Below are 144179 nucleotides of genomic sequence, written 5' to 3' on the forward strand. Positions count from 1 at the left end.
CAAAGATGAAAGCACACTGCTTGGGCATTTACACATACACAGTCAGCCCCATTGTGCGGGAGTTTCTCCATGTGAGATAATTTTAGTTGTGTTCTGTGAAACTCATGTTGTACAAACACTATAAAATTTGAATCTGTGTCAAGCTGCAAAATTGTGCAGGGAAGCTGGCACTGGAGGTATGATTTCAATTATTCATCACAGTTGTTCAATTTGCATTGTTTTTGTGCCCGCATTTCCAAGCTGCTGGAATTTGCTTGATACATTAGCTGTCTAGCCACTGTATTTAAGTGCAGGATAGTGGCTTTCCACTCCCTAATCCAAACACTACTTGTGTCTCATTTGAACTGCTTACATTTCTCATAGTGACTCTGTATTTGTGGGATTCTTTTTTCTCGCTGCTTGTTTTAAATAAAAAGCCAAAAATTGTAGGTGGGCAGAGGTGTGCCTGCACTTGCAGGAATGGGATATGGTAGAATGTAAAATCTATTAACTTTTTGCAGCTGGTATATGGAGAACACTGCTGGTATTTTTTTGAAATTCTTAGAAATTCTAGTATGACATATTTATTTTGAATCTATGCATACATTTAAGGTTTCATGCGGGTGTAGTGTCCAAACTATACTGCAATATGCAGTGAGCCTTGCTTAGGGAGATTCACACTGATCTCCTAAGTTTGCATTAGGACATTTAACACTCCTTCTGCATGAAAACTTGGAAGGTGCAATAAAATGCCTATTTTGTGAAAATATCTAACAATGATGTGGAATGTGCCTAGCATGACTCGTGATGTTCCAGCGATAGAAAGAAATGCAAGATCTGCTGTAAAAGTTCAGTTGTGTGTGGCTTGCAATTAATTTTGCATGTAACCTGAAACTTTGGCTACGAAATTTATGTTCCTTCTTGAATGAGCTGAGAAATTTTTAACAGGCAAATTGAAACCTGTTCCACCTCACACTCTGATGATCTGTTCTCTGTCTTTTGGTAGTGCATGCACTCTGCTACTCAAGCGAGCATTTGTGCTTCCCTCAGGTGTGCTTAAGGTCTCTATTCAATGCTCCACATTAGATATTCATGCTGAGAAATCCAAGCTGCACAATGAGAAATTTGCATTGAATTTCCCGTGAAGGCACCACTTATCTCTCCCACAAGGTACTCAAAACCTTGCGTTTTGTGAAATTTTCTTTGTATACAGGATATCAAATTTTACCAAAACAAAGGTAGTACTGTAGTAAAATTGTGCTAAGTACACAAAGACACAGATGCACACACAGACAATAAAGTCTTGAAGATATTACAGAATTTTTCCAAAACTCTACCTACAGTGGTAGCAAGATTTTTTCCTCAAGTCTTCCTGATTCTGCATGAAATTGGAAATATTGTTTCACATAAAATATTTTAGGCATATTTTTGTTACAAGATTTTAATGGGCTTGACAATCATAGTGAAAGTTTTATAAATTGAGTTTATTCTGGAAAATTTGACTATTATAATTTCGAAACCAGTGCTGCCAATCTCCCCAACTCTTTATATACATGCTATTTTCATGCAGCCCCAGCTCCCTCTTGCCAACACACATGGAATCCTTTAAACTTTAAGTAAATTACTCATGTTAAAATTGAAAAGCAAGAACTGAAAATTCAAGGTTTTATGCACATGGACCAAATAAAAACCAGCCACCATTGGCTGCAGAAAACTTACTTCTTTAAATTGTTTTACAGTGACAGAGAAGCTTCCACACTGGAAATTATGGAGAAATATTAAATATTAAATTCTGTGAATTAAAAGTCACATCTTTCAAGCAAGTTATATATCAATTCAAAATGATGATTATGAGAGGCTGCTTTTACAATTTTATAGGGTAAGCTAAAAAGCCTGAAAAAATCTAAATCTCTATGATCATGTAAGAAATGGGTATTGAAGTGTATGCATAATCATAATTTAAAATAATGTATATTTTTCCTTATATAGCACTTTAATGGTTTTTTTTTTAAAGTTACATATCTGAAGCAAACTATTCCTTATTGTATCTTAATACACTGTGAAATTCTCATGGGAAATGAGGACGTCCAAATTAGAGTCATATGACAGTGGAAACAACTGAGCTGTAAGAAATGAATTTACAATTATATTGGTAAACCCAAGTCTTTCCCAGTACTTGCCAGTGATTTAATTCCTAAGCTCTTATTGTAAATATAGTTGCACTTCTGATTGCTTTAGAATCGATATCCTCAAACTGTTTTGATCATTAAAACTTGTAAATCTCTTAGAAATTTTTCAAAATATTCTGGTGCAAGCTTATTCTAGAGAGTGTAGAATGTGTGTGTGCAAGCACAAATGCTTGTGTGTGAATGTATTTTCCTCAACGTGTCACCAACATAAAGAACCCTCTGTTTTTTGAAGTATGACTGAGCTTTTTACAATGTAACTATGGAGCAGAAAAGAGAAATGGGATTTTAAAAAGCCCTCTCAGTTCTTTTGAAAGCTGTGTATAAACCAATAATTTAGCATGGAGGGAGGAAAGAATATTGATAGATAGGACAGGTTTGGGCAAAACACTTTTTTTTTTTTTACAGGTGTTTTTTTTTTTAACTTTTCTGAACATCATTGCAGCACTCTGTGTCACCTGCTTTGTATCCAAGACAACTGATCTGAAACATCTCTAACAGTTCATGGGTGAGCATGAAGAGATGGATAGGATGTTCAGCCCTGATGTACTTCCTCACAACATGCCTCACATAGTGAAAAGTCTCGTGATGAAATGGAAACATGTCAACACTGTAGCAGACTGCATGAGTCAAATGGAAATCAGGTTTTAAAAACATCTTTTAAACCTGTGAATGCACTAGTTTTATTTACTTTTATTTATTGTGGCAAAACAGAGGCCTCACCAGAAATCAGGCTCACTGTGAAAGAAACACATTTTCTTGACTCCAAAGGAGAAGGAGAGCTTGATAGCTTATATTGCATATTCTGTAGACAGTTATGTGGACCCTATTGGCTTCTATAATATTTTGAAAACGCATTCACAATAATATTCTATTTCCATGCTAGTAATGTCAGTGGGAGTCCTGGTAGTACGCTATTTAGGCACACTGAGAAAATAATAGGATTTACAATAGCTGGCAATTTGTTTTCTACTGCCACAATGTCTGCTTTTGTTACAGTCTTTGTAGCTCTTAAAAATTTCTTTCTGGCTATTCTGTTCATCTTTTCCACAGAAACATTTCTTCAGTGCGAATCGCTTCAGTATGAATTAGAGTGATTTTGCTGCCATGAGTTTTTATTACTAGAACTAATACAAATAGTGCATATGTTTTTTCCAGAAATAGTCATTCACATTTTTAATGTCTGTAGGGCTGATGGATGGTCTCACCAGCAGTACTACAATGCCATTTCAGAAGGCAGAGAATATTGCCAAATCCTGGTAGCATGCTCATTGGTTGTCCTTTTGTCCTTAATCACTTCCAATTATTGGAGGGAGCTGAGCCTTCAGGTCTTCCTTTTCCCATTGCCAGGCCATTTTGTGGACTTTTTTTCATATGTGAGAAAATAAGAAGGGAGGTAAAGGAAGAAATAGTATTTGTTTGCCACATCTTAAATAGAGTACTGTAGTCCTAAACTTCCTTTTGGAAGTCCAGTCCAATCCCATAGCAAACTCACTGTTTCTCTGGTCACCTGCCACACAAGGATAATAGTAATTAACTTTTTAATTGCTATCCATTTTCTTCAGGTTAATCAGTCACAGATGTCTTTCTACACAAACACCCAACAGAACTCAATCCAACACTAGGATCCACAGAGCTAACTAGTCTCAAACCTAACTCCATCTACTGACCAAAAGATGCTTCCAGACAGTGGCTGAATCCTAAAGGAGCTTCATTCTGTGGCCTCATCTGACTCAGCAGCCAGTTTTTCCTGATGGGCAGGGATGAGTCCAGAAGAACCTAAACAGCTGAGTGTAAGGCTAGACTCAGGGCCAGCCTAGTCAGATGGCATTTGGGAGGCTCCTAACTGAGCCAGCACCCTGGGCCATAGCCTTTGGTCCCAAGGCTGTGCTCCAGACTAGGGGCCCAATGGCACAGTCTCACAAGTGCCCACTGTGCACTAGGGAAAATGCATTTAAATATTCTGTCTTTCCGTACTCAAGAAGATAGAAACACATTTAGTAAAAGATGATTATTAGAAGTTAATTTGCTGTATTTTTTTTCTGCCAAATTACCAATTAATGTAGCTGGAAAGAAATATTTTACAGATGTATAATCAAGCCCTGACAGGAGCTAGAGCTTCAATTGAAGCCTCTAACTATTAATGTATTAAATTATCATGATGTATCTTCAGCTGATTATATCAAGTACTCTTCTAGAATTTGAGGAAGTAGTAATAAATTAAATGATAAATTACTATTGATTATTTTTAACTTATTATCCTCTAGATTTTGATGTGAATATTGCCAGCTGATGCTGAGATATGGTGAATATAGGCAATGGTTTCATACAGATACTTCTGCATAATAATTGTGTATCAGGGTTACATTTTTTCTCTATGCTCCATTGCTAGGTCATGATGATTTATGGCTATCCTTTATAGGCATGAATGTATGCATATGTACACTATACTAAGTTCCTTTCAGATAAAGAGAGGTAACTACAAGGTTTTAGTTTAATTATGTTTATCCAAAATTACTATTAACAGTAGGTTTTATTTAATGCAGAAATTTACTAGAATAGCTAATATGTTCTATGATGCCAAAAAAGTAATATTTGTATTACTACAGTAATTCTTATAAATATATAATTTCTTATTAATTTTTGGAATAATAAATGCAATCATTTTACAGTACATAAGGGTGTTTTATTGGTCATTACAAATCTCAGTTTCTTTTCAGATAGCTCCCTCAAGTTTTCTCTCCCAATTACAGAAATATTCCTGAATGTATTTTTAAAAGAGACACAGGTCAAACTATCTAAAAATACCATTTGAAAACTGACTTTTGAAAGAGACCAGTTAGATGATTCTGTTTTCCTTAGCAAATTAGACCTGGAAATGTAATCACAAATCTAGGCTTCACAGCTTGGTGGAAAAATACCTTTGCATCCTACTTGTCCTAGGCTGTCCATATAATCGGCTTTTAATGGGGAGGGAGAAGCAGATGCAGGAGATTATTCTGTCTTGAGAATGTCCATATAAAACAGCAATGAAATAAGAAAGAAAAACACACTTTTCATATGTATGTCCATATGAATATTTGTATCTTCTTAAATTTTAGTAAATATTCAGAAACTGCATATACAAAGACTAGACAAACTGGTAGAATTAAATGTACTGCAGTGTTTGTTGCTCAAGTCAATAATAAAGGCCTGGGTTTTTAGCTATAACCCTAAGAATTGCACAGAGAAAAAGTCATGTAGAAGTATTAAAATTTCCCAAAAGTAAGGCAAAAATAACATTGAATATAATTAGTAACCTTTGGATCTTAAAAAACAAACATCTGAAATATTACTTATTTTCTTGGAGAAAGCAGCAGAATAAATATATCTGCATGAAAAAATGAAAATACCCAAGGCAGCAGAATACAACCCTGAAAAACTTTATCTGAATTATTATAATTTTCCAAGATTGCTTTGTTTGTAGAAAGCTCTTAAGATAAATCTAAATAGCAAGCATCAAAACCCACCAGAAATCCTTCCTTGGTCCCCAAAATCCAGAAATCCAGCCCTTGGTTACAAAGATACATCATCTTAATGATCTTAATCATCACCAATCAACCTTAATCACTACCTATAATGATTATTTTGAATTTTAACTTGGAAGCCATGAAAATGAAATCAATTATGTCGCTGGTACACCAGCATTGCTATTTTTTTGCAATGTGTGATTACCACCTTCAGAAGCCATGTGAAAATGTGCTGGCCAGAATGAGAAAAAGTAAAGCTAAATGACAATCTCTAAAAAAATGCTTGAGAAAAGTAGAGGATTCTACTAAAAAATTAAAAACATGGCAATTTTTAAGAAGTATGATGAGTCAGAAGAACATTCCTGAAAAGGTATCCTATTCTACAGAAGAGATTTAAATATCTTCTGGTTAATGTGCAAAATCTTGCAAGGCAAAATTAAAGACATTTATCTTATTTAGTACTTATTAACTTTTAAAATAATAAGTAGATTCAATGACTATCATCAACATCATAATCTGATGGCCTGTTTTCAGTACAGGAAGAGAAAAATTTATTTCCCCATACCAAAGAGTTTTATTAATTTGGGTAAATCAGTGAATCATGATGGCAACAGTTCTTGTCATTTTTCCTACATTTTCCTGTTTGCTATACAAGAATACTTGTGTATACTCTTACACCTTTCACTAAGTATGAAACAATGGAAGAAATGAAAATCTTTTAAAAGTAGCCTGGCTCACAAAATAATGTCAACATCAATAAAAATAAGATTGCAATAGTTCCTATCAATAAAAACCTTGTGGATTATGGAGCTAATTCTTTCTAAGGGCTTGGGAGAGACTGTTTTTCTGGTCCCAGTGGCCTTATTTCCTTTCTGAAGGAAATTACCTCAAAGCAGTGGTAGACATTTAAAAGGTTTTTGCAAAGAGCATGAAATGTGTATTAACTGCTCATGCAGTGTGACATCTTACCTGCTGTTATTCATTATTATGTCCAGTAAGAGGAAACACTGCAATTACAACCCCCAGCCCCCAACAGACCCTTCACCCAAAATTAGTGGAATATTGTTGCATTTGATGGTTTGTTTCTGTTCAGTTTCAGGGGGTTGTATAGCCACCAGCACACTGGGAGGGATAAGAATCAAAAAGAGGAAAAAGAGAGCACGCAGCATAGAGGTTCATTCTGCAGCTGATGTTCTAACAAGGGAATGACAGCCGGGCACCATTTAAAGCAATGAAACTGCTCAGGAGACATTGTGCACAGAAGAAGAGCTGGATATGTGTATGGAGTTGGTGCATGCAAATAAGAACTGAAGGCAGAACCAGGATTTCCATCATCTACAAAACTTAGATAAGCATTTCCTTTAAATAAAGCAAAACAGTTGGAGAAAATCAGGATGTTCCATCCTGGCTTGAAGCAACCCAAAACAAATGAGCTAATGTCTTTGGATTCTTTAGCTTGTTTCCAGCACAGACATTAACAAATATTGCACAAATTTTTACAGAGGTTTTAAGGCATATTTAGGTGGTTTTCTATTAATAAGGCATTATTACAACATTGCTATAGCAACCTAAAAGTTATAGTTGAACAAAATTTTCTAAGCCTTTCTACCCAGGTCCTTCTAACTTTCAAAGCTTTTTGAAAATGTTCTAAATTGCTCACTGGTTTAGTTTAAATATTTCAAGTATGTTGATAATAGCAAACACTTTAGACAAGTTTTTTTGAGAGAATTGTCACGCTTGAGAAATCAGTGTGTATGAATATCAGACCTTGCGTTAAGAGGTATGTTCAGAAGATGAGGCAGTATTCAATGAAAAGTGTATAAAGGCAGACATTGAAATGATAAGTAAGGCTATAAGTTTTTATATAAAAAGTCAGTAAATTAAAATTTTTTATGTCCTTAACACCTGCAATACTGTCCTAAGCAGAGAGATTAACATACTACAGGGGCAGTACTAAATGAGTGAAGTATGCAGCATATACGATACAAAACACTATGTAAGCACAGGGTTATTTTGGGAAACAATTTCTCCACCTGTGTGTAGAAACCCTTATGCTGACACAGGGCCTGATTTACTGTGGCAGAAATGCAGCAGAGATGAGAAGAAAGCCCCTAAGCCTGTCAGTGGGAAGTTTTCCCTTCAACAAGTAGTTTTCACTCAGAAGTAACAACAGTTTTCACCTACAGACCTGTATGCAGGGCCAAGAGATTAGCACTGTGGCACTCCTTGGCTACCAGGTGAAACAGCTGTGCTTTCTCTGAAGCCAGACCTGTTTGGAGATTTCTTCTCCTCCATGAAAAGATCCACAGGCAAGGTGGAATAGTCTGGAAAACCCACTATTTTTGTTATCTGCAAGTGTTGCCTTGAAGGCAAATTGGACATTTTCACAGCTGACATTTTCCTTTGTAGCTAAAAGAGGAAAATCTAATTTTCTCATGGATGTCAAATGCTTTATTTTTTTCAATTTTTGAGCAAATGTTGAATCATAATCTTCTGGCCACAAGGAGACAATCATGACTGGAATCACAGGAGTATGCATTCCAGAGCAGAATTAACCCATTTCTGATATTATCCTCCAGCACCTTCTCAGAAATCCTCCATGACTCCACAATCTCAGAGACAACCTGCTTTATTGTTGCACAGCACTTAGGAAGGTGTGATAATCTTAGGGCTAGGAAGTTTTTCCTGATGTCAAACATAAATGTCTCTTCCTGCAATTATGCTGAATTTATCTCTTGAAGATAAACTGCTGTGTTCAGCAGGAGATGATGTGTGGATGATGATGTGGTGACTTGTGAAGAGACATCATCACTCCTCAATGTGCTACTCTTACAAGAGGTTTATATTTTCACTAGAGATCATTTAGCTGAAAAGACATATTCATCTGAAGGGAATAGCCCAGATTTTAATGAAATATAATTTACTACTAGATATTTCTTTTCAGTTATACACAGGATATAATATACAATATTGTATACAGTGCAATACAAATATACAATCTCACTGAGTTTTTTTAAGGAATGTTTTCTGTTTGCATATAATGTAAATTAGATCCTAAAGGAAAATATACAAGTTTTTATTCCCATGTTTAAAAACCTTTTTCCATATGTGCTGAACAGCCTACAGAAATGACCCTTATACAGATACATACTAACCGACAATAAAGACTGGAGTGTTTTCAAACATCTCCAAAAAACTTGAAGGGCTTAAGTTCCTTGATTTCTTCAGAATACACCTAGAAAAGACACTCCTTTTATAGCATTTATTGACAGAAGATTATGATTTTCTATTTTAGGTAAATTAAGACTTTAACATTTCCTAAGGTTAAAGGTTTCCAAGCACAGTTGCTTCTGCCATAATCAGAGAAGAAATACATATGGAAGAGACACCAACTTAACATATTCTGTTTCTTGCTACTAAGTGAGTAGTTTATCAAAACATCTGACTTCTTTTTTTTCAGGAAAAGATGACCACATTTAATTGGTTAAATACTTTCTGCACAGCTTATACTTGCTGGATTTTAAGCCTCTGGATATTGATTACACATGGCAAACAATGAATGAAAAATGTAGAGAGGAATATATAGGCTAGCAGTGCTCATCTGTAGACTAGAAAAGGCTTCAAACTTAGAGGACACAAGGGGACTCAGACTAAAGTAAGCTTTTACATCAGAAACAGTGAGTTCAATTTGCACATCAGTCCTCAAAGAAAACAGTAACATAGGTTTGGATGGGGTAGAGAGGATGTGATCAAAGACATCCATGTGTGATGAATGTAGACTGTAGCAACGACAATCTCATTTTTAATAAAGATACTGAGGCTGCTGTTGTTTAAGGTCTAAATTCAGTCATGTTCTCAGCAACCCAAAGGGACGATAGCAGCATGCAACACTGTGAATAGAGTTAAGAAAAATAAAGGAGCTATTACATCCCAGAATCACAGCTCCATTTCTGCATTGAGGTAATTTGGCAATTTAGTGACACCAAAAGCTGACAAAGCAAGAGAAGCAACTGACACACACTGACACAGAGCACCATTGGCAGTACAACTGCTCCTGGCAGGGAATGTGTATCCAGATCCAGACCTGCTGCAGTGTAATTGCAACTCCATGGAAATCAAACATTTAAACTGTGCAAATTGGGTCTGAATGAAATCTTTCAGGTTTTATACCGATTTTAAATGAGCCTCCTCAATCTTTTTTCCCAGGATAGCAATATTTGGTCTAAGTGCTACAAACAGCATGGAAAGATGACAGTAACAGCACCTTCAAGATTCTTTGTGATTCTTCTGTGCTGCTCAGGGAAGTGCTGAATTCATAGAATTGTAGAATGTTTGGGGTTGGAAGGGAGCTCAAAGATAACCCAGGTTCCGCTCCACTTGCGGGGTCCACTGGACCAGGCAGCTCAGGGTCCCTTCCAACCTGGCCTTGAACACTTTTAGGAATGGGGCATCCACAGCCTTTGTGAAAGCTGTTCTAAGTGCCTCACCACCCTCATAGTGAAAAATTTCTTCCTCATATCTAACCTAAATCTCCCATCTATCAGTCTGAAGCCATTACCCCACATCCTGTCCCTTTATACCCCTGTACAAAGTCCCACCCCAGCTTTCTTGTAGGCTCCTTTAGGTACTAGAAGGTGCTCTAGGGTCTCCTTGGAGTCTTCTCCAGGGTGAACAACCCCAACTCTCTCAGCTTGTCTTTAAAGCACAGAAGCTCCAGCCCCCAGATCATCAACTGGTGACTCAACTGGTATTATCATTACATTTTTTCCTAGATAAAATGAAAAGTCCTAGGGATTCAGCTTTCACGGTAATCTACAAGGAACTCCATAAAACAGGAGTTTTGTGGGTTGATTTTCCAGATGGAATATTTCATACAGCTTTTTACCTAGAGAAATAATCTTCAAAGGAATAGCACACTAATGACTGAAGATGTTGGTTGACAAGGGCAGGTTTGTAAAAACAAACTGGTTTTAATTGAAAAGGCTTTTATTTACCACTTAGCACTGACTCAAAATACAATACATGGTTGTCCTCCTCTTAGGATCTAGGCATGCCTTTTTCCCTGCAAACTTGTTCATGAAATTTTATGGCGTTCAAGAATTTTAGCAAAGTCAGAGGCCAGAGAGCAATTAAAATTAATAACTAGTCACTTTCTGTGAAGAAGGTTATATAGAAATATGCTTGCTGTCAAAAGTGTTAATTTATCACTTACATGACACATAGGGAACACAAGTATGCTGAAGCATGAAAACACTGCACTGGAGTTAAAACATTTTTTTTCTTCCTTTTCTTCACTCCTTCATCTAAGATATATGATGTTGCTACTGAAAACCTATTCATATTTGGAACCAGATCAGGTCTGAAACATATTTAATACATTCTATCTGAGGAAAACAAATACCTAAATAAGAAAAGTAATTTATTTACCAAACCCCTGCAGCCATGGTATAATTTAAGCCAGTGCAAAATGTTACAAAATAAGTATTGCGATATTCCACACAGGTGTAGATGAATAATTAGAACATAGAGTGTACAACAGATTGCACAGGATGCAAAAAATGTTCCCATTTTTACTCAGATTAATATTTAACTGTCACTAAATCCACCTAAGTACAATTTCCATTTTTTCCATATCCTTGGGTTTATCTCAGTGTGTGTGTGTGTATGAAAATATCCCACATGTACTCACTGCTCCTACATATATAAAACAAAATAGGGTGACTTACACAGCTGCATCAAGAGTCCTTCAGGAAGATTTGTGAAAAATTATCTTCAAAAAAGCCCATATCTTTATTTTTTTAACATGTTTTCTGGTGTTGTCCAGTACATATTCCTGACCAGGAGTGATTCCCTGCCATTTTTGTAGGACGTGGGCTCATTCACAGTAAGATGAGTCCATTCTACTGTAGACCCCAGTCATTTCTCATCATTATACACTGCACAGCTACTTTACTGTAATTCATGTCTTTTCAAGTGGTTTAGGTACTTTCTGCTTTGATTTCAACTGGTATAATATTTAGTTTCGCTCATTATTTCTTACAGCATTTCACACTTGTAAGTTCTATATTCCTGGGAAATGCCTGTATTAAGAATTTCATAGTACCAAGTTAAGACTGAAATATTCCAAGAATGTGTTAAGGAATCTTCATCTTACTACTGTCAAAAGGCAGTGCAACTAAAACATGTGTTTTCTTTAAATCTTCCTAAAACATATGTAACACATAGAAATGTTTAAAAGCTATGGGAACCATTTTTCTAACTATAACCATTGCTTACTATTCCAATACAACACAGTGATCAAAAAATCCCAAAGCTGATGCCTTATCCAAAGTATTTATTATCTAAACAATACAATAGATTAAGAAACAAGTACCAGCAATTCTGTGAGTATCTGAGTTCATGAAGTCTTTCTATTAGAGTTGCACATTATGAATGACTGGTTTTGATACTCAATAATATTAATGAGATACTGTAAGTTCATTTTTTAATAGACATCAAAGAATACACACAGCAGAAAAATAATTTCAAGGCTGCACCTGTGGGAAACTCAAAATCAAACTTTGCTTATTGAGAGTCCACAGAAGAGAGAAACACAGACTAAGAATCTAATCTCTGTAATACCTAATACATTGAGTCCCTCAGTTCTCTGCAGGGATTTTCTAGTGTCTAGCAAAAGTAAGATCAAACTGCATTCTTTCTTTTCAGATGAATACAAAATAAATTTCTTTTTTTTCTGTGTGGCCATCTTTGATAAAACTTAAAGACACTTTAAATCCTTTACTCCTCTTCCAAGTTTTGCCAAAGGCTTAAGATGCATTTGTACAGTATAATCACAGACATTTTGTTTCCTCAAGAAGCCAGTCCTAAAACCAGATGATAGAAGAGCTAACAAGAAGCAGTTGGTTTGTTATGGTGAGAGGTGAGAAGGCTGGAAAAGCAGGCACTTAAATGGAAAGGCCTGGAATGAAAAGTCAAATGAGGCAGCAAGGTGGGGGCCAACATGACACATGAGAACTTAAGAATATGAAAGCAAACAAACACAAAGAGAAGGAAGGGAAGGGAAGGGAAGGGAAGGGAAGGGAAGGGAAGGGAAGGGAAGGGAAGGGAAGGGAAGGGAAGGGAAGGGAAGGGAAGGGAAGGGAAGGGAAGGGAAGGGAAGGGAAGGGAAGGGAAGGGAAGGGAAGGGAAGGGAAGGGAAGGGAAGGGAAGGGAAGGGAAGGGAAGGGAAGGGAAGGGAAGGGAAGGGAAGGGAAGGGAAGGGAAGGGAAGGGAAGGGAAGGGAAGGGAAGGGAAGGGAAGGGAAGGGAAGGGAAGGGAAGGGAAGGGAAGGGAAGGGAAGGGAAGGGAAGGGAAGGGAAGGGAAAAAGAAATATATAATGGATGAGAATATGGAGATTAAAAACTGGCTTTTTGGGGAGTAAAGATTGATGCTACTTAACAACTTGACCCTCTGGAGGATAAAGTCTCAAATTATTTGCGAGAAAATTCATTCATCTTCACAAAAATTATGTGAGGAAAAAGAGGAGGGCATCTCAGAGGAGATGTTATCCACTCAGCCCTTCCACTTCTCTGAGGAAACAGCATCTGCTCAGCACTTCCAAGGCAAGGAAGTGAAAACTAGCTTTATATAACAGCTGCAGATGTAGACTGCCAGGAAGTCAAAGTAGTTCATTGCTTCTTCAAGAGTCTAAAAATTCACAGCTCCTGTGATCCACTGGAAGCTTGTTGGGGGCTGCAACAAACAGTTTGAAGAACTCTCCTGTGGAGAATATCAATTGTGGGAGCACAGAGGAATGATGCAAGCAATGGAACCTACAAAAGGAAAAAAAATCTATATATTTCAGGTGACATAAGAGATGGCAGTGATCAGAGGCTCTGGATGTCATTGATATTCTCCAAGATGGAGCAGAGAGGGCAAAAAGAATGGATGTTACACACTGAAACTGCAAGAATGAGAAGCTGTTCAGAATAGATATTTGAATGATGCTGGAAAATAATCTTCAGTTAAAGAAGGCCCATGCTCCAGGATTGCCTTGGGAAAGAGGTCATGGTGATAGAAGTTATGGAGCTCTGTGACAGCTAATAAGTAACTAATAATCAGTAAATGTATGCAGTCACTGACATTATAACTGGCTTGGAAGTGTTACAAAAATGGGAATAATTGTAAAGATTACAATTAACCTGATCTGAGGATGAAAAGGTCTTTGGTTTCATTTAGTAATTTATTGTGAGTTTAATGCTAATTTAAAACCTAAACATGCAACTGAATGATTTTAATCCTTTCCTGACATTGGTTTAATGAGGGCCAGAACAGCTCATCAGCTCTGGTACTCTCCTTGCTGTTAGGAGCACTGTGGTGGGTAGTGCCGAACACGATGTAGAAGCAATCCTCCCCATACTGCCCATGCATGCCACCACGCTCTTCACAACCACGTCACTGGTGCAAGTCCCACCCTGCTCAACTGTGGAAAGGCAGACATCAAGAGAGGAGCACAAGGGCTGCAGCTCTGCTTGCATCACCTACCCCTACAGACCTGAGATCTCTCCATTTCTCTATTGCACCTTTTCCAGAAAAAATGCCATCATTTGACCTTCCCTATAACTGAAACTATTGAACAGTTCTGTCTTTTGGTGGCAGGAAAAGTACATGATACGGAGAGAAGAGGTAAGGTTGGTATCTCATTTTCAGCTCTTGCAAAGAAATGAACTCTTTACTTCAAAAGAAAATGTAAAATTTGTTTCCAGAGAACAATCCCACAAGGACCTCGAGCAGTCAAGTCTGAGGCTTGATTTTGCTTCATGGAAATGGGGAGGGAGGGTATTAGTAGTGTTCCTCTGCCTTAAAATCAGATGTGTTTCACAGCAGCCCTTTGTTCTCCTAATTTTAAAAATTATTTTCCAACAAACTCTGAATTGGCAGTACCTTTTTTTAAAATTACTTTGGTTAGATTACATGGCCGTGCAAAAGACAGCCCAGAAGACACAGGTTATTCTGTATTTGGTGGTCTCAATAAGCCTTAACAATAGGCACCGATTAATGGTTCCAAGGACCCTGAAACATAAATAGGGACAATTCTCATTTTACAGATGAGGGAACTCAGACACAGAATGACTCTGTGACTCTGGGGTCAGAGTGTAGCAATGCTATCTATCTCATCTGTCAATCTCTGCTGCCCTTTCCCACAGTATATGATCTTCTCTCAAAAATTAATAACCAATATTACAACAGGCCACAATTCTAAATTCACTCTTTCCTTCCCCCAGACAGGGTTTACCTGACTTATTTCCTCTTCTCACTTTCCATTCTGACCTTTTCTGCTTTCCTCTTTTCTTCTTAAGCTGAGTACATTGTGGGTCTAGCAGGGCTTAAATAACATGTTATACTTTACCCTGAAGGCTTTGAATGTTGTGATCATTCCTCTCTGTTTCTGCAAGGGGCTCAGAAGTCTTCTATGTCTTCTGCTGTTATGAGATTTACCCTTGAGATTAGGAGGAACACTGTTCATAATGTAAAGTAGATGGCAGGAGAGAACATTGTCTGAAAAATAAACTGTTTCAGGTAGTGACTAGAAAACAAAGCTTTTAAATTTAATAATGGTAGTCTGAAACTGACCCAAAATCTGTGGAGGGCCAGCCTACAGAGGGAAGCAAATCTCTTAGATTCCAGGCAGCAGGGTGAGTATTAGTGAACAGGTACATGCAAAGACAGAATAGAAATCTCCCCTTTCTGATGCTCAGCAGGAAAGAGCTATATATTTTTTAGTTGGTAGTTCTGTTGTATGAGGAAGGGTTTCTAACGAGCACAGTTTTGACAAAATACAAGTTTGCTTCTTCAGATATCATCCTGGCAATCTCTCAGCTCCTTTGCAGGTGCTGAAGCATTCTGTAGCAAAGGTGGACAGGCATCACCCCAAATTTGAAGTATGCATTTTGTACATTTATAGGGAGTGCCTTTTCCCAGAAATCTGTGAGCTTCTCTGACAGATATTAAGTCCTGTGACTGCTGCATGGTTACTGCCCATCAAAGAAGGTTGATCTATTCTGGTAAATATGCTCAGGTCTCCCTGCAGTACAGTCCTTCCACATTCACAGCAAGTTCTCCCACTCTTTTCTCATTTTTGTTTTTTTTTTACATGGGGCAGAAGCAGAGATTATCATTTGCCAGCCCCAAGCCTCAGGCACAAAGCACTTCCTATTCTGCTGGATATTGCTTGTATGAACCCTGCTTTTCGATAATTCAGAATGACCCCACCAATACCATAGTAACTGGTAAGAAATAATGCAAAGAAAAGAAGTTGTGTAGCACTTTTAAAACTCTTTTTGCATTTATATGTTTACATGTTGGGTAGAATTCTGTGAAAGATAAATTTATGAATGTAAAGAGTGACTTGACTGCTTCCTTGGCACAAGAAACCAATGAAAAATAATGCATAATTAAAACGAGTTTTGTTTGTTTCAGGAAATCTTCATTGAAAGAGATTATCAAACAAGTGTTTTAGCCAGGGCTATATTAGCACCATAATACTTTAATGTGAAGATTGAGAAATATAAGTAAATAGAAAAACGTCTCTTTTTTTCTCAAGACTTAAAATGCATGTTGCAAAATTATTAAATGGACATGCTGATACTTCTGATTAACTGAACAATTTTGGTTCTACATCTCCTTTATCCTTAAGATGATGCTGAGGCAGTAAAGCACCACACCAATGCATCAGATAACTATATACTGGATATTAGGAGATATCACATGTAAAATGTTGATGGGAGTTACTAGCTTTTCTCAAAATGTGGCCATCTGTTTATACACTGGTATTTAAACACTTAACTTTAACCTGTGTTCCAGTTCAACACTAAATTAGATTAATTCGATTGACCAAGATGTTCTCTCTTAAAATTTCTACCAGCAGGATTAATACAGTCTACTAGGAAGAACATTACTATTTAAAATCATGATCAGCCTGACAGCAAAGGCCAGAAGTTCATTCTCGCACATAGCTGAAAGAGAGACAAAAATAAGCAGACCTCAGGAATAATGATCTCCATTTAGCTAATTAATTAAAACAACGTAAGGTAACTTAGAAATAAGAATACCCCTGAGAGATTTTTTGGTGGCTTTCAAGATCATGGATACAGTACAAAGTAAAGTCATCTTTTGATGTTAGATGAGTGGAAGCAGCTTCACTGGCGTATTTTTTTCTGCTGTTTTGAAGTTAGCACCATGTTCTTATTTGTTCTGTCATAGCACAGTCCTCTCTATTTTTATTTAACCCAAAAGCACTCATAAAACCACAGTATGTTAATATTCACATTAAATATTAGTGAAAACATAATAAATGGTAGTAAACGATAACTGTCAGAAATTCCAGTATGAATAGGCAATGCTATAATTAGTCTGATCCAAGCTGAGCTGGCATGAATTAAGCTTGCATTTCCTACACTTTCTCACCAGTGTTGCACAGAGCACAGGAGCATCATTTCAGCTCAACTCCAGTTGGAGACATTAAAACACTTTAAACTTAGGCTTTAACTGACACTTTCATTGTGCTAAATATATTTTAAACTGCCACCTCAAGTTCTTGCCCCACCGTGCCATCTTCATGAATAGCATATTCTGTGATACACAAGTGCAGTCATACAAGTCTCCTACCTGAAGAGATGGAGAAGGTTAATTTACATATTTAATATTGTAAGTAAAAGCACAAACTGCAGGGCCACGCTGCATTGTGAAGGAGGGCTCCAGTAGCAGTTGGGATTACTGGATTATTGGAAAACACACAACAGTCAGTCTGCTGACATACATGTGAATAAAGATGGGGAAATGACACCATGGCTAGAAAAGACAAAAAAAAAAGCTAAATTGAGAAATACCTTCATTTGGTAGTGCAGCTGTGCTCCACAGGGGCACATGGAACATCCTTGGTCTCTCATTCTCTGCTGGGAGTGCAGGAGAAACAGCACAGTGGCTGGCCAGGAAGGACACTCATCCATCAGCTACTACCCAGCCAGCCAAGCAGTAGTGAAGGACTCCAGAGAGTGCACAGTTCAGGTCTCACTTGGAAAGGGGATGCTGCTCCCAACTGTAAGACAGAAATTCTCATTACAAAAAGGAACAAAAGCTCCAAGAAGAGTTTGTTGTTTAAACCATGGGACAAGACTAAAATCAGACTGGTCTCACACCTGCTAATCATAACTTCTTTCCTGTGTAAAGATTTCTGGCTGGTTATACTAAATGAGCTACTTGAAGATAGTCACATCTTGACATTACACAGACGGGGTGATAAAAATGACTGTAATGTTAAAGCAGCTCAATTCTAAGTTTGCAGCACTTCACCACTCAAATACTGCAGAGAAACATTTCATCATGCTGAATGACAAACAGAAGGCCTCCACTTGCCCTGAGGATCCAATTCTTTCCTGCTCTTGAGTTTTGCCAGTGTATTTCCAGGGCCTGACTTTCCATCTTAGATGTCTTTAGCTGCAATTATTGGAGACCTCACCACTCAGGCTCTCCACTTGTATGTGACTAATCCAGCACAGGAGGTAGCAGATCAAATATATGGGAGCTCTTTAGCTGGGGCTGCCCTCCCCTCTCAGCCCTCACCACTGCTGTGGGTGGAGATCCATTCTCCCACTGCAACTGGAAACACTGGACACAAGTCCCACTGTGGGAACAAGTCCCACTGGCCAGGGCACAAAAGAAACTGCTGGGAGCTGCAACACCTTCTGCTACTGTAGAGACTGCCCAGTACGCTTGAGTCAGGGCTGTGGAAGACCAGCCCTGCCCAGTTATTTGCAGAGGTGATTTATCATGATAGGACCCTGACTTGACTTTCCTGTCCCTTTGTGGGAGATCAGGGCTCCTGTACATGAAGGGAGTACACAAATGCAGATAGTTTTTTGTTCCTAGTCAAAAAGCAAGATGCCACAAAGCTACCCCACAGGTGTCTGGTGATCCTGATCTTCATAAGCTAAAAAAGGTATTGCTTTTCTTTATTGCAAAACAGCATCAGTCAAGCCGGTCTTTACCCAGTGCAGACACGATAATGGGAAATACGTACAGGCCGTACCCTATAATTAGGGTGCTTTCAGAAGTGTCCCTGGCTTTCCAGGCAGGCAAATGTAAAGCACTGTGACGCATCACTAGAAGGTGTAATTGCTCTCAGGAAATTGGTAAGATTTTCTTTAAATGCTCATAGGTTCCTTTGTCAATGGGATGTCAGAACTTGAAGAGCCTGATGGGGACTGAAGTGTCAAAATGCTGACAAGCAAGATAAAGCTATTTGTGCCCATTGTCACCACCCCTAAAGGCTATGAAGGAAATCTTTCACTCATCTAACCCCAGGGAAATAAATAGGTTAGTCAGACTGAGGCAGTAAGGAGCCATCCAGGATCCTTTTTCTTAATAACACACTGAGGATGGGCCAATTTAGTCATGTACTTTTTAATTATTACTTTTCCATAAAAACATCCGTCACCTTATGAATAATGTCTGCCTCATGTGTACATTTCTTTCTGACCTCAGCTTGGTCAGGTGAATTTGACTTTCTAATTATCTTGCCATCCCTTGGCTGGTATGAATGAGGATATCAGCTCGATTACTACCAGCCTATTCACTTTCTGCTTTCACTCAAACTTTGGTTTTTTGGAGACAGAGCTTTTATGGAGCCAAAGGTTTTGAATCTAAGCAGTCTGTAGATAGCACTAAGATATATGCTTGTGTGCAGACTTACACGTAATTCAATCTGAGATAGTTTAGGGGTGGAATGCCTCTATTTGTAACAAGGAAATCTAATTTTTACTAGGCCTTCAACATTATTCACTATTACAGTTTTCATGGCAGATTATCACACACACCAAGAATGACAACACTATTTTAGTACACCGCATGAGCAGAACAGGGGCAGATTTCATACTGAAAGTTTTCCAGAAGTGCTGGTCTGCCAGGATTGTATCAGTAGAGCCATACTCTCCCTAACTTATCATTTACACACTATAATGCTGAATATACACTACAAAATTATTTTATGGAATTCATTGAGTTGTTTATAGACCTATTGTTCTCGCACTTTGGTACAGGTAAAATCTGCCAGTATTTACATTTTATACTACTGTAGTTAAATAAATATTCAAGACACTGCACTAAAAATTAAATGCATTAAAGCAACTGTAACTACACATATCTATACAACGATGTATATAACAATGTACAATTAAAATTTCAAGGGAAAAAATCCTCTTGTTTACAGATGAAATAATGCTTATTTATTAAGGGAAATATGCTTATGAAAGTCAAATTACTTTTGTCCAGTAGCAAAGAACAATTCCACCTGAATTTTCTCTAATTTTTCCTGGTTTTCCTAAAACTTTCCAAGTAAAATGAAAACTATAGCGATTAAAAGCTGGTGAATACAAGCAGCTTTCAACAAAAAATAAAGTGTGGATTTTTTTAAAGCAGTGATACTCATTTGAAATGCACAGCACTTAATTTTATGAATGACTACAGGAACTCCAAAGGGGCCACTGTGTTTTTTTCCTTGCATCAATAATCCACACACAAGAATTTACACAACAGAACACAAGAACTCCATGGGAACACTGTAATGCAAACATATCCACATGACTTTGTGCTTTGAAAATATGCATTTATCTTTTATGTTTTTAAGCACTTAATGCTAATCTGCCTATTAAAAACCAGTAGCCAACTGACCATTTAGTCTTCCACTGTGTAAAATACAACTGTCAAATACAACAATTTGTATTTCCAGTATGCCAAACTGGAGGACTTGCTGTCTACTTCTTAGTGTTATGATGAAGATTTATAAATATCTGTAGTGCTTTAGTGCATGCTAAGTTTTTTTTTATGGATTTAGATACAGCAGTATTCAATGTTATAAAGAATCCTAGACAAACAGCTAACTCCTGTGTTAAAAAAAAAAAAAAAAAAATTGGCAAAATTCTCCTTCTGACTCTATTCAAGCACGTAAGGATTCAGAGAAGTAAAGATATCCTGAAAAGTCCTGTAAGAATCCCAAGTTCCAGGCCTCATGACAGGCTGCATTACAGCAGTCTCAAGATTATTGCTGAGCCACAGCAACCTCCAAAAAGTCATTCTTCAAACAAGAACAATTGAAGCACAGCAGTGTTCTGGATCTTGCCTTCATCTCTTCTGCCCAGTCCCCTTCCCATCCTTCCTCCACCATATTCCCATGCCAAACTTTGTAAAGTGGCAACACAAAACCTGGGCTAAACACCAGCTGACAAAGGGACCAGGAGGTGGTTTTCTAATGGCTGGTGGTTCCTGTCCACTGCCACATTGACTTTATTTCTCTAAAAACTTTCCTCCTCTGTTCTTCTAAATTCTTGGGAACACAAATGAAACATAGTAGGGACATTGTTCTTTAGGGGCTTATTTTCTCCTTCATAAACCCCAAAGAATCCACAGCATCACAATGTAAGAAAAATACCATTTATGGTGAAGGTACAACAGGATGAGCTGAAGCCACTGCAGGCTTCTCGTACTCCCTTCTGTAAGTCACTACTTCCCTCCTTGGCCCAAGATTTTTCCCTAATCTGCTTTCCTAGAACTCTCCATTAAAACTGTTAATTATCTTGGGACAAGACAAACTGAATATTTGACAAAGAGCTTACATAGAGCACTAGTTGGTACTTTGACATTACCTACAAAGAAAAACACAGTCTAAATTTTACCCCATCCACTTTAAAAAAAAATGAAAAAAAAAAAAGGTTCATTTCCTCATTCTGCAGTAGTAGGGTGCTGTAGTAGGGCTCCAACAGGGGCTTTAACACAACCCGAAATGGGAATACACTTAGGACAGAGAGATGCATTGCCAGCTGATGAATTTATTGTCAGGAAACAATGGCTTTGCAATAAAGAAGATGAAGTATACAACTGTAACATTAAGTAGAATTTTCAGCTGAGCTGCTCTTAATCATGAAAAACGTATGCTGGCTTTGATTTTACCATCTGTGCACCCTTAAAATGATTTGGGCCAGGAGATCAAAATGCTTTTCACTTAGTTTTGGTGCCATTGTTTGCTGTCAAAGAACTTCATATCAGATGGAGGACACTTAACTGTGAATTCCTAAACCTAGAAAAATATTTCCAGAGGTCTGTGCAGCTCAAGGCAGCTGTTCAACCTCTGTGTGCTAGCAGAAACTTCATACCTGGCAGAACAAGGAGGGAGACAGACCCAAAAAGACACTGGGCTTCTGAAAAAAACATCTACCAATCTACCACCTTTGCAAACAGGGCTTCTAAAAAACCCCCCAAAGAACACAAAAGCAGCAAAACACAAACAAAGGTGACTGACTGTCCTGGGGTGACTTTATGATATTGGTATCCCTAATCGTCTGGTTTATGTTATATATTAAGTTCTGCACTTTTAAGACTGGCTCTGAGAGCAAGAGAGGGGGAAGAAGAAGCACGCAGTTTGTGTTAAAGAAAAACATCACTCCCACACAGCTCGCTCCTGGACTGTGGTGTCTGCAGCACGGACAGACAGGGGGACAGAGCTTCTCTCTGGTTTTTAGTTAGTTTCAGCTAGCTGAGGCAGAAGAGTTCCCTGGACCTTTGTTTTTTTTTCCTTTTTCTTGGATCTGTGCAAGCCTGCTCTGGACTGAACACCCAGCCAAACCCCGGGAGCTCACGCCTGTGGCCCACCGGGGCCTGGGCCTCGGCACTTTCCAGCGCCGGAGGGACTGATAAGAAACTGAGCGAGCCGAGCTACACCACATAAAAAGGACTTTTCTTCCTAGATTTGCCATCCCATCGAACAGCAAGAGGTTTTATTATTTAATATTATTCAATTTTCTGTTAAATAAACAGCTTTTTCCACTTCTCTCCAAGGAAATTTTTTCCCTTTCCCGGACCAGTTGGTGTGGAGGGGCATTTCCCTGGGGAAATCCCCATTTAGTTTTCCTCCCTAATTTGCCCTAAACTAAGACACTGACTGGTAAAAACATGTAGGCCTCACCCTGAGTGCCCAGGATTTAGGAAGGCTCTGCAATGCCAGCTGTACTTCCACAATTCAAACACACAACAAACTGACAGAGAAAACACATTCATGATGGCACGTCAGTTAAAATTAAACTGAAGTCAGATTGTGAGGGATATGAAAAGTCACAGACATGATTATATGTAGATTTGTAACAATGGCTATTAAAATTGTCATTTCTCCCTCTCCTTCAAACTGTACCTTTCAGTGCAGCCTTCCTTCTGTGGATGACAGCATAACAAACATAGCCAAGGAACATACAACCTCTTAAGAGCAAAGTGTCATCCTTTGAAATTAGATGTCAAACAAATGAATATTCAATCAAATAAATATCTGTTATATTCATACATTGCTGTAGTAAATTCATTTTAATATAGCAAAGAATGCTGGGAAAAAATTAAAATCTAGAATAGTTTTTATATTAGTCTCCATTAAATGGGCTCTCTTAATTTTCACTTTGTACCCTGCAAGCCACAAAAGCCACACATGTAGTAGTTGATGTGGTGTGCAACTCTTGGCCAATCTACTTACTTTCATTCTGTAGATGCACATTCTTCTACTACTTTTTTGGGATGACTCCAATTTTTTACCCAAAATAATTTTAAAGACTTAATCCTGACTTTCAAAGTTCCAGCAAGATTCACCTTGAGCATAATCAACAGAATGGGAGGAGGGGAGGGGGAAAAGCTCTCAGTGCTGACTGATAGATTTTTGATATTGCTGTGCTTCCCTTTTACTAATTATGCCCAGATTGCTCATCATGCCAGATACTGTTTATGCTAGGAATTTTCTACAGCATACCTCAGGGGCAAATTGCCTGTAGTGGTGAGCTGGGAATTCTCTATAGCCTACTTTAACAAACAAACTTCCAGTATTCCTCCACATCATATCATTCAACTTTCCTGCCAAATCTTCAGCACACTTTTCAACTGAGCTAACCAGCAAACTCCAGAGAGGGGTATTCCTTGACACACGGATTGTTTATTCCCTCGAGTACGGTATATGCTCTCTGACCCCTCGATCTTGCACAAGCTAAGAAAACACACTAGTTTTTAGTCAGCAGGCTGTTGATAACGAAAGGTATCTGGGCAAAAGCCCTCGTGCTGGACAGCAGCTATTAGTCTTGAGATTTCATGTAAATTTCACAGACATTTATAGCAACTGTTAATTTCTTCTCTGCAGAAGCTGCCACCTCAACCTCGTCTACTTTTCACAGATAGATAAGATCTTTTGTAAAGAAACTGGATTTTAATCAGTTGATTAGGCTCTAAGATTGGAGTATATACGTTCTCTGAATTAGCGGATTGTTTTGGGCAGTGTGAGAAAGCTGTTCCAGCGCACACCACCACCGTGTATTTGGGACGGGCCAGAAAACAAACTACACCTCCATACTATCCCACCACAACTGCTATCAATTATCCCCGTTCCTCTTTAAAACATTTGTGATTGGGTGTGCTGGCTGCTCGCAGAACAACTAACCCTGCTTTTCATGCCGAATACTCCTGTTCAGAGTGGCGAGGCTGCACCGGTGCTTCGCCAGCTCCCACGTGTGACAAAGTGCCAAGGGCAGGCATGTGGCGGGGGAAGGAACCACCAAGGGTCTCATTCCTGCGTGTCCCTGCCCTGACGCGGGCCGCAAGGCAGGAGCCGAGGCGTGTGAGGTGCGAGGCTGGCGAGGCCGAGGGCTGTGGAGACCCCACGACCCCCGGGCACGGCCATTGCTGGGCAGCGGCCCGGCGAGTCCCGCGGCGGGCTGGAGGCCGGAGCCCCTCGGGGCCGGGCTCAGCTGAGGGCTGCGGGTGACGCCCGGCCGAGTGCAGCGGCCGTCGAGGGGCGATCCCCGCCATCCCCGGGCCGCCGCTTTGTCCTTGCCCGGCCCGGAGCACACGCGCGCCCCCGGGCGCGGCGGGAGCGCGCCTGCGCGCACCCCGCTGCCGGCAGGCGGGAGCGAGCGCCCCCTCTCCCCTCCCCCGCTGGCCGGGAGCTCCGCCGGCGGCCGCGGGCGGGCGGGGGAGCCCGGGCGGGGCTGGGGGAGGCCGGGGGCGGCCGGGCCCCCTCCCCGCCTCCGCTCCGCTCCGCGGCGCGCGCCCGCCGCCCCCCGCCCCGGCCCCCCGGCCCGCCGCGGGAGCCCGCGCCGCAGAGCGGGGCCCGCCAGCGCCACCCGCCGGCCGCGGGGCCGCACCGCGCCTCCCCCCGTCCCCCCCTGCTCCGGCTCTCAATGTTCCACACTGCCCGGCCACAGAGCCGCCGCCGCCGCCGTAGAGCCCCCCGGCCGCCTCCGTCCCCTCCTCGGGCGCCGCGGGCCCGGCCCGGCCCCCCGCCATCCCGCCCCTCCGACCCAGCAGCGGGACAGGACGCCGGCGAAGGTAAGGGAGCGGCGGGCGAGGCGGCCGCCGCGGCGGCTGGGCGAGCGCGGTGGGGGGAGGCGGGGAGGAGGCGGGGGGGCTGGTAGAGGAGCTTTGTTCTTGTTTTCGGCGCTCGCTGCCTGGCGGCGGCCGGGGGCGCGGGGCCGGCCCGAGTTCACGCCTCACTTGGTGCACACGCACGGTGCGGAGCGGGGCCGGGCGAGCCGCCGCCGCCCGCCGAGCCGAGCCGAGCCGAGCCGCGGCGGGCTGGCGCTCCCCACAAAGCGCGGCCGGGCGGCCGCCTGGATCCAGCCCTGCCGCAGCTCCCGCCGCTCCTCCTCGGGCCCCCCCGGCCGCCGGGGCAGCCCCCTCCTTCTTCCCCCCCCCCGCTCCCCGCCTTTCCCGATCGGCGGAAAAATGTCGGTCTGCCTGGCGGAGCTGCGCGGGGAGCGGCGGCGGGGAGAGCTGTGCAGAAGGTGCAGTTTGAATTATGCTTCTTCCCCCTCCGGCAGCTCTGTGGTGGCCAAATGCAGTTCTCGCTGCTGGCCATGTAAATAACCGGGGCTGCTGCTACCCCAGTGGCTTTAAATGCATCGCGGGGCTTTTCCCCTTCCGAAAAAAAGCCCTACGACCAACAAAAATCCAAACCTCGTTTCCCCCCGTGCCAGCCCTTTAAATGCTCGGAGCAAGTGTACATTTCCATCTGAAATCGACCCAAGTGTTACTGGCAGTGTATTTTGTCGGAGAGGGGAAGAGGGGGATCTGGCGTTTGGACCCAATAAAATGGTCTGCTCCAATGTAAATATTTACAGGTTATTAGTGACTTTTTAAAAAACATTTTCAGTGAGGTCTGTTATTTACAGTGTGTCATAAGTTATTAATGTTCATTGCCTAAGTACCCTGCTAAATCTGTCTCATGCCTTAGAACAAAGTCGACAATTGGCATATTGTTTAAAGTATGAAAAAAATGCGAGTGGGTTTAAAAATTGGAAATATCTGTATTTTCAGAAGTGTAAATATTGCTTTGTAGCTGTCAAACTCCAGCCCTTGGGTATGAGATAAAAAAGTATATTTTGATTAATTTCTCACTGAAACCGACCTGTCACCTATTCAAAGTTTTCTGGAACTTGGGGAAGGTCAAGAGAGAGTCCTGCCTGTTGTATGAACTCTGCCTCTTTTCTTCCCCAAAAAAGTTCTGTGTCATGTCCAGTGATAGGCAGAGGTCAGTGGAACTTGGGGAATGACAAGAGAGAGTCCTTCCTTGTGTATTTACTGTCTCTTTTCCTTCCCCAAAAAGTTCCCCACGATGTCCAGTGATAGGCAGAGGTCAGACGATGAAAGTCCAAGTACCAGCAGTGGTAGTTCAGATGCTGATCAGAGGGATCCGCCTGCACCTGAACCTGAAGAGCAAGAAGAACGAAAACCCTCTGCCACCCAGCAGAAGAAGAACACCAAACTATCCAGCAAAACTACTGCTAAGCTATCTACTAGTGCAAAAAGGTAAAGGGGAGAGTGAAACATCCTGCAGTATTTTTGCACAGTATTTGGAGTCACAGTACTTGCACTGCACTTGTCAGGGCAGAGGGATTGTTCTTGTAAAGCTGTGTGGAAGGGAGTGAACTATCAGCTTTGGTAGTACACAAGCCTGCTAAGCAGAGTTTTAATTAATCCAAGTCTTGTTGGGGTAACAGCTACACAAACTTTTCCTATGCCTTGTGAGGAGTTGGTACAGAACTTGGTAACTTACAGGCTGACTGGGAGGGAGGCACCTAGGTGTATTTTGTATTTGCAAAAATGTGTGAGAAAGCTTTGGCACTTTTTTTCTGAGTAAGGTTTCCATGCCTGATTGGTATAGGGTGGAGTCATCCTGAAGTATTTTATTATGGTCTGTAGACTGATGACAGGCAATGCTGTCTAATTAAAGAAGTCATAAAACCCCAGTGGCTTCTCTGGGCCTTATGAGAGATTTTCATGATGATGCACAGGAGAGCCTTACACACCTTGAAGGAATGGGTTCTCTTGGGAGAAACCTAGGTGAGTTTTCTCCCTTAGGATCTGTGTATTTAAACCATGATGTTCTACAGGTAGCCTCTACCTTTAATCTTCAGAAACCTTGTTTAGTTACATTGGTTGCACTTGCATTTGCATAGAAGTTTCTTGGCAGTCTGGGTCTCAAGATGTATAGTCTGGTAATTTTTCTCCAAGATCAGTTGTGTGCAACACTCAAACTTTAAATTCTTTAATCTCAGCTGTATTTGGAGAAGAAATATAATTTTCCAGTCCTTCCCTGGAGCTGCTTTCCTTTGAAAACATTTACAAGTATCCTGTAGCAAGAAAAGTTGTAAGATAGCTGTAGTAGCTTCAAATTTTGCTTATTCAGCATGAGTGTTATGAGAGTTTTAACTTTTACGAACACTAGTAATTTTGTATTTGACTTAAACTTAGTAAATTATTTTTGAAATATGTTAAAATTGTTGCAGAGAATGGCTGTGTGGATTTGATGACTTTTTAGGCTTGTTGCAGAAACCCTTTGAAGTATGATTGGCTAAAGAGAAAAAAGTTTAGCAACTACTATGTAGCACTTGTAATTTGTTGTTAGTTATCTTTATTTGACAAGTCTGAGGTACAGGTTTTTCACACTGACTTTCCCCATCTTGTCTTTATTTCACTTAATTGTTGCAAGTCTAATTCTATGCATCTCAGATAGTTCAGTAGGCTGAATTACTAAAATAATTGCATTTATTAATGCAAGGACATCCAGAGCAGTTTCTGTTAGCTCATTTTCTAACACCTGCTATTTGCATGAAATTCAAAGTATTGCTCATGTATGTCTGTTTGTGAAGAGAAGTCTTACTTGATATTTTTAAGAGGAGTTTAACATGTATTTTGAAATTGCACCTCTTATGTACCTCATCAAACTTTAAATTGACAGTAAGTTTTCAGTGCTCATTTTTCAGATCTTAACTCCTTGTGAATGTTTGTCGTAAATTATGCACAAATTAGTTCAAGTTATTGTATCACTTTTTATCACATAAATACAGCTACTATAGAAGGTTGCAGGAGGAAAGGCAGCAGAAGGTATGGAGAGAAGCAAAGTTGATGCAGAGAGATTATTCCAGTAACAGAGACAGCCTGACAGATCTGCAAATCCACTTTTTAAACACACTGCAAAGTAGTAGGTAAAATATTTGTGAAAAGAGTGTGTCTGCTGCCAGCACGGTTCACTTGAGCCTCAGTCACAGGTCCTGTAGCTCTGGTTTAAAGTCATTGTCAAATCTGCCTGGGCAGGCTCCCCCCCCGCCTCATTTGCATATTAGCTTGAAAAGAAAATCTCCCTGGTAAAAAGTGCTCGGATGTGAAAAAGAGTTACTTTCCTGAATAGTTGTGGGAAATTTCTACCCAGCTAAGCTGTAAGTGTTCTGTTTACATACAGCGTGGAGCAGGAAAAAAGCTGCAAAGTTTCTCAGCTGTGGGATTTGGGTTATGCCTCTGAGAACAAAGAGGAAGCAGCCATGTTAGCATTACTGAAGGCAAAGCCAATCTTGCATTTAACTGCATGGTGGTAGAGGGCAGTGTAATTCCCTGATTTATTCTATAGACTATCTCAAATGCTTTGTGTCTGTTCTCATTTCACCAACAGAATCCAGAAGGAGCTAGCTGAAATAACCCTTGATCCTCCTCCTAACTGCAGGTATGTAATGGCTTCTTAAATTGTGTTCGGTGGTAGGAAATTAATGTGCTCAGCTTAACAAAAGGCAAACTTAGTGTTTATGACGGGTGACTGTTAGACAGAAATTGCATACAAGCATACAAAACGTTTGAAACTTAAGTTTGATATTTTGTCTGCATGTTGGAGATGTAGTCAATAGTGATTGACGTACACAGTAAAATCTATTCAGTTTGTTGTTCACAGCTGGTCACTGCCTTCGTGAAACATTAATTATATGAATGTCAAAATAATGCTGAAGCTTTCAACTTAATGTCTGCATGTAGTTTGAACTGGGTTTTTGAGTGCTGAGTTTCTAGAGTGATCTTTTAGTTTGGAAGTAAAGAACTGTATGTGATTTTTATAAGCTTTCTCTTAGTATGTTGTTTAACAGATTAACTGATGTATTGCCTCTAAATTTATGTTTCTGTTGGTCAAAGTTGAAGTCACTTTATAAAGAATATTTTTAAGGAAGTCCCCAGCTTGGGAGGCACTTCTGTTAGGTTTTAGAAAATGAAATTTTAAGCATGGAAGGCTGAGTGATTTAGTTTTAAAGTGATGTTTTGGAACTGAAGCACTTGATCTGTAGGAAAGTTAGACAGTAGCACAATTAGCTGATTTCTTTAAATCTTTTGCATGTTGTACTTTTGTTTAAAGGATACATAAAATTCTCATTAGCTGGGAGCACCCAATGTTCAGATTTGCAGTAAAGCTAGCTTTAAATAATATTGCTGGTCAAAAATTATTTGAGTCATCTCAGTAAGATTTCTGAATGGAAGGTATCTTAATAACTTGTATAACCATGTACATGTTTCAAACAAAACACTGGAAATGCTTTCTGATTCTGTGTTGGAATTGTTTGACTTTTGAATAATTAGAAAAGTTTGGTGGGTGTTTTGTGAATTTGATAAAATATGAGCTGTTCTTCTGTCTCACTAATCCATGAGCACAGGGGCTAAATCAGAGCAGTGTTTTATTGAATTTGTGGTGGAGGCGTCTTGTCCTAAGGACTCTGCTGTAGATTGCCTGTGGCAGTCTGATGTATTTGCATGCAGGGTCAGTGGCTCTGTTTGTTTAGGGTTTGTTTTATTTTGTTTGTTTGGCGTTTTTTGGGTTCTTTTTGTTTGTTTGTTTTTTTGAGGTTTGTTGTTGTTGTTTGTGGGGAGATGGGTTTGGTTTTAAATAACTGCTTTAGATAACTTTAAATAAATTACTGGGATCTAGTTCTGTGTTGGTTCTGCACTTTATATTTGAACCATCAAAGGGGCATGGTAGAAGAGAAAGTATTTAAATGAAATAGAACTCAGACTCTTTGCTTACAGTTGCCAAAAAGATAATTGTAACAGTTTCGGGTACAGCAAGTTACAGCTTTTAGAAAGAGAAGCTTCCCCCTTTCACACTCTGCAGCACTGTCTGATACTTGGCTCCCTGGGAAAGCGTGTTCCTCTCATATTAGAACAAGAGTATTGCAGAGCATTTTGCTTGTGAGCTGGTACAGCCACATGCCCAGGAATGCTGTTGAGAATGATGAAAACCCCCCAACGTGTCTAAAATTATTCAAGTTTCTTTCCTACAGAGAGTAGGAAAACATGTTATTTTTTTACCAGCGAGGAAGTCAATGTTTCTGTTCCCATAGGTATTTTTAAGAGGAATTTAGTGGATTTACTCAGTAACAACTTTATGATGAGTGCATTTTTACCTTTTGCAAAATAAAAAAAAAAAAAACCTACAAGAGAAACAAGCTTCTGTAACAGGAGATCAGGGTTTCCATGATAAACAGTTTGAAAAGAGTTTCAATGCCCAATGTATTTACTGTTCCATTGAAACTGACTTGTTAGAAGGAGCCTTTCTGGTACCAAGAGGTAAATGCAGCTGTTTCTTATGTGCAGAAACAGTTGGCACTTTTACCTTCTTATAGGGTGTAGTAGCACAGATTAGGCTACAGACAAACACAGCAGGCTGATGACACCTCTGTATTGCTCATCATGCAACAAGCAAAGCAGCAGAGTGCTATTTATTGCATTTCTTGTGTCAGTAAAAGAATTTGTAAAAAAACCCTAAAACGTTTAAAAGCCTGTATAATTTGAGCATATTCTCACGTGTTTAAAAATAAAAACCTTGTGTCTAAGTTCTCCCAAAACCAGTTTTGCATGCACAGTTGTTTCTCTTCAGTTCTAGAGCACACCCTTATCATTTGCGATCCACATGTTGCAAGCTTTACAAGAATACAACTGGAAACTAATGCTCTTGGATGCTGATAGTCCTGGTTATTCTGTTACATAAGTAATGAAAAATTTGCAATTTTAAAAATGCATTTATGACACATATAAAACGTTAAATGTTGCTTTAACGGGATACAGTACAAATACTGAAGATTATGTTGAGCTCTCTCATATCATGCTAAACACTGATATCTGCTGCCACTTCTCACCTGCCTGTGCAACTGCCCAGAAACACCCCATGGGAGCGACCTGAGGCTGATTTAGCTACTTTAAAATGACACCAACTGGCTGCACTGTGATTCTCATGCAAAAGAGGTGTAGATTTCCCCAGCAGTTGTTTTTCCTGCAGTCACATCTATTGCTATAACATCTGCTTTATAAAAATGCCAGAGCCCCAAGAAAGCCCCGTTCCTGGGTATGCTGAGCAGGCCTGGGCTGCACATTAACTTGTCTTTTAGGCTCTGGGGTAGCAGAATGACAGACACAGTAAAACTGACTAAACAGTAGTTTTTTGCTTGCCTGTCTCAACAGTAAAGATTGATTTCTGATTCTGTTAATTGAACAATGAACTGTTGAAAAAATCATGTTGTCATGTATCATGCTGTCATGTTTGTGAGCAGTGAATACGAGCTGCTTCTTGGAGGTACCAAGTATAAAACTTAATATCTTCATGCTGATAGCTTTACTCTGTAACACACAGTAGTACTAAATTTCCTGTGATTTTGGTGTGATTTTCAATAAAGAAAACATCAAAAGCAATAAAATTATATTCAGTCTTAGGCCACTAAAGATGTTGGAGAAAAATTAAATGCTGCTTTCCACTCATGTTTTCTCCTGTTCAACAGAAAAGCCTGAAACAAGTCAATTACTGTCCAACATACACCGTAGCACTAGGACACATAGGTAAACTGAGGACAGGTATCTGATTCAATTTTTTCTTGCTTTTGCTGGCTTAACTCAAAGCTGTGGTACTTGATGCAATATGCTGTATTTAATTTCTTTTGTGCTTTTAATAGCATAAAGCAAAGCTAAAAAGATCTTGGCCCTATTGCTCCTAGGCAGCTCAGTTTCAAACCATGGCCGTGCACTTATACATACTTCAAGGTGTGGAAGTGTGCCAAACCCCACTGTTACAGACTCTCAGGTAAATGCTGCAAAGATTTTGCACGTAGTGCGTGGTAAATCTGCACTGCAGAGATGCTCTTAAATAGGTTTGACATATCTGGAATAACTGTTTTCAGCTCATAGCATGAAACTGTTTAGCTCAGAGGTCACTGCTCTGTAGGTAAGGTTATGTCTGAAGCTGCTGTTGTGATCTGCCCAACTTGGAGGCTGCAGCTCAGGTGGAGCAGGGCACTGCTGTCTCCAACGCTCATTGTACTTCCTGGATTTTAGGACTGGCACAAGTGGGGCTGTTCCCAGGGGTGCTATGATTTATAGCAGCTTCCTTTAGCTGCTCCTGGCTGCCCTGCTGATCTACAATAACAAAAATGTGTACTCCCAGTTTTCTTTCCTCAGTCTTCCTCATTTCCATTCCTAAATTAAATATTGTTCTTTGTGGAAAAGTTTTTGAAGTTCAATTTAATAACACTCATGTCAGCTTTGTTTATAGTTTACAGCCCATTTTACAACAAATCCACTTTAGTGTAAACTTCGCTGGAAATGAATGCAAACACCAAATTCAGTGTATCCACTCAGAGCTTAATTCATGTGGTTTAAAAAGTGGTGAGTTAAAATAGTGCATATTTCCAGGCAAGCAGGAGAATAGAAGTCTTTTATATCCTGTACAGTAAATTTGCTTTAATATCTTCTTTTTGTTAAATTGAAAATCAGATATTTGAAAGCAAGCGGCTAAAAAGAAAAAATAAAATGGAAAGGCCAGGCAAAACACATGCCTTGGAGCACTGGTCAGAGAAGCAACTTGCTTTCTTTGTAGCTGCTGGGAAATGGGACTTATGGCTCAGGGAGAGCTGCTTGGATCACCCCAAAGGCTGCCTGCTCTGTCTCATCCTCTAGCCAGTGAGTGCCTGACCTTATAGGTCTGTTGGAAAGATTTTCCTTAATAGGGATTACGATATTGATTCCTATTTATTTTCAAGCCTTGTATACTAATACATATTAATGTGATTTCTTGAGTAGTACTACAAAAGGTGGCAGTTGATGATTTTGGTGTTTGTAGCCTCTCCTAGACTTGCAAATAGGTTGATGGTTTATGAGTAATTTATTTTGAAATTATGTATTTTAAAATAACACTCCAAAGTATGCGGACTAAGAACAAATGGAAGCAAGACATATAAGGGGTTTGTGTTAATACAGGATTCTTCTGCTTGCTAAGGACTACATTTGTCCCTTTCATTACTGCCACATCTTGGGATAATTCCACCCTGCAGAGTGTTGCCAACACCAGGGTCTGGAGTTTGACACAAAGAAGAATGCCTGCAAAACCCTGGCAGGCGAACACTATAACTGCTTCAGTTATGGACCCTTGAATCCAGATGTTTGTAACTGTTGGACTGTGCTTGTTATTCCATCAGTGTGGGAGCACTGCAGCATGTGTTTAAAGCAATATTGTGAAGGTATTCCTCAGACCAGCAATTTAAGCTCTTTCAGTTGAGCTGTCTGAAACAATGAGGAGCAATGAACAATTGTGCTGGTGGTGCAGGCTCGTCCACGTGCAGAGGTAGCGCTGGATTTGAGCTAATGCAGCCTTGTGTTTGTGAGGAAGGTGCTGCAGCTAAGCTTGTAAAAGCATTCCTTTTGTTAACATACTCTGTCTGCAGTAAGGTTATAGGCAAATGTTTACTCTGCAAACAGTTGTGCCTGTTGAAGATGTTACTGCACAGCTGTGGTTTGCTCCAGTTCTGCCACGGAGGTGACTACTCCAGTCAGAAAGTGAAGCAGATTCGTGTGATTACTCTGTAATGCTCCTCAGGGAGGGGAAAAAAAAAAAAAGGAAAAAAAATTATCCAAGTTTGCTTAAATGGTTTAAATAGGTGATTCAAATGAACTCTGCTGGGTTTTTCCTCTCTCCTCTCATAGCAGGCATTGTTCACACAAAGCTTTTTGCCACACACACCAGGATATGAATAAGTCAATCCATTCCTTTGTCTCTCAAATGTAGTAAGTTTCCATCTCCCCTTTGTCAAAACCAGGCATTTAGTTACTTTAATGAAATCAGGAGGAGAAAGAATATATTGCATGTGGTCAAATAGCAGGCCTTTATACATAAGTGTGTGCCTGTCTTCATATGTATGTTTTTTTCTTCTACTCAAGCTGTTGACTTTTCAGATCCGTGTAAGTCCCCCAGTTTTGTGTTTATGCTGTTGATTTCTTGTTGGGAAAACATCTTCATAGTACTAAATACTGAATCCCAGTGACAAAAAATAAATTGTTGGTTTTCTGGTTTCCACCTCTGCAGTGAAAACCCAGTTGTGAACACTAAATGGTCCCTATGGAAAAGCAGTTGATTAAGGTGTGTAAAAGCTAGAGTTAAGAGTATGTCCACAAAATGCTTGTGCTGAAGCTGAATGAGCAAAATTTTAAAAAATCACCCAAACTCTACTTGATAATGTATCTTGTGGCACATTATGCTTTTTATTGTCTCTCCCTGCCCAGCACTTTGTCATCACTGAGTGCAATAAATGCATTCTACTTGAAAAGAAAGCTGAAGTTTGCAGAATGTTTTTGAGAATACAATCCACATGATTATTTCTAACACTTCCTTCCCTATACAGAAGTTTACAGTTAAAAAAATACAATGGAGAGGGTTCATGGCTCCTCTAAAAACGTATTTGAAGTAGCTTGCAAATGAATATTGAAATTTTACTTAGTATTGCCCATCTCTGATTTATCTGGAATTATTTCTCCTAAGCATTTTCTTCCCTTCTACTTCTTCCTTCCCTTTTTCTAACCAGAAGGCAATAATCCAGGTCAGAGTAGGAAAGAGTGGTGTAATTTAGCACAATAATCAGAAGTCTGGTATTTTTGTATTTCTGTCCAGTTGTAGTAACAGCCTTTATGTCACAGAGTGGCTTTTACCTTATTTGCTGCTAGTGAGTGAAACTCCTTAAGGAAGAGGGATGTTGCAAATTTATAAAGGCATTTCAGTAAAACATTTAAGTGTTAAGTAGAGCCAGAGTGCACTGTTATTTAATATACGTTCATTTAAGAAATGCAATAGTGAAAGATTGTGTAACTCCTGAACATTTTGAATTGTGAGAATATTTAAATTACTTTGTTTTCAGTTGAGACTAGATGACAGATCCACTAACTTAAAATGCCTCAAGTTTTGTGGGTTTTTTCCCCTCTGCTAGTATTGACCTCCTGCAAGCTATAAACCAAAGTTTTTTCAGCCCCCACACAGTGAATTTCTCATGCAAGTATTCTCAGTGGCATAATTTAGAGAGGGTTATGCAACACAAATCAACATATCTACTCATGGGAGTAAGTTTTCATGTCTGCAGATTTGCAGGTTTGAAACTTGTGTGAGCAGTGTTCACAGTACTGTCCTGCCTGCTCTAAAATCTGTGTTAGTCCAAAGATTATATAGATATTTCACTTGTTTACAATGGCACTACTGTCAAAATGAAAAGAAAAATAATATTAATGATTGTCTACCTACTTTAAAGTTGCAGAAATAGTTCAAACACTTCTCATTCAGCTAGTAGTGTTAAAGAACTGATGCTCATTATGTCTTAAGTTTTATCTGAAACAATAGAAAAGCCTGACCAGTTTTTTAAACAATTTTTTAGGTATTGTTGTGCAAAAAAATCGTGAAAACTGCCAAGTAATGGGTCTTAGAACTCTCGATTTGTATAACTGTATGAAGGTCCTTCAGGGCCTTCTGTGATAAAATTGACTAAAATATGCCATGAATATGTATTGTTTTTTTCTTTTTACACTCAAACTGTGCATTGCTCACCACTGCCAGCCTGTCATACTTTGTGATCAATAGTATTTGTGGCAAGGTCCTAGCACTGAATACTTCCCCCTCAGACTGACTTGTCTCTGTGTATCAGTTTGTTTACTGTTACAGACTTGGTACACCTACTTCAAATTCAATTTAACAAAGTGCAAGTACAAGAGAATCAGCTAAACTGCATCAAACCCTTTATGTAAAATAACCTCATTCCTAAAAAACTGGTGTGTGGAGGTTTTCTGGAGCTGATGTATCTCGGGTTTGCGTAGATGTGGAACATTTTGAGACAGGTAATACACAGATTATGAAAAACACCTTGAGCATATTTTCTGTGTTCAGGGCTGGGTAGGCAGGAGCAGGGATATCCAGCTGCCATCTCGAACAGGGGCATGTGTACCATTAAGCTATCCAGGAACTGTGCTGTTCCTTTACATTGATGCTTTACTTTGAGCCAGTAAGTGCTGGTGATAAATGAGTCCTAGCCTGCTTGCATTAATTTGGATTAATTTTCCCTCTGCAGAGAGTGCACTATACTGTTACCTAGTTCAAAACTGTGGTTGGAGCAGTTGTTAATTTTATAGCACTTACTGTAAAACAGACTGGCCAGACCTTTTAGGAACTCAGATACAAGTTTAGTTGGCAATGATTAAACTACTATTGTAAGCATCGCTTTCAGAAACAAAGGAGGGTTAAGATTTTTTTTTTCATGAAACACCAAAATGACTTGTAGTTAGCAGTGAGTCACTTTCAGATTGGAAGAATCTGTGGAGGACCATCTGACAGTCCCTAGTAAATGATGTTTTCCTTATTGATGAGGATACTGGCCTAGACCATATAAATCGTGCATTTGGAGTTAACACTGGGGATGGTAGGCTTGTAGGCACACTGGAGGACAGGACTAGAATCCTAAGTGACCTTAAAAATATTGTGTGACTTAATAATGAGAACTGCAAGGTGCAATGCTTTAGCAGGCATAATCAGCTGCACAGATCTGTGGGGGGGGAAAAAGTCTGGATGAGGAGCAGTTCTTCACAATAGGTGTAGCTACTTTGGGGATCATGTGCTTTGTAGGAAGAAGGAAAGAAAGGAATGGATCTTCAGATATAGAAGTTGCTGCACAGGAAATAAGGCAATTGTTGCTAGTCCAGAGTTGGTTGTTGTGAAAAGCAACTTCAGTTGCCTTAATGAAGACCTAATATTAATGTAGGAGTACCTGGACATAAAGACAGCATGCAAAAGGTGATAGGTCTGCATTGCCAGAGGTTTTTAAGAAACACTGTGGGGAGCAGTTTAGATACAGTTGATTCTACTTCAAGGAGGAAATTGACTGAGTGACCTCTTACAGATCAGTTTGACCAGACCAGCACTTATGCTGGATTTAAATTATAATGCCAAAGGAAGGCTTGTGGGGAAGTGATTTTTGCTTCATTTAAAAACTATTTTAGTCAGGGTTTTGTAGTATAATCACCCTGGAAGATATACAGGTGCTGTGATTCCAAGCAGCAGCAACGATTATTAAAAGAGTCACTGGAAGTGCACAGACTTTATGTTGTCAATCAAAAAAAGCAAATGTCTTGTGATTTTTTCTGCTGATTTATTATTCCACTTTGTCCTCCTGCCCCCCTGATTTTGGCTTTGTTTTAATTTTTTACCTAATCCTACTTTAATTGCATGAAGTCGTCATTTTCTGCCAACTAGAAATAAACTAGGCACATGTCCTCAGTTCTCCAGAAGTGTTTCACCTTTGTGAGAAACAAATAGCACAGTAGATCTGCAGTAGATCTTAATTTTTGATACTTCATACGCTCTGTGCTTGGGTTCTCTGTGTTTCTTCCACAGGCACATAGGTATCTCTAACACAGAGCTAAACAAAAGCAAGGGACATTTTTGTCCTTACACAGAGGCAGTTTGCAGTAGCTATGCAAGCACTAATGCATCGTGCCCAGCACCCCAAATTGGATCCAAGCACATCAGAAAGCGCTTGTGTAGTGCTGTCTGTGACCATGGATCCTGTCTCAAGGCACCCTCTGGAATCAGAGCTAAGATGATTGTAGTGAAAATGTAAGCAGCCTGGCAGGTTTCCAGCTGATGAGTTAATGCTGCTATAAACTTGAGTAGTTCCTCTCTGAGGCATGCAGAAGGGTGCAGGCGCTGGGAAGGCAGCCAGCAAAGTCAAAGAACAGACGGCAAAGCTAAAGGCCAGCCTCAGGGATTCACAATGAATTGTCTTGGAGGTGAGTTCCTCCCTTGCCAGAAACCCTTCGTGTAGCTTCAGTGGCAGGGCTGGACATCAGTCAGCAAATGAAGGTTCTCACTCAGTGCAAAGCCTGCCTGCCTTTTGGGAGCTTGTTTAACATAGCTTGAGCAAAGGTAGCTGTGTCCAGCACTCAGGCCACTCTGTGACTGGATTATCAGTACAGGTGCTGCAGAAAGCCAAGGGTTCTCAGTCAATGTTGGCTCAGTTCATTGAAATTGAAGCTGCAATGAGGGGATTTAGATTTGAAGTCAGGTTATCACTTCACTCTGAAGCATAGACATGGAAGTCACCAAAATGTGGCAGAGTGAATCTGTGGAGTGTCGGCCGGTCAGATTTCACTGGACAAATGGAAACATGGGTGCTCTCCTTTCTCTAAGGGGAGGTTAGCAGCAGAAAGCTCCTTTTGAATGCAATTTCAGTAGAGTGTTTATGCTATAAATGCTTTGAACAGTGGCATTTGGGGGGTTGGGAAAGTGTTTCAATAGATAGCTATGCTATAGGAGATATGTTCAGGTGATGGTGGTTCTTGCTGTGAGGGCTGCTATTGCAGCAGGCAATGGGCAGATTCCTCCCCAAATACACCTTTCCTGACAAAGGACCTGTCTACTGTGTCCCCACTGTCTGGGGTTTGGTAAGGCTTTAGCTGGTGTTTGTCCTTCCCCCAACATCAAAGACTTCATCCAGGCTGGAGGATCCACGGGACAAGTGAAGTGGCATAGGGATGGTTAGTTGACACAGAGCTCTGTGCTGTCATTCTGCATCAGTGCCTGTCCTAACTTCTCCATAGGTACCTAGGGCATATCGGTATCTACTTCCTTAATATCAGTGGCAAAGGCTGTAGTTGGACATCACAGAAATAGCAACATCTCCCTCTACAGACACCCTGAGGGCCCAGAGAACCAACACCCTTATGCAAATACCTGGATTTCTGTTCAGAGCTTTGGACTTAGAAGGAAAATAATGAGTTGTGGTTTGATTTCTATAAAGCTAATGCAAAGAGAGGTCTTAAGAGACTGAAATCAACTTGCATTGAACACTCTAAATCTATATTCACATGGAAGCAAATCTAAGTGATCTAAGTTACACAGCACAGCCTCCTGCACTTTAAGCGTTGCTCAAGTGATACATGTTCTTATGCAAAAGGTAGAAATATTGTAGAACCTAAAACTCTACAAGCATGACTAAACATTAATCTGAGAGGGTGGTCTTCACATGATAAACTATTTAAAGCACAGTCAGTGTCTGAAAAAGGGTTTCTTGTCTGGAGTAGAGATTTTGTATGATACTCATACAAGCTTTATACAGCCAGGTATAACTCCATGTTTCCCTTCTTCCACAGTCTTGGATTGCTGGGGTAGTGTGAAGAGTTGCAGTAGCAACCTGGCTGCTGTGTATTCTGAGTTTGGTTTGCTTCTTCCTTTTTTTAATAAAGCAGAATTCTCGGTGGTGTACTTAGTTATACCAGAGCAAATACACCACAACTTGTTTTTTAATTAAATGAAACAAGTTTCTGAAGTGAAAGGGACATAATCAAAGCAAAGTAGTGATTTGTTTGATAAAACAGAGTAACAAACCTTAAATAGATCCATATGTAGAGAAGTTGGTTACTTTCAAGGTTCTCTGAAAACAAATGCAGTGAAGGCATTTTATTTTCAAGTGTTTTGTTTGGTTTATTTTTCATGGTAATACTGCAAACTAGCATTATTTAAAGTCTTTGTTTTCTGTTAAACCTGCTTGGGTTCTTTTGTTTTAGGAACAGAAGAAGCAAAGTAATTTCTTATCAGTTAGAAGGCAAGCTAACAGTAGCGGCTGTTGATGCTAAAACAGCTGTTGTAGGCTGAACACCATGTGGTTCTCCCAGATATAAAGGGCATTCTGGCAAAATTCCTGTACAATGCCTGTACGTGACTTACTAGGAATTAGAGCAGGTGGGGTCAGGGATGGAGGAAATGGAGAGCAATGTGAACTGTACTACTCTGATAAATGACTTTTCATCCTTCTGGATGTTGTTTATGCTGTTTGCATTGCCTCTGAATTTCTCTGCAGGCCATGCTTGATATTTTTGTTGTAGATGGCTACTGCCTACTTTTCATTCAGGCAGGACTGTAAGAGAGATTTTGATAACTCTGCTTTTTTTTTCTGACAAATGCAAGTTGATGTGCTTAATTTTTCTTTACTCCCAGATTCTGACCTTGGAAAAAGAAATATAAATAAAATCTCTTCTCTGGACTGTCAGACTCAGCTGTGCTTGCACTCTCTTTTTGTTTTCAAACTTGCGAGTAAGGAGACAGGAATGACAGTGAACACACCTCTCCCCACACCTGAGATAAGCTGGATACCTCCCTGCTAAAATCACCCATCCAGGCTGGGCAGCTTTCCAGTAAAGATGACATGTGCCCACCAGTGTGATAGCAGCTGGTTTCAGGAGGTGGGAAGATAAGAGTGCTGTTTTTAAAAAAATGCACCAATAGAAATATCACTTTGGTTTTCTGCTTCTTTGAAAGTGTGTGAAGAACAAGTAATTATGAGAGACTGTATTGCCCAAGATGTTAGTCCAAATCCATTTATGCCCAGAAGAGTTCCTTGTTTGTTAACTTTGAAAGAGCCATTGGCTTTTGAAGCCTGGAAAAAAAAAAAAAGGGCAACCCTAAATTGTGCAGTGAGCAGTTCATGTATTGTGCTGAATGTTATTTCTGAAAGTAATTCTGTTGATCTTTTTCTGAAGCTGCTTGCTGATCCCAGACCGAGGGGTCAGTCCTGGTTAGCTTTGCAGTAGAAGCCATAAGCAATGAATGCTTGACGAGTGTCTGAGAGATTCTGTGCCACATCTGCTTGTGTTTTCCATATGCAACTCTCTGTTCCCTTCAAAGTCATCTGGCAGAGTGCAAAGCACCGTGAGTCATCCTGGCACTGCTGGAGTGAGTAACTGCAGTCTCTTAGCTAGGTGCAAGCCAGAGCCTGGCTTTTTTCCAGTTTGGATGCAGAGCAGGACACAGGAACACCCCACTGCGCTGCCCTGTCTTAGGTGGGTGGATAAACTGCAGTATGAAATTGCACCAGCTGCATGTGTTCCTTAGAGGCTGGAACCTCTGTTAGGAGTGATCATGTTGCTGGGGCACCCCAGCTCTGCTCCAGAGCCAGCAGTGCACTACACCAGGGCACCTCTCTCTCCTGCTGAGGAGCAATGCTGGGCCCAGGGTGCTGGTGGTGCAGCCATGCTCTGCTTGTAACGTGGTGCTAATGGGCACTGCGCCTCTCTGTCAGTGGTTTCTGTGAGTTTTTTTCTAGCCTGTAAAATTTTAATGGTGGAGACTGGATCACCACTGGAATAGAAATTTGGGGAAAAAGATTTTCCTGAGGGAACTTTGAAAGACAGAAGCTTTACTGTAAAACCTTTTTATTCTCATTTTTGGAATCTGCAATAAGTTGTTCCTGATATTATTAATTCTTCTGGTAGGTAGAGTTAATTTATGTATTAGTCTTCATGCTGCTGTATGAATTATAGATTGAATTATGGTCCAGGTGCTCAGAGCTTTGCCATTCTATATGTTAAATCTAAAGAAAAAATAAGTCTGAATAATGTTTTGGATTACTGAATAAATGTAAACACTTGGAAACTGTGCCAGAGTACAAATAAATAGAGGATTTACTTTGCAGAGAATGTTACTGTGTACTCCAGAGTATTCTGCTTTGTGGGTAGGATTAGTGCTTTACATTGTACTGGGACACACCTTTTTACAGCTACTACTCTATGTAGCAGAAGATTAAAAAGTTTGCTTATAATTCCTTGTGTTTCCAAATTTTCTTTTGCAATTACAACTCATTACTAAGGGGCAAAGATTGATTTAACGCAGCCAGAACAAGAAACACTCTCTGATTCACTGGTGGGTGTAAACTACCTACTTGTAGTATTCCTCCTCTTCTGAGTTACTCAGTCTTTTCTGCCTGAAACACAGTTTTATTCACAGTCCTTGAAGATTCTCACACTGCAAAGCCACTTGTTTGTTTCTTGTCCTAACCCAGTTTTCCATCCTACTTTCTCCTAACCTATAAGAAAAATTAATTTTTGATTGCCGTTTAATTCCATTAAACCCTTTCCATAACTGACTGTTCGCAATCAGGCCGGATATATGATGCATGAATAAACCCATTTTTTACTGAGATTTCATGGGATATTTGGGCAAGGGGCAATTATATAAGGTATGTTAAATAACTGGGACTTCTCATCATTCCACTTTTGTTTGGAAAACAAACACATTTTTGATTACTGCCCTTCTGCTTTGTGGCTCTGAGTCAGAGAAAGCCCACCTTTCTCACCTTTTTCAGGAAACCTTGTGTGTGTTTAAGTGCTTTTCCAAAGGTAGCGTGAATTTGCCTTGTTTCAGCTGCCACTAAACATCCCTTGACAGAGCCTGTGGGATAATATGCCTGTGTGTCTGCTGCAGTATTGGAGACAAAAAAAAATTAAGACTATACTTCTTTAATATATTTCACTATTAGAGTATGCCATTTATGCATGCAATAGTATGAAATTTTCAGATGAGGGTCAGCTAATTTATTCTTGCAGTTGTCCCCTTATGCTTCTTGTAATTTGTGGGTCAGAAAAATGTGTGCCATGATTTCATTTTTCTTTTGGGCGCTGCAGCTACCCTCAAGAGTCTGTTCCTCCTTAGACATGAATAACATATTTGATGCATTTCCTGAGGAAGCAGCCAAAAGTGCATGTTCTGACCTCATCTTTAAGCCTTTCCATTTCCTTTACTCATGCTTAATGAAGTTGCTATCACAACCATTAAAGATAATTTTGTAAAAGTAGATTGTGTAATTATTGTAGTTGTACTGGTTTTAGTATAAATTCAAGTATTGATTCTGATTCTTTATTTTGGCCCAGTATGGCAATGCCAGTTCACTCTGATTGTTGGATTTGGAAGTCTGTGTTGGTTGATTGAGGTGGCTAGGGAGCTCTAAGGAAATGGTTTAGAGCACTTTGATGCTTTTGTTTGAGAAAAGAAATTAATTTACATTGAAAAGACTCTGTTTTAATGTCTCAAAAGTTTTTCCTCTGTTTCTTTGATGCTTAGTCCAGGGAATCATTTACAAAAGTTTTTCCAGTATCCCTCATGTCAGTGGTGGTTCACTGGTATGGATGCTATGGAGAGCTGTGCAGTTGTGTTCTAGATATCACTGGTGTGAATGGACCTACAAGTGGCTTCTTATACTTTTTGTAAGCTCTCTTCATGCACTGCACCTTTTGATTGGGGAAGCTAAACATGCAATTTCTTTGTTTGAATACACCTCTACCTCTAATGTGGTTAAGTTTAGACTAAGATCTAAGTAAACTCTTCGTAGGGATTTTCCTGAAACAGAGCCTAAATTTAGCATTCTTTTATATGAGCATAATTTTTAGATCATGAAGTACCCACAATTTGTGGGAGGTTAGAGAATGAATGGGCTGGGGGCTGACAGTGTATAGGCTTTCAAGTCCTTTACTCAAGAAGGAAATGCAATTGATGTTAGCATGTTAATTTGATGGAGTACATTTATAGGAGGCTTTATATAGCTGTTGGGTGTTAACTTAAAACCTTTCATTTGCACATCTGTTTGTTTGTTGTGTCCTTAGGTTATTTAATAAAACATGCAGTGAAACACTAGAAAAGCTCCTGGACTTTGTCTTCCAAACAGCTATTGTTGTCAGTGTTAAGGTTCTTCATGTCTTAAACAAAACAATCATTTTTCCTTAAAGCAAAAGTATGATTTTGAAGAGTTATTTACCCTTCGTGTGTCACTGTGTATTTTTATTTTAAAACTGAATTATATTGGTTGTGCCTTTTCTGGATGTCAGAAGTCAAATCAAGTCACTCTGACTTCTGAAGATAGAAATGCTACTGTATAAAATCCTTATTAGTATAAAAAACATCCAGGGAAACATTTCAAGTCAGTGCCCACACTCTTCAGATTCCTTTAGCTTCTGAAGGCCACTGTGGGCTTGCCAGCTGTATTTCTGTGTCAGTGGTAAATAAGTGCATACAGGGGTGCAGTGCATGAGACAAGGTTGGCTTGGCACCGTTGGATTGTCATCAGTCCGGTCTTGTTATTACTCATAAACTGTGGTTCGCTGTAAGCACACTATAGATGCTCCCTGTTTAGTGCTCAGGAACTCTTTCCTTGGAAACTGTGTGCCTTTTTAATGTGTCATGGCTCAATTATCACATTCATTTTGGCTGCCAAAATAGCCATATATATTGTCTAGCAAGTGACAGCCTGGGCCTTTATCTCTTTCTGGCTGTTTGCCAGCTGTTTAATTGCAGCCCTGTGTTTGCTGTGTGTCACATCTTATGGTGGTCTATTATACCCAGCTAAAACAATATTTTGAAAATGTTTCAAATGTAAACTAATTCTGTGAGACTTTACATCCTGTTATTTACATGATCTCCTAGGAATGTAATGTAGGTCATTTTCCCCCTACAAATATGAACATTGTACCTCCGATCATCTTACGAATTTCCAGGATAGAGAGAAGACAGGATGGGGATGCAGAAATGCTATCGTGTCCCCTTGAGAGATGTAATTAATGCTGTACACTTGTCACACAATTTTTCATTTGTAGTTTTTCATTTAAAAACTTTAAAAACATCTAAGATGTTTTAAAGCCAAATATTCTCTTTGTTCTGCTTTTAGAAAAGAGTAATCATACAGAAACTGAGCTGAGATCTCAAAAGGAATAGTAAAACCTATGAGCCATATTTCTGCCCAAATAGATACTTTGGGTGAAGATGATATTGGGGTTTGCATGAATGGTGTCTCAGAGAGGCAGAGAATGGTGCAGGTGATGTACACAGCACGTTTGGTTTGGCAGCCGCCTGCTTTCCATCGGGAAGGACCTAAGGCAGGGCTGGCTCTGTGTCCTTCCACCCCACCCCACCTGGAGTGAATTCACTCAGTGTGAATCCAGTGTATTGGAGGGCTAAGCACTCCACAGCACTCCACTGTGCAGGGAATCCTTGGGCTGAGTCCAGTTTTGCCCGCCTCTCATTGTACAGATATTAATATCTTGCTCATTTTTTCTCTGAAGAGCTTTTATCTTGAGAGTTTCAGCTCTTGGATGGATTTCTATGTGGTGCAAACTGCTTTAGAGCAATGCAGGTACATCAGCTAACAATCTTGGCTATGTAGATTTTTTGGCAGAAACTTTGCTTTTCCACTGCTTTAAGGGGAAATGAGGATTTGTTCTATTGCTTGTTTAATAGGAAGAATAACTGCGTAACAAGAAAGACGTGATAAATGTCTTCATAAACAGTTTGCTTGGTAAAACAGTTTTGCGGTTCAGAGGAAGACAGAAGAGCACTTAAGATCCCATTTTTGTGCAAAACATTATATTTATAGTTAAGTAATAAGGATTAACTTTAAAAGAAGGAAAAAGATCAAGTTATCCTATAGGCAGGATTAGATCTACAGGATTTTTTTCTTCTTAATTGGAGGGGAAAGGATCCCATCTAGCTAAAGCCGTCTAGCATACTGGAAGAGGTTTTATATTAAAATGGGCTTTTTTAAAAGGAAATAAAATTTTTAAGAGTGCTCTTAAACCTTGTGAAAAATCCAATACTGTGTGAGGATAATGTACTTAAGCATGTACATGTATGGCTTTTTCTGGTTAATCTGCTAGAAAAATTGTGGTTAGTAGCAACCTTTTAACATATCTTTTTGAGAAGCTGACCTGTTACAAAGTGAGTATTCAAAGATAGTTAGGAGACAGTTGTACATATATGGGGCAGCTGGAGTGAGAGTGGTTGTGGCAGTTCTGCTGCGCTGTCACTGCATGTCTCTTCAGGAAATGCATCGAAACAGTCACTACTGTCATTTTTTTTTGTAGCAAGATCTGCATAATTCCAGTAGTTTACAATGTGACCAGTCTATCCAGTGTCAAAAAAAGGCCACTTTGCTTGTGTTTCTGCTTGACAAAACTCTTCATTGTTCCGTTATGCTTTTGTGTAAGTGCTGTATTTAGGGTGTTTTGCATGTGAAGTTTCTTATGTATCCCAAATCACTTTACTTTCTGGTTAGTCTGAAGACATCATCAGCTGAGTTTTGTAGTACACAGATAAAGTGGGTGCTGAAAAGCAGCCTGCAGAACCCCTTCCTCTTTTCATGCTGCCTGGTTCAATAAGGCAAGTGTGCATGTGTGCCATTGACACGGAGGTGTAGATTTTTACTTGATTTGTTAAGATGTTTTTTCTGAAGAGTAGTTGCAACATTCAGGGAATAGATACCCTCTGATGGAAAAACATTTATATGTTAGATGTGGTCTTTGCAGACTAATGATGGCTTTGGGGAAGTGAAGTTTCTTTATTATTTGAGGTCTTCAGATATTCCTGGGAGTTAGATACAAGGAAGTTAAATCCCAGCAAGGCTCGTACAAAGCCCAGCTGGCAAAGCAGTGATGCCAATTACTCATCATGGCTGAACATTCACTATCTGCTCAACAGCAGATAGAAAGAAGGACACGATCAGGACAGGTCACAAGAATGCACAGCACATACACCACCACAGTCTGATCAAGCCTGAATGTTGAAATAATGAAATATTAATCAAATGCAGGAAACTGGTGGGAAGAAGGGTGAGAACAAATACCCATGCTGCATTTGCTGTGGAGCTGTTAAAAGGTGCAGTGGGGTGCAGGCAGAGTGTGGAACTGTCACAGGTTGATGGTTCACACTGAGTGTGGACCAGCTGCAGTACTGGTGCTTCAGGGTTTTGGGTTTTGCTTGGCTTTTCATGTCCCTAAGCTTGCTGTGCTTCCTGTTCCAAGTCCTGTTTCACATGCTACTTTTGTTCACCATTTCTGACTTTTTGTATCTTCTCCCTCTCCCATCTCCACAGCTGTGATTTCAATAATTTGGACTAAACACGGTCCTTTGTTCAGTGGAATATTTCTTGTATAATCATACCTACTTACTTTGGGGATTGAAAAAAAACCCAAAAAGGACAACAAAAGACAAGAAAAAATGATACATTCTTGGCAGGAACATGCAGCATGTTCAGGGTTAAAGCAGACCAGGAAAAGGGACACTTCCCTTTCTTGTCAAATTAGCTTTGGTTTCTAAGATCCATCACGCTGGAATGCAGCCCTGAAATGCCAATTTTCTTGTTAGGAGGAAGCAGAGCCAATTGACTTAAACTTTTAGTTGCATCTGCTGGCAATTTCCACCAGAAGCTAATTACAGCTCACAGCTATCACCAGCAGATGACTGACTGGTTCCACCTCACAAAAAAAAGAAAGTTTTAAATCTGCACAGGGGTTTCTTTTTCCTTTAAATTGTAAGACTGTTGTTACATTTGTCAAGTGGGTGTCTTACACACACAAACAGAAATCTTCAAACATTAGGTAAATGATTTTTTCATACAAATAGTATCTCTAGGTCTTTCCAAATCTGGAGGTCATTTATTTGCCTTTGCACTGTATCACAATGTCATATGAACACTACATGGTGTGTGCATTTTTAAATTGTGATGTGATGAACTCGGCTCACTTTTTGTATCGTCAGTTCTGTAAATTACTTCAGGGTAACTAAAATAGCTTAGACCTTTTTGCTACATTAATGCAGCAGGTTTGAAAATGCTCATGGGTACTGAAATATTTGCACCTCTTGATACTGTGGTTCCACAAAAATGAATTTTGCAAGAGTGAACCTTTTCAAGAGTGATTTTTTCAACAAAGAACAGAGCATGACTTTTTTCAGCTAGCATCACTAGGTGGCGTTGCCTAGTAGTCTAACAGCTGAGAGTCTGAAAATAGATCAAATTAATGTAAATCTGTAGAGTAATTAAAATATTTAAATCTTTCAGTGTGTATGTCTTAGGTTTGTTTTTTTTTTCTTTTCAATCATGCTTCTAATTGTTTAAGAGAGTGTGTTGTGCTGAAGTGTTACTTCTGCCTGTTGCAGCTCTTAAGCAACTAGTGAGTGTGCTGTAGTTTCTGCTGTGGTTCTGCTCTTCCTTGGCTTGCTTGAACACTGCTTGAAGTCGTGTGCTGAGGGACCAAGGCTTAGCCAGAGCTTGTGCTGCTGTTTTATGCACATTTCTCTCTGTATACAATTACCCTCTTTTAATGGTATGCTGAAATATTAGCAGAAGGACTGCTTGGAGGATGCCAGAGCAGACAGGCAACAAAAACTCTGCCGGTATTACTTTATAGAAAGCTCTGGTATGGCCTGTTTTTTCTAAAGTATGATGTCCACTGTTATTACAGACAACATGAAATGAAACAAAAGTGTTTGGGGCTTTTATTCTTTTGTTTATTTTGTGGTTATACCCATACCACATTTTTTTCTTCCTGGCTGGTTTCCTCTATTTTGTCAGTGGTCAGTCATGCTCTGGCAGCAGCACTAACATGACACTGCTGTGCCTGGATGTGGGGCATGGCCATGCCTGCACACTGTTTTCTGGAATTCACTTGTTCCCAGGCAAGGCTGGGGGAAACCTGCCTTTCATATGAGTAGTGTATTTAGCTGAGAGCAAAAAGACATCAGGTAGGTGGGTTTATTCAGGGAGGATGGTAAGGAGACATGATGAACCAAGCAGCTTTTGTTCAGTGCTTTCAGTTCAGCTCCATCATCTGCCTCTTCTAAACTGTAACTGAGAATTTGGCATAACCTACTCCCTTTTCTTAGTTCACTAGCACTTTCAATGCAAAAGATCTCCTGCTTGACATTAAAGTTATTTTTAAATTTTTTCTTAACCCATTGCAGATGTCTTTATCAGTCTACTAAAAGTCAAAGAATTATTGTTGACAGGAATTGGTATAACTCACTTGTTTCATTTCTTAGTTTAAGTAATATTTCTAGATAGTGTCAATCAGTTTGCCTGTAATTATACATTTAGATGTAGAGTGCACACACCTCTGGTTGTTTTAACACTTGTATTTACAAAACAGTATTTTTAAAGAGTTTATGGTAGAATCTTTGTTGTAGGATAATGTTGAGGGTTTACATTAACAATTTGGACCCCTATAATGCAGTATCATATTTCACAAAAGAATGAGGAATAAAAACACCAAGGTAAAGAAACCAACAAACAGTAAGCATGTACCAGACTGTAATTTGATGAAAGTTGGTGACCAAAGCTTCTGTTTATAAAAGAGATAAAAAATGAGGTGCTAGACCTTATTTGAACAACTTTCTGGAAACCGGTGCAGTGTATTTCTGTAGGTTAAGGTAGCTCTTTGCAAAGACTCAGTTCAGAGAAATGGAAAATAAGATCTGGGGAGAGGACAAGGTTGTTTGAGAACTGCAACACGATGCTTTGCAGCGCCTCATGTGCTGGGGAAACGATGTAAGAATACCAGGATAGGAAAACCCTTAATCTTTCCTTACATATCCATATGTTTTTAAATCAGAATAATGTGAGTAGCTATAAAGTGATCAAGTCCCTTATGGACTAAGTTTTCATCACTTTATACCAGGTAATTGATAATAAAGGTACAAAATTTGGTACAAGAGAGCACTGGTGGGAAAGGAATACATTCATCTGAGCACTCCAGCCAGTAAAGTACTGAAGCACATGCTTGTGTCCCATTGAAGTCACTGGGTTTTAAGCACATGCAGAAACACTTTCCTGAGCTGGGTCTGAGGGAGAGGAATCTGTTAAGCAGGGCCAAACACAGAAAGAGGAGGGGAGACCAGCGTGGTGACTGCAAGTGGGAAACTGCTATCATGTCCATTATTTTACAGGGAAAACCTCTACCTGTAGCTGTGCAATGCTCTGCTAAAATTTGTACCAGACCTCAAAATCTCACCTTCAAATATGTCTGATCCCCCAGTGCTTCCTGACAGGTTGCAGTCAGTGCATTTGGAAAGCACAGGCTTTGGTGCCTGAGCAGGGAACTGGGGCCTGCCTGCTGTCCCCTCTCTTTGCCAGCTTTCTTGTTGCAGTTTCAGAAATACACCACTCAGAGGGATAATATTTCTGCCACACCTCCATCTCAGTGTGCTGTCTGCAAGCAGGGAGAGGCAGAAATGTGGAATCAGTAGTTCTGAGGAACTGCTCAGAACATTACTATTTGGAAGGACTGTTTAATGAGCATAAAATCGAAGTACACATTCAGTGCCAGTCTTTTCACCTAAATTTTACATGAGGGCTGAATGCTCATTTAATCCTGTTTCTTTGGGGGCATTCAGCACATAATACTAAATGTGCTTGATTTTTTTTTTATTTGCAGGTCACCTTTTAATGGAGCTGTAAAAGTAAGTGTAAACTGCACCTTCTTTTATCATCAGTAAGTGCTGAAGGGTGTAATGCTCAGGGCAGGAGTGGCTCTGGGCTCACATGTGGGAGAAGGATGGGCAAACCCTAGCACTACCCAGTAAGTAAGAGGGTTGAAAGGCATCATGGGCTCTTGTTCATTTGCGCTGTCTGTTTGTACAGGCCTCCTCAACACAACAAATACTTCCTTTTGGTTTCTTACTTGGGATACTTCTCAGAGGCCCTGTTGTGCTAATCCTAACAAAGGCATGTCCAGAAGGACAGTTCTTGCACTGAAGAGTTTATCTGCAATAGCTAATGGTTCTTCTACTTGGTTGAAAAAGAGATCTGGATAGCTTGTCTTGATGTCCTCCAGGTCAGACATAATCAGGAAACAGCTCAGGCTGCTGCTCTGCACAGGTGGGTAGCACATACCCCTTTCAGAGTGTCTTACAGAGGAACTTGGTCCTTGGTAGAAGTCAGTTGAGTAATTTTCCACACAATGGAGGCAATTGCTGTGGTCCCTATCTACAATGAAGAGAGTATGATCTGGATGCACTTTGAACATATGCCAGAAATGCAGGTGTAGGCCAGATGAAGCAGTCATAGATCTCAAATGCCCTTTTCCCCTCCCTGATTTCCAGCTGTTGAATTCATTAGAAGTGCACATAAATGGGAAATGACCCAAAGTAGGTTCAAATTCACAGTACACTGTGAATGCTTTGAGCTGTAATCTGGATGGGTGGTGAATAAAAAGTCAGATCAGGAGTCAGTGTCTTTCTGAGCTGCCCTCTCTCTGTCACAGGAGCAGGTTATAACCCTGTTGCTGCAGATCTTCCTCATTCACTCCCTTCCTTGGCAGCTCCTGTGTTTGAATAGGCAGTGTCTGCATGTCTGAGGTGATGGGAGGAGGTGAGAATTAGGATGTCTCACCCCTGAAGATCGTCAGTCCCTTTCAGGCACCAGGCAGGAATGGGCAGTGTTTGGAGGTGGCTGCCCAGCTGCCACTGTTCTGTGTGTCTGTCTGCCGGGCATGGGTGCTGAGTGCTGTTCCTCCAGCAGACGTGTGATTGCTGAAATCAGGATTAAGTTCTCATTTCTTAAAGCAACTCTGTGTGTTTATTTTAAATCACAACTTTTTGGAAGAAAACCTAACTGTTTAACCATGGCATTTTCAGAAAGGTGGGAAAAATGCCAAATGGAAGAAAAGTAGTTTTTACTGGTTGTGAGACACAGACTTGAGGATCTGTATTCTGTGTTGCTGCCATCACTGCAGAAGTTGTCTTCTTCTGCACAGGGCTGAGCTTCCCCGTGTAAAGTCAGCATTGTAGGAAATCATATAAAGCAGGTCTGATGCTTTACCTCTGTGCCAGACATGGGAATTTCTGTTTGCTTTGAATCAGTTGCAATAATAAAAAAACCACTGTGGCCTGTCCTCAGCACCTGAAACACACCTTTATCAGTGATTTCATCCCAGTTGTTTTTTCAGATCCAAACAGTTTGGATGACTTTTGTTGGGTCTGTTCTGTGAATAAAGAAGAAAGTCATGTTTAGTGCCAGGAGCTGGGAGCTGAGAAAGGCCTCAGCCCTTGTGCAGGCAGGGCTGTGTTGAGGGTCACTGTGGTGTCAGCAGGCTCTTATGTGGAGTCATGTGCATCTTTGAAAAGTATGGACCAGACTTGCAGGCAGTGGGCATCCACCAGGGGATCTGTCTTGTTTTCCTGCCTTCTCTGGGAGCTGCTCTCCCTATGAACTGGGGGGTGTAGCTGCCAGCAGCAGGAGCAGGGCTGAGGCGGTGCTGCTGTGAGCTCCCCTTGCTGTGCTGCTGGGAGGAAGGTGAGGAGCGTGAGGCACAGGTGAGCTGCCAGGCCTGACAGAGAGTGCCACAAGGCAGCTCTCCACAGAGGTATGAATACTGTAAGGGAACACCTTACTGGCCTAACTTCATCTTGAAGGCTGCCCTTCAGTACAGAACTGTCGCTGGATCCTGCGATGAGCTGTGTGAATACAGCAGAGTCTAACACAGCAAAGGCAAAATGGCCAAGTACCCCTGACAGAGACCCCCTCCACACCCTCCACTTGTGTGGAGAAGAAATAATAAAAAAGAAAAACAAGCGTTACTTAGAGGGTTCAACTGTAGCTTGTCAGGAGGAAACACTCAAGTCATGCAGGTACAGAGAGGTTGGTGCAGGACATTTTGTGTGTAGAATGGTGTAATGACACTTGCATGAGATGCTCTGCCTGTCTCCCAGCTCGGACCCACTGTGTTGTAGTTTTATTTTTTTCAGACACTGTGAATCAACTCAGGAGAAGGAGACTGAAGCAGCAAGACAGCTGCTATCCTCTCCTTGGAGACAGGGAAGTATCAGCATGCCACCAGACCTGCTTATATTACATGGGCAAAACAATGCTCAGTTCCCTTTTTCTGTGTCTTTTTCAACTAAAGGTTAGAGCACAGGCTGAAAGAAGAGGGATTTGAAGGGCAGGGCCCTCTGACTAATTAGGCACTAGGCCCCTTACAGTAAACAAATAAGTCTGAGGCAGTCTGCTAAGTGGTCTAATTCCTGTTGTACAAACACACAAAGGAGTAGTGGTGTTCAGTTCCTGCTTTCCCTGGGTGTTCACGGGCTCACTCCCAAGCACCTTCTCTGCCTGAAGGCTGCTCTGTGGCCAGTGAGACGCCCTGTTAGATGTATGACAAGGAGGGGGAGGATCACTGTTTCCAGGGAAAATACTTTTGGCCCTGAGTGTTTACCTGTAAGAGCCAGGAACAAGCTTGGGTGCCTGCCAGTCCATTCAGAACCTGTCATTTGGCAAATATGAGGCAGTAGGAGGGAGAGCACCCAACGAAAATGTGGAGAAGCACACCTAAAAGATCAGTTTGTGATCAGCTGTGTCCTCTGTGTCCATGGGTAGCTGAGGCCCAAGCACTTCTTTTCACATGCTGACCATGCTGCAAGGAGCATGCGGAGGGGAAGAGCAGATTGGCAGCCTTCTCCCTGCTTGGCCCTTGGCAAGATGTGTGCCCTGAGGAGCAAGCTTGGAGAAACGCTTCCCTAGCAGAAGGCCTGACAGCAATTTACATGGCTGATCAGGACCAAGGTAACCTGCTTTTGCTTCCAGCACTTTGTGGTGAAAGGCAGCCCACCTCTCCAGCAGTCTCATTCTCTTCATGTTCTTTCTGGCAGCTTTCATTGTGGTGCCTCTGCCTTGAAACACATCTTGTGATCCTGCTTTAGACCAGAGAATGGTAAAAGGGTGGTGTGGGTGGCATGGCTCTGCTCTGCAGTTAGCTGTAGCTACTGGCCACGTGTGAGAATAGCCCATGTATCAGCTCTTACCTGACCCATTTTCCAGACAGCTTGCTTTTCTACATCATCTCAGGCTTTCTGGAATCTCTCTTGTAACCCCTGGCTTTTAGTTGGAGGCTTCAGGATTATTTTGGTTTTTACAGCTTTTCAAATTGTCCAGAGGTCCTCCTGGAATTCTTGACTGGTTTCCAGGTCTGGCTTAAAAATGTGCTGAAAAAATGAGGTGAAATATCCATATTCTCCACTGTCTTCTTTTTGTGGCTGGACAGGCAAATTGTTGCTTGCCTGAGCTCTTACTTCCCTGCAGAGACCCTGGAGATGCAGGAAAAGGGCTGAGCAAGGACCTCCGTGTAGGTAGAACAGGGGACAGAAGTGTCCACCCAGCTGCTGACAGTGACAAATATTGTGGTAAGAAGCACTGTCTGTATTTGTTTGCATTAGGAGGACAAGGAGACATTAACAGAGAGAGGAAGGAAAGCACAGTTTAAGTATATTTAATATTTGTTTCAGCTTAAAAACCCATAAATGTTTATAATCAAATAGATAATTCAAATTTACTGAAGTATACCTTCAACAAGGAAGTATTGCAAGTTAAGGGCTTTGTGAGTGCTTTGTTGATGGAGGATGGGCTTTGGTGAGGTTATTACAATATTGACTTGAAGAGAATGGATTTGCTAACAGGGTGGGTGCTCTTGTCTGGCCTCAGACAAGGAAAAAAAATGAGGGGAGTTAAGAAACTAGTGCCAGCTTGTGGCATTGGCTGAGTAATCTCAAACAGCCATAAATACATTGTAGCTTTAAAGTTATTGCAATATATGGTAAGGAAAAGGAAGATTTCATTCAGTAGACAGGATAGTGGCAGTCAAGAGAATTAGTTTACATTTTTATTAGGCATTCTCATTAAGGGAATGGGAGAGCAGGATTTATTCACTTCCTGTCTCATAAGGCTTATTGGGGATGTTTCAGTACTGAGATCCTTAAGCATCTCAAACTAATGAAAAGATCATTTCAGGGCTCTTGAACTGCTTTATAGCTTGTGATAACAGAAAAGATGTGTTTATTTCGGGAAAGATTGTTTAACTGCTAAAGAAATGTTCTTAAGCACTGGCAGAGAAATATGCCAGCAGTTGTCACATGCATATGTAACGCTGTAGCTGAATATGGATCTAATCTGTTTACTAAGAAAGCAAATAATAAGATTGTGGGGTTTGCCCTTGCTCAGAACAGCAGTGAATTAACCTGAAGAGATTTTGTTTCTTATGCCAAGAGATTGTATCTTGTATTAAGAGACTTTGTATCTTATTTGGAGAGATTGTAGAGGTTCTGACAGATTTTTCTGTGAAACAAATATTAAATCTGAAGAAATTACAAATAGATTTTTATCTAAAGCACTGGAGGTCTCATTAATTTTCAGTTTTATTGCCTCTTTTTACATTGTTTATTAATTCATTGACTAAACTAATTCATTCGTTATACTTTTTAATATTAGTAATTTAATTGTTAGTTGTTAAATGTTATTTTTTCTTAATTCATTAGCTCTACATTAAAGTATACTTTATGTCTTAGATAAAAGCACAAATTGCCATCTTTTAATGAATTTTGAATTAAGTGAATTAATTCTTACTAGCATTTCCTAGTGTCTAATGTGTAATACAGTGTATTGGTTTAAAGAAACTCCACTGACATCAGTGACATTAGTTAAGCCTCAGACAAGACTGAGAAGAGAATTTGGTCAAAGGGACTGAATACATTGGTTTATTTTAATAATGCTCTGCATAGCCTATGCCAGCAAAATGTTTCCATACCTACTAAGTATACCAACCATATTCCACAGTTCCCTTCATGTGTCCTGTGGAATGCTACAGTTTAAAAGAGCTCTGCTGAAATCTTTTCAACCTCCTTCATTAAACTTGGCAGGAGCATCTACCCAGAAATCCTTTAACTAGGAAAATGTTTTCAGTTCTGGATCTTCATTGAACTTTTTTGCCTCCCTCTCTTCTGCCCTGTTGCATGTTTCTTGGATTTGCCACTAAAAGCCATTAACAGCTCAAGAGCTAAACCTGCTCATCACATTGTCACAGGCAGTGAATAGTTCAGCTTTAGGCTGAGAAATCAGCTCCTCTACCTAGATCCCCCCAGTTCCGTGAGGCTAGGCAAGGTCTCTGTTAAATCTTCAGGAAAAGGGACAATAGGATCTCCTCCTGTAGTGTGTTCTGCATGGAATGCTTCTAAAATTGTTCCAGCCAACATAAACTCTTACCTCTTTAGGAACAAAAGGTAATACTGTGTATTATGCTGATCTCATAATTTTAAGGCTCTATTTAGTTGACCTCTTGCTGCTGGCATGTTACATTTCCCAGATAATAAAGCTGAGCCTGTCTGACTTTCTGTAAGCACTGGGAAAAGGGTTCTTTCCTCTCCACTCCACTCCTCCCCACAAGTTCCCATGGACTCTCTGCTGACAGCTCCTCAGCACTAATGTCAATTCTCCCCACAAGTCTGGACCTGAGCACACAGCTTTTGTTTCATTTTTGGACATGCCTTTGTAATGCTGCTCTTCTGAGTAAGAATCAAGATTGCATCCAGCTGCTCCAGACTATTTAAATTTTTCTGAAAGCATGTTTGTCCTGGAACAGCCCTGCTGAAAGGAACAGAGGAGTGGGACATGCCAAGTGTCTCCTTGGCAGCTCTGAACAAATCCTGCCTGATAACATGTTTTTGTTTGTTGTTCAACAGTGGTATAAGTTTATTGAAATCTCAATGATCATAATTAGGCTTCAAAAGTTAATGTGGTGTCACTAGTTCCTGTGTGCGTGGTACATCTGCCAGGGCAATGACATCTGTAACCTCTTCTTCAGCAGGTGCTCCCATCTAAGACCAGTAACAGCTCTAGTATAGGGCATCTTGTCCATCCTTTTGGTGCAGGACATACAGAGGCAGGCCCTCAGGTACTGAGGGAACTGTACTGACCCCTTTGCAGCCAGGCTTTTCTTTCTTTAAAATCATATGTGAGTAGCTTCATTTGATGAACAGGATTCTTGGAATGCACTGTGTCAACAGCATCCAGTTTATTTCATCAACTACCAAATTAGTCTCTACTTCAGCAGAGTTTATTTTTGGTGTTTCTGTGATTAAACCACATAGAGTTTGAGGCTTTAGTTTTTCTGGTTTATTGTTAAAACTCCCGTGGGACCTGTTGGAGTCTGCAGGTAGCATTTGACCTGGAAAATGCCTCTCAGTTACAGAGTGGGGCACAGCCCAGAGACCAATAAACACCATACAGATAGATTTAACTTCTCAGCATTACCTGTCTTATGCCAGGCAGGGAAATAGATTGATGCAACACTCAGCTGGCTTATTTCCAGACTTCATTCACGGGGTCACCATGAATAAGGCCTGTTCCTGCCTCCCTCCAGCACTGGTGTATCATATGTTCATTCCCAGAGCTGAGTGTGGCACTGAGGTGAATTTTGGGAAAAGCAACTTTAATACTTTTTTCTGTATTATTTGTGTGCACCACACCCTGGTGGAGTTTTTCTGCTGCTCTTTCCTCCTTACTCTGGTAGTGTGTTTCTGCTGCTGAAGCCTGATCATTCTTGAAGGATCCAGTCATAATTCAGTAGCTGTGCAGAAATTCCTGAGAATGTTTCTGTAGGTTTTGTGTGTTGTGTGTGCTTTTGCCAGTGTGTCTCCTGTGGGTGTCTGTGCTGCAAGACTGGGATATCCAGCCTCAGGCAGGTGAAGATCTTTCTTGTCCTTCAGGGAGAGCTGGTTTAGTTCAGATGTGCTGCTGCTGGGATAATTTTTTGTCTTCTTCAGTAATGCAGCTATGCTTTGAATCTAAGTCCTCAGCTAAAGTAAAAGTAAAGTGTTTGAGAAAACTAAGTCAAAAGAAATAAAATGTTTCTGTTATGTGATAAAAAAAAAAGACTGTTTACAGTTTTATTATTGAGATAGAGGGTGGATGAGATAATGTCTTTACAGATGAAAACCATTCTCACAGATGGGGGTCTGCAGAATAAATTATTCAATCCTTTGTCGTTTTTTGTGAATATTTGAGTATTACCATGTATCATCTCAAGCTTAATTTAAATACAAGTTTCAGAAAATTAACATCAGTGTCATGTAGCTGAAAGAAAGCAGGAGGCAGGGAAGCAGCCTTGTGCATGGTGAGTGTACAAGATGTCATGGTCAGGGGACTGAGAGCAAGCAGGGAAACTCTCAGCATATTTGGCTGAGAACTGACTGGGAAGAAATCAGAGAATTTTTTGTCTTACCATTTTTAGGCTTTCTTACAAAAAATGACAATTTGGAGTACTAAGCTCAGAAGGCATGCAGCTGCTGCTAATGCTTGGATAGTTTTACAAATACACAAGTGTAAAACCATTGTAAATCTGAATGTGTATATGTATTTTTGTGGTAAACAGACTAATTGCAGTATCTCTAAAACAGTACATACAACTGTCCTGTACTGTATGGTTTGTTTTTCAGACTGAGGATGCTGGTTTTGCCTATTTTCATGTGCCCTTAATACATCCTGTAATATTTTATTTCTTGTATGTTTGCCTCATTCATCTGTTTTGGCACTGGCATTAGTTTGACGTCTTTCCTAGCAAAAGGGCCCTGCTATTCTCCAAAACTTTTTCTTCCTTATCAAAGTTAATGGTTGTATAACATGTAATTCCTTTTAGCAGTGTAACTGTCATCCTCATAATTCTCTCAAGGGATGTTTGTGGTGAACTCAGCTTGGTATATGAGCCATAGCTGTTCTCTGGTATTTCGGTATTTTGACTGGCAGGAAGCTGGGTATAGACAGTTTGCTGTATAGTTATAGGTACAAAATAATTGTCTAACTAATAGGTGGTGTCTCTGAAGTTGTGAAAAATAATTTAAGACAGTGTGTACAGTCAGATAGTTAAAGGGAATGTCAGAAACTTATAGAAGAGTTTAGAATTAAAGTTGTCATGTGTAACGTTGAATTTCACGTTACCTAGTTCATGAATATTTAATCATCTCCTCTAATATTTTGTTGTCATTTTCCTTTTCCTTTTTTATTCCTTACTATTGAAATATTTCTAGATTAAAAAGAAAGATTTTTAAGGAAAAATAAATGTTGACAGGAAGAATATAAACACTGTTAACAGATCAAAGTATTTCAGGTAGCTGCAGCAGATTTGCATTGATATAGTTTTGAGATTAAGATGCAAGCAGCTAGAGGCAGTGTATCATCCTCTTTAGACTTAATTTATAGTAAAAATATGACTATTTTCATATTATGCAACAGAGGTAAACCAGTTAATGGGGGAGGGAAGGGTTGAAAGCAGAAGAATGGCAAGGAGGATGGTAGATTCCATCAAGTGACCTTGCAGCTGGGAATGCCAAGGCCTGGAGAATAACAGTGTGGGAAACCATATATTATGCCTACTGCTGTTTATCCTTTGTCTGTTTGAGAAGTAGAGATAACACAAGTGTTTACAGAAACTTGGAGGCCCTCTCCCAGACATGCTTGAGTTCCCTGTCTTGGGAGAGAGATCAAAACAGAGATCATAAAAAGCAGAGAGGAAAATCACAGCAGGGTGTTAATCCATGGGTGCGTGGCCCTTTGATAAATGGGTGCAAACAGCAGCCCTGATGCCCTGCCTGGGACTGGGCTGAGCCTGATGGTGCCTGTGCCCTCATTTTGGGTGTCTGCAGCCCAATGTGGTTTTGGGATCCTCTAGCCAGCGAGGTAACCAATAAATTTACTCTTTGCATTTCAGCTGTGGTTTTTTTTGGCTGTCCTCAATCAGCTGTGTGTGTTGACTCACACAACTACAAAAAAAGAGGGTCATTTGACTAGAAATTCAGGAAGAAAGAAACCCTCTAGTTTCTAGTTGCTGTTAGTTGTACGGCATGCTCAGAAGTAAAGTTTTGTAAATGAAACTCCTCCAGTTTGAATACAAGTCTAAAGTGAGGAATTTAAGCGAGTTGGAACCAGTGATGGTGAATGATACTTCGGTATTGCTTTGTGTCTGATATGTATTTTCAACAGATAGGAAGCACATAACTATGTCATTTATAATTGATGTTTCCTCCTTGAATCTGAGGGATTGTCTAGAAAAAGGAATTTTGGCTTAATGGGATGAAGATTGCCTTCACTGTAAGAAGAGTAACAGAAGGATTACTAGGGGCATGTTCAAGGAAGGGGCAGATCTCTTTAGGAAGAGATGGGAGGCATTCAGCTGAGCCAGGTGGAGGAAGAGAGGTAGAGCAAACGTATGCACATTCTGGGAGAACCCCAGTCGGTCTCTGCTGGCTGAGTTTTTAGTAGAGACATACTTCTTTTCTGCACTCCTGAAGGGGGGTTGAGGAGGCTGTGAGTGGAGTGGGAAGGTGTAAAGACCTTGAAAATTTGAACTATAAGGAGGCTGGAAACATACAGTCTGCAGAAGTGGTACATTAGTTTTGTGGACCAACTTGTCAAAATTAGTCAAACAACAAGTAGATAAAGCTGGAGGGAAGTCAGTGCTTGAAAGCTGGGATTTATTTTTCTGTTGGCTGCTTTCTGATGCCAGATACACAGCTATGTTTAGATTATTTGTGCTTGGCATATCAAAAGTACCATGTTGTTCAGATACAACCCTTAGCCATTGCTGCTTCACCTTGTTCCTTGACTCTATGATCTGCTGCTTGGAGCTGTGCCCAGAGATCATTCAGAAGCTAAAATCCAGCCTGTGCCTGTTTGTTAGGCAGCACTTTATTGGAAGTGCCAGCAAAATTGCCTCCTGGCTTTTTATTTGGGTTTGAGGGTGGAGCCTGACCTTTGGACCATTAGAGATTTTCAGGGCTGGGATATTTGCAAGGTGGGTCCATGCTGATCCATTCCTGCTGCCTGGGGAGGGTCTCCAAGGGGCATCCCAATGGTGCTGTCTCACCAAAGCCTGGCAGATTCACCCTTTTCAGAGTTCCACAAAGTTCTCCCCTCGTCACTCTGCAGGTCTGGTCAGGATTTGTAGCTCCAATATAATTAAGCCGAGAGGATTAGTTTATGACTGTGTAGGCAGTTGATTTTTAAGTGACTAATGTAATTCTTGTTCGTAGGAAGGCTTGGCATAACCACTTAGTTGATCCAAGAAGCACAGAAATGCCAATCTGCAGAGTATATATAAAGCCTTCAAAACAGAAAGAACACAAAGAAGCATCATCAAAAAAATATTCACCATGATATGTTCCACTTCATATTGCTAATCACTGGCTTTATACCTGGAGTGGTTTAGCGCCTTGTATAAGACATGGATTGCTGCATCTTCCATGGCTCAGATGAGTCAGTAGTTAATGAGGTCGTGCCAAGTGCTGGAGGTCTCTCCAGGGCAGATCTTGAAAGGGAGGTACCAGCTCTGAAGTGTTTGAGAGGCATGTGAAAGTGCCTCTAGAGATTGACTACTTCAGAGCATTGAGGTGATCTATCTTTTAAAAAGCCACACTCATAAAATTGCTGTTATAACGACTGAAATTTGTTAACATTTAAAAAAAGACTCATAAAAGTGTGTAAGGCATTCAGGATAGCATGGGGAGCCAAATGCCCTGGAGAAAAATGGTGTAAATCTTTTCTTTGTCTTTAAATATACAAAAACTTAGGATGGGTTCCTGAGAGCTGCCAAGATTGACAAGGAAAGCTTACAGAAAAAGCCAGAAATGACTGATAGATCAGTTCAGCATTGACTGTCAGCAGGAGAATAGTACCGCATTTTGCAGTACTTCTCTTCATAGAATATATTCTAAACAGTTTTTTACTTTCAGTCTGATTGGAAAAAAAGTGTTGCTGCCTTAGTGTTAGACTTTTGACTCCCATGTGGAAGCCCACACGAGCCTCGAGTTCATCACAGCCATGCAGTTCAGGAGCAGCACTGCCTTGAATGAATAATGAGGCTTCTTGCTTCCTTTCTCCCAAAGGCACAGAGGATGTAACATGTAGTAGAAGGGGCCAGTCATTTCCATGTTTTGCCTCTTGGGAGTGTGGCCATACCAGCAACAGAGGGATCATGTCATTCTGTGCCTGCTAAAAGGGCAGCTTCATGTCACCCCAGACTTCCTGGATAGTCATCCACATGTGAACACAGCTACTAATTCTATGTTTGTCACTTCCTTTTAGCCACGGAGGTTTTGTAGTGAATACTAGTGTTTACTGGAAAAAGCAGCTTAAGATTGTGATTTTAGCTATCACTTAGTTTGGGACATTCCTTCTGTAGCATCTGTTCTTATAAACTTGATGTTTCTAAATGCTTTTGAATATCATCTACTGAGAACCATATTTTAGGTACTTTAAGTTAGTGTTTTGGAGGAGGAGGTAAGATGATGCTTGTAACAGATGACCTTCAACCCTCAAGGAGTACAGAGTACTGTAGGCTTATTATCTAAAAGGCATGTATCTAAATACATGATAAAGGTTAGTTATTTTTATAGCATATAATTGACAACATCCACAGGGTAGAATGGGTACAAAATAAAAAGTGAAGGTATTGCTTCCAGTTTTAGTCATGACAGTCTTCCCAGAGCAGGTGGCATTCAGCAGTCTTGGTGTTTTGCCCAAGGTGAAAACTCTTCTGTCCAAAGAGGTTTAAATAAAGGAAAGCTGATGTTAAACAGGACATTCCCACTGTACAGCTACCAAAAAACTGTATGTCACCCATTCCTCTTGGCTCTGGGCACAGGATACATTTCCTAGGTAGTTGAGGGTCCTCCTCCCTAGCACAGTCAGAGCATGGTCAGACATTTGCTTTGCAATCAGCTGCACATACAGAGATGCTAGCAGCAGCTTTCTGTGGTTTCAAACCTCTCCCAACTCTGCCAGCTGGATGATTCATGTAAATGGGGTCTATATTGGGGTCTATATTCCCACTTTGTACTAAATCCATCCAGTTACTTGGTAAGTATCCCTGTGAAATAGGTTGTATCAAACCGATGGTCTCCTGTGTCAGCAGTACTGCAGGAACAGAAATAGTCAACCAACTCTTCATCTTTTTCACTATATCCCCCAAGAGGAGACATTTTTAAATAATTTCCATCTTTGCATCTTGTAGACTTGAGTGCTCAATGCAGAGTATATCTGGCACTTATTCGGAGTAAAATGTTGTGGACAAAGCTGTTGCATCTAAGTAAATGCCTGACTTGGTCCACTGCTCTTTTCATCTCCCTATAAGATTTTATTTTAGATTATGCTCAATAAGTGCAGCACTTGAGTGGCCATATGCTTGGCAAAACACATAGATAATTTACAACTGTTGTTTGTATTCATTTTTGTAGTTCTGAAGTTATTTTAAAAGCACACCCTAGAGGACTTCTTCCAGAATTAATATGTTTTCACATAAATCTGAAAATGCCTGTATGTCTGCCCAGATCTCCAGAAAAGTGCATTTAGTTCATTAGTTTCACACTGAAGCGTTAACATTTTAGGTTGTTTTATTAGGAGAGAACAAAGAACTCCTGCTTTGTTGAAAATTTGTTACACAAAATAAGGATGAAGAGCTTCCAAGAGAGCTAATGCTAAGCATTGGAAACTGGATAAAGTTGTGCAGATTGGAAAGGTTTCCAAGACATCTGGTAATTAGCTTCCAGTTCTTATGGAGTCCTGCCCTGTGAAAGCTACTGCTGCTTGTGGTGAAGGGAGAACAAGAGTGAGATGATGCATAACTCTGAAAAGCTGGATATTTATGTTCACAAACTATCAGTGGGCTATTGAAAACTCTATGAGTACCCCTTCGGAAAACTAACTCCTACCAAAAAAAATGTCCAGTATTTCTCCCATTGCAGGATTGTCTTCTGTCCTGGCATTTGCTTGGTACGATGGGGAGAAGGGAGCAAAGAGCTCTTTATGGCTTTCCCTGCCTGATCCAGTGTGCCAGTCTGCCCCACACCAGCTTGCTGTGCTCCCCAGGGGCTGCATCACAACTGGGAGTTGCTGGAGCATGACTGGTTGGTTACCTCCCCTGCCCAGCCCAAAATGCCAGAGAGGCTTGGCGCTGCTGTCAGAGCTGGCACCTGGCAACCTGCTCCAGGGAAGTAAGGTAGCGTGCTCAGGTGCAAGGGACCCAGAGCCAGGCCAGATCTTAATCCTTCTGTTATTATTATCATTATTGTTGTTATTATTACTACTACTACTATTGTTATTTTCTGGCACAGTTTGTTTTGTTTTGTTTTGTTTCATTAAGGTAGATTTAAGGAAGAAGGAGAACTTGCCATTTGAGTTAGTTTTGTAAGTTGTCTCTTGGGAGCACTTATCTCCACCTGGTTATAGGATAAGGGATGTTTGAGGGGTTTCTGAAGTTGTATAAACCCTCAAGCACTGAATGGGAGTTGCTGAGACCTGGTGATTTGGTTACTTGTCAGAGACTTGGGAGACTATCTTCTGTACCCTGTTCTTCCCCTTACTTGTGCAGTCACTTTTATCAAGTCATTGCCCTGTCATGTTCATTATTCTTTGTGTAAAACAGAATTGATTTTGCCTTGGATATCTGCAGTAAAAATGGTTAAGAGCAAAATTATAAATTTACTAGTTCTTTTTTTATACAAATATTTTACTGTCTAAACATCATCAGTTAGTCCCAGCACACTCACTGCTAGTAAAAATGTTTATCTTTTCAGCTCTGAGTCTATTAAGTGCAATGAGCAGACAGCCTGTCTTAAGCTAATTTTTATAGTAATGCACAACTTAAAAATTAGGCATTTGCAGCAGAGAAAAAGCATTGTTGAGTTTTGTTATCAGGAAGAATTTTTTTTCCTAGATTGCAAATGTAAGCCAATGTGTAGTTAATGGTGTTCACTAAATTATACTGACTGAAAATATGAAGGAAGTAGAATTATGTGTGAATATATAATATTAGGACATGTTGGAAGAGATTATATGTAATTTGTATATAACCTGATGAATTTTGCTGCAGTAGACATTAAGCTTATTCTCCCCACTGATAAATCATGCTTATAGCTTCAAATAAAAACCATACACAGTGCAAGCCTTTTTTTTCTTAAGATCACAGCCATTCCATGTCTGTTGTAGCAGTATCTAATTCCTGAATGTGGTGCAACTGGTGCAGCTACCTGAGCTATTGGAGAGATGGATTGAGCTGTCCATGTGTGTTTGATTTGCCCAAGGTCTGAGCTGCTATATCCGGCTGCAGGCAGTAAACTGCCACTTTCCAACAGCTGCCTCGAATCTGGGCTGTGGGAGAAAATCACTTTTCTTACAATGGAGTTCCAGAATATCTTAGTCTAGTGGTACCAGTGGTCCAAGCTCAACAGCAGATTTCCGTGGAGGTTGCAAATTCTCTAGCTTGTCCTGAGCAGTGGCAGCTCCCTTAGAGGAAGGGTACAAAGCCCCATTCCCAGTGCTAACCCAAACATTCTCTGCTCCTTACACTGCAGTTATATCCACAGAGAACACTTGCTTTGAATATGAAATTATTATTGGTAGAAAAAGCAATAGTTGGGCTGGATCTGGCTTCTCAATAAACATCTTTTACTAGGTGAGACTTGTTTTACTCAGATGTTTATTGACCTTTCTTTCCCCTGAAATGATTATTATTTTTACATTTTTCTTTAGTGTAGTACACCGTTGTGAAGTAAAATGAACTCATATCAGACATTGATTTCTGTGTATTTGTATGCATGATGCTTTCTCTATTCCTTTGAATTGCTCTGCTTTTGGAACTAAAGTTAGTATTCCCAGAGTGCTTTAAAGCTTTTTATCCACAAATTACATTTATATATTCTCTGTACCAAGTGTTACTTCAGCTGTCTCCAGTTCTGCATTACACAAAGCAGATTCCTATTCTCAATTGCTTTTGTTTTGAAACTCTCCAAGCACTCATTTAACTAGCGGAGTGGACATTGTTGGGCTAATGTTTCAGAACCCAAATGGAGCCTGCCCTGTCCTGGTAGGGGGTGATTAATGTTCATATAATGTTGGGTCACTCTACAGCTCACATACTAAATGAACATTGTGGAGTGGTGTCAGAGAGAGGATCCTGAGCCATAACTTTATCCCTGCTGTAGCTCTGGAATTGCACACACAGAGTGTAATTCCAGCATGTGTTAAGCCAGTTCAGATTGAGCTGCTGCAGCCCTCACTTTTGCCCTCTTCTCCATGGCAGCAGTTCTTGTGCTGATGCTGGCATCTGAGCCAGTCTGTGGCCAGCTGCTGCTTCCAGGAGTCTTGGCAGCAATCACTGATTACTTCTCAACCTGCTCAGCACCACAGAGCAATTAATATCAAACAATAAATCAGATATATAAAAATTGTCAACAATGATAAACTTGTCCCCCGCGCAGAATGTGAAGCTTGTCATCATTTTGCTCTAAGCAGAGTTTAAAGCTCATAGCCAGAGTTCCAATATTCACTTCAGTGGAAAAATAAAAAGAAGTGAGAACCTCATTTAATCAACCCTTGATGTAGGAAATTTTGTTAGCCAGTGTGGAGACATAACTGAAGACAAACCTTCTGAACATTGAACTGTCATGCTGAACAAGGTTCCTGAGTTTTCCTAACCAGATTCATGCCCCTTTAAAACAGGTAACTACTTTCAGTTCAGCTAGTCCACATGGTGACCCCAAGCATGCTTGGAAAGGAGCTGGACTTGAGAAGGCGTCCATATTGCATGCAAGGCAGAGAAGGTCCTGGTGTATGAACTGGAAAGAGCCTTTTTTTTTTTGAGAAGTACAGTCTTTTTCTAGTTACAGAGATTTACATCAGTCTTTCATGGCTTCAAGGTAGGCATCTGACACATGGAGCTATGGCACAGCATTTTCTGGTCTGTTAGGTTGTACAGTCTGATGTCGGAATGGACAGAGGCAAAAGGAAGAAAGTATTTAAAAGTAATAATAGAATTATATTTGGGAGAAAACCTGTGCTAGAAGGTTAGGAAGACTGGACCAAGAACTAACTTAGGTGCTGAAAATACAGGCTTCTTTTGAATGAAAATATTCAGTGCTTGCTGTAGGTTAACAATTCAGGAAGTTAGTATGACACAACTCTAAGTACAGAGCTGATATGCATGTATTAGAGGTCATTAACTCCCCAAGTAGGTGCTTCTTATTCAGAGTGTCAATGTGTGGTAATGGAGGCAAGGTTATCTGACTGGTTTTGTCTTTACTTCTGTGTGGGCAAGCTGGAACTTTGCTGAATTTGAAAGCTGATTTTTCAGAGGAGGAGGAAAAGGCAGCTTCCAGCTCTGTTGTTGGGAAGTGTTAGAGAAGCCCAGTCCTGGACATCCTGGAGGCAGAGGAGGTTCCACTGGGAGCACCAGGCATGTTGGGTGTTCATCTTGTTGAGAAGTGGGTACTCACACATTTCAGTGAAGGTGACTTCTCAGCAATTTTCTCTTTCTTAGTCCTCCATGAAGTACCTGAATAAATCGTGTTCTATAAATTGCACTTTATCCTTTTATGATATTAGAATCAAATTTTTCCACAACATTAACGCTGTTCACAAGTTTAATCACAGAGTCTGCCTTGAGGCTTCAATTGTCAGATGGTGCTGATTCTTTAATTCACCAATGTACTTTCTGTCTTGAAAAACACTGTTCATAAGTGTTCCTTTCAATTTTTGGATGAAGGTACATTCCTTAGAAAACAAAACATGATCTGCAGAGTGGTAAAAGGTTTCTTTTTAATACATTGGTCACATATTTAATACATTTGGAATTGCCTGATGTTTAAGTATTTAGTGTAGGTTCATAGCTGGGGATTTTATTTGAACAGCTTAGTTAACTTGCAGGCTTAGTCTGTCGAAAATTGTCCATTTATTGTTCTTAGGAATGAGTATTTATAAGTTTACCACATTCTTAAAGCCAGTTGTATTTTTAGTTTAACTAGGTCTTTTAGTGAAATTGTTTCAACTGTTCTTTCTTCGTCCATCTGAAGGGTGCACTTAAGGGATTTTTGGAATAATAGGTTTTTCTCTCTGTTGACATTAAAAGTGTCATTGAAAATGTTGGTAAGAAATTCTAAACTGGATTTCTCAGTGTTGCTTATCTTTGTGACATGAAGATTTTGCAGTGGAGGGTGGAAGTGGCTGATATCTGAAACATGTGAATGCCCCAGAACAACTGAATGACTTACTGATAATGTAATCTCTATCTAGTGGGTAAGGTGATGCTCTGGGATTTGGGAGATTTATAATGTAGCCAGACTCCACAGGATACATTTTCTGGATGTATTTGTGGGTGGACACCTTAAACTAAGGTTCCACAATTTCTCAGGTACCAAGTGATTCTTTCAGTGTGAATTGCTCAAATCAGTATGGAGGCTAAATATACTGAAGAACAAATATGCATGTATCCCAAATGAGTTTTGTTTGTGTTAGGGAGTTGAGAAGGAACCTTTCTCATAGAAGAAAGGCAAAATTTTCCATGTTTGCTAAACCCAGGTTCATCAGTAATTTTGAGTGGAAGGAAAATAGGAACTGTGTACCGGTCAGATAAATTTCTTCAACAGTGGTTTGGCCCTAGTACAAATTGAGCTTTATATCAACAGCTGGAAAATAGTGTTTTGACACTAGTACTACTGGTATTTCAATACTGATGAAAGGGAGCTGGTCTTTTACTTTATGCTAAATTAAAACTTTGTTGTTATAAACACATGGCAGAGTATCAGGAAATGTTTCCCTTTACTAACTGTCCTATTCTGTATTTTATTAGGCAGTATGGATAATTTCTCCAGTGTAGGCATAGGAGAGGGACTTCAATGCATATTTCAAGTTAGCTCCTGCTGAACATTTGGTTTATCTAAAACTTCTTCATGCCTGTGAGTCCCGAGATTTCTGTGTTCAGATTTCCTCATCAGATTCATGCCCCTTTAAAACAGGTAACTACTTTCAGTTCAGCTAGTCCACATGGTGACCCCAAGCATTTTTTGTTTGGTAAACTTTTTTGAGTATTGCCTGGGTTGAACTCCTCTGTCAAGACCATAGACATAGACAATCTGATGTGTTTTGTTATGTGGTTTAAATAAAGTATTTCTTAATATTTGTTGTAATTTAGCAAACTGTTCTGGTATTTAGTCATTTTTTCAAAAGAAAAATTACAGGAATTCTGCCTCCATAATTGGCTAGGGTTGTTCTGGAAGGTGGAAAGGACCTGCTCAGACTTCTAACAGCAGTGAGAAAGGCCCTAGGAACTAGCAGGAACACAAGGAGGAAAGTAATCTAAAACTATTGTAGCAACGAAGCAATTTAATGGGGCTTTAGGCAGTGAAAAAACTGTCAGCTTTCCAAAATACCTTGCTTGGGTTTTCTACATATTACAGCTTTGATGGAATTAGCAAATGATTTGTTACTTAGTTTCCTTTGGTAACAGTGTATATTCTTCTACGAATGGCAAGTTTAGCGCTGGAGGTTCTGCTGGTCTAAAGCACATCTCTTCCTTCAGGGTGATTAAAGCAGATGTGCAGTGACTTAGAGATCCCCTGATGGTACACTGTAACCTGAACCAAACACAGCCACATGGTTACATTTCTGAGCCAGAGCAAGCGACTGCCCTACTCTGGCTGCAGGAGGCCAAATGACACCTGATTAAGCATAAAGCTAATAATCCATTGATGGTTTGTGAAAGTGTATGGTTTGGCCAAGTTAGGGAAGTAACAGAAGGAAAGATTTGTACACGAAACTAGATCCTTGTATCCTCAGTTCCACAGAGTTTCAGTGGATCTTCTAGAAGCAGTAAATAACCTTTTCCAGGAAACAAATATAGCAGGTAGTTCAGTGGCAGGTAAAATAAAAACAATTGTGGCTACATAAAGAACACAATAGATTGAAACTTTTTCTTTGTGAAAAATTGCACATAACGTATAAACCTTCATAATAGTGAGCACCTTATCAAAATGTGTTTTCTGCATGGTTTTGATACATTGCTATAGACAGCCCTCATGTGTCCAACCTTAGAAAAATGTTGTAATCCTAAAATTAGGGCTATAGTTGTAGCTCTTGCCAGTGAAATAAGAATGCTTTCAGTGTCTATAGGATGTAGTACCCAGATTCTGTAAGTAGAGGTGCTTAGGCACTGGCACTGATAATATGAATGCTGAGAATAAGCACTGCAGAGAGCCTTGTAAACAAGGCATTGAAAAATGAAGAAAATGGAAATTGTTATCTGTGCTTGTCACAGGTCACAGAACTGAAAGCCACCCACAAACATATGCCTTTTAATTAATGTTCATTTCCATTCTTGCACTCTATAACTAAACCACAGGAGTGCCTCCACACTTGGAAAAGAGAACTTAAAAAAAAAGATAATGGACAAATTTTCTTAAAAATGTTGAAAATATCAAAGCAAGAAAATATTTTGAGCATTTTCTGTTCCCATGCTTAACATTAAAACATAACTACTGGTAAGTTAATTGTGCTCTCTCCAGGCCTCACTGAGCAACTCAGAAGCTTGGACCAGATAGAGATCCTTTGATTGCTTGTGAGATTATTTTTTGTTCTTTAATTACCAGCAGTGTGTATCTGTAGCTAGATCAAAAGGTAGTGTGCTACAAGATATGCTTGTCTAGCTCTGTTTTTACTCACTTTCTCACTGCATGGAGGGGTGAGGAGGATTTTCTCAAGTGCTGAGCTTAGCGGCTTAAGTCATGAGCCAGGCTCACCGTGCTGTTGGTGAAAAGGAGATGTCACCAGAGGGAGATGGAAAATGTTGGTGTTAGGGAGTATTTAGATGTTCCATGTGCTGCAGTCATTCTCCTCTCTACCTCGATTGTCTGGGTAGTCTGAGGGGCAAACATCAGCATCCACACCGTATCCTGCATGGTAAATATGAATCTCCACCTCTGTAATAAGTTGAAGTTATCTGAGCCTGAGGTGTTTTTCTTCTGCTGGAAATGAGTTCATCAAGTTCAGAAGCTGAGATGGTGAAGCAGACAGACTCCCTACAGATGGGGTTTATGTATTTGCCTAAATTGTATATGCTGATGGGATCTGTCACAGCCCCTCTAGTATCTCATGGTGTCACACTGAACTAGATCATCCAACAGCTTTAGCTGAGACAGTGGTGTCCAAAACACAGCCTTTCGTGCTGGTAACATCCTGAGTACCTTTCTTCCTGCAAGATTTGTAAAAGTCAATTTCCAAAGCTGTGTTGAGGATTTTGCAGAACTTCACTATACTGTAGCATTATGAAGTGGATTATTCAAGCACAAGACTGTAGAACATGCTTGAGGGCATTTTTCTTTCTTTACTTAGAATCTTCAGTTAAAATAAGAAAAATCAAAAGAGATGTCTTATTCCTCTCATAAAGCACTGTCTTCACTTACACTGCTGTAAAAATTACATAGTAAAAGGGTTGTGGCTGAGCAGTCTGTGAAGAACTTTCAAGAGTTTTGCTGAATCTCATTTTGAAACAAAAGTTTGGGAAGGATAGAGGGAGGTCTTTCCTTCCGTTATTCTCACCCTAGGTGCCCCATTTGGTTTGCCAGCTGCTGCCTTTGTCATGATCAGTAGAGATCTTTTCTAGCCTTACAGCTCTGATTCTGCCTGCTTGGATATCACACCTGAGGGTGGAGCCTTTGAGAGGAGAACGTGAGAAAATATTCCAGCACTTAAGACTGTGCCATGTAGGCACCCCGGTGGTTTTGTTGAGGTGCAGACCAGTACCTTTAGTTTTATGATATCAATGACATTTCTTACAAGACTTTTAGAGTGTGACAGACTTCACTGCTGGAAGCTTCCTAAAAACAAGCACACACCCCCCCCCAGTTGTATGCTATTGCAGACCCATATTCTATATCACAATAAAGCACAACACAGTTAACATCAAATCTAGCCAAATTACATTTTCCTTCATCCTTTTTCTTCTCAGTCAGCACAGTCTCAGTACTATGAAGTTGCTTCTGTCACCAGATTTGGAGCCCTGTGTTTTAGAGTGCTGTTGACAGCAGTGCATTTAGCAAGTACAGAAAGCAAAATGCTACCAGCATCATGTAGATTAGAAATTTCTTGTCCTAGTTTCTTATTCTGCATTTAGTTCCAAAAGGGCAGCTTCAATGCATTTTGATTTAATGAATTGTAACAAAAGCTGAACTTGGATTTCTGTAGCCACTGCATCAGGAGTCTAACAGGCTTCTTGCGGGTGTGAATGCTGCTGCATTCGCATGAATGCTCTTAACATTGTGCTGGAAAAGCTGTTCTTCATCTTTGGGAAACTTGAGAGCCAGGGTTCAGTAGAGTTAGGTTTAAAAGACCTGGTGTGAACCCATGGACCCCTCAAGTTTAACCTCAGGTCTTTTCAAATTCACCATCTGAAGTTACACTTGTAAATTAATCTGCTCAGTAGACTAGCTTGGCTTTAGTTATAAATCCTTTGTCTTGTCTGAATCAGGTATATATCCCTCAGTGAAGTGGCAGAATGAATATTTTCTTAGGAAGCAGATGCAGCCAGTTAACTCTAATTTTTTTAAAAAAGCAATCCATCTTTAATGTATGAAGTAAACCCCCTAATTTTGCAAATATTTTGTCATTTCAATTCAACTGCTTTGTTATTTTATCTGAATTTTTTTAGCCCATATTATAAAATACTAATCAAGTAAATTTTTTTATTGAGAATGAAATATTGGTGCCTTCAGTGAATTTATGATGTTCTCAAGCTAATTCAGGAGGACAGCAGGCTCTTAGCAATGGACTGCACTTGTATGCTCTGTAGCCAAAACACAGAAGTTGTCATCAGAACTGTTGCTCCATCAAGATTTTGTGTTTTAAGAGACTGGATAGAGGAGGAATTTTTGTCTATATGGAATCCATGTGGGAAGTTGTAAGGAGCTGGGTCTGTCAGTGAAGGGGAAGAAAACCATTATTGTAGAGCTGTTTCCCATTGTAGAGCTGTGCCCAGGGTGTTCTGTCCAGTGTGGCAGACAGCAAGAAAGAGCCCTAGGCTGTCACTCATCACAGTTCTCAGGGTTTTAGATGAGATGCTTGCAGCCTGTGCTTGCAGTAAGAAAGTGTCTTGAACACCTGGAGAGCTTCTGGGAATGAAGAGCCCAGGGCCAGGCCCCGGAAGGCCTCCTGTGCCAGCCTCCTTAGAGCCCAGGAGGAGAGCAGCATTTCTATCTGGTTGTATCAATATGAAGTGTCAATAGAAAATATTTTCAATAGAAAATTATGGACAGAGTAAAGCTTCCTTACTCCCAGCTTTCAGCCTGGGTTTTTTTGCTGTTCTCTGGGAATGGAGAAGCAGTTCCTTCCCCGTGTCTTTCTGCAGCCCTGAGTGATGCTCTGCACTGAGGGTAGCTGAAGGCAGTGCCTCCAGCAGGCTCCAGCACCGCTGGCAGCTGGGACAGAGCAAGGTGTGGCCTGAGGACCTGTGCCCTTGGCTGCAGACAGCCAAATGAGTGGAACCCCACTGTCCTGTCCTTCTGGAAATCACTGCAGGGGCTGCCACTGCCAGGAACGGGCCTGCTGTCTTTCTGCTGAGTCGTAGAGAAAGTGGGTTTGTTTGCTTCCCGAAGAGATTACTTTGGCATGTATACAGAAGACAAAAGTGGAGTATGGCTGGCTGAGGATGATTCCTAGTGGAAATACACAGGTTGCCAATGCCAAGTGAGATGTTCTGACTCCAGTCTGTAGTCTTGTGTCTCCTCAAACCAATAATGTAGCAATTGCAGGGATTTTTAGGCTGCTAGTAAAGCAGGGGTATCTTTGCCACCACTGGAAGTAATACACAGCTTCAGCTGTTGAGTAATAAATTAACAAATCTCAATCAGATATAATGATTTAACATTTTAAAATTTCCTCCTAAGCGCAGTTATTGTTGCAGCTCTGTGTTTCTGTGGACACTGCAGTGATCTTTCCTCAGCAGTTAGGATGGATTTCAAGCATAGCATTTTCTTCTGTTACAAGGTTAGGGTCTCGCAGCCCTTCTTGTGTTATATCCCAATCTTTTTCTGTATTGCTGGTGGCAGCATGGAGGAGAAGAGCAGATAGTAGCAGGCAGAGGGCCATGGCACTGGTCTTGTGGCTACCAGCTCACGGATACCCTGAGCTGGATACCCGAGCTCTGACTCGGTAAGGGATTACCAGAGAGTTTGACCCTGGACTGGTGCTGCACTTAATTGTGCCTGATTCATTGGCTGAAACATGTCACTGATTTGATACATTCATTTCATTAATTTGATTGAATTGCATCCAGCTGTTGGAGGTATATGAAAGAAAGGTACCTGACTTGCAGGGCAAGAGCACTAACCTCGGCATTAAACTATAAAACAGTCATTAGGACATGCTGAAATTGATTTGCTCTACAGAAACCTGGTTTTCAAGCACAATACTAATTAGCTGTGAGCTTGATGAATGTCAAGAATTAATTGAAACATTTCAGTGGCCTGTGTGGGTTTTAAATATTGTCGTTATTGCCCCAATATTTTCATTTCTTGCACTAATTGCTTTTTAGAGAGCATGAATAAAACTATCTTCTGAAGTGACTGAGGGTACAAATGGTTCATTGCATTACCAAAAATGGACCTGTTTGCTTCTAGATTTCCCTTTTTTTTTCTTTAAAATGTATCTAGTATTTTCCTTCCACTTTTGTGCATGCATTGCAAGTATAAAGTAAGATTTTAGACCCAAACTTTATTTTTGACAGCACTTGTAGGGTTTTTTTTACCTATCTGTGCTCTGGAGGCCAGCATTCTCTTGTTACCTACTTTCATTTTGGCAACAAGAAAATAGCTACAGCTTCATAAAGATTTTTTTTTTGTTTTTAATTAAATAGGATGTCATCCAAACTCCATGATTATTTTGTCCTGTTTATGAAAGAACTGCAACATTTGGTACATGAAATGTCTACGAAATAAAAAACATCTTGGAAAATTATGAATTGAAATAAACATAACTCATGATCAATCATGAAATTTATCAATATGATCTTAATGTAAAAATAGCTAAATTTTTCATGTGGAGATTGCAAATCCATAGTGCAGACTGCTCGTATTCCTTGACTCTGATGAGAGTCTCCACGTTTGACTTCACAGTAAGGATGAATGTCCGACATGCTGTGTTACAGACTGCAAACACATGTATGACAGCTACGTGGGGTGACATGACATAGGAAGAGCCTTTACATTTGTAGGGAGGCTTCTCTGTGTGTTGAGCAGTTCCAGACACACGAATTCCCAGGCAGCAGTGTGGTGCCATGCCCTGTCCCTTGCTGCGTGTGCAATCACGTGTGACAGTCCTTGGGGCCTGTTCCTGGGCACACAGAGGGAGAAAGGTGGGGCTGCTTCAGCATGCCTGGGAAATGGAGGGGGTGCCTGGGAAAGTGCCCAGCTGGGGAGAACTGAAAGGATCTTTCACAGTGCTGTGCTACTGACTTACCTGCATAGATGTGATCAGTCCACTGTGTCTGCGTGGGCTCAGTGCTGTTGCTCTCTATAGCAGTCAGTTCAGTAAGTTTTGCTCTCAGCAGGGTAGATTCAGGACCCTTTGTGGAAGGTTAGGCTAATTTTTTTCCTAGACTTGCTAAAGATTTGATTTTTTTGCCGGGGTTTTTTGGTTTTTTTTGGGGGGGAGGGGTGGGTAAGGGTTTATTGTTTGGTTAGGGTTGTTTCTGAGGAGGTTAGATGGTTACTGTGTAATAATAGCATTAGGGATAGCTCAGTAGTTGAGAAAATGCTGGTTCATTATCCATTTTTTCAAACCTTTAATAATTAATTAGGCACTAACCCTTCCCCTAGTGAGAAATGCATTCAGTATTGTACTTCTTAAAATAAAGTCTTTTTGGCTCATTGTCTCATTGCCAGTTGCCCAGAGGCATAACACAAATATATCCTGAAGAAAACAGTTATTTGGAATGACAGTGCTGCAAGAAGCTCAATTCCATGTTACTTGATTCTCTCTCCCTTCCCTAGTTTTGCTGCCCAAGGGTGGAACATTTCACTCTTACCTATGAAACAAGTAGCAATAAATGTGTATCAATATCTTAGAAAGCCATGTTTCTTATGAAGGTGTGATCTGTTAAATGCTTGGAGAAGACGAATGTGGTCAAGATGTAAAACTCCTTTTGTGTATGAATATGATGGCATTGAAAGGGTGATGTAGAAAGGGTGATAAAAGTGTGATATAGAACCTCAGAGCAATGGCATACTCAAGAAAATAGATCTGGGGATACGTTTTGGACAGTGAAAAAACAGTAGTTCATCATCATTCTGTTTCATTGCAGTTTCTCCAAAGGAACAGCAGAGTACCCAGCTTTTGTGCCAGTTTAAAACACCGAGGTTTCAATGGTGAAATCAGCTGGAAATCGGGCAGGTGTTAAAAATAGTCAAATAGCTTTTATTAAATAAAATGAATGCTGAAGGAAATACATAAAATGCCCCTCTCAGAGGTATATCTGACTCTTTCTTCCCCTCTCCTCTTTTTTCTTTACACAGTGCCGGTCCTAAAGGAGATAACATTTATGAATGGAGATCCACTATACTTGGACCTCCAGGTTCTGTATATGAAGGAGGCGTTTTCTTCTTGGATATCACATTTTCATCTGACTATCCATTCAAGCCACCAAAGGTAAGGGTAAGGTTTTTATTGTGGTTACCATTTTTTCACATGAGAAGAATGCAGATTGTAGTGAGTGCTCATCACTTTCTGAGTATCAAAGTTGTTTATGGTCTCTTGAAAACTACGAGGTCCAAAATCGTGACTTGCAGTGTCAGAAAAATCCTCTCTAATTTACTTCTTGAATACCACAGTCAGTACTGATTTCCAAACTTCACCAAGTGATGAGATCATAATTCTGATCAAGAGGTAAGATTCAAGTAATTTTAGTACTAGTAGAAGACAGCACAAGACTTTGTTATATTTCCTTCTTCTCATTCTAGCTACTCAAATGTATGTATAATAGTATTTTCTTTTACAAGCCAGATTCTATATGAAATATTATCATGTATTTTTTAGCAAAATAAGAAAAAGCTAAAATAAGTTTACATAGAAAACTGGACTGTTATATTGTGATATTGTGTATATTAAAATTGGAAAAATTAGTGTGATGAATTTCCATTATTTTAAAATGTCTATTTACTACTGCTAAAATCAGTGATCTTGTTTGATAATGTTTTTGAGAAAAAGCTCTTTTTATTAAATTAAACTAATCTTAGCTTAAATTAAAATATCAATTTCTGGCTCAGAAATAGTATGGACACCTACTAAACTGTAATGTATTAATGAATATGAAAGAATTTAAAGGTCATTCCCTTTTCCCCCGTCTTACTGCCAAATTACAACTCTTGACCAAGTTACCAGAAAAGACACTGCAAGACTCTCACTGAATACTGTGAATACTGAAACTGAATACATTCTACCACACAACATTCTCTGACTTACAGCTCTGGGGGCTATAACTTTGTTACTATAAATCTAATACCTTCATTTAATATGTTCTGGGTTAAGAATGTTATACTGAAGTGATGCACAGCTTTAGACAAATTCCTCATTCAAATATTGTAGATTTTTTTAGACAATAATAGTTTTTAAATTTTCAGGATACATTGTGGATTCTACTCCCCCCACATCAGTATGAAAAAGAAAATTTCCATATTTTCTTGTGTTTTGTGTAATTAAAGTTACATATTTCTCATTTCTTATTTGTGCAGAATGTTCATATGTTCTATCAATATTAGTCTGAAATAATTTGAAAACAAGGATGGATTTAGTGTAATAGCATTGTTTTAGCTGCATATTATATTCTGCCTAATGAAGGGTAAGGACAAAGATTTCATTGTTCATTTAACAAGACTAATTTTCATGGTCTGTATTTAGGCTTTTGAAAGAAAGAAAAAGATCAACTAATACTGCACATGCAGACAAATTCTGTGTAGTGCTTTACCTTCAGAAACCACAGTAAAGTTACATTTGTGATTAGAATGTTCCTTGGCACTTGGTATGGTCATTAAATAGCTACCATACTATAAAGTAGGTCCTAATTTTTTATGGTACCCTAATTTAGGGTACCATACGGACAGCCTGTGTGAAAGCAGTTTATGCCCCTAATCTCATCATGGTAAGTTTTAAAGGCTTGCCCTAGCTACAGAAAATAGTCACTCTTCTGTTGAACAATTGTGGTTTGGAAGCCAAGGAGAGAGGAGCTGCCTCTGCAGAAGCTCTGCAGAACTGGGAGTCCCACAGGCTGCTCAGAGCCAAGGGGCACCATCCCTGGGCAACACTGAATGACTCTCTGTCTCTTACACTGTCATTCCAGGTTACTTTCCGCACCAGAATTTATCACTGCAACATCAACAGTCAGGGAGTCATCTGTCTGGATATCCTGAAAGACAACTGGAGCCCTGCTTTGACTATTTCAAAGGTTCTGCTGTCTATTTGTTCTCTTCTGACAGACTGCAACCCAGGTAAGGAGCTGACAGTTCACTGAGAGACTCTCAGTTGTTTGACTTATTTGTCACGGAATGTAATTTGCATATTTGATTGCATGCAGGTCAAATAACATTTAATACTTTTTAAATTTGCGATGGAGCGCTCCAGGTTGGATGTGGTCCCACTTTTAATGGTGTTTTTCACTCCTGTGACACAGTAGAAAGTAAATAGCATTAAGTCCTTTTTTTTCCGTGGTATGATGGGGAAAATAAACTGATGTCATCGAAGGTCTGTCTTGACGAAGCTGCAGCAAATGAGTGTTCAGTCCAGGAAAGGAGAAATATTTTCCTGAGTTATAAATCCTGCATGTTGGAAGGGACAGGAAGTCTCTTACTACAGCAGTTGAAAGGTTTACCCTTGCAAATGTGAAGGAAGTGATTTCAGAAAGAACACCCCTTTTCCAAAGAAACTTCCTTGATCCTGTGGGAAGGGGAGGAACTCCACTGGAAGCAGTACAGATTCTCAGCAACAACTGTGTGAGCAGTGTCATTAGGCAATGGATGCTAATTGCCTGCAGTCAGGGCAGGAACTGAGCAATAGCGCTAAGAGACCGTCCCATCCATGTACAGAAAGTGGTCACGGGGAGAAGTGGATCGGTCTCTTAGCTACAAAGGCTTGATGGCTCCTGAAGCAGCTCCCCTCGTGTGTTCTGCAGCCCTAATGTTCGAAGTCACACTAGTCCTGTGCACCTCCCTGACAGGGGTGCCACACAGCAGTTGCTGAATGTCTCCTGCACCCCAAAGGGTGAAAGCGGAGCACCTGCCTGAGGCAAGATTCATTCATATGCAGATAACCACAGCAGATTTTCCTGTTTTCTTTTTCTGCTTGTTGTGCTTTGCTCATGTGTGCTTTCCCAGAAATGTCTTATTATGATAATAGCTCCACTGTATTTCTGATCTAAACTGTATTTTGGAATGAATGCTGTATTTTAAAATGTGTTTTTGCTTGGGGATTTTTGTTACCTGTGGGATGAATTCTGATGCATTTTCTCCTGCCTTTTGCAGCTGACCCTCTGGTTGGAAGCATAGCCACTCAATACCTGACCAACAGAGCAGAACATGACAGGATAGCCAGACAGTGGACCAAGAGATATGCAACATAAATGACAAACTACTTGTGCAGTGTGAAGGTGCAGAAGGCAACTTTGCAGTGTGCAACAAATCTTTATAGCCTTTACAATACGGACTTCTGTGTATATGTTATACTGATTCTACTCTGCTTTTATCCTTTTGAAGACTGGGATACTGCCCCCCAAAAAGGTAAATGCTATCAAGAGTAGAAGTTTGTAGCTGTAGATTAGTTATGTTTAAAATGCCTACTTGCAAGTCTTGCTTCTTTGGGATATCAAAATGTATTTTGTGATGTACTAAGGATACTGTTCCTGAAGTCAACCAAATATTATAGTGCATTTTAGCCTAATTCATTATCTGTATGAAGTTATTAAAGGTAGCTGTAGATTACTAGGAATTATGTCATTTGTATTAAACCCAGATCTATTTCCAATATGTGGTACATGCTGTTGTGAAAACTGTTCTAACTTTTACCTTTGTCAGTTTGTAATGAAAGGATTTCCTTTTTCCCTTTGTAGCTCAGAGAGCACCCAGTGTATCATCTCAAACACAATAAACATGTTCCCCACGGAGTAGTTTCTTTGTTTTCCTATTTTAAATTAATATTTTAATAAATTTAATTATAGTAACAAGGCAAGGCCAATGTATCACAGATCCCTGTGGATAATTTTTAAATTAATATACATAAGCAAAGGCTTGCTATTAAATGTTTAATGCACACCTGTGGATTGTTGAAGTTTTCCCTGTTTTGTTTTTAACAGAACAAGTGAAATTTCTAAACTTTTGAAATTTAATACTTTTCAGCTCTTTCTCAAGTTGAAATGATCACATTTCATATGCTTACTCCAGAAATTAACGTAGCTGGTTGCTCCAGGGCCAGTCCTGCTCTCAGAACAGGCTGCCTCAGTCTTGCTACAAAGGTTTTTTTCAGGAGGAGGGCCAAGTTAGAGATAGTCTGGTGCTTTTGTTTCTGAGTAAAGCAAGTTGGACTTGCTGACCTAGAGAACTGAGTTATCCATTGAAAAAGGTCTTCCAAAGCATGATTGAACACTGTATCATCTACCCAGAAAAGAGAGGAGTACAATAAATTTAATCAGATTTATATGACATAAAAACAGTAGTGGGGAAAATAACCTTTCTTAGTAAAAATGAAATCTGTAAATTATTTTAGACTACCTTTTCCCCCCTTCATTTTCTGCCTTGGAAATTTTGTAACATCTGTAAGTACAAAAATACAGCTTTATAGTACATACAGTTTAAAAGGTAGAGTCACTAATAGTTTTATAATTTAAGCTTTTATAGTTTGCCAGTCACAATATTGATTATATATATAAAAAAAGACACTTGATTCCTTTAAATGATTTTTAAAATTACACTTAATTTTAAACTTTACAGTCTCCCTTACTACCTGGTATTTTTGGAGATAAGGTAGCACTTCCATCAATAAGATGCTCTGCTCACTTAATATATGAAAACTGAATGTTAAGTTTAAATATTAAAGCAATACAAAAAATGCTAAAGATTTAGATCTAAAGTTAACCATTACTATACAGGTCCCCGGTTTTTGTATCACACAACCTTTGACCATGAATTGTCCACCTTACTTTAAATATTTCTACAGATGCCTGAAGGTGGCTTGAAGAATTGTGTATCCCAAATATCTCAACCCAGAAGCCAGTCTCTCTTGGTAGCTACAAGATAGCTTTAGAGTTCAGGTTAAAAAGTGCAAAAGGGAATGAGAAACAGGATCTGGCAGGTGAATATGCCTAAGTCAGGTAACAGACTAATGCCAGGAGATGAAGTGCTGGAAATCACTGCTGAAGGTGACCGGAATTTCTCGTCATGTCATTGGATGTGTGAGAAATAGCACAGATTGGCAAAGGAACAAGGGGCTATCACATCCGGGCTGCACGTCTGAAGTCTGCTCCCTGCTGACCATTAGTGCACTCATGGGCCACACGGTGCTCCTACACCACTCCAGTGACCTTCCAGTGGAGAGCAAACTGGAGCTCACACATTAACTGTGTCGCCTACAGAATTTACAGATATTTATATCATAAAATATTATGGTATAAAAATACAGGTTTTAATTCTAATTTTAATGTATTTTGGGTTTGTATTGTACCTACAACTTCAGGTACCTTGGTGTACAAATGGGATGCCTTGTTAGTGTTGCCCCATCTTGCCTTCCTTGCAATTGGATCCTTTACACTGAATTCCCATCCTCTTTTTTTTTTTTTTTGTTGGTTTGTCATGATTCTGTTATTTTTTAATGTAGATTTTTTTTGTGTGTAAATTTTATATTTACTGAAGTAAAGGTTGTTTTTGTGTAAACATTTAAACTTTAAAAGAAAAAGAAAAGAAGCTAATTTTGTTTCTCAAGTTCTCTCTGCTAAACCATGCAGTAGAAAGAAATTTGTATTGTTAAATAAATCAATTAGTTGTTAAATGAGAATGTGTGTCTGTTTTCGTGGGGAGGGAAGGAAAACCCCTGCTGGAAATATATCCAAAGCACTGGTTGCAAAGAGCATCTGGTGTTTCAAACTGTTTTCTTCCTGGCGGTGTTGGGGTGAATACTGCATACTGCCAAAGAATGGCACTGATTCTCTTACGCAGTTTTAAGAAGATAGAACAGAAAATTATCAGCAATCATTGGGCTCTGTATCTGGGGAAAAGTGAACTGAAATGACACTTTTGTGTAAAGCTGAAGATGCTGCACATGTCCTCTTCTTCTCCATTTTGGATGGGCTTTTCTTTTTCTGTTGTCTTTGGGATTTGAATGGGGAATGCATGCAGCTGGCTGGGAAGCTGCCCAAGCTGGGCTCCATGATGATCTGGCATAAAGAGATCTGGTGTGGAAACCAGCAGTCCCAGCCTGTGACACTGCTGAGGAGCAGAGAGGGGCAAACACCTCTTCAGCTGAGCTGGTGGCTACATTCAGAGCAAATGAGAAGGGATAAGTGTTTTAAAAATAAAGATACTGCATAAAACTGAGAGGCTAATAAATATCAGCCTTGTTGTTTCTGTACTGACAAGTTCTTGGTGTCTCAGTGATGTGTGGTGAGCCTTATGTAGAGACAGTCTGGCTGACACCTATGTTGAGCAGTGATCATTCCAAGTCATAGTCAGGAAGGGCAGGGAGTCATAGAAAGCAAGACTGCAGGGCAGCCCAAGCCATGGGCCAGGCTTGCACAGCCTCATAAGGAAAGTAACTGAACCAGGTCTGGTTCATGCTCTGCTCCCTCCCTGCCTCTGAATGAAACCCTTCCAGGATTTGTGGTACACCAGTTCCTGCTCTGTTCTGGATTATTTTTGGCCGTGGGTATTGCAGAAAGTGAGACCATGTTTCTTTGTTTCTTCACCTTTGTGTGTGAGAACCAGATTTGTGGCCTCTTAGAGGTGTTCTCACCTGCCTGCACCATGACAGGAGAGCTGCAGGGCTGAGGGGCTTTGCAATGGCTGGGTGCAGCTCTAAGCCACGAGGCAGCCCTGCCTGCATGGCTTCCCCAGGGAAGGATCTCCTGGACCCTGCCTGGGTCCCCACTGTGCTGCAGGGAAAAAAGCTGCAGACCACAGCATGTTCTACATAGAGCTCGTGGCCTTCTGCCCCTGGGGTTTTGTCTTGTGGGCAGAAGCAGCAAAGGAAGAGCTCCCGACTCCCGGCTGAAGAGTGAATTCCACCTTGACTGCATTTTCTTCAGCAAAAATCATCAATGGATATTTATGTGAAAGAAGGAAGGCTTGTGCAGGAATCCTGGACTAAAGCAGTTGCAAAGGACAGTGACAGTAGTGTGACTAAAGTGCAATTTGACTCAGATATAAACCAGCGCTGTATTTTGGCAGGCTGTGCTATAGCCATGGAAACAGATGCATTTGAGTACCTGGCACTGCTTTATGTACAGCATCCCTTCGACTTCTGCTTGGTGGCACCACTTGCAATTGTGTTGCACAGTAACTTCCCAGGCTGAACCCCTGCTCTCTTTCCCTCACTAACCACTGGTGACTGAGAGTGGCTGCAGAGGTTCCAGGACAACAGGAGGGATTATGTAACAGAGCACTGGTTCCAAAGGGAGAAGCAGCACAACAGCACGGCTGCCTGCATTGCTGCCTGACCTTGCCGATGTCAGTGAGAGTTGGACACATTCAAGTGTTCAGCATGTTCAGCTTAGATGAGAGAGCAGATCATGTACTTGGAAAACAGTGGCTGGAACATTTGCAGCACACTGGGGCTTTTTCTTTTTCAATCCTTAAAAAGGGAAGCCTGCTTCAGCTTGTCTCTCCCCATCTCTCTGCATGCATGTCTCTGGAGGGCAGCTATGACTTCTTCTGTTGCTGGGTAGAATAGATGACATCCAACATAGTAGCAACAATTTGGGGATCCTTAAAAATAAAAACTGCCAGGAATAGATAGAAGAGGCACAGTATGAAATATATATATATATATCCACTCCCTTCATGGGGACCAGAGACTCTGCATCTAAAGGGATCTAAGATGTGGTGGGACCACATGCATGAATATAAATGCATAGACTTTTCTCATTGCTGTTGCTATTGCTCTTCCACAGCTCAAGTGTGGATGGCCCTATCTATTTATATAGTCTTTCCAAGTACTGGGAAGGATTTTGTAACTTTGTGGTCCAAGGTAAATTCCGCATTCCTTCCTAAATTGCTACCATAACATCCTTTGACAGTTAATGCTACAGGTGTGTATTGGCTGTGGAAAAAAAGCACTTTGTTGGGTAATTATTTCATGCAAGCTGGTATGTGAGCACTTCATTTTATCTCTTCCAGTTGTATCCTGTGAAAAATAATGAATAATTGCATCTGTTCTCCTGGATTCCATTGATGATTTTATGTGTCATCATTATTATCAGCTCCTAGTAACCTCTTTTTTTCCAGGCTGGGAAGTCCTCATTTATTTAACATCTGCTTATATGGAAGATGCTCTGATTATCATGGTCATCCTTGTCTGTATATTTTGTATTTCTGCTCTAGCTAATTTAAAGGAATGAGAGCTCCACACTGTATGCAAAATGTGAACTCAAAGTTCATCTGGAACAATGTTTTCTGGCTTGATCTGTTTGCCCACTAGTTCAGAATGCTTTGCCTCTTTGGCCTTTATTGCTTAGCTAATGTCTTCATTAAACAGTTCAGAGAGGCTGGGATCTCTTTTCTGAGCAATAGCTAATTTAACCTTTTTTGTAGGTCTAACAATGTCTTTCCCAATATCTACTGCTTTATATTTATCAGCACCAAATTAATACGTGATCTTATTCTTCTCAGAAACATTAAATCCTTCATGACTCTTTGCAGTAAATTTTAGTTTGTTCTGCCTTGAATATTGACTCTGTGTGTGTGCTGCATGCACCAGGGGTGGAAGGTAACAGCAAAAGTAATAGCAAAGTGCAGTGGACAGGTCTGACTGCCAAGAAGTGATGGGTCCCTGAGGACAAATTATCATCTGGCTTCTGAATGGCACAAATGAAAGCAGCTGCCAACCGTTTTCATCAGTCTGGGCTTTGTCTCCCTCTACAGAACAAATGTCAGGTCATTATTTAAAGAGGAGCTCAGCATGGGTAAATTTCCGGAGTGCTGAATGAGCTGTCATCCTGGAGATTATTTTTCTGGGATATCATATAGGTAGACAGGGTGAATCACAAATCTTGTGGGAGACCATTCCTCCGAACACAGCCTTTGGATGTATGTCTGAAGGATACAGTTGAGTTGGAAGGCTGCTGCCTAGCATGCATTCACAGCACCGGGCAGCAGTAGTGGGGCTGCAAACGTAGGAGTGATAAATGGGAGGGGAATGAAGCTGCTGTTGAAGTACAGTGGAGTGTGATGGCATTTCTTACGCTCAGGAAGGCAGCTCCGTGCAAGTGCAGAAGTCTAGTGTTGTGCTCATGTATTCCAGCATTTTAAATGTGCGTACTTCTGTGAAAATTTGTACCAAGCTGAGATTCTTGACTACGTCCTTAGTAAAGGTTACCAGTACCTACAGTTCCCAATTTATAGGCAGTGGACTTAAAGTGACAATCTTAAAATTGTAGTCAGTTTCTGAGGAGAAATATTAATACATCCTATGTTATTCTGCCCTTGCCTGGGTTTCCCTGTTAACTGGGAAGCGAACGTGCTGCCGTTTCACTGGAATGATCAGTTATCACAGAAAAGTGACATTTTTATTCTATTCACTGTTATATGTTGCTCTTTTCAAATAGATTTTTATTCATTAGTATGGATTCGATGAAGAAGTGAAAACATTAAGGTATCAGTTAAGCTTCATTCATTGATTCAGTGGATAATTTACTATAAAATGACCTGAATTACCTTTCTTAAATAACAAACATTAGTGTCTGGACCCAGCCACAAAGAGAAACTAAATTTAGGACAAAACAAGCCAAATTCTGGCCTGGTTTAGTACAGCTAATTTCCTACCTTTCCATGTGGAAAAAAAATAGTAAATTCCGAGCCAGCGACGTGGTCAAATGAGCCCCGTGAGAAGAAGGATTAGTTTTCCCTCCCGACGCCTTTCCCGAACGCGGCTGTAGGGGCGGGCCGGCTGCCGCGAGGTGGCGCTGCCGCACCGGCTACGGCCGCGCCGGGGCCGCGCCGGGGCCAGCAGCCCTCAGCCGAGGGTGGCAGAGGCCGCGGGTGTGCTCCCGGGACTCAGCCGAGGGTGGCAGAGGCCGCGGGTGTGCTCCCGGGACTCAGCCGAGGGTGGCAGAGGCCGCGGGTGTGCTCCCGGGACTCAGCCGAGGGTGGCAGAGGCCGCGGGTGTGCTCCCGGGACTCAGCCCCAAGCCCCGCAGTGCAGCGGGGGAAGCAGCGAGCCTACACCGGCACCCGGGGTACGGGAGGGCGAGACCCCGCGGCCCGGGACTTCCCCTGCCCCTGGGGATGGAGCCCTGCAGGAGCCATTGCTGCTCAACAGCCACCGCTTTGCACTCCGAGGACAGACAATTCGCTTTAAAGCGTAGTTTTACCCCCAAATTATTAAAAATTAGAAGTTATTAAAAATTAGAAGTTGCAACAGATTAAGCGAAGTAGCTGCTCCTAGCCCCACACACCATCTCTCTCAAACTCATTAATCTGCCTAAGCTCCACGAAGTTGAATAGCACTTACGTAAATCCATCAGCCCTAGGGGAGCACGAGGCGTTGGTGCGCTGGCCGGTGCTGTCAGCTTGCTCATTCTCTCGGAGTGTCTCTTTCTTCTCACACAGACGGACCATATATTTAGAATAGTGGTGCTGCTGCACTAAGATGCCACTGCTTCCAGAGAACAGGCTGTTAAAGAAAATAAACACACAAGTTAAGAAGAGATATTTTCAACTATCTTTCAAAGTTAAATCTTTGCAGATGGACAGATTTATTCCAGATGGAGTAAAATATCATGTTCAGTTTCTATTTTGTTTAGGAAATTAAATATTAGACTCCTGGCATCAGTAAGTTATTTTCCCTCTTTTTATAGACCACATTCATTCATCTGTCCCACTCTAAAAGCAGGCCTTGCTGTCCATTGGTTTTCTCTCAGTAACAAAGGACTCTGATGGTGCTGCTTCCTTTCCTTCTTGGCACAGTCCGTTCTGCTGCTTGGGCTCGCAGTTCATCCGAACATGTGCCATTTGTAGGGCACTACTGCTCTGTAGGCCAGCAAGGCTTTTCCAAGATTTTGACATGTGTTTGGCCACTCGAAGGGTAACTTCAGCTAAATATTGTAAATCAGGTAAAGCTCACAGAGGTGACTTGTGTCTCTCTCAGCCTTTCAGCTCCGGTGATACACTTGCCTACTCAGCCATGGTGCTCTAATGCAGTTCCTGTTTACCCCTCCGGCAGCAGTTCCCCGGTGTAACAAATGGACTTGTGCTGGTCTGGCACTCTCTGTTTAAAAATGACGTATGGTTAAGTATTTTAAATTTACCAAATTGCTAATGATTTTCAAAGGCTTTAATTGAGTGATTATAGCAGCCATTGATTTTTCAGACTTCAGCCTATGCTATAATTCAGACGCTCCGCAAAGGAAGTCATGCACAATCGTATTTATCCATCATTCACAGTGAAGCCTGTGCAATTACCATTGCAAACGTCAGGTATTGTGTTTGCCTTATTAACTTACATTAGGAACCTGTAGTGAAACTGTGAAATAGCAGTTGTCTGAAGACATTTCCTGTGGTAAGGTTTTTATTAAAGATATTTACATAGCCATAAACTGCAAAGGAGGATGTTTGATGCAAATTGATGAGACTTATATTTGAATGTGTTGTACTGTCTGCAAGTGTGCTGGAAATCCTACAAAAGTATTGCTACATCCACAGAGAGCATTGGGAGGAACCAGTACTGCCTGACTTTGGGCTTTTTAAACATTTAACAATTTTGACAGTCAGCAGCAGTGCTTGGAAAGCTGGTTAAAAATGACCAGATTTTTTGCAATCAGGCCAGGATTCAGGTTGGAAGTTGGGCACAGGGCAATGCTGTGGGCAGTGTCATGGCACTATGCCTGCACCCTAGGCACTGCCTAGGATCTGCCCCATCCGTCACAGTGATGCTCCCTAGACATTCTTGCTGCTACATGAGGGACCTTCTTACTCACTCCCTTGGGGTGTTGAACCTTCTACCTGCTGTTAAGTCTGGCTGGACTTTGGGAACCTTCAAATTTCCAGTCAGAGGGGGAACTATAAAGAGAGGATGAACCTTTCACAACCCAGCTCCATTTTTTTGTATAACGGCAGTCATTCAGAGCTAAGGAACATTTGCCATGCAGTAATATAAAAACGCTCACTAAACAAGAATCAAAGGAGAAGGTTATTTGAGAGCAATTTGAAAGTGTAATGACAAGCTGTTCCTTGGTATTCAAGCCCCAGCTCTTCAGAGGGACTAGATGGGGTCCTTGCAGTGTTCTGGGGCTCAAACATTTGTGAAACATGAAGCCCTGGAGACGGGAAAGTTTAAAATTCTGCAAGGTTACTACCTGCTCTGACCTGCCAGAACTGACTTTTACTGTGAGGGTCTGACTGTCTCTTGGAATCTAAGACTAAAGATTTTTTTTTTACTGCTGAAACTAAGGGAGCTGAATTAGTTGTTTTCAGGTCTTGTCCCCATGTTATTTTCACCGTTAAGTTTACAGGAGTTCTTGCTTTCTTGTTTTTGTTGCCATCCAATTGACTCTGACCTTCCCAGCCGTTTTTGGTGATGTATTGGGAAAGTGGCTTTGGGAGCTGCTTCTGCTGGTTTAAGACCAACAAATTTACTGTAGCAAGTGCCAAGCAGGCTGCAAGCACCAGATGAGTACACCTTCCTAGTGGCACTAGTACTGTGCACCAGTACAAAAGATCTTTCTCTCAAGACCATCCTTCCAAGCCTCACTAATGTTTTCATTACCACTCACTTCAAGCATTTTGAAAGAAGAGTTAATTTCCTTCAATTTGTTATTATGAAATACTAATGTGAAAGTAGGGGTTCAGTCTTGAATTAATGTAAGGTTAACACTCACGGCGGCTGAGTGATGGAGAAGCAGAAGTGGCTCTGCCTGACGCTGGCATGCAGAAGGTCCCTGGAGGCCATCACACTGGCAAGAATTATTGCCTGAAGGGCAATTGCATTGGCAAGCATCAGCTGGAGCGCCGTGCACCCTACTTTCTCACCTCATCATGCCAATTCATGCCGCCAGCTTTGTTCTGACACCCATCTTCTATCACAGGAGCATGTGGCAAGGAGCCAGCTAAGCTCAGCATGGGGTCTCTGCTCCTCAGAGAGTCGGTAACTGAGGGCCAGCCCAGCCTCCACTGTGGCTACAAAAATCCAACACAATGCAAAGGGCAGAAATAAAGCCCCACTGAATAAAAGCCAAAAGCTTGGACTAGTCTAAAGAACTTTTCTGGTAAATAAGAGGAGAAAGACAGTGGGATTAAAGAAAACAAAACACATTCTGAAGCTAGACCTGACTGGTAGCAAATGAACAGATGGACAGCTCTACTCATCCTCCTCCTAGGGAAAGGGGTGGTCATTCAACTGTGAGACAAAAGACATGGACAGGAAGGTGTAGATTTCCCCATCCTGGCTTCCATCCTGCTACCTTCTGAGATAGCTGTGATCCCACTGGGCTTTTATTGCTCTCATCACATTAGGGTCAGGGATGGGGTTGGGAGGCAGACAAAGCCTGGCCCTGGGTTGGAGAGCTGTAGGAAGAGGCCATACTGCCAAAGACTGGTCTCTGCATGAGCTTTTCCTCTGGTCCCTGGCCAGGTGTATGAGGCTCAGCCTGAGCCCCAGACAAGGACTAGGGTTAGGGAAAAAGCTTATTCTGGAACTGTTGGGTTATTGCACTTTTTATTTAATAAATTAAGAAATTATGGGAAGACTGGAAGTCTAAGATTGAGTGGCCCCATAAAGTACCTGTAAATTAAAAAGAGAAGCACCACAGGTCTACTTGTTGCAGAAAAAATGCTATTTTTGTAGAGCTACCCTGTAATAGTGCCCAAAATACGCTTTCATTTTTCTCCAGAAACCAAGGCGTGGTTAGAAAAATAAAATAAATAAAAATCAATATCACAGTTTAGGCACCATCCCTAAATGTTTACATACCACTTACTGGCACTTTTCTTGCCCTATATATCTTTTTAAATGCCTTCAGCATTAAGAAATGAATGCTCTTTTTCTAGAGGAACTCCACCTTTGCTGAAAATATGGAGAAAAATAAAGTGGTGAGAACAGAAAATATAAGTATTTGATTTTACATGTGTGTTCAGTGAATAGCCCAGATGTCTTCCATGAAAGATTCGAACATCACTATCTAAATTTTTCTCTTGGCCCTACACCAGCTACACCGAACAGATACTGCATGTGTACAGATGTGGGGAATTTGAGCCTACACTAAACGAAAAAGCAGTTCAACAGATGTCAGGCATTACACTGTTGATAAGAAGCCCTGCCAGCCCCATTCTGCCCCACACATTCAGTGGCTACTACCATGCGCTGAGGACTGTACCCACTGAGAGCTGTAATTTCCAGCCCTCTAGCAACTGACAAATGAATGACAGCCCAACTCAACTCATTAAACCAGCAAACAAGGAACATAGTGAAGAAAAGATGTAGTTTTGTGCAGCTGCCTTACATTACAGCAGCTCTGTGTGGGGTCAGATTTGTGCTAGAGCTCTTGCACAGGCACGGGTGAGACTGCATAGCTGTGAGCAGGGCCAGAGATGCAGAGACAAGGAGGATGGGAACATGCCTGCCCATCTCAGCAAAAAGAGCTGCCCTCTTCCTGCAGAGTGCTTGGCTGCTTGCTTCAATATAATTTGGTCCTAAACTGGGGCCTGTAAGCTCTTCAGGATGGGAATCCTATCTTCAGACTTGAAGGTGCTCTGCTCCTGTCAAACAGCTGCAGTTCTTCCTTTCGTTTTACATTGCTTTCTAGTGATATCCAGCTTCATTCAAGTACAAATAACCTTGCAGATCTTCCTGATTAGTTATCAGGAATGTCATATTAAATATTACATTATCTCCAGTCCGTTAAGAGATAAGTCCATTACTTCCTGTTGGTGTCTGGTCAATTTTCCTCTCTACAGAATGCTTCTGTTTCATGATGGAGAAGCACATGCTAGAGCAGGCATTTCTAAGGCCTTATTTTTATTTATTGCTTGTCTGTGGTGTTTTAGCTCTCTCATTTAGACTGCATGTCTTATAAATATGCACTTATAAATGGACTCAAGATACATACTGATACATAGTGAAACAGTGAAATAAGGTGTCTTTCTCTACAAAGACATCCTGTTTTATTTCATTATTTCTACATTCATAATGTTTATTTGTTCTTACTCAGACAGGATTATGTCAGCAGTGCTTACTGCTGGCTACAGAAATGTGCATTTTTCCTTCCAGTCTTTAGTAGAATTATATAAAAACACAGATGCATTTTTTTTCTTTAGGGTGTGAGTTGCATATTTTTTTCCCATATTTTTTCACAGCATCAAATCAATATTTTTTATATTGATAGAAAATAACTAGCAGCATGGTCTCTCTACCTATTTAACTCCATTTATGTCTCTATTACTTAAATGTGGATATGAGTGTGTACTTGCAGCACATGTAAAGGCATGATTTTTCACTCATATTCACTGGGGGTTGGAAAGTATATTCAGTGAGCATTCCCCTCATCACTTCTAGGTATTGGGTAGTGAGTTCCAGTGGACAGTGAGCAGTAAAACACACTGCACCTACCACTGGTTCACATTTGACTCTATTTATTTCCTGTTTGTCAGGGGACCACAGTGCCAGGCACTCCAACCCCCGGTACTCAGTGCCAGCTACTGAAGTGACATTCACAGAGATGCTCAGCACCAGGATACGAGGCAGAAGATGTCCTCTGAATGCATAATTACAGATTAGTTAGGCTTCTCACAAAAAAATTAATGCTCAGGACCTGTGTGTTCAGTCTGGGAAGGATGGTGCTGTAGAGCTGAGGAGGTGAGAAGGGAAGCATGCAGAAATTAGCAGCCATTAAGGACTGCAAGTAGAAGTCAGTGCAGTTTCAGATTCTGGGAGGACTTGAAGATTAAGCCATTTGGGTAAGAAACATCAAATAATAAAGTAGTACCTGGGCCCTTGCCTAGAATTTTGAATACAGTCTTTCCCAATGTTCACATTAATATGTATTTTTTACTCAGTTCTGAATAATTTAGCTCCAAATGATCAAATTTTATGTGAGGTCCTGCTCCACCCTATATTTTGAGGTGCATTCACATCAGCTAATGTGGGGAATGATCTGTTCAGTTTGGTCTTTTGGACTCAAACCTCCATGCTCCTGAGCATGTCGTCTACCCCAGAGTCAATTCATTGCTAATTAGCACAAATCACAGGGCCATAACCTTTGGAAAATACTGCTGATGCACAATGCATTTCAACACAGTATCCAGCACTGAGATGTGTTTTGTTGAGAACACTGTTATAAATATTATTTTGCACAAGAGCAATATGGCTAAGAAGAAAACCTTATCTAATCCTGTGTTATGCCACATGCCAGATTAAATGTATCAATTGCTATCACACAGGATCCAGATGTAAACATGCTGTCAGCTTTAATGGTATTCTAATTTTATAAAAATATAAACTCTATGGCTGAAATGTTTTTTTTCTGGTTTCTCTTTCCCATGTTGGATTAACACATCAACAGCTGTGAAAGAATGTTTCCAACCATGCTGTGGGATCTTATTATTAAATTACTGTCCATAAATAATGTCCAAGAGAAGAAAATTTTGAGCCTTGAACTCTCTTGCTTCTGCTGCATGCACAAGAACAAATACCAGGCTTAACATTTCAGAATTTCCTTTCATCCCGAAACAGGAGTTGACATTTCAAAAATCATGGAATAGAAAAACACCACAAACTTTGTGAATACCAAAGGGAATTTTATTGGGCAGTGGGCTGAGAGAAGATCAGGATTTTTCATTTTGGTGTTGCCATTTGCATGTGTGCCTTCCAGAGCACCACCATCAGCATCCAAGCAGCCAGAACAAATTGGCTTCACCTGATCAAAAACATAGAGGGGATTTTCAATAATTTCCATGAAAAATAACACTGATGGGCATCATGTGTTCTTGCAACAGTTTGGTTATCTCAAACCTTTATTTCTTCAGTGAGGAAAAAAATAACTTTTCTTCAGAAAGATAAAGCAGGGAACAGTTCATAGTGCAGGGATGGTTAGAGACAAAAGGTTTTGCAAATTTTATGAACAATGCAAAATTAGACCTGTAAACCAAATAGCTCTATGAAATTTTTCAGTAAATACATATGTATGCTTTGTAGGGCGTTTCCCTTCACCGCTGTTTTGTTTTCATCCACATCTATATGAAAGTAGAATCATTTCCCCCAAGCTGTTCTGCTTTAGGCATTTTCATTTTTCTGTGCATGAATTTCTAATTTCCTGTCTTTACATTTTGGATTTATCTATCTCTTTAATCCCATTTATAGAGTCCTTCTTTCAGTCCTCCTTCAATTGCACTGAAGATTTATACACCCTGCTATTTCAGCAGGGTAAAGAAATGTTGTTCTCTTATTCTATTGCACAATTAATGTTGAATTTACAGTTACACTTTGGAGTGGTATGCTTTTCATGGTTCTTTTTACCCAAAAGGGAAAATATAATTTAAACAAGGAAGAAGTGGCAGACCCCCTGAATTTGTTGTGCATTTGAGGGAACATTAAACTTTGCTGAGGAAAAAAGACCCTCCTTATCTCTACCTAATCAAACATGCACGAGTTTTCTTCCCTTATAGGCTTTTCATGCCCATCCCGCATCTTCACTCATCAAGATGATGGCTTGTGCTGCAGTCACAGTCTCTTATCCATTCCCTGCTTGGTAGAGCAGAGACCCAGCAAACAGCTTCAGGACGTCTGAGCTCTCTCTGTGCATGATTTTCCTTGGGAAATCCACCAGCACACCTCATACTTCCACTGAGCATTTACCAACTTTCTGCTGCCTACAAGGCAGTTAATAGCAGTCTCTTACCCACTTGGTGCTCTTTTGTAGGATCCCCTTTTCATGGTACAGCTCCCATTTTCAATTTAAGCTATTTCAGCTTTTGGGTACAGCTGTTCGGGAAGAGTGTTTTGTGTTTTTTAAGCATATGTATGGATAAAATCTGGGACAGTTGCATTCTGGGCGCTGGAGAAGAAAAATCCTCTAATTATAAGAAAATTTTCCAGCTCATTTTTGCTATGTTTGGCTGTCTGAACAAATGTTACTCCAAAGGAGTGAAAATGCTCTCACATCTCCTTTCAGGATTTTAGTATCTCCAACTATGACATTGATGACAAATCTCAGAGTATTCTGTTCTCACCAGAAGAACCCTTTGCAGATAAGGCCTTGTGCCATTCAGTGACCTACTTCCCTGACATCTCTCATTCCATGATGGCAGCCCTGTGGCTCCCATGGCTGTTTTTACCTGTGTTTACCTATGTTTTCAGTCCTGTCCTAACTTAGAGGAAAAAGGATGAAGCATACAAAGAGAAATTCTTGACAGCAACATCTGTGAAAATGAGGCCGTTTTTGACACTGTGCATATGCATATATGTCCCTATTCCTTTTCTTTTTAATACGCAGAGATATTTCTTACCTACTAAATATCTGGGGCTGGGTCACAGTGGCAATTATGACAGACATAAATGTACTGTGAAGAGAATCCATGTACCAACATAGCTAGTATGCAAATACGGACTCTGGGAAAAAAAAGAGTATTTTAAAGCCAGAAGTTGCTGTCTTTGAGTTGGCTATTTGGACTAAATTGAAAAATAAGCACAGAAATGCTTATTTTGTAAATCTGTCCTACTCCCCACCCCTGTCTCACACAGTTTCACTGTCCCTCAGCCTTTTTAGAGACAGAAAGAGGAAAAAGCTTGCTCTCAGCTGACCCCTGCCCTTCCCTGGCAGTGCCCCAGTGAGACACAGGCAGCAGTCCCAGGCCCCTCTGTGTCTGCAGCACCCTGGTGTGCAGGGTTACCCTCACACCTCCGGCACTGGGCGGCACACAGAGCACCCGGGCCAGGCAGGGTGGCAGTGCCAAAGCCAGCCTGGGTTAGGCTCTGGATAGGCACAAAGTGCTCGGCCCTCTGGGGGCTGCCAGTGCCCAAAGTCGTGCAGGGCTGCTCTCGTGCTGCCTTTGTCCTGGCAGCAAAGCCCCTGCTTTGTGTGTTGGTGGGGCTGCTTGAGCAGTTTCATCTTAGAAACCAGGGAATCAAAATTAATCCTGCTGCTTCATGGTTTCATATTACTTGCCTGCATTTGCATATTTTCCTTTGTCTACCTCCCTATAAGCAGACAGAGTGTGACTTTCTTTTAAAATTGGTTTGTTGCAGAAAATAATTTTTAGTAGATGATGATTAGAATAGACTCACAGATACTCAGAACAGTTGGGGCTGGAAGGGGTCTCCAGGGCTGGTCCAGTTCCACCACTGGCTCGATCTGGGTCAGCCAGAGCTACTTGACTGCTCACCCAGTTGGGTTTTGAGTATTTCCAGCGATGGGGATGCCTCAACTTCTCTGGGTAACCTGTTCCTGTGTTTGACCATCCTCACTAGATGAAGATTTTCTCTTGTGCTTAAAGGGAATTTCATGTGTTCAAGTATTTTAAATAGTGTTCCTGAAACATGTTGCTTTCAGTCATCAGCAGAGTGTCAGGTGGAAAGGGACATACACCCTGAAAAGCACAGCTGTGATTCACACAGTGATGCTGAGTGAAATATAAAAGCTTTGTAACTGAGAGCTTTTTAAATTGAATGTGGTATATTCATTCAACAGTTCTCTGCAGACATAGGTCAAGTGGAGGATATTTTATTTACTCTGTCTCCTATCCTTTATACAATTCCTGATGCTCCCAGAAGCTCAAAATGATCTTTAGGTTAGATACTGTTCCTGCTTGTTATCTGGCCATTACCTTGTCATTCTGTCACAGTGGCAGCTGAATAACTTCAACATGCCTGGCGCAGTGCTATAAATATGAAGATACTTTAAAACATTCCACAGGCTCACCACTTGCATGGCATTCTATTTCTTTATTCCACTAAAGATTTTATAATAATTTGAGAAAAAAACTCCACATTATTTCCCTCAACCAAACTGGCAGAAGTTGCCTGGTCTACAATAAAATTAAAGTACAGGTCTCAGCTAGTTCAAAGGTCCTTAATTTTCCTTTTACCATTTTATCTCTTTCCTGATCTTCACCAACAACCCTGCAGATGGATCAGACCCACTAATTCCACCAGAGAGGTTGTGCCACGGCCGTGTCCAGCCACAGCTGTCCTAACGTACAGAGTCAAGAGCATCTGATTACTTTCTTTCAGTAGGCAGGATAATAAAGCTTTCCTGAACAGCAGTGTTTACAGCCAGTGAGCTATGCGAAATCTCTCCCCTCAACTGCTATTACACAGCTTGCAACCTTTCGTTCAGGAGATTAAGTTTGCATCTCTTCGAATTATCTCTTTGTAATTGGAAAACTTTCGTTTTGACAGAGACAATGTGGCAGCCTCCCTGCGAGCCTCGCTACAAGCCAGTGCTGAGTGCCATCTGGAGAACTGATGCCGGAGTCAAGCAACAACATCCTGTCATATTTTATCTGGAACTTTGGAACAAAACAACTAATAACATCTTAAGCTTCATTTGTCTGGCTCTCTCATGCTCTTGGCAGAGGTCATAACCAATGGTGGCTTTGCTGATTTGCTGCATCAAAACTAATTAGGTTACAGTGCTCACTGACAGAGCCTCTCATAATGGCATAAAAGCCTCGGGCTTTAACTTTACTCATTATGTCAAGGTAAAGTTTCACACTCATAAAACTTGCACCTGTGTCATCTTCTCCGTCATAATTTGAACATCCATTAACAGTGCTTATTCAGCTTGACAGAGTTATCGACTCCTATATTTCACTTTTCCCTTCCCTCTTAAAAAATGCTGCTGCTGAGAAGTGGGGCTCATGGCATGAAGGCACGTGCCTGACATTGTAGATGCAAAATTCCAAGCACGGCCTCGTTGCTTTTTGCATTCTTTACAGCAGCAAGAATGGCCCAGTGTGACTAGATGGGGTCTGTATGCACTGAGACTGACTACTGCTTCCTCTGAAGAAAGCCTGGTAAGATGACCTTTTTACCGAGCTTATAGGAAATCTATTCTTTTACCAGATACTTTCAGTTTGTCTTATTGAATGAGTCAGTTCCAAAAATCTGAGTAAAATTAAGATAACGGTTGCATAAGGTTAAAATTAGGGCAATGTTCAGGGTAAAAGTCAGGGCACATCTTAACGGCTCTTAATTCAGGAGAGAAACCAGCAGGAAAGAAGATTTCTGTCTGCACTGAGGGAAAAGAGAGAAGTAAGGTTTAACAGTTTCCTTCTTAAATGTTGTAAAACATGTCAGCAGGGGGCTATGGCAGTAAGAAGAATTGTGCTTTCTCACAGCAGGAAAGTGGCACTTCACTAGACTGGCTACATTGATTATCAAGATGAGGCCGTCTTAGAGAGCAAGCACAGCACTTAAATGTATTATAATGTGTGGAAGAATCATTATTAAAAAAGACAGCACTGTGTATTTGCTCTAAGACTTTACACCTGCTACTGCTTGCAGGGGCTACTGTAGTGGGAAGAGCCCATGCAACTCTTTTTCACTTGTCTGATGAAAATATCAGCTGAATACGAGAAGAGCTGACAATTTTGCACGGCCTGGATTTTGCTGGACATTAATGCCAGATCCACTGTACATGAGAAAGACCTTAGAAGTGTGTAAGAATGAGGGTTAAATAAGGATTTATTTCTATATTTCTATGTTTAAAGTGATTACCATGCTCTTACTTAATATTCTTGCACTTCCTATTTATTTACTTATTTACTTATTCATTATGCCTTTTTTTTTTTTCATATGGGAACAGAACAAAATCCTTGAACTTCTAGTACTCTAAATTTCCTGTTAATTGAGAAAAAAAGGTCTGAATTACTTTAAAATAATAATTTCAGTTTAGAGCATATTAAATAGTACTGTACCTTTAGATCTGTCTGAGTCATCTTAGTAGAGAATGCTCTGGGTATATGAAATCTTCATACTCTTTCTGTCCTACTTAATGTATTTCATACATTATAAAAAAAAAAAATGGTAAATTTTTGAGCAACACACATTCCAGTGTCATAAAAGGGAGCATATGCTGTTTGCCCCCAGGAGCATTTCCAGTTGGGAGCTGTGTCTTTCTGAATGTGGATGTACATCAATGGTTGTGACCAACTGTGTGAATGAGTGTTATAATGAACAGATGTGAAGAAATCACACCTGGAATGCTGTATACATATTAGGGTACCTGATTAACTGAAGAGACTGGGTATTTAACAGGGAAAAATCAGTACATGTTTAATGATGTGGATGGATTGCTTTCAGAAAGGAGACTAACCTTAGCAAAATGTGACAATGCAGCTTTTAAGGAGATTGTAACCATCTGAGTGAAGAGATATCTGAGGACATTTAGACCCCCAACACCCTATACACATAAACATACTCATTGCCTTCCCACCTTTATCTCATAAGCCTTGTGACAGCAAAGTGAATTGTATGCATAAATATGTGCAGGACTACAGCTGCCTAATGGAGAGAAAGTAGTTAGCATGACTTACACAGCTCAAATTAAGAAGTAAAAATTAAATTAATGGAAATTAAGACTGAAAATTGAGACATCTCTTGTCATGGAAATGTGAGGTTGTGGACTGTTTTTCATGGTTTACAATCAAAGTTCCATTGTTTGGGTTTTAAAACCAAAACTAAGCAACCAAATTCTTGATAAAAAACCCAAAAAACCAGCAACCAACACACCCCAAATGGGTCAGGCATTCACTGACTGTAAACTCTACATCCATGTGTGTGTCTCCAAACTGATATTTTGCACAATCAGAACAAAAGCAATACCATATTATATGTTCTTGGTAGGTTCTACAGGTGCAGATCATTTAGTCCTTTGAGAATATACAAAATCTTATGTGGCCACAGGGCAGTACAGCAGCTAGCACTTCTGATTTGGAAACTTGGCATGAATTGGTAATCCTCACTGTCTCTAGTGTGAAGTGTTTTATTTACTATTATTTGATTTAGAAAACTTAAAATTCCAAGACTGCTCTCTTGGGACAGAAAAAATGAGCTGAGAGACTGCACCGTGTGCTAATAAATATGGCCTTATTTGCATACATGCAGTAATATCACTGAGGACTTGGGGGAAGAAAAAAAACCCAAGTGGTTGTTTTATATTTATTTTGTGGATTTTTTAAAATGGAGTTTTCAACCAGAACTATATGACATGAACCAAAATATATATAACTTAGATTTCAAAAATATGCCTTCAGAAGAAAGGTGTACTTCATTTCCTATTTTTCTTAAACCACTCAGCTAAAATACAAGCTTTAAAACTGCTTACCTCGGGGAAAAGGGCGTTGTCTAAATTTTCTAACCACATTAGAGGGGTTTGTTGTGACAACACATAACACAGGCTGGGTGAGACTACTGCCCATTACTCAAGCCTGCTCCCAGTGCAGGAGTGCTGTGAGGACCATGTGTTACAGCTGCTTTGTCCTATGAGGTAACTAAAAGAGGGACATAATCCAGTCATAAATTCACAACATGAATTCCCTGCTGTAGAGGAGCACTGCTGGATATAAATGTGCCACAGTCAATCTGTGCAGAGGCATAAAAACATGTTGGAAAAGAGGGAGCAGGGCTGAGGGGCAGTGAGACCACGCTGTGCCTTGTCTCCATTGCTGTGTGGGCACCAGGGTTTTCCCTCTGCCTGTGTGCCTGGGACCACACCATAGCACATCCCACCCAGAGCTGCCCTCTGCTCTCCAGTGGGGACAGAAATGACTGTGAGAGAATGGCCCTCTGAAAGACTAAAGGACTGGAAATGGAGAGGCTCCTACTCCAACTGTCTTTTCCCTTGAGTTCTCATGTTACACAGGAATGACTCTTCCCATCATTAATGTTAATGATGTGTGCCAAAACTTGCCTCTTTCAATAATGGCTTTGTATATCCCAGGTCCTGCAAATTTCTAGAGAAGCTGAGTTCTTCAGATCATTGTCCTTCATGGCGGCAGGATTCAGCTCTAATGTACATCTCCAAATTAAAAACTCCCAAACATTAAGAAGCTGACAGTGGCTACAACTTGGACACCACTAATCAAATCCAGAGAGTAGTTGCTGTCACTGACAGAATGGCACAGGTCGATAAAAATGGAACTTAGAAATGGAGATGTGATCAGCCTTTGGGTGTGGAGATTATCAGGTTCTCTGTATGACAGCTGCAGTCACCTTCTGTTTCTTATTTTGCTAAGTTGCTTTTCCACAGTTGGAGATGGGTGCTGAAGAGACATTGCCAATATCTAGCCTTTCTGTCAAAAGTAGAACTGTCACCAGCATTGTGCAAACTTGATTTGGCCCCTCAGCATGTTAAATCATGTTTGCTCTACATTGATAACATTCAGTTTATTTAACTGCCTTCAAAAGTCTGTGTAGATTGTGTTTTGTTGAGGGATATCTCTGTGTGTGAGCATGACAGGAAATCAGTCAACAATCCAGGGTTCAGTGCTGGAGAAAGAGAGGCCCTTGTGGTTCCCCCAGAATTCATGACATGATCAGACAGTCTAGATTAATACTGGAGTTTCATGCTTTTTACAGAACTTAGTTCTGACTGCAGTGAGTTTTCTAAACCCACTCAGCTGGCACCATTATAAACTGAAGAACATTATAACCTAGAGAACTTATCATCTCTTTAAATGAAAGTAATTTTGTTTGCAAATGTGTTTGCAGACTTCTGTAGTCTGTTAACCTGGTTTAACATCTTGTAGGCTGTTCAGAGTTTGGTATTTTCCCATGCTCAGCAGGAACAAGGTTTTTTCCAGCTAGTATGTTTTAGAGATATGTTCTGTTAAAACAAAGGACCGTGCTCCCACACCGTGGTAAGGAGAGGCAGTTCAGGTTGCTAACAGTGCCAGAAATGTAGAGATATATCTGCTGCATATCTTCTAAAGAGAACTGAAATAAGCATCAGCTAAGCCAGCCCAGCTCTATTGCTTGGAGGGAATGTGATGTCTCCATCTGTTTTTATGTTCTAAACACAGAGTGCTGAAGCCCTTAAGACTTATTTGCCTAAGTAAGATCCTGTGGCTGCAATAGGAGACACAGTCATTTTATGAAGGGAGGTTTTATTTAGCTCCTGGCATTTCCAATAAAGACCCAGTTGCTTTAAAACCTTCATCTTTGGAGGAGACTTTCTCTACTTCTGTAGATCAGCTGCCAGCAAGCTCTCAGGCCTGTGAAGAGGCAGAGTTCAGTCAGTCTGTTCACAATATGGAAAGTCATTGGCAAGGCAGCGAGGACTCTGTTCAGAGAGCACAGCACCCTCTCTGCCCATGGAATCAACCGTCGCTCTTATCAGGGGCAAGCATTAGTTCCTATATTTTGCAGTGCAATGCACATTTTCAAAGGCCTTCTTCTGAGAAACTGGATGGTAAACAAAAGGGCTTCTTCTTTTTGTCTCTGCCTTCTGATTTAAAAAGTAATTTGCACCCGTTTTGAACCTCTGGTTGTTTTAGCTGCTCTCCGTCCCTGTAAATAGTTGACAAGGTCAAGAAATAAAGGCCATTGTGAATGCTCTTTCTGCCTGTGTGAGAGGAGGCAGGAGAGAGAGGCAGATCTGAAGTAATCATGTTTTCTCCTTTAATTTTTTGTTGCACTAAAGAAGATTCAGAAGACTAAACAAATAAAACTGTCTTAGGGGAACACATAGGTAAATCCATGTTAGACCCACTTAAATGCCCTTTATGTTAATAAATAAAGTTGCAGTCTGCTGCGTAAAGCTTTATCTGCAGTTGCCTTCATTCCCCTGTGTGTCTCTCTAACACAAGAGCTGACAAAAATATGATAGAAAGCCACATATTTTGCCTTCAAAAGGCAAGTGCAAATGTTGTCATAGCAACACAGAAAAGCAGAATGCTACTTTTTAAAAGTGGTAGTGGGGAAATGAGGAAGAGATAAACAGAGGGAGAATTAGGGGTTTACAGAACACACGAAAAGAGACAGTTCTAGGATAACTAAATGAACAGAAATTTGCCTGAACACCTGAAGCTACTTGCAGGAAAGTTTGCCTGAAACACGCAACTGCAGTGAACTAGGTAACATATCCAAAAAAAAGTCCAAATCTTTTCATCTCCTGTGCTTTATATGACAGAAAATCTGATTAATCACAGGTCAGACAGACCTTGGGCTTACCTAGGTATATTACTGGAAAAAGAAACTGCTACCTAACAGGATCTTTCATTTCTATAAACAGCTTGGGACATCCCACAGCACTGTCAAGATTTGAAAGTTTCCACTGAAACTGCTAGACAATAAATATTATAAATAAATACAGGAGAGCAGATGTTAGTTTATCTATCTCACACTAGACCTTTTGGTCAAGAAGCTTTTTCTTCTGTTTTTATTTTCTCTGGTGAAGATGAAAGATGTCCCATTATGGTGTCCCAATGATAGGTTTTCAGTAGTTTTATCAGTGAACTGAATAAAAATAGTTTCAGTAAGAAAAAAGAAAAGTGAGGAGCCATTAAAGAAACATCCTTGTAACTCTGTTAAAAATACTCCACAACAATTTTGTTCTCATCCCATAAGAAAAAGCTGTGTTTATTTCCAAACCACAGTTGAAGGTATTTTGCTTTAATGCTCTGTGTATATCTATTTGTGTAGGTGGTGAATCTGGGTGCTGCAGACTTGAGAAGCTGCTGTCAACAAACCCAAGGAGACAAGAAAGAGCCCTGGGCCCTTTGGTGTTTGGCAGATTCAGTCACTGAAATGCTGAGCCCAAAGCTGAAGCCTCAGCAGAGTTTGTTTCACAGAACTGTTGAATGCCATCAGAAACTTTGTTTCAGCTTCTTGTTTAAAAATATAGGCAATCCGAGGACAATGCATTTCCAGGACTTTATATAATATGTAAAGTACTGTGAGGGGATGTTTTTTATGTATTTGCAGTTTGCAGTTTAGTATCATAGAGCAAGGAGAATGTCTTAGCTTGGTTTTTTTCTATTCCTGCAACCTGTACTATAGATACAGATAATACCATTCAAGAGGGAACAGAAGGTTGCATTTTCATTTGGAGCTGGCAAGTGGCACATTATTTCCAAATTTATGAATGTGAAAAGCTATATAGAAATAGAAAAATTTCTGGCTGTCATATTTACAAAACTAAAATGTTATTGGTAATCACTTTAAAAACAAATTGAAAGAAGTATCTATGTAAAAAAAATCTTTCAGGCAGCTTTTGCAACTGCCTGTATTTCTGTCTTTCTGGTGGATTTCTGCAAATCTGAATCTCTCTAGACCTTCCTCTTCTTGTCCTCTACAAAGGCTTGTCTCCCCCTAAGTAACAGATACCCATAAATGTAGGGAGAGGAAGTTGCTAGCAGCCACAGTACTGCAGATATTTTGGCTACAACAACTCTCCATTTCCTCCCTTGCTCTGCAGCTAGTGTCTTATGGTGATGATGGCTGAAAATCACAAAACCAAGGTCAATACAAAACTAATACAATGGAAGTCAAGCACAAAACTCATACCACAGTTGCTTTCATAAATGTGCTGATTGATGTAGCACTACACATTGGGTAAGAAGTCAGGAGCTCTGTTCACCTAGAAGGAAAGAACTGTTACCTGGTTCCCTACAAAGTCAAGAATTTACTGTCCCTTCCTATTTTCCCTATATATACAAATGAAATTTTCACCAGCAGCAAAATAGCTTGAGGGAACTAATTTTTACTTAATTATTTTCTAGTGTGGAGAGATGCCAATTTGCAAATATGTCCTGTATCCTAAGCGCAAAATAGGCATTAGTATCACATCCACTTGCTGTGATTCTAACCACAGAACCCATCAAAGTGCCTTATTTGCCATGTTCAGTGGTACTGGATGCAAACAAGCTGTGGTTTTCTGGGGAACAGGCAGACTTAGTGACAGGACAGGCACTGCAGCTCTAAGCAGGTTTTTAGAGCAGAATGCAGCCCTGGAAAGCCTTTTTCATGTGAGTCACCCTATCCCAAGGATGTTGCTGGGTTCCCAAGTTGATCATAAGTGATTTCCTGTACACATAAATTAGCTGAAACCAGTGTTCCCTTTCTAATCAGGACATTCCCCATCCTGAACTACAGTTGTAGTCATTTCCAGTGAGAAACCTCGCTCACACTTTAAATTCTTTCCAGCCCCTTTGGGTAAGAGCAGATCTGGAGCATCTGGGGCATGGCGCCTGCTCGGGAAAGTCAGTTGTGAGGTCTCGCAGCCTCAGGGAAGGCTTTCTGACTACTTTCACAGGTAGAAAACACAAAATAAACCAAGGAGAAGTGAAAAACAAAACAATCCTCTGCTGCTTCCTCTACTCTAGCCTCAGATTGTGCCACTTGACTTCCATTTAAATATTGGGCAAGGCTGTGGATTTTTTTTTTTTTTTTTACTATGAGCTATTTAGCTCCTCAGACTTTACAGTATTGAACTTGCAATCATAAATTTCAGCTGGGGTTTGTATAATTTTATTCTTAACTCTGAGTCCAGCCAGGGGAAATAGATTATTTTTAAAAGGTCTTTATGACAAAGAAAGGGTTTATTTTAAGAGCACTGGAAATAGAATCACAGGAGTGTAAGGGCATTTTTGAGAGTGTCACATTGGTTTCACAATCTACAGCTATGTGCTGAGGGGTGTCTAGGCAAGTAGGTAAACACAGAAAACAAACTGTGCATGAACATGGCTGTACAAATGTGTGTTTAAGGCCTTGGAAATATGATCGTGTCAAGAGAACACTTCAAGAGAAGTTTAAAAATGTCTCTAAAATGACTAAGAAAATGGATCTTTGAACCAAAATTATGAGGCCGAGGCAGAGAAAAGAAAGCAAGATTGTATTATACAGCCCCTTTGGAGGGGCCTATTCCCAGGTAATGTAAAACAAACACATTTTAATGCTGCTCATTACTTTGTGGCACACGAGTGTTCTGGCCACTCCAGCAGACTGTGTTGTACTCCTGTGCTCGTCATTACCACATGGTGCCACAGTCCATCTGGAGTACCAGTGCAGCACAGGGTGGCACAAAACCATTGCAGCCTGGTCCAAAGCTCCAAAGAGAGACAGAGCACTGAAAGAACCACAGCAGTGTTTGCAGCTCGGCAGCTCCTGCAGCAGCCAGACAGACTCACTGGGCAGAACTAGTGAGAGAAAATCCACTCCTGCCCCATCAGCTACATGAATCATTATTGCTTTCTCTTGTAGGGACACCAAATATCTTTGTAAGCAGCAGGTTCAGATTGTTACATGCAAACGTACATGTGATACCTTTATGAAATATGCAAATATGATCTGCTGGGTTATGATCTGATGATGCGTGTGTGTTTGAAAGCCTTTGCCATGCTTTGGTTCGTGTACAGAAAATTTCTGACAGTTTGTTTAAGGTAAACAGAGCCAATCTGTCAGCATGATTCATTACCAGCACATCTGATAAGTATGACTTAACTTGCAGTAGCCTTGCATGTTTTTAAAGCACTTGCCTGCTTTGCAGTTAGCAAATTACCGTGAGGCAAAGCAAACACAAAAGGAGATAACAAAAGGAGTGATGGATTCGATCACATTACAGAGGAAGAGAGATGATGAAGAGATTGCTTTACCGAGCTCAGACACCTGGAAGTAGAGTGTGTGTCTCAGCTGCTCAGAAGTAGTGTGATGCAGAAGCCTCATGCTGTGCACAGACATCGCAACAAGAGGCTGTCATCACATACTGTCCCACATCCCCTTTTATATGTATTTCCCTGATTAAGTTTCTGTTGTGACAGCTTTTGAACAGTAACACCTTTCTCTTTTTTGCTTCTGAATTCTATCCCTCGAAAGGTGCAAATTATGGTTTTACTATGGCCTGCTAGAGGTGCAAATAAGCACAATATTGCCAAACTGGGACAATCCTGAAGTAGTAAAATATCAGGGCTGAATCCTGGTGAAAGTTAATATGTATATATTGATATGCTGGGGCTAAATGGTGGGAAATAAATGTGTGAACTTCTTCGAGTAGTGTGAAGTTCTGTATTTGCACAGCTTGGGATATTGGTAAAACCAATGACAGGAGGAGGGAGACACAAGCAAGGTAAGGATGGTTACATTCTGGGAACAAAGCAACTTTTGGTGGCAATTGCTACAAGAAAGTTGTATTTGTGTTCTCTCTTCACTCAGCTAGGGCCAAGCAAATGTCTTGCAGAGTAAAAGGTGTAACTCTCATTACTTGCTTCTGAACTAATTTTGACTTCTCATTCTTAGTATAACAGAAATTCTGTGTCTGACTCAAGCAGCCCCTCAAGTACCACTTGTACCTGCTGTTGTACAGAACAGAAACCACTTCCTCAACCACAACTTATCACTAGATGTTTGTCACAAGCACACATGGAGCTCTCATTATTGTATTGCAACTTCTTGGTGCTAAGCACAGAAAAAGAGAACCAGAATCACATTTGCTTCTGTATTTTCTTTCTATTCATGGAAATAAACTAAAAGAAATTTATGAGTTTGTACCATTTTGTTTCTATATCTTCACATTATCAAAACTAAATCAATAATGGTTAGAATTCAACAAGAACACATGTTTCTGTGCTATATGTCCTATTTTCACTTTCATGAAGACAGAAAAAAATCACCCTTCAGGTAAAATTGTTGATGTTTAACTGCAAGTGAGAGGAGGAATTTGTTTTGGACTGAAAGGAACACCTCTTTCATTTCCACACCAAGAACAGCAGAAGTCACTTCTGCTACAGAATTAAAAAGGCCTATTTCACCCACAACTTGGAAAAGTAGAGCTTTTTCCTAATGTGCCTGCTGACAGAGCTGAAGAGAGCCTGATTGAGAAGGAAATTTAATCAGCCAATTTTTAAATGTTTTTCAGATAATTGCAGTATGTAATTTACCTTGGTTTTATTTTTTTAAGTTTATAATTTTATTAGAATACCTGAAAGAAATGTTAAAACTGTAAGAAAATAGGCAAAATTTCAGGATGTGAACCCTTTCTTGGGTTAAGTTTAACCTCATGTTTGTATGTTTGAACACAGATGCGTTCTCACTTTCTTTTTTTGGTTGGTCTAACAAAAGATACCAGCTCTGCCTGCAAACAATCCCTGCTTCTCCTAAATTAGTAAATGTCCTGGCTGCCCCCATTACCACTTCAGAAGTTTTATTACAGAGCTATAAAGTTCCTTCTGTGGCACCAGGGTGTCTTTTATTCTTACACCAAGTGGGAAGCCCACAGGGCTTTGGCTGAGATAATTGTATGCAGGAGATCACTAAGCTTCCAGTGTAACCACTCTGGAGTCATTGCAAGCAAAAACTGCTGCAAAATAAAGATGTGAGTGAAGGAAGAAAAATCCATGGTGTATTTTAAGAGTTCCTTCCCATTTCTAGTGTATGCATGATAAAGAAGATATGTTGGGCTTTTTTTTCAAAAGAAGGATATGTTTTTACCACTTAAATTCACAAATATAACTCAGCCATAATATATTGCTCTTCCTTCATTTCACTCAGCCATTTGCAACAGTTCTGCACATTCCTGTATCCACTTATTTCAGTGAGATATGAGCTTTTGTGGTTAACTGGATCTTTTAGATATTTCTAAGATCCTTTTTCTTTTACAAAATCCTGAATGGAAAAACAAACACTATTATTGTTTGAATTCAAGTTTTAAAATCCAAACAATAAAAAGTAAATTAAATTAAAAGTTAGCATTTTAACACTATCTAGTCAATGGTATCAATTTAACATTTCAGCAGAACTGAAGTATGAAAAATAAGTCCCTCTTCAGAAACATGCATTTCTACACTTGAAAGGCAGCCAAATGAACAACTTTCTGTTGAAAGTCTCAAATATGACAAATGTTTTGAATGAACAAAGTATTAGTTCTGACTGATTGTTTTTCTTTTCCCTTGCTCAATAAAGTTCAGCTCATCACTTCATAGAGATTAGATACGAGGCAAAATAGTTGGTGGTTTTTGCTCAGGATGCATTTCTGTGAGCAGAGAAGTCCCAGCTGGCACGATTTCATAGACAAAAGTGCAAATTCTGCTGGGTGCCCTGCCTTGGAAACTGTTATTGAGTTTTTCTCTCTTGTTCATTTTAAGCCTGTCTTGAGTAAGCTACTTCTGCAGCCTGACACACACTTTCAGTGCCACCAGGCTACAGAGCACCACGTGACATGATCCATTTTGACACATGCAGATGTAACATGATGCACATGTCACAAGAAATAAAACAAAGCAGAGGCATATAATTTTTCTCCTCCTCAGTGGACCTGTAATATCCACAGGTGGTTGAATTTTTCCTCATCCATGCCCCGATTCTCGCTAAAGGACGAGAGTAGCTGAGAGCAGCCCTGAGCAATGGCAGAAGGGGGGACATCCTGGGCGAGGGCTGTGTTTTCACACTGTCCCACATGTAAACTGTGTTCTGCCCAGCTGTTTGCACTGTGCTAGACTCAGGTTCCATAGGTGAGTTTTCTTTGTGCTTGGCAGAGAAGTCAGACGGGCCATGTCTCCATCATACAGTGATTTTCAGTCCCCTCTGTAGACAGCCGTGGCTGCAGTAAGGCCGAGCAGGCCAGCAGCTGACAGCCAAGGTGCTGCTGGCCCTGCTGGATGCAGCAAAGCTTTGGGCACGCCGCTGGCTCCGCTGGAGGTGTCCTGGGGGTGCTGGCATGCAGGGGGGAGCCATGGGGCTGCCACAATTCAGCTGTTCTCTGCTCTGTGTCACCTGAAGCAATAAAGATGTAGTCTCAGCACTGTGTGTCGCTTCCTGACGTGTGGCAAAAGCAGTAGGAGTGTGTACAGGTGAAAAGACCTCTAAGCACTTTCCTTCCTTCAGGTAACAAGTATTAATTAAAGCTGAGAGCCAGAGGTGAGAGCTGCCAGACAGATCCACTGTAGTATTCTCCTCTTCAGTACAAAACATGAGGCAAAAAAATACCTTTGTCAGCATTTGGAACTGGTAACCCACTTCACAGGTGCTGGCAATGTAAAATAAATTACCCTGTAAAGAGTGAATTTCTGTATTTGTTTCTTATTGAATGCACTAATATTTGGAGGGGAAGAAGGAATCTTTTCTTTATCTTTGCAGGTGGATATTGCAACTAATGGCATGACCAGTAGCTAAATGGTTTAATGTCTTTTCTATTTGGGTACTGAGATACAAAGTTGAATTCATCACCAGGTGAGGCTGACAATTTTTGGTTTTATTCAGATAGTTGCAGTGGGGAAGCAGTCCCTGCCACAATCCTCCTCTCATCCTCTCCGGGAATCTCAGCAGGCCCTACATAACTAGACAGCTAGTTTTTCTAACTACTTCCCTCAAATAGGTTTTGATATTTTTATCAAAAATATTAATCACTTGATCTTGCTGCCTTTTGTGCGTTTGGCAAAAAAGTTCACATATATGCATGTGTTAGTGTAAGCAGACACTGTGCCTGTGTTTGCTGATCCTGAACAAAGGACATTGTCCTGAAGTTAATGGAGTCTCAGTCCTTCCCTCAGATTTTATCAGCTCCACCACAGGTATTTGAGTTTCAGGGAAGAGATGTGATGCTCCTCTCTTGAGAGCTCAGATAACCAAGCCTCTGGCTCACCTCTCCTGCTGGCTGGTGGTGCCCAGCTTATCCAGACACGTAAACTCATCTGTCTGGGCTCAGCGAGACTATTAAACAGCCACTTCTGAATTTCTCAGTGCTGGCAGGTTTTCATACACATGTTTGCATGTACTTGTGAAATAAACCCTAACATGGTTAGCATAGACTTTGGTCTCTAGTCTGCTGTTGAGTTGAGCTAGGTAAACAGTTTTACTCTACATGATTAAACATTTCAAAGAGATTGCATGTGAAGGAAGAAAACATTTCTATAATCATTAGGGTTGGAAAAGACCTGGCCATTTTATTATACATTTTGAAGATAACTTTCATAATAAATGCAAACCAGCCCAAACAATTTCACTGAAGAATGAGAATTAGCTAACAGAAATGCTATAATCAGTATGAAAGCCAAATGTAGAATCAGTAGACACTGAAAAACTTACATATATAAAACTCTGGAAGCAAATTTTGAAAATACACAGGATAAGATCAATTCCTGTAGAAAGAATTTTCTTTTCCCACAGGAAGTAACACCAGCCTGCAAATCACTTCTCTGCTCTCAGAGATGTTTTCCATATGGATTTGAAGACATTTTAATTTCCATATGTCCTAAGATAATTTCTCAGCCTCTCATCCTGTAGTAATCCAGGATATCAGATACAATACAGCCAAATGTTAGATGGGATGTTTGTATATTTCTGTCTTGTGAAATTCAAGGGAACTTTTATCTAAACATTAAAATGTATTCCTTTGCTCCCAAAGCAATTCCATTTAATTTAGTGTACCAGCTTCTTTCTGGATTAAAACTTTTTCTGTCACTCAAAGAACCATTTCAAGCCTCACAAATGAAATTTTTTTAAGTATGTACTCTCAAAAGTGTATGAACATCTAGAATTTTGGTGGGAAATAATGTATCTTAAATAATATTAGAACATTCTTCTAGATAAATATGTTTTGAGTGATGAAAAATAAACACAAATGCTACAAATTTTGGTCAAACGGAAGATAACCTTCATAAGATTTTAAAAGAAATCAATGCCTGTCAAATTTTAAATTAAGCACCCAATTTACTGTGCTTGATCAAAAGAGCTAAAATAAATTCACAAATTATTTTGAACAAACCTGAAAAAATGCTAATGAAAGAAACATAAACTTGAAAAGATGTGCAGGTCCAGTTAATAAAATTAAAAATACATTCTTTTTTTTCTGAAAGAGTTGCTGGGTGGATATCAGAATTTTTATCTGGTAACAGATTTCAGCTATTCCCAAGAGTCTGTTTCAGGAAAAGAGTTTTATATTTTGATGAACAATGTCACATCTGTTGAGATAAAAAAATAAAAATAAATTTAAAAAAATAAAGAGAAGTCTTATACATCCAGCTCTAGAAATTTGTCCAATAGAAACCACGAAGATGGGATGGAGGTGAAACATTCTTAGGATGTGGGCCTTCCTCATAATCTGAGACCCCTTTATAGACATATGAGAGCATGAGTTATCAGGGGAGAGTAGGGGGAAGTGACATTTAAACAAATGGAGATGAATGATTGTTTTGATCTCAGTTTCCTACTAGGCAGCTGTAGAAATGTATTGGCCAGCATATGGTGGAAAAAGATTAATTTGAATTTTTAACATCCAAAATTAAAGCAAACTCAAAGACAAGAATTAACATTATACACATCCAAAGTACAGGTGATTTCCCATTCTGAAATCTGAAGCAAACTCTTACTTTCACCAAAGCTCTTCCCAAGAATCTAAGAATCATCCTTATGTTGTAAAACATTCACAGCCATAAAGAAATCCCCACAAAACCTAATAATGAAATGGAAATTAAAACGAAACCATGATAAAATCCTTCACTAATCAAGGAGTGACCTCACCAGCCTGTGCTCTTTTAGAAGGAATCAGAGAATGACCAAATATTTCCTGGAACCTTTGCATGCTCTATACACTATTTTGTAGTTTGAGAAGAGTCTGTCATGTCCAGTGCCTTTTTATTTAGCTAGTCATTGAGAAAATGAGAGCAGCTACTCCAAAACCAATTTCATTTTTCAGTCACTGATCCATTTACTCATTTATTTTCTGCTCCTGAACTCGAGATACCTTTTAAAACCTAAGTTTTTTGAAAGAGGGATGCTGCAAATGTACTGGCACCAGTGCAGATTCCTCTCCAAGCACAGAAAAGTCTCAGGGGGAAAATTGGCAAAGATTTCTCCTGTATATAGGTACATTTGGTTTCTCCATAGTTTCTGAGGCAGTTCTGTTGGTGGCCCTGAAGCTGCCATTGTGCCTCCTCTCTGACTGAGCTAGAGATGGTTGTTAGGGCTCTTTTAGCTTAAATTTAGCTTAAATTGCTGTTAGTGTATCCCAGATTTGCTAAAACTTAAACACTTTGGCAAAGAAGATATGGTTTGATTTGCCTTCAAGAAATCTATCTTGTTCAAAGAAGTTCATAAGCCAAAGTTTCTAGTTGTATTCTTAGCAGGATTTCAGGAGCCAGCCCACTGAAGCCACAGGTGGTACAGATGTATTTTGTACCCAAAAGGGATCACATCAAAAGGGGTAAGCCAGGTTCATGTTCAAATTCTGTGTGGTTCCCTTTGGGTCAGATATGTGAGATGCACTGTCCAAACTGTGCTGTGCAGTAGTTAGGGTGCTTGGAGCTCACCCACTGTATCTAGTGGTACCTCTGCAACTCCAGGGTCTCAGTCTTCATCAAGAGTGTGATAAAGGCTAAAGGAGAGGAGCAGTTCAACCTTAGAAAAGACAGCTGGACCTTTTCAAAACCTTGGGAAATGTTCGCTTGAGTTTTCTTTATTAGGCTTTGAGTTGCAACACCAGAGATGCTGTTCAAAAAGAAGCTCAACACATTCATTATACCATTGTACACTGTGCTGATAAATATGCAGAAAAATGCTGTCTGTTTAATCTGTGTGGGCATTCAAATCTTCTGTAATACTTGGTAGAAATAGTGGGATGAATAATAATTTGCACTGCAGGAAAACAAAGTAATTCTCACAGCAGCTGTTGCAATCTTCACAGTAAAAGCAGGAGAGTTTGTGCAGATGCTCCAGTCTTAGGAGCCATAGAGGCAGATGTATCAGAGGAAATACCAATACATGGTTTTGCATATTTTCTTCTCACTTAATCATAGCTACAGTAACATCAGTTTTCTGTCCGTCACCCTTTTCTTCCCCACTGTTTCCTGTAGTGCATCAACACCACCCAGTTTCTCCCTTCCATTAGCTGACAATACTGTACAGAAAAATAGCAGCTTTTAAATACAGCCACATCTTTCCAGAGAGTGAATTTTTCTAATGAATCTTTATTCCCATAAATAGGACACCAGCAGTTTCCCTATCTTCTATACTAGGTTCATATCTCAGCTAAAGAAATAGGCTGAATGTACTTGTTGTTTACCAGAGCAAGGAGGACAGAAGCAGCTTCCTCTTGCTGAAAGAGAAATGAAAAAAATCTCAAAAATGCATAGGTGACATTTGTTTCATAGGTTTGGGCAGAGGTATTAATACCAAGAACCTCCAAATGGTGATGTGTGCTGGTTTGGAAATGTGCATGTGAATGACTATTAATTTCTTCAGCATAGGAAGTTAATAGATGTATCATCATCTTCCTATAAACAGACAGGGGGCAACTAAATAATCAGCAAAATATCATTCCCTAGTGGAGCAAGACTCAATCAATGCTTCTTTTCTTATCTACAGTAAGTGATAACTCCTGAAAATTACCTGTTGTCAAATACATTCTGCTCTCTTATGCTGATACAGCTTCTCATTATTTCCCATTTGAAAGCATCTCACCAAAAAGTGTATTTCAAGAGAAGATATTTGAGGATGGTGATCTAAGTTAACTCCAATCTCCAGGAGAGGGAGGAATTGCTAAACAAGATGTGTATGTTGGAATTCAAAACAAGAGAACAGTAGGAGAGTAGGAAGTGGGGTAGGAAGAGCAGAATGAGAAAGATCAGGAGGAGGGAGGACAGCTGATCCTTGCCAGTGGATAGAAATGATTGCCATGATCGCCTCTTGGTCCAAGTTCCCATTGCACTCTCTCACACACTGTGTCTCACTCACACATTTTGTAAATAGAAACAGCATTTAACATCCTTACAGGAAAATGTTACAGGAAAACATGTCTATGTCCATTTTTTCTTATGAGGTGAATTTGAAAAACAGATGACAAAAGCTTTTACACAAATGCTTGCCACCACATTAAACAGAAAAGTCAGAGTAAGTAGTGTACTAGGTCACATAATATTTATCACATGCTGGTAATATTTTTTTTCATTCTGTCTCTAATGGAAAAAAATACTTGTCAGTTTTTAGTTTCTTTATTTTTTTTCCCTTTTAAATAACACAGGTCTGTCCTACTACACCTGTATGAGAAAAGTCAGGTCACAAAGCAGGAATGTATGCAGTGGCTGTTTTGTTTCGTGCAGATTTGTTCTTTAGTCTGAGATTATTCCTGCAAAGCTCTGTCTTCTGCATAGATGCACTTTTGCCCTATGGTAAGGACTTCTTCTGCCAGCTTTAAACCTCTTCCTAAGTTTTACAGACAGACGAGAAGAAGATACAGGGAAGGGCTTACTGGGAGACAAGTGGCTAGGGGACCGTACCCCTCTGCTCTCTATCAGTACTTTAGAAAGACTCAGCTTTATGGACAGATGTGTTGCTGTATTCCATGCAGGATGAAACCACCATCTGCCAGGGAGGGACACATTCCACTACCAGTCTGATACAGCAGAACACCTTGGATGACTTTTATAATTGTGTACTAACTACTTAGTCACACAAGTGTACCATTAAACGGACTGCACCATGTCTGCAAAAAAATCTTTGAGTACTTTCCTTCACAGTTCAGCATCACCTCTCTTTGTGGGGCTCATTTTCAAGAAGCCATTACTTTCCTCATTATCTGATCCTGTCCAAAGACTGAGGCTGACTGTAATTACTGGTATATGATATCTTCTTTTCAAATTGTATTTACAGGAATATTGCCAGCGCTTACTGTCATGGCACCTCATGGGAGGTCTTAGGGGCTGCTGCTGATGTGGACTGGAGAGCTCACTGATCATTGTAAAACTTTGTAAAAATACTCATGCCACTAGATTTCCTTGTAGTGAGAAGTTTACTGAATAAAAGAAACACCTAGGTCACCTGCAATCACCTAAAATTGGTTTGCTTATTCACTAGATGAACTAAAGGATTATTGAAGGTGAAATGAAGCATTAAATATCGGCCTTGGAAAACTCTTCACTGTGAAGTAGTCAGTTTTTAAACTTTTTGGATCCAAACATTTTGTCTGTGGTGTGATGGCCTGTCAATGATTGGAGTAAAAAAATTAGCTGTCTTTGGAAGATAGTCCATTAAAAAGGCATTTTAGTTAATTTAAAAAATAGATTGTTCTTTTTCTTGTATTCTTTTAAATATTTTTTTTAAATAGGAATGCTGTAATCAGGTAAGCTAATGTGATAAAATGTAGTGGAATAAAATGCCTTAAAGGCTCATAGCCAAAATCTGAAGTCACAGACTGTATCTATTTTTATTTCAGAAATGACTAACAGCTCAGTTCATGTCTTTACCAGTAGTTGTGCAGCTGAATGGGAAAAAAACCCAGATGTTCACAACATGAAAACTTCCTCTCATAGTTCATGAACTCACAAATGTGTATGGTAGGAAAGTAGTCTGTTTCTATCACAGATGGGAAACATAACCATCAAATAGAGCCTGAGATCCAGGCCAGATTTTTTTTACAACAGAAATGATCTAGGGGCACTTCCCAGGACACAGGCAAATCCCAAGATACAGGATAGTGTATTTTCATTGACATTGAAGTTGGTATGATTTTCATTTACAAAAATGTATGTGTGAATGCCAGTTTCTCATAAACACATCATTGAAATGTCTGTGAAAGGTTGTTAAAAATGGTTGGATTATACAATTATCATCTTTATTATTATGGTTCAGGAGCAAAAAAGGGAATTGGAATTAAAATAATTTCCCTTCCAAATGCATACATACACTGCCTTTTGGATTATACTTGTGTGTAATAGTGACCTGAGAATTCATGAAAGTGGGCTGCTAACGATACCTAAATAAAATTAGCTTAGATGATTACTCTTCCTACACATCTTGCTTACTCTTCTAATTTGAAAGTAAAAAAACCCCAATATACAGAGATTATCTCTGTTCTCATGTATTTGCACAGAAACTTTTCCAACAATAACATTTTGCTGATTCCACCACAGTGATATCAGGGATTTTCTGGGCAGGAGCTGTGGGTCTCCTGCCCCAGCTGCCCTTGGCCAGACACTTTATTCTCTGTTTGTTCCAGCACCATCAAAATAAGGCTCCGTCATCATGGGGATGCCATCACTTCTGGTGGGGTGGAGATGCTCCCCAGGACCCTGCACCCTCTTCACAGCAGACTGATCTCTGTTCTCCTGCCAGACTCTCCAGACAAGACTGTGCTAGGTTTTTCATGCCATAGATACTGGACCCTAAATAAAATATCCGACACTTGAGTTACTCCTTTCCACTTTAGGTGGATATGGGCCTGCTTTTCTGTCTGCTTTAACACACTTACCTCACTTCCAGTTCTGGGTCACTTCCTTCTTCAGTTCCCCTGGTTCCCCTGTTATTACAGACCAACTGAACATTTTTCCCAAATATGAAACTTATAATGCTTTATTTGTTTCCCCACACTATGAGGCTCTGATTTTATTTCCAAATTCCAAGTTTCTAACTTTCCTGCCCTGAAGACTTTACTGCTGGCTACAATCACATGATAGTAATGGTTGCATGTCCAACAAATCCTTGACTGAAGACCAAAGAATGTAGAAACAGCTAAGCTCCCACTGGACCTGTAAGGTGATTTAGGTTCTCTCCATACTTCTGTGAGTTTAGCATTTTGGGGAAGTTCTCACACTGCAATAAGTCATCTGTATTGCTATAGACTGGATACATTTCCATCCCTCCAAATGAGTTGAATTAAAAATGGATTTCACTATGGGATTCCTGGTATGACAGATTTACATTAGTAGAAAACTAGAATAAACTTAAAAATAAATGCACAAAACAAGAAAGCAATTTTCAGCTCAACCTAACATCTGCTATGGTTTTATCTTATTAAAGGAAAATGAGAAAGACAGGTTTTAAACATGTTTTGCACATGCACAAAGTGCTGTCTTTAAATACGTTTTGGTTTGGAACTACAGAAGTTCTGGTCCATTATTGCCAATCTGACCTGACTTGTCTATTGTATACTTAATCCCTGTCTCCAAAATTTTTCTAATCAGGTAAGTGCTAGTTTATGATGCAGAAAATGTAGCCTTAAAAGGGCCGTAATTACATCATTATCATCCACAGTGAATGGAAATAGGCAGTGTTTCAGCCATGGTATCTATGGAAGTTCCTTTATTTACAGAGAAAAATACCCAGAAGTTTTAATATTTATTTGTTCTCCGGCTGCCTAAAGAAAATTTAAGTGGGTGTCAGTTTAAAAGAACCCCAGGAGACAGGACATTGGTTTCCCTACACAGATGTCCCTTAACCCCTGCAGTTTTTCTGTGGGAACTGGAGAAGCAGGTCTTGTTCTCCACCCACATTATGTTAGTAATTTTCAGAATAAGAAATTTTTCAAAATAAAGAAACAAATGCCTAAACAAAACCAAAACTCCAACAAAAGCCTAGTGAAACACATAATGAAACCTTTCAAGTTAGGAGGCATGGACTTGTGTTCATTTATAAAATTATTCCCTGTCCAATCTCAAAATGAACACCCCTTCATCACTTTCTTAAACTGCACTTCAAAAGTTGAAACTTTAATGTAGAAATTTCTAGTTAGAGAACATAATATTTGACTTGACTTTGTAAACAGCTATTTGGGTTTACAGCTATTTGGTTTTTTGTTTGTATATTGCACACAGAGTAAAAACCCTTATACTGACTGATTTCATTTTTATGCATTATAAAGCAGGTGATACTGCTTGATTTCTGTTAAACAAATATTCTCTTTAAAAGGTTTTCTTATTTAAACAGCTTAGGAATTTATTATATTGTCATTCAAATTTTAATGCTTATGAGGTTTGACTGTTTATTTTAAAGGATTTTTTTAACAATTGTCTTTTATTATTTGTGGCTAGTACCAAAATTTTCAGAAGAATACATAAGTAAATGACCATACTGTGAGTTGAGGTACGCTCTTCTACATGTACATGAGTATTTACTATTTCACATTTGAGAAAAACAAAAAAAAAGGAGAAATATCCATTCAAAGAAAATGAAAATAGAGCATTTGTCGTACTGTGTGAATTAAAAATTAAAAATATCTATTTAAAAATAATATTTATGGATTATGAAAACATAATAGAAGACGTGAAAAAGGTAGCAAGCTGGAAAATGTTAAAAGGGGAAGAAACAAGAATAATCTCTCTTGCCAGATTACTCAAAGTAGGCAGGAAAATTTAGTAAATATTATTCAGGAAAGGCAGAACTTGATAAATCATTCTGTACTGTTTTAGGAAACAGGCAGACACAGCCCTTCTCCAGCTAAGGGCAATCTTACACACAAACAGTTTGAAATGTCAGGGTAGTCTAAATAACCTCTGGGAAAGATGTTTTTCCAAGCAGGTGCTTAGCTACCCACATACCCACATTTGTGAGGTGGCTGCTGGGCAGGAGCCCCTGGCTCAGGAGGACTCAGAAATGCAGCCTGAAAGCTTGGGCTACCTCTGAGAGCCAGTGGCCATTGAGGGAGCTCCTGCTTTGCCTCCCCTTCTCTGCCTCTGCTCCTGTCTCTGAGTTCTGCACAGCCCCCAACACTCTCAACATCCTTCAAATCCACTTCCAGCAGCACAGCAGAAAATTGTCTGGTTTGTATTTTTGCATGTTTCATTCTTGCAAAGTGTATTCAGAGAGACTTAAATGCAAAATATTTCTAGGGACTATGAATGCAAACCCCAGCCCAGAATAATACACTATCTTGGAAAGCGGTGACCCTCAAGAATAATGTATATTTTTTAAAAGTTTTTGAATTAAAGAGGCAATGAATTCAGTTCATTCACTGAAAAGAGGTAACCTGAATACCATGCACAAATATCTGCCACATAAAAGGAGGAAATGCATACTGCAGATTCGTTAACCTTGGGGAAAATCCATAAGAAAAAGTGCCTGGAAGCTGAAGCCAGGGAAATTTAAACGAGGCATGCTAGAGCAACCTTAGATGAACATTAGATGTTATTAAATGAACAACTAGAATGAGTTGCTTTTGAAGGTCATGTTCTTATACTCACATTTTTCATTCAAATAAATTGATGATCTTCAGAAGGATAGGCTTTAATTAAATTCAAGTCAGATATTAGTAATTGTCAGAACACTGGGTTAACAGGTGTTTAGCAGGTAATGACTCAGCAGTATCTGATGGTCCTTTGTGCTTTAAATTCCATAAATACGTGCACAAAGTTGAACACAGTGGCTTGCTTTTTTTAAGTCCACTTTCCTATAATTTTCAGCTGCTTTATATTAACATATTTTCCACAGAGTGTCTGGCGTGGCCAAATACCTTTGAAAGTGATACAGGAGTATTCAGATATCTGAATATATATTTAACCTGTAGGTACCAAAAAATTATTGTATGTTCAAAGATCCAGACATCATTAAAATATCTTTAGAGAAGGAATGATGTCAGAAACGTGATTTGTAATCATTAATTCTGGATTTCTCTGGCTTGTCACACATGGAGAAACACCTCTGGAAGGTAAAGAACTCTCATGGATCCACTCTAGGCTCTTCCTCATGTCACAGCCCTTATCTGCATTTATACATTACTTTTCAAAGGAAAAAACATGGATTTGTGAATTTGACTAAAATATTTACTGCATCCAACCTTTCAGATGTTGCAATACATGTTCTTACAAAATGGCATGGCTTATGTGTGCACTTCCTTCTGGGTGATCGAAATGGGACAAGGGAGGTGCTGCAGCCTCTCCCCAGCACCAGAAGAATATTTGCTGACTTCCCTCTGGGCAGCGCTGCTACTGGACTCCCGGTGGCAACTTCCCCTGTTCTCACTTTGTCTGAAATACCCACGAGGATTCACAGGCTTCCCTTTTACATGAGTTTTGAATTCCTGATCAGAGGGTCAGTGTTCTTTGCTAATCTATTCTGTCTGCATTTCAATACAGGTTGACTCATAGCTTTCCTGTTTGAAATCAGTGTTCTGCCATGACCATCTGCTCCATTACTTTCTTCTGCTTCATAAATATGAAAGAGACTAAATAACTCCAAAAATAATGCTAAATGCAAAAGGAGAGATTGCACTAAGATTATTCTATAAGACTCATCATGACATAATAAAGTAGAAATGTAGGGCCACTATGGTTTATTATATCCAACCAACCATTTTCAGGACAACGCCTTAACATAACTGGTAATAGATTATTGACATATTGATTACTGACATGTTATTTGATAGCAATTGATTCAAATATATTTTTAATTGCAGCTTACTGCCTTTCTATGCTAGCCTGTATCTGCTTTGTCTATCCTGGGGCTTTGTCTGTTCTGAGGCTTTCTGTTCCTCAGCTGCACATCAGTGCTAACACGTTCAGCAGCATCCTTGTGTTATAGGCAAGTCTCCGGGGGCTGGGCCTGTCTGGGGTCATCGATTTCCTCAGGGCCAGGATCTCACTCAGTGTTAACAAGAGCTTCACATCTGGAATTACTGTTGAACATGGTTGCTGATGTGCAGGTTTCCTTGTCCTCTCATTTCTTGACAGACTAGGGCAGGCTAAGATGCCAGCAGACAGGATTTTCACAGGAAGTTCTCAATACTAAACACTGCTTGAGAGAAGAACAAATCTGGCTATGGAGTTGTGATGCATGTGCAATTTGTGAACCAAAAATTGAATTTAGTGGGTTGCTTTTCCTTGTCACTTCAAAATTAGAACAGCAAGGTAATAAATAAAACAGCTAGTTAATAAATAAAATAGGTCATAGTGTCATTCATAAGCCACATATATATGTATGGCAGGATTTGCCTGCACAATTCTCAGGTAACTTGAATTCAATTCTATTATTCCCAAACTTATTTGCAAAACTAAACTGTTGTTAGAAGAGCTTTTGCTTCATTTTGCTTCATTTTAACTTATTCCTTACATCTGATTCTGTTTTTCACTGAGATATCTTGCTCATTCTTTTTAGCACAATTAGTGAAATTCTGTGTTTATTGAGAATTTTCCTTTCATTTCAGTGATTCATAATTCTACTTCATACTGTGAAAAGAAATATAGGTGTAATGGATTATTTTAGAAGTGAGCATCAATATGCAGAAAAGCATAACAATTCACTTTTACTGAACTCCTAGATTTTGCAGAATGCAAAGCCATCAGAAACACCCATTTAGATATGCTGACATAAAAAATAAAATGGAGAATAAGATAGTTATGGCTCCCAATGAAGCAAAAAAACTAAATTAGCAGAATCTTTCTCCAGCCCTTTCCTTTGAAGAAAAGGTTTTGGGCTGTTCTACACCAGAAAGAATGACAGACTTCTTGTGTTAGGATACTATCTGTGCAACTCTAATGGATGGATGGGTTATCTCTCAGCTCACAGTTTCATAAATTTATATATACATAGATATATGTATGCATGAACATGTGTATGTATATATAATGATATGCAGTGTGTATACAAGTCTACAGTTACTGTTATAAAAATAACGGGTGGTCAGCTTCACAAGTGTACCAAAAATTCTTGCTGCAAAATCTCAGTCTCAATCATTGGCTTATTTTCTGGGACCTGCTCTGTTCTGGAGAAATTGTTGAGAGATGTCTGTGTTTGTTGGGCTTTTCTGTTGTTTTCTGTAACTGTGCAAGCTTTTCATTGCATGCAGGATGGAACAGTCAGGATTCTGAGCTCAGGAGTTGAGCTCTACTGCTTTCACATGGCATTCACACGCAGTCCTTCCTACAATTGACACGCATTTTATTCATCCTACGTGCGCTCTAAAAGATTTGTTCTCTTCATGAACTCTGGGAAAATTGTCACTAGGGAATTCCTAATCATGTAGCAGAATCAGATTCAGATTTCAGATACAAATTATAAAAAAGGAAAGCATTTGAGGATGGTCATATTGCTCATTTCCAGAAGACCTTACAAGTATTTCTGTTCAGGATGGCAAAAGATCAAAATGCTATTTACGTGACTAATGTTAAACCTTCTAATTTGTAGTCTTGTAAATGAATTGCTGCCTCACAGGCACTTCATGTCATGAAAACATTTTACATTCAATTGGAAGAACTGCACATTTAACTTCAAAGTTACAGCCTGCCTCAGGTATTAATTTGTTAGGTCCGTGCTGGAACTGTAGAAATGTCAAAAAAATTGGCTCAGGATAGAGTTGCCATGCCATGTCAAACTATTCCATCTTGTCTGTAGTCTCTGCTACAGATATTGAATCAAAATTTCCCATAATTCAGGTAAACACAGATACCTGAAAATCACTGAAGAATGTTTAGCTTGCTTGAGCAAAACTGGGTAGTATTACAAAATGAGGAGCTATTACATTGTACTACTGCCAGCTTGCTCTATTGCTTTTAAATTGGTTTTGTACACACAAATAGCTATGGAGCTAGGGCATGTTCCTCAAACAGATAGTTATTTAATCTCTTCTAAATTAAAAAGAAGGCTGTGAAGTTGGTTTTATTTTTGAATCACTGTGGTAATGAATGCTTGCAAAGAGATAAAGGCTCTGGTAATACAGGCATAAGTAATGCCCAAGTGATTTAATTCACTGACTTTACAATGTTCCTGCTGCTTACAGAGCCATTTGGTATTAGCACCGTCATTGCTGTTAGGGACTGCTGAGAAATGTGATAAAACACCTTACTTTTATGCCAGTTTCAGGCATTTGTGATTCAAAATCAGTGAAAAGGATTTCCCCATTTTCCACCTCTTTTTTAAATATACCAATGATCAGATGATGTGTGGGGCAGGTTAAACAAAGCAAACCGAGGTAAACCTGATGGATACATGGGGCAATCCTCTGGTAAGGGGTTCACCCTTCAGGAGCTTAAGGTAGCATTTCCTTTATTTAGCAAGAACTGCTTCAAAAAGATAAAGCCTTTACAAACAAAAGTCATAGATTCCAGTAATGTATGGGTGATCTTTGGATCACAACAGAAACTTGATTTTGCTTACCATATTTTGCTCCTGAAATAATATTCCTGATTAGAATGCATGCAGACAACTGATGTGAAAAAAAAAGGTGAAGTAGTGGTTTAGTCTCAATATTTACTGAAAAGTTTTCTTCTTCGAATTTAGTCACTTCAAATATGTCTTTACCTTAAAATTATATTTCTTATTATCTTATTTATCTTATTATATATCTTTACCTTAAAAATTATGATGGCATGGGGGCTGCAGTTAAGTTTAAATCATACATAATCTCTTAAAGCTGTGATTCACTTTATTATGTTTGTTTGTAGCACCATTACTTCAAAATTATTTAATTTGATCTATCTTTGCATTTTACAATTTATGTTTAACATTTAATAAGATGAACCCTTTTTTTCAAACTTTCCCAACCTGAATTGAAAAGGGAAAAAGATGTATTAGTAATTCAGATCTTGTGTTTCTGATTATTGCTCTACAGTTTCTCCATACAACTTGATATTATGTGTGAGATAATTCTGAAATATTTGTGGGCTAAATATCTCTGAAAACATACATTAAATAGGAACCTGGTCCTATCACCATTATTGGAGTAAAATATTCTTGTTAAATGTTTCCAATAAATCAGTCAATGAGGCGGTTATTTAATTTCTATGATCTAATGTCTTCTGCTACTTTTAATTAAAAATGTACCTAATCATGTAAATATTATTACGAGCGCAACATTTTCTACTTATGAGTTTTTAAGTGTCAGCAAACACATCTGAAACTTTGCTTAATAGATGATGGAAGTGTCCAAATTTGCCAAGAATAAAAATATAGACACCAAATTTCAGGAGAAGGGTAGGGTCCTGTGTTTACTTGAAGCAGTCTGTAGAGGCAATAGGTAACATATAGAAGTCTTTTAACCACCAGCAGTAGACCATTAATTTAGCAAGGCAAGTGCTTTCAGAGAAGGGCAGATATTCTAGAATTCTAAGTGACCTGATTTCTACATTTTTGGCATTTTCTATTACAAAAGTACATAACAAAACCTGCTGTATAAGATAGCACTTAATGACTACGTTTGCAGAGAGTTGAACAGCTATTACTCAATCCTGAGGGACTTTTACTGGCAACACCAAGTCAGAAGACAACGCTGACTTCCCACAAGGTTAACTAGCCACTGCAGCTTTTGTTCAGGGACATAGACATACTGAAATATGTTAATCTGGAAGTGTGCTTCAGTGGGACATTAAAAACCCAAACTCAGGGAAAGAACTGTTTTTTGCCACAACTGTTGTGCATCAGAGCCCCAGCTCCCTGCTGTTTCCTGGAGCCAGAGCAGCAGCTAGGTACGTGTTGGGGCTGCCTCAAGGCGCGCGTCTGAAGCAAGACATTGAATGCACACCAAGCAATTCATCAGGGTACAGAGATACCTCAACTGGCAGGAAAACTGGGCTGTAGAGGTGGATGAAATGGAGAAGCCAACATGGAACTGCATTTTTTTTTCTATGTTGTAGTCTTTGAGGTATTACAAAAGTCATATTTGCTGCTAAAAGGAAAACTGGATCTTTGTTGGATGCTGCCCTTAACCCGGCTGCTGGTCCCACTGGGGCCAGTGAGGACCTTGCCATAGTTTCTTTTCCTTTGCTATAGGGATGATCTCTGTGAAACTGAGAGGGGAGACAGAGGCTGCCTGTTGTCAAGAATCAACAGCACAGTTAGATAAAAGTGATTATCTGGCTGGACTTTGCCTGGAAGGACCACCCCACCATAAAAGGAGTCACAGATCAATCACACTCAGCATCTGTATTTTAGAGGAAGTGCTTGAATTAAGATTTGCATTTCTTTAACACTTCTGTACAACTAAGAGAAGAGAGACATGTCCAGAATGTGATTTAGCTATTTCAGTAAATTAGCTAATCCAGATCCAAGCAACTCTAATGTTCAGGCAAATTGCATTCAAGTAGGTCATTAAGAAATCAGGAGATATGTAAAATAAAGTCCATAAGTATATTTTTGACATTTTTCCTTTTTTTTTACAAAGTCTCATGTAAGTAAGTGCTTATATGTGATGTCTTTCATCAGCTAAGGGTAACGTCTTTGATACCACTAAAAATTTGCCAGAAGAAGACTCAAGGTCTATTAATAATTTGAGAAATATTTTGAATGGACAGTTCAAGAGATGATTATTCGATTGCTGTATTCATTGACAGTCCTTCTTTCACTCTCCTGAACAGAGGATCTTATGTTGTTAGCTAATGTTCATTTTGTAAAGCTTCCTTGAAGCTTGCTGAATTCTTGGTCCTCAGATTGGAGGGGAGTAGAAAGAATAATAATTGGTTACACCTAGGAGAAATAATAGAATTTTTATTTAGATATTGTTTAGATTGCATTGTGACTGACTGTACAATAGTGTCTCTGTGCAAATGATGTTTAATATTTAACTAGAAACTGTTAAGAAATTTCAAATTTGGGTTGTGAAACTCAATGTTTTGGAAACAATTTCTAAAATACCATTTGATAACCTACAATATTATTCCTGGATTAATAATGCATCTGCACTGTTTTCAAGTGAAAAAAATAGAGCTTTGTTCAAAGTACTGATAGGGAGCACAGTATGGGGAATGTTGTCAGACTTAAAGCATGCAACTTTATCAAAGAGAGAGTAAATGCATGTTTTTACTGCTCTGCACAGGAATGCCACAATCAGAACCTCTGTTTAGAAAAAGGCATCTTAAGGGCACCAAAAAAGCTTTGTACACCAGCTTCAAAGTGAAGCTGCATTTAATTTAAAGGCCTGTTTGGTTTTCTAGAACAGCTCTTAATCTGTTTCACTGAGATACTCTCCTGATACACTGCAAAATGTTTTCTGCCTCTACTTAGTTATATTTGTGTTCAGTATAAGGATTGCAGCAAAAAGATTAGAAAGAATTCTTCTTTTGAATGCAGGTTCTGCAGGCAAACAGTGAAACGAATTCTTGAGTTCATATAGATAGCTGGAGAATGACATCCCTTTTTCAATGTAAAATTTCTGCTCCTCTGCAGTTCCTGAGGAGTGATCTTTACACTGATGACAGTTCTGGTCCTCATGCCTGTCTGTAACAGGAGCCACCAAGCTATTCTGGCCAAATAATCCCTGTTGTGGCATGGAGGGAAGTCAACAGCTCAGCTCCCACCTGGCACTGATTTGTGATTCAGATGATTATTTGTGCTTGTGGGTCCATACTTGAGCTGTGGACCTTTCTGCTGGCACCTTCTTTGGCTTTCAGGTCTCTCTAGTTGAAATGCACTGGCTTCAAAATTAATATCATTTACCCTAGATACTCCAGTGCATCCCCATGAGTTGCATGAGCAATATGCAAACAATTTAAATATTTTTATGGCATTGCTGATTTGGTTTTGTTTTTTTTCCCCTGGGGCACAGTGCTTACTGTCATAAACCAGAATGCAGCCTTACATCTAGTGTGGTAAGTTTTAAGTGAAAATGTTCAGAAATCATGGACATACTATTTGCTGAAATGAAGTTTCATTTCATCAGGGAGTTAAAAAAGGCTGTGAACTATCTACTCTGAAATTACCCCATAGATTGACAGTTTTATACGTAACAAAACTCTTTTACTAGAGTAACATAAACTTTACTCAAAATCTACAGACCAAGTATCACATTTTCATTGTTAACAGGGTTTACTGAGGGAACAGGGGACTCTCATTAAGCAAAACTGTCACTAAGTTACTTCTATTTTTGACCTATTGAAAAATTAAATGATGATGCTAAATCTAATCCGCTTCAACAAGAAATCGGAAATACAGACAGCACTGCATTCCTTATGATTTTAATAATAAGTACTACAATATTTATAAGTTCATACTTGTGTAAATATATGCTCAGCTGCTGACTACTAATTATATATGCAACTATATTTAGCTATTGGCTTCACAGAAATAAAAGACAACTTCGTATGAACAGGAAAACCAACATCATATGGGCATTTTATGTCATTCTACAAGTGCTCTCCTGGAAGTTAGCTTATGAGCATCTGACTATACCTATTCTTAATTAGTAATTGTGCTTTCAGTGCTTTCAGCTGAAAATATATGGATTTTCTAGAAAATTTACTTGAGTAAATTGCCATATTTAGCAGTCTTATCCTCTCAAGTTCTTTTTCAACCCATGGGAATTATTTCTTGCTGTGCTAAGGCAGCAGGGTTTTCTCTCTTAATTCTTATCATTCCATTAAGTAAACCTGCTGAGCAAATAGCTGTTATTATAATAGTGTAGATTTTCTGCTGCTCCATTGGAGTGAAAATAAGGGTGATAATTGACTGATATGTTATAGCGTCTATCCAGCATCTTGCAGTAATCCAATCCCTATTCAGGTGTATTAGGTTTTGCCTATAAATACCAAAATAAAAGGAAAAAAAGTGACCATATCAGCAAGAAATTCTGGTTAAACAGGAATGAAGCACACAGACTGTGACTTACTAGGCAGCACAACTGTTCTCCAAAGGAGAGTTTGATTCTTACTCTCAGTTTCGGTTTGTTGGATACTTCTCCACTTTAGTTTCTTTTATACTAACATTGCTAATCACTCCATGATTTTTAGGCAAGGTTTTCAAAGGAGTGAGATAAATTTATGTACTCAATTCACACTGATTTTTGCACTGTATGAGTGAAGCTTTTCCTCACTGGAATTTTCATGCTTCTCCTTAAGTCAGCAAGAAACTCTGACTTCTTGGAGTAAGAGCTAGCCAGAATGAAACTGGGTTTTTTCACCTCAATATCCAGACGCTGCAGAAGAAAGAGGAGGAAATACAGTAGAATAGACTCTGTGGTCTTCCACTGCTGTCACTGAAGTGCAGAATAAAATTCTCTGTCAGCATTCCTCACTGAAGATTCAGCTCTGTAAGAGATCCTGCTACCACAGGGGCTGTTTCCCTATATAATTTCAGCTGCTAAGAAGGATTAACTTTTTTAATGACAGCATTTGCACCAGCTTTTTAATACAAGGCCATGGATATCAATCCCTTTTCTGTCTTCATTCAGATACTGTCCTATAAAAAGGAGAAGACTGCTGTCCTTTGACTCAGAATTTCCTTTGTCATGGGCATTTTAGGAATTCAAAGATGATTAGTATGGCACACTTTAGAGGACAAACAAAAGTTAAAACAAAAAGCAAGGCCTTGGAATAATTTAAATCCTCTATAACTTAAACAAATGTTTTGAGTTTAGATGTCTGATGTATAAAGTTTTGGATTTTTGTCTAAAGGGATAAGAGAGGAATAGTAAAAAACAGAACGGTAAGAATCCAACATTAATAAGGACAATATTTCAAACTGAGGTTAAAAAAAAGATGTTAATTTCAGAACAAAACACAGACAAATGCCAGAAATGCAAGAGCTATTGCTTTCACATTGCATAGACAGAGGATAAGGAAGTTTTCTTTCAGAGTCCAAGCTAATGGCCACTTTTTTAAAGTATCCAACATTTCAGTTTTCACATCATGGCAAGAACAGATTGAGCTTACCTAGCTGCTGTTTTTAAGACAGAAGCAGAGGCTGAAAATATGGTTTGTGTTTTCACCTCCCAGGAGTTATTTGGGCTTGTTTCATTCCTGCCGTTGCTGTGTTTTCATCAGAGGACATTTTCTGTTTAGTCCAGCATAAGGGACTGACAAACACTCTATGAGCTGAATCCCTCAGATTCTTGATGAAAAACTTACATTAGTTTTTCACAGATCAATATTAAAGTAATGAATTTTTTACTTTAATTATTTACTATTAATTATTCCCTGAACTTTATTACATTCAGGGAATAAGTAAAAATAACTCTGAGAAAAAGAAGTATGTGTTGTGATAAACACGAGAGAAATTCAGTTGTTTCTTTTATTCATCTTGGCTCTGGTCTTTGGTTAATGATCAAGGTAGCTCTCTTTGATAGGACTGAGTGCGTTGGGACGTAAAGTCCCTCTTCAATTTTTGATCATGTGCTATTCTTACATATCTTTTCTTTCTTCCTTTTTTTTTTTTAAGTGCTTCAGTTTACTCACTATTTATAGTTACCACATTCAGATGTGGGAAGAAACTGAAGATGCATCCTTTGCTACTCTACAAGAATTTCAAGTCCTTTCTTGAAACAGAGTGCAGCTTGTATTTTTACAGTTAACATTTTCTCTATTTAACATGAGACTTCCTGTTACAAAAGAGTGACTTGTATAAGGAAACACCAAAGTAAATGTTCAGCTCATTAGGAGTTCAGTTTGTAGAGCTAAGTTGATTTTGCTGAAGTTTACCATCCCTTGAGAGATTATTGACTAATCCATAAGAAATGAAAAATAATTAATTATATCTGTGAAATATAAACAGAAAGCTGCATGGTGAAATAAAGAGAACAATTCCTCTCCACTTGTCAGCCTTACCATGTTATCCAAACACAGTAAATAGTTAGGATTTGGCTTGTGTTCTCAACCTCTTTGCTTCTATCTCTCAGCAGTGCACGTAGCTGGACACACCACTATAATCATGAATGTGTGTTAGCAGATGGTACTGTAAATAGTATGAATACAGATAACATGTAAATGTAGTTTCTCAAGGAAAAATTGAACATGGAAATCTGGCCCAGACATTGATGATATCTCTGGCCTTTCAGATAGTTTTTTAATTTCATTGGTTGCTGGGTTGGTTGCTGCTTTCTCTCCCTACCAAAATGAGTGGTGGAATCTTTTTAGCACCACATGTGGGAATTGCATATGCCTTTTAATGAATGCAGTTAAAAAGTTAGTGGAGACCGAAGTAAAGCAAAACTTCAGTGCTTATGTTTGGTGCATGCGGTGTTATTTGCTTTTCAGCATTACAGGAAAATTGTTTTGACTTTGGGGACTGCATGGGCTGTGAAGGCTGCCAGCAGCAGCAGGGGCTCAGCCACACTGCCCAGTCATGCACCCTTGTATGCCTGAGCCCTTGCACTGCCCTCAAGTACAAATCTACAAGTGATTCACATGTACAGTCACCTGCTTCACATGTACATTGGCTGTGGCTGGAAAATCAAACTCCAAACTTCTGTCACAATCCTGCTCACAGTGCAAAAACTCAGGAGGAGGAAATCAATCTGCTTGATAAAATCAGAGGTTGTCATCATGTGGACTGTAGAGAGAACAGGTTTCACAGAGGGTCTCACAAAGCAGAGTGATTTAGCAGCAGACCAGATATCCCAAGGCAGAAGAGTGAAGGCAGGCCCTAAGTAGTGGCTTCAAGTGACTCCAGTAACCACAGACAAGCCAATGCCACAATCACTTTGGGCTGAGTGGTTCTTGCTGCTCAAAATCAGGCAGGTTTTCTTCCCTCCTTGCAGCTGATCCAGAGATACCATTTTTGGGTCTCAAAGGTGACCCAAAAGTGGTCACCATCAATTTCTAAAATTTGAAAATCCTGATATAGTGCAATCTTGCCAGGTTGTCCCAAAACACTTGTCCAGTGCTTTTCGTTCTGCAACTTAGTTGACATTTTCATTCAGCAATATTTGCATTAGGCAAGAAATCCAAGATCCATCAGTGTTTTTTAACATGTCAGTCTCAGAGACAGGCTGCAAAACTCTGTGAGCATTTTGTTATATGAGAGCCAAAACTAAGGGGAAAAAAGCTTCTTGTAAATGTTCTGTTGAAAAGCTAATATTTAAACCTTTTTAAAATTCATTTGTTTTCAGTATAAAATGTTTACACAGCTTGCAGGAAATCCATTTTTGGGACATCACTGTCTCTTCCTATAGTTCTTTCATTTTATTTCTTTCTCTTCCCAAGCAACCAATAAAACACAAGAATGCCTATAAAAATAGCTGTTAGAATCAGTAGAATAATTTATTTACATATATAAGATGTTTCATCCAAGGATTTCTTTTTTTTAAAGCATGCTGTGTGGCATGCAGCATTATGTCGTCTTCCTCTCAATGGCAGGAAGATGTCTGATCTAATTCAGAAGGATCATCAGTTAACTATTTTTAAGAGTGGCTTTGTTTTCACATTGACAGCATTGAAACCATATGGTCTCTTCTTTTTCTTGTCTTGTGCTTTCATCTAACAGATATTTATGTTTGAAACTACTGGAAAGCATGTAGCTTTTGAATCTATCCCTACTTTCTGGCACTCTGCTTAATTTCCAATTTTTTCATCAATGAAATCAGTGTTGCAGCATTAAAGTACTTTTCCTCTTTCTCATATCTACCTTCCAAGGTAAGTGTTAAATGATGAAACAGAACAAGCTGAAGACTTGATGAAAAGAAGCAGATTTGTCTCAAAATTTTTAAGCCCTTTTAGGTGAAGCAGTACATTGAAAAAGCTTTCAAAACCATACATTATTTTTTAGAAATTATGAAGAAAAAGCAGCTACAAATGTAAGTTGGATGGTAAATTTTTTTTCTTTTTTTCTTTTTTTTTTTTTCTGGAATCATTCCAAACTTGAAACAGTTGAAGATATCTTTTATGAACAAGCAGATGATGGAGTCTATCTGACTCAGCAGGGTACTTCAGTATGTGTCCACACCTAAGTACAGCTCCTCTGAAGAAAGAGTTACATTGGTCTTATTTACTTGCAGATCTGGTGTGTAATCAGTGTTTTCTGAGGCTGGAATGTGACTGATGGCTCAGCCTGGTTTCCCTGAGCCAGCAGATATGTCCCATGGGACGTGATGATTTGCACTTTGTGTCGTGCATGGATGAAGTTGATCCCTGTGCCCTAAGGAGAAGTTAATCTCGGCTCCACCCGCTGTTCGCCAGCCTGCAGGTTAAAAGGAGTTCAAGTTGTGGGCAGTGAATGAGCACATTTAGGAAAGTCTGAGTTGAACGATGATCTCCTTTGTGCAGATGAATGCTTGTTTGTACATTCTTCCATCTGCCTCTGATAATCACAAGCATGCAACCTTAGGGACCTACAAAGGGGCAATCATGTAAGAATAAGTTTGTCTCTGCTTTCTTATATCATTCATTACATTTGCCTGGTCAAAATGTACACAATAATCCTCACTGGTGCCCTACAGGATTAAGTTTCTTCCCTACCATTTATTTCCTTGTCTTCAGCAGCTTTAATTTCCCTAAATTTCTGAACATGGGTTACAGACACTCTTGTGGATGTCAATTGCTAAATTTTGGCCTTAAATCCAGGGAATTCAATATGCAATGATGCGTCCCAGATCTAAAGAGGCTGTGGACCACCCAGCAGCAAGGGTGAGAGTTTGCAAGGGAAGTGAGATGTATCAGACAAACAAACAAATAAAACCTGGCAAGGCAATTATTCAGTGACTAAGCTGAGCATGCAATGAGTGACTCCGGTTAAATAAAAAGTCAAAGAGAAGGAAGAAATGTGTGGAGAGTTATTTATGATTATTTCCTCTTTTATAGGGGTTCAGAAAGTTACATTTGTGCACCTTCTGTCTGCACAGCTCTAGCACAATCTTTCATGATGTTTATCCGTCACAAGTTACATATGTTTTTATTTACATTTAAAATTGTAGAGGACTGTCCGACACCAGGCAAAGCTATTTCTTCCTGACAGACAGCAACATGCATCCAGAGGAAGCTCAGTTCAGACACAGAGTGCTTCTTGCTGCCACCACCCTGCCATGTATGCACATGTATGCTTGAACTCAGTGATCTTAAGGGTCTTTTCCAACCTAAATGATTCTGTGATTCCATGATTGGTCCTGCCATTAGATTTTGAGGAGCTCCCTGGGACTGGTGTTGTAAAAAGTGATCATTGCACTGGAGCTGCCACTTCTTTGGGAAGACACTCCAGAGTTAGCCTATCTGGTACTGAAACTGGGTGTTTTTTTGAAAATGCAAAATTTGGGTATTTAAATAAAGAGAAGAGGTTAAAAATTAATTCATATATTTGGAAGCATTATGTGCTGATCCCCAGAGAAAGAGATGAACATCTAAGAACCAAGCCCTAGAGAAACATTCTTTTCAAAGACCTGGTTTCAAATGAGCTAAACATATTGATGGTAGAATTAAAAGTTACTTGGACTAGCACACCACTAAGGTGCAAGATATATCTAGATAAAGCTAAGAAAAAAGAAAAGTTGGAAATAAACTTAGCTGCACCAAAGAAGTTAACCACAAGGACCAAGAGGGTCTTTACATCTGCAAGCAGAAAGCCCAGCATAGGCCTGAGGTGAACCACCTCATTAACCACCTGTCTTTACAGAGATTAGGTCTGAGATGTGACAGCCTTATGTGTTAATTCTGAGATTACCTCAAGCACTGAGGCCTTGCTCCCTGTGGTCAGTATTAACTCCATGGGTAAAAATTACCTGTACATATGACCATTTCTTTGAATCTTTTTTCTTTAAAGTCTCTTTTTTAAGCAACTGAGGATAAAACCTCTCACATTTTCATGTAAAGCTCTAGAAAATGCTACCAGCTCCCATTGCATTGTCTTTATATATGGTAACTTGCTGTTTGGGTTAGAAGCAGTGTTTTTGCAGAGCTATTTGCACACAGGGATCTTGGCTCACCTCTTGTTTTGTCACAAGAAGTGAATCAGAAACTCTTCTTTCTCACCCAGCCTGTTCCAAGGCAGGAGCTGTGCATGGTTGTCATGATGTGCATCCTGCACGGTTGTCAAGTGAAGCAATTCATGATGGGGAACTCTCCCACCCAACTGCTCCTCCCCTCTACTGCTCTCAGCCCTGCTCAGGACCAATGCTTTGTCAGGGGCCATGGGAACAAATGTAATAGAAAAGAGGGGAAGAAAAGGCCACATGGCAGGCAGAGCAGGAGTGGGCTCTGGTTCACCAAGAACATGCACAATGACTGGGTTTCAGTGACAGAGTATGGGTATAGCTTGCATAAATACTGCCCTTCTATATATTTCTTTAATGGCTGACTCTAGTCAGGTGATTTGAACTGTCTAAATCTTGATTCTACTGAGAAAATAACAGATACTCCACGGAAATAAGAATGTGAAGGTTCAAGGGTTCCCTTTGTGGAGCTTGTTTTCCTGTAGAACCAAATGGCCTGAAACTGGCTGAGTGATGCCAGTTAAAGATGCCACCTTGCAATACAGAGCCAAAACATTTCCACAGTAAGGAGAAAAATAAATAAATTGCTAACAGTTTGGGAGGCTTTTTGAAACTCTTTCCATATAAAGCTGTTTTGCAATCTGTCATCAATCTGCAGTAAGCCAGTGAAGAAAAACAGCTATGGTATCAGTTTGGATGTCAGGTCCAGTTGCAAAAAGCTGCTAAAAACATGCAAAGCCAAATTTGGAAGATCTCAGTTTCATATTCCTGGAAAAGGATACATTGGCAGAGACATGAGCAGAATTTTTAATTTGTACAAAGAGGCTTGTCTAAAGCATGTTTACACTCTATATTTGACCAGTCTTTAGAACTTGAATTATCATACCTTTTTGCCTGAGCAGGAAGATTTTCTTTCACGGTATGAGAACTTTTATTCTGCCAGTGGAATGGTTAAATTCAGGAGTATTTCTGATTAATCCTCCTCTACAACTATAAAGAATTTCACAAGTTAAATACTGGGAAACTCTCATTACTAGTGATTAAAAATCTCGAAAAGATTTAAAAGCCCATATTGGAGTCTGTTGCTACAGACACTTTCCAAAAATTACCTTGAAAAGTTTAATAGACACTTTGTAAAGTCATTTCCTGTAGCTGTTGCTGGTCTAGTTTTGTCTTCTCAAACTGTTTTCTCTTTTTTATGAACAAATTTATTTCTGCTTCCAGGATCCACAGATAGACTCCTCTTTCTTCCTACAGGATATTCTTCTCCCCCTGCTTTCTTTACTATTTATTTGTTCTCTCTTTTGGGGGAGGGGAGTTAGGTGAGTCTTGGGGAGTTTTGGGTGTTGTTTTTTTCCTTTTTTCACTGAAGTTCATAAAAACAGGAGCCCAAAGGAAAAAGGCCTTTTTGTCACATGGAATAAATGACAAGAAAAAAAATTAATTTTCTAGCCATCTCCAATCATTTCAGTGGCAGAAGAGAATTAAGATTTCTCTACCTATTGTCTTTTTCCCAGAAATTCCTTAGTCTGCTGGGTAGTGCCTTTGAACCACTGCTAGCTAACAACTCAGCACAGTCAAAAATGCATAGATCATCACTAATCAGCAGGGGAGAACAGCAGAACACCTCTACTCTGTTACACGGGATCCCATTGAACCTTTGGCTACTGTCTGAAATCCATCTCATGGCAGTGATCTGATCTGTGCTGGAAGGAACCTGTCATCTTCTCAGCTGGGGAACTTATGCTCGGTTTCTGTAAGCATGAGTGTAAATTCATGGACTCTGCTTGAGTGTAAATTCATGGACTCTGCTTTTTGCTGTAGAAGACCCAGTATTAAAACTTGGTCTTCTATAAACTGCTCTGTTTACATGCTCCTAATGCATGCAGGAAATACATTAAGACGATGTTTCCTTATTTGTAAAGCATTTCACTGTGTTTCCAGGTAAGTCAAAAGTTGAAAAATGACCTAATATATTCCTACTTATGTTGTCTTCAAAATACTGGCACAATAGAGTTTACAAAGAGACAGCTAAATTTTGGCTAAATGCTACAGATCTGTACATATTATTCAGATTTTTATTTTTTCTGAAGATATGAGGGATTTTAGTGAAACAGCAGAATAAAACTAGAAAGACTTTCAGACTAAGATGACTAGACTGAGACTATCCTTTATAATAGTTATCTATTATTAGAGAAACATACAAATCCTGTCAATTATGCGTTTTAATTTATTTAATGTAAACAAACAAACTGAAATAGGAGAGCATTGTGGAATTCTGAGTTCTGGCAATTTTCAGAAGAGGGAATGTTAGTATATGCTCAGATATTACAACTCCAATGCTACACTGCTGATATTTCATTGCCCTTAGAGTGCAAGCCCCCTGGATTCTATTTCACCATCAGATCTTGGAAAGAGTATTCTTCATAGGATCTGTAGTTACATAAAATGTAATACCAGTCATGCTATTACATGAAGACATTTGCATGAAGATATTTGAGACTAGGGATTCCTTAATTTTTTAGGGGTTTGTCTCAACAAAGCTTCAGAATAAGAGGTAAAAATGCTCATGAAAGTGAGGAGACTTAAAACACTTGGCATTTGTATAGGAACTAAGTACATTACTAAGAAAATAAAGGCAGATTATTTTTATTCTGGATTCAGAATAAAATGAGCCATGTCATTGGGAACTTCCCTAGAATCAGATTCAGTGGTAACACATCATGTAGTAGATGTGGTATTCCCATTGACACATTGAGCTTCACAGCCAGGTAGTGCAGGTAGACATTTAATCTTAAACATTAGCATCAGGAGAAACACAAGGACAACCAAAGCAATACAGCTAGGGTTTAGATGTTTTGTTCAGACAGACAATATGGGTGTTTTCTTTTATTTAGTAATTTTAAAGCATCATCAAATGACAGAACAATGTTTCTATAAAGAATGAGACAAACCAGGCTTCTGACTACTCTTGGTTCTTTGAAACTAGACTAGAGGCTGTCGTTTGACATTTATGCAGATATATTTCAGATTCAAAATGGATAGCTCCATCTCCTGCTCAATTTATAATTGAAAGATTAACTTAATATTTTATCATCAAAGAAGTTTCAAAAGGCTTTTCATAAGTTTCAACAATTTTTTTGACAGATAGCTTTGAGAGTTCTCTGGTAGACTACAAACCATTTAATGTTTTAGGAATGTTCTCACAAGACAGCATTGGTCAATGTTTCTTGTTTATATATGATATCATAAAGATGAGGAGTTGGACAAGTTTTGGGTTGAGCTATTTCTATGGATGTCTAAAATTATAACAAAGAATTATAATAGCCAAAAATTTGCCAGGAACATAAATTCTCATGCTTGAGAGGATTGTGCTGCAGAACAACTATAATGGGGAAAATTTTTTGGCCAGCTGCAAGTTTGGGCTCTAAGTTTTCCTGTACATTTTCCTAAAGCAAATGCTATTGCAATACTGAAGTTAAGATTATTTTGTTTAATTATTCATATGCATTATTATTGTAACATGTTGTAAGAACTAGGAATAATAATTACAAAGAGACAGAAGACAGTTTCACTGGAGTGCAAGACTATTTAATCTTCATAGTGGCATTACCAGCTCTGGCTCTTTGTAAATGGAAACCAGCGGAAGTGAAAAAGCATAATTCATATGTATTGGATTTCTTCCCAGTTCCTAATTTTTCATTTCTGTTGAAATGTGGGAACTGCTTTCAATCCAATTCCCATGGCATTTTAAGAACTGACTTAAATACAGATATATTTGTTACTACATATTAGGAGGAACATGCATATGTAGAAAAAGATGACTCACAGGAGATCAAAAATGCTGTGCCTTCTTGAGATCAGAATATAAATCTTGGAGCATTCAAGCTTGTCTTCCTGAAAGAGCTCTCCACAAACGGAATCCCTGGGAGTATAACACTGGACACTACTGTAGGTTTATATAAATGCTGAGAAGCTGTGTACCTAAACTTGAAAAATAAGTAAAACTAATGAGATGAGGATATCTGTCTGTAAGAGAGACAGAGGACAGAGAAATGGCAAGAGCACACATTTTGCCCTTCCAAATAGGTTCTTCTGTGGTTTAATCCTATAGTACATTTCTGTTACCCAGTGATTTTCTGGATACAGAAGCAGGAAGAATACTTTGTAATGATCACACTGTACCTTCGGTGCTGCTCTCCAAGTTATAATTACTTCCCTCCTTGGTTTTATTTGGTTGGAACCACAGTGGCAACAGTGCTTTCAGCATCAGAAAGCTTTAAATGGCTGATGTATACTAGTGCACAAATCTTCCTGCCATCACAGACAGCTATGAATTGCCATGCTATAATTAGCAAAATAAAGATAAAGCTAATATAGAGTTCTACTCAAATGCCACATAAAAAAGTATTCAAGTCTTCTAAAAATGAAAATTTTAAACTTATAAAACTTCTCCCTTCTCAGTTGTGAGGAAACTGATACTTATAAAGGACTTTGAGAATTTCCTCTATATTCAATTGGCCAAAGAGCCAGGAAACTGAGCACTCTACAGCCAGTGAAGCAGATCAGGGTTAAGTGAGTACTCCAAACTTATGATCTTTGCGGCATTTGTCACTGCATACATGAAACAATGTGAGGGATAAGGCCTAGATCCAAGAAATAGTAGGGTCCCAATCAGCTTAAACTGATAGTGTTATTGCTAAATTTTTTTATTTAAGTAACAGCAAATTGAGTATGAGATGAGGATCCCAAACCCGCAACTTCAATCTGGAACTAAGGATGATGGAGTTAAAAGTAGTTTCTTCAATGTACCTAAAATGGGGAGGCAGATTCTCTGAGCTGTGCTCTTCTTTACCAGCAGTATTTATCATGAGAATCAGAGAGCAAAGTGAACATATGATAACTAATGAGCTGCAAAATACAGCATGCCAAGTAGAAGAAAGCAGAAAAGAAGCTGTGTGAAGATCAGACTGCTTTTCTGGAACACTTCCTGCTGTCTCAGTTATCTCTTATTTTTACACTGGTATATTAGTTCTGACTGCATGAGTCAAAGTGTCTGGCAGCTCTCATGCCGAGAGAATTACAAGTGGCTGTATGGAAAAAAAAAAAGAGATACTAATTCTGTTATTTTCCTATTCATACCTTTTATGTTTAATAGTAGAAGCAGCAGAAGTACTATGAAATACTTCCTTCGCACAAGGAATTTTCAAAATAGCAGTGAAATACAGAGAGGTCTGAACATAAAGTCCTTACAGTGGCAAGGTCTCCCATTCCACTCCATGAGCTTTACCCTGCTCTGAAGGGATGGCTGGATATGCCAGGAAAGCTCCTTAGAATGTAACTGTGGCCTTGAGCAATGAGCTCACTCGTTTGGAAAGCAGCTGGTTTTACAAAGCAGAAGAGTGAGATATCTTGCTCTTGGGTTGACAGTGGTTTACCTGACTCACAGACACTGTGCTATAATGATATCTGTCAGTGGCAGTGCAACAATACCTGTTTTTTCAAGCAATTTATTGTAATAGAAATAACCTGTTACTTGTGATGACTCGCCACCCTTCCATCTGCTAAACATTTGGAAAAAGTACTTTCCATCCAAATTGGATTAGATACTAACTACACTGGCACAAATGAAATGCTAAAGCCAGCTATTCCCATTCGGCAAAATTTGTCTCAGACAAAGCTTAAAATCTTCTTCTGCTGATGACATTTGACATGCTTTGTTTGTTCCAGTAAAATAGGTTCCATGTAATAAAACAGGATTTTACAAAGACTCATTTTCTACTATTCAAACCCCACAGCTCTGATTTCTTGAAGCTAAGCAACTTGTGAAGAAGCTGTGAGCACTTTCAGTGACATAACAATAAAAACATTAATGATAATAGCTGGAAATATTTACAGGGTTGAAAAAAATGCATTTTAGCTGTTGACAAATTTTACCATGTTTTCAATTTTCTCAGTATACTTTACTTTTATATCACTTGCTGCAGTCCAGGCTTTATGGTAACTCACTGATTTTAAATGCAGGTTTTGCAGAGTGCAGATTGTGCCAACCCACTCCTCTACACCCCCTAGTAAAACATTTTTTCTTTTAAATACCAGCTTCTACGAATAAAATCAGTTCATGAACTTGTGTGTCTCTGTCTATTTTACTTCAAAGCTTCTTAGGCTTCCCTTGATGATACATAGAATGGTGAATACACCCTGTCCTGGTACCTGATGAAACAGCAGAGCTGCTTTTTTTATATATATTTTTAAATTTTATTTCTACAGCAAATAATGAGATCCATCTATAGGGTGCACATGCTCTCCCCAGGGAGAGAATCTCAGCTTTTAAAATACTTGAGGACTTCTATTTTAATAAAGACACAGCAATAGTTTTTTTATTTTCTAGCTATATATTTTCCCTTCTATTAAAACTTCACTGTAAATGTGATCCTGCTATGTACCACTCATATGCATTTTAGGATTTCAAGTATGTATCCAGATAAACTTTCATGGTTAAGTCAATGCTGGGACTTGAAAAAACAACTGTGTTGTTTATTCTGGGATAGAACTGATATATTTTTGCGCTTTCATTGAGTTTTAATGCAAAACATATGATTTGAACATTTATATCTGATGCTGTTTATATCCCAGTGGGGATATATCTCACTGAAAGTATCTATTTTCTAGTAATGACTAACATGTATAAATATTTATATAATTTCTCACAGCTCAGCACCACTAGCCATAGAAATGTGCTGATTTTGTTGTTGATGTTTTATTTGTTTCTTTGTTTTTGTTGTTGTTGTTGGATTTTTTTCTATACAGCTTCTTAGTGCTAGAGTAAAATGATGGAGTTTGGAATCAGTTTGGGAGGTTTTCTTGTTTTTATCAGTACTTGGCACTGCAAGCTTTCTGTGGCAAGCAGTTTTCTTTTCACTCCACTTTTATTTCCTTCCTTGCTGTCTTAGAGCATATGTCTTTACCAATGCCTAATTCCAGAAGACTTCCTGGATATATCTGAAGGCACTGACCAGGGAGAATATGCTTTGCTATTAAACATTCACAAAAGCAAGAAATCAAAGTCCCATATTTTCACTTTTTCAGACTTGCAGGATTCATATTTATTTAGTGTAAAATTTTAAAATTAACTAACTTTTTACTTTTTGCCTACTATTCTGTTGAAAACAGAACTTTAGTTCTATAGCAAAAGAAATTTTTCAGGATTCTTAAAATTAATTTAGACATCTGCTCATTTCAGAATTGCTTGAGCTGTGCTATTTTCCTGAGACTATTTATCTTAATATTTTTAATTATTCATGATATCCTTAAATTTTACAAGGTGAATAAATTTTGGTTTCTCTTCTTTAATTATATTTAAAAGATCCCATGGAGCCCAAAATTACTTGCAAAAATTAATGTATGTTAGTTTCAAGGGACTGCAAGAAGGTGGAGATATAAAAGTAGCTTTTCAGTAGCACAGAGATAGGAGCCAGAACTCTTGGTAGCTTATGTCACTCAGTAATGGAATACTGAGGTAATAAGTATTTGTCCAGCAACATCAGGTCTTTATTGAGTTCTATGATAGGCAATGACACTAAGAAGGGCTCTTGGATTCTGTTCAAGACCCCAGCTAATAACCCATAGGTGTTTGAAGAGTGCTGGGGTGGGAGATGCTGGGAGCTGTGCTGAGGGGGCTCAGGTGCCATTAGAACTGCCTCCTATGCTTTGGGGAACTACTCCAGTGCATTGTTAGCCACAGTGGCTGATTCCTGCTTTCTTCTCAGTTCTTGACTATGTATTTTTTTGGTAATTCATATGATAGAAACTCTTTATGTGGAAAGAAAGAGGTAGGTGTATTGTTTCAGGATAACACAGATATACTGTGATAAAGATAAGCTTTGTGAAATCCATTAGCTACTGATCCCCCTATTTCTGTCACTTCTTAGACAGAACTGTTTGACAGACTACTACACTTCTTAATTTATATAGAGCACAAAATGAGTGGAATGAGGTCATGGCTATTATTCTTAAATCAAATTAAGGATTTAGCTGGAGCATATATGTCTGAAAATACTCAGCACAGATGAGCAGAAGAAGGTTAAATATATTAAGAATATTTTCAGTTTAATGGAGGTGTAAAAATTTAGACTTGATTATTACATCATAAAAAATGTGTCAGGAGGTATGCAGAAATTCTTCCATGTAATTTTCATGTAAGAATAAGACCATAGAAAATATGACTTACCATAGAAGAAAAATATTAATGTGGCTAGACATCACAGTGGAAAATAAATGGTTATTTCATATTTCTGTACAAAATTAAATGTAAGGAAAAGGCCTAGCTTCTTAGGTAGTCCCTTATTCCATTGCATAGTTTGATATGCTTAAGATGGTAGTTAATTCCTTTGATATTTTTGCACACTGGCATAAAAATTCATTGCTTCAAAGGGCCCAGAACTTCTAGGCATAATATGACCATATCAGTGCAAGGTAATAGTTTGGTTGGAAAAGTGTTCTTGTGTGTGTGGTCTATTAATTGTGAGTTCATCATTGTTTTAAATGGATTTAGCAAAATTCACCAAAAAAGGCTGTTCCTTTCTTTTTTTGATTAAGCTGTCAAACAGTTCATACAGCAAGTTTTTACGCAGTTTAAAATCCAGCCTGTATTACAATAGATGCAATTTCTGCCAGACTAAAAGTTCACATTTAGACAAGTTCACACACTTCACATCACACAAGCCAAAAGGCTGCCAGACAGCACACTCCAGTATGTTTCAGGGTTGCCTCAGAAGAGATCAGAAGAACCCGTCCAGCGTGTGGATCCACATTCCAAAGGACAAACTGCAGCCTAAAGCAAATTTTTCATATTTATTCTAAATCATCATCACAGAGAAAATTTTTTCAAACAGGAGATGAAATGTTTTTCTCCAATTTACCAATTTGAGCTGAACATAGCATTTTCTGTATTCATTTTGATTGTTCTCAATAAAGGAAAGCAGAACACTTAAACCATCCCATCTTGAAAAACTTGCTGCAAAATTTTAAAGTGTTTCTACAATCAAAACAGCTTTTATTGTAGGAATTGAATTTCTATATATAAATAGACGCCTCCTGTTAGCCTTTTGAAATGTATCAATATGAAACAGAGTATTCCATTTAGGCATGAGGGAAGTATTTTCTATATATAAAATTTAATTTACAGGAATTCCATCCTGTCTTAATAGTAATCTTTTTCCAATTCAGACAATCAAGAACATACTCAATTATTCATAGGGCTGTGATTCTAACTGTTTTCAATTGTTTCTCATGTTATTTGGAAGAAAGATGTAAAAATCAAACCAGAGAGGAATAGAATACAATAGAAAGAAGAGCTATTAAAAGGAAAAGAAGGTTGGTGTGATGAAGGAATCAGACCAGAGAATGCTCCGTCAGCTGATACACCAGCCAGTGTTACTGGACAGCCTGAAAGAAACAACCTGGCTTATGAAAGAGCCCGTTACCTAATTTACAGACAAAACACAGAGAGATGAGTCATTTATAGAGGAGGAAAGATCAGGCCAAATCTCTCATTTTTTCCTCTTGTGCTCTATTCACAATGTGTAACCCCTCGATGTACAGGTCTCTATCCTGCAATTCCAGTATTGGGAGACTCTTGGCTATGATACAAGTTAGTCTAGTGACCAACATAGATTTGCTTTCAAGCTGATTTGATTTACAGATGAAACAGTTGTATGCAAGAAACAAAGGTGCCCCATGCACCAATTTTGAATGGCAAGCAGCTTGATACAGGGCCAGGAGGAAGGGTATGTGGGATCTTTTGGGAAGCTTCTGTGGAGAGCAACAGCACCTCCAGTCCCTGGGTGAGCATTAGTCAGGAAGGACATCATCAAGAGGTGAGGAGTAGCATGTTTTCTTTTTTCATTCTCCCAGTCCTGGTGGGTTCCCACAAACACATATATACAGGTGGTGAAAGAACAAAATACAGCAAAGATGTCAGCCTGACAGGTTGTTGCCACTACCCCTGTCAGAGCAGGGCTTGCAGTCTCCATAGGGCTTCCTGCCCATTTGAGATTTTTCTGACTCCAGCTACAGTCTGCTGTGATTTTCATCCTGAAATGCTCTTCCCCAGGGGAAAAGAGTCTGAGACTACCCAAAATGAGATCACTCTTTAAAAAAGGAGTAATGGAGCAGGGCCAGGACCTATCTGCTTTTGTAATACTACTAAGGTAGTGTCAGCATTTATACTTTCTTTCAATTATGACATAAAGTCCTTTCATAGCTTATCCAGCTGGAAAAATTAAAACGAAACAATAGCATGACATTTTATAATCATATTTTTCCCACTTTTCCAGAAGACAGTGTCCATCTGTTTTAGCATCTGTTCAGTGTAGTTCAAAATTCTCCTAAAACCAACAAGCAAGAGAAATGGCTTCACTGCCTTCAAAATGTCAAGATCTAAGAATTTCTTGGAGGGGGGGGTGGGGGGGGGAAGTTATATATGTCATTATTTTAGCTGCAAAAAGTGTCTCTGGCCTCTGCTCTCTGCCCATTTAAATAGAATATTCAATCTCCATTTATTTCAGCAGGTTTGAGAAAGTACTTCACTGAAAACTTTGATGACTGCAAACAGAAATAAATTTTAAAAGTGTAAAAGTTTTCCCTGCTGTTAAAGGCACTGACCTTCTGTAGTCCTTTCTTCAGAGCCCTTACAGCAGTAATGAGGGATCAAATTATGTCCTTGAAGTATCACTTTTTACATGAAACATTTGGATTTTTTAAGTAATAAAATAATGTACACAGTTTTTGTTTCCATACATTTCATTATCTAATCAGAGAACATGGGAATAAGTATGAAAAAACCTGCCCAAAACAGTCAAAATTTTTAATTTTCCTGTAATTTCTACTAAAACTTCCTGAAGGGTGAGATTTGGATCACATTTTCACCCACACATTTGCTCCTTTTGCAGATTCAGTGATCCAGGACACTTCACAGAAGTAATCTGGTATCAGAACTCATAAAAAAAATCAAGCTGGAATGGACCATTGAAAGTAATTCAACAGTTTTGCCTCAGTTATCAACTCACAATTCATAAAAGAATTTTATCTTGGTGATCATAACCTGAGAGCATATTGAATATATGTGTGCCTGGCATATGAACACTTCTGCTGAGAGTTAAATTTATAAATTCACTTTCTTTTTCCACACACAGTT

General features: G+C 39.6%; 1 protein-coding gene across 2 annotated transcripts; it reads left to right on the plus strand.

Annotated features, from left to right (window-relative positions):
- The first annotated feature begins 24863 nt into the window (after positions 1–24863).
- Positions 24864–81581, plus strand: UBE2E3 (ubiquitin conjugating enzyme E2 E3). Of its 2 annotated transcripts, none has more exons than XM_058840194.1 (6): positions 24864–25055; positions 26332–26534; positions 28675–28725; positions 76066–76198; positions 77886–78033; positions 79063–81581. In XM_058840194.1, the coding sequence occupies exons 2-6, from the start codon at positions 26341–26343 to the stop codon at positions 79158–79160; spliced, it is 624 nt and encodes a 207-aa protein (XP_058696177.1). In that variant the 5' UTR covers positions 24864–25055; positions 26332–26340; the 3' UTR covers positions 79161–81581. The 2 variants fall into 2 exon arrangements, with proteins under 2 accessions (XP_058696177.1, XP_058696178.1); XM_058840195.1 differs by lacking the exon at positions 24864–25055 and adding an exon at positions 25398–25510.
- The last annotated feature ends 62598 nt before the right edge of the window (positions 81582–144179 follow it).

The sequence above is a fragment of the Poecile atricapillus genome, chromosome 5 (genome assembly GCF_030490865.1).
Source record: "Poecile atricapillus isolate bPoeAtr1 chromosome 5, bPoeAtr1.hap1, whole genome shotgun sequence".
NCBI lineage: Eukaryota > Metazoa > Chordata > Aves > Passeriformes > Paridae > Poecile > Poecile atricapillus.

Excerpts from the sequence above, each read along its gene's own strand:
- UBE2E3 (XM_058840194.1), top strand. The coding sequence starts at position 26,341 with ATGTCCAGTGATAGGCAGAGGTCAGACGATGAAAGTCCAAGTACCAGC. Across the intron at positions 26,535-28,674 it reads CTATCTACTAGTGCAAAAAG|AATCCAGAAGGAGCTAGCTG; the intron begins GTAAAGGGGAGA and ends TTTCACCAACAG. Across the intron at positions 76,199-77,885 it reads ATCCATTCAAGCCACCAAAG|GTTACTTTCCGCACCAGAAT; the intron begins GTAAGGGTAAGG and ends CTGTCATTCCAG.